The 144,179-nt window shown below is 43.4% G+C and overlaps 1 protein-coding gene across 1 annotated transcript; it reads left to right on the plus strand.

The window, feature by feature from the left end:
* The first annotated feature begins 42,564 nt into the window (after window positions 1-42,564).
* Window positions 42,565-115,722, plus strand: lpcat2 (lysophosphatidylcholine acyltransferase 2). The gene is made up of 14 exons (XM_078210908.1): window positions 42,565-42,774; window positions 44,565-44,707; window positions 61,943-62,163; window positions 63,644-63,756; window positions 63,863-63,923; window positions 64,602-64,660; window positions 67,327-67,361; window positions 96,762-96,816; window positions 100,045-100,127; window positions 100,436-100,561; window positions 102,236-102,389; window positions 107,995-108,093; window positions 108,692-108,833; window positions 115,262-115,722. Exons 1-14 carry the CDS (start codon window positions 42,628-42,630, stop codon window positions 115,447-115,449), a joined length of 1,626 nt encoding a protein of 541 aa, XP_078067034.1. The 5' UTR covers window positions 42,565-42,627; the 3' UTR covers window positions 115,450-115,722.
* The last annotated feature ends 28,457 nt before the right edge of the window (window positions 115,723-144,179 follow it).

A 144,179-nucleotide genomic window follows, 5' to 3' on the forward strand; every position in this document is an offset into this window, starting at 1 on the left:
TTACTATTATTCCTTCCAAAGTGGATAACCTCACACTTACCAACGTTATACCCCATCTGCCAGATCCTTGCCCACTCACTTAGCCTATCCAAATCTCTCTGCAGACTCTCTGTGTCCTCCACGCAATTTGCTTTCCCAGTCATCTTTGTGTCATCCGCAAACTTTGTTACCCTACACTCGGTCGCCTCCTCCAGATCGTCTATGTATATGGTAAATAGTTGAGGCCCCAGCACTGTCATATTCTGCCTTGGTGGTCACCTTAAAATTCCAGGCATCAGGTGACTTGCGACAGCCACATTTTAATTCAGTACAGCTTATTTTTTTTAATAAGCAAGAAGAATAAAGTTTGATTTACATAGTTTATGATTTCTTTCATGTCTTAGGGACATGTCACTTGTTTCTGGTTAACTTGGTAATACTTTTTCTGAAAAGTGTTTTGGAACATTTATCAATGTCTAAGGCAGCATGTGCACTGGGACATTCGGGACACATTAGTGCCATATTTTATGATTGACACCCTTAGAAGATCATCTTCAGAACAGCTGTTGTGTACGGCCTGTGATTCAGCACTGGATCTTTACTTCTGAGTTGCATTGATACCAACATGGCATCCACCAAAAATGTGTGAAGTGGATTAAATTGCCCTGCCATCAATATTTTACTGGGGCGAAGAAGGGGAGTGCCCACAGTAAAGAGCAGGTCATAGGTTTTAATGATGTTGGTTGAAGGATAAAGGTTGGCCAGAACAGCAGGGAAAACTTTCCTGTTTTTCTTCAGATAGTGAGTGCCAAGGAATCTTTTCCCTCCAATCGAGAAGGCAGTCAAAGCCTTGGTTTAATCTAAAGGACGGACCCTCCACAGTTCAGCACTTCCTCAGTACTGCACTGAGGTGCCAGCAAAGATTCTGTGCTCAGGCCTTTGGAATGAAGCTTGAACCCACAATCCTATGATTCAGTGAGAGTGCTGAGCCAAGCTGAAATGTACACCAGTTCAGAAGGTCCAAAAATAATTACATCCTTTTCTATGTTTGAAAGCAATCAATTATCTAACAATGTGAATTAAGCACTGCCAGTGAAACTGCAAAGTAGGAATTTAGAAGAACAAAATTGAGAGCAAGAGATAATTTGTATTAACTGACTGAATTTTACTGTAAGTGCACAGCTCCTTCATCAACATTTTTGGAACATTGGTCAGAAAGAAATATAAAGACACAAATAGATGGTATTTGAGAGACTGTGTTGGAATGCATAGAAGAAGATGGTTTGAGCAAGGTTACTTTATGGATGTGGGTTTGAAACATGCAATAGTTTAAGTACTCTTGAAAGGCATCTTGGATGGTGGGTAGCGGTGGAGTAGTATAGGAGGCCAAGGACAAGGCGGGAGTAAGACAGAGAGCTAAATGGGTAGCAGCTGAAAAGCTGAATGAAGCAGATTTATGTTGATGGAAAGAGCAACCGCTTAATCTACATTTAGAATCTTCACCTACAGAAGGCTGTAGCATGAACAGAAAATGCAGTATACAAGATCAGAAGGAGCACAACTAAATAAGAACTTGGTTTATTTAGGACATTTCATATTGTGATGAAACTGTGCCTTTAAGAAATGTATTTGAGTCATGTTTTTGTGCAGGATCTGTTTTAACAATCTGTTCTAACCAGTGCCAGGTTGTCTATATCTGACAGCTTTGTATTGTTATTACAGCAGCACAATGGTTCCTAATTGCTGGAATGTTTGTTTTCATCTGAACTACTGTTGTTCTGTTGTTTTTAGTGGTCCCCTGGGGTTTTGCAGAGTAGGGCTTGATTAGGATGATTGATAGAAAACAAATTGGGTAACTGGGTAGAGCTAGGCTTACACAGAGAAATCAAAGGCTGTCTGCTGTTTGGGATCTTTAGAGACAGGTTGCTTTCTCAGTGTCACTTTTTCTCTCTGGCTTTAGAGACTGGAATCTGTCAGGAAGTATGAATCTTTCCCTGAGATTCTGCTGTTTGGGGTGGATCTTTCTGGAGGTTGCTGTATGAGAATTAGATGACAGGTGTCTGTCTGGATCTCTGTTCAGAGGTGTTAAAAGGGTTGAAATCTAACATCCATGTGAATATATTGGTTTTTAATGCTAATTGGTTCTGACAAAGGGATTTATGTCTATGGGGTGTGTTACATAAATTGGGACAATAGAAATTGCTAGCTGTTAGGAATTATACTTTGTCATGTTTGATTATTTTAATTGGTTAAAGTTAGGCTAATTCTTTTTGTTACATTCTGTGTTCTTAAATGAAGTTTGTTTTGATAAAAGCTTCCTAGTGGGTCACTTGAATCATACTTGAAGTAGAATACTGTATGCTCACCCTAATGCCAAAATTAAAAGAAAATGTTGGGGTCTAGGCTAACTTGATAATATACCTGGGAGTTTCCGATCTGGTCCCTAACAATATGGACATTCAAAAGCATTTCACAGCTAATGAAGTGCTTTTGAAATATAGCCATTCTTGAATCATTGCAAACATGACAGCCAGCTCATGAACTGTTAATACCAACAAATAACAATGAGATAAATCACCAGTTAACGAGTTCTGATGATGTTGGATTGGCAAAAATACCAGGAGAATTCCCCTGCTCTATGAATAGTGCCACAGGATCATTTCTGACCACCGCAGGAGGCAGATCAGACCTTGGTGTAAAGTCTCATCCAAACTGCATCACCTGTACTGAAGCATCAGCCTAGAGCTCTCAGTTGACTGCAATAAGATGTGTTTCTAGAGAAACACATCTTATTAAATGCTGTGACTTTAGAGAACAGACACGAAGCAAGCTTTCTTATAAGTTTGAATAAAATGAAAATATTTATTTTTAACATTCATTTTCACAACACCTGGAATGTAAACATGACACACACTCTCTCCCCAAGCACACAAACACTCACACACACGAAAAAGTTATTTCTGAAGTGGTAACATGCACTTAGATTACTAATAGAATAAAAAAAAGCAGGTCACTGGTTTACACAGCCCTTAAGATGATGGTTGAAATGTTGCAGGTTTGGAGGATTCTCTCTTGGTTCACTGGAGATAATGGTGGTTGGAAGTTTCTGACTATTTCAGACAAAATTATGGCTGAACTGGAGTGAAAAACATACAGTCTTGTGGGGTTCATGTCAAGTTAAACCTCTGGAGAATGTTCGCTCAGGCCTTGGGAGGGTTTGGGCCTGGTCACAGATCGGGCCTTGGGGGGTTTGGGTTGGGCCTCAGTAGGGGGGACGGTCTAGGCCTTGGACCAAGAGGATTAGGTGAGTCTTGGGTGCAGCTGGGTTGGGCCTTAGCGGGAACAGATTAGGTCGGGTCGTGTTGGGCATCAATGGTTGTGGTGCATCAGGTTAGGCCCCGTGGTGTGTGGTAAAAGTCTCGCATAAGGCCTTGGAAAGGATCCCAATGGTTTGGGATAGGTGTAAGAGACTCGAGGGTGGGAACAACCAGGGGCAAGTTCTGTGGGAGGGCAAATCATATGGGGAGTGGAATCCCATGGAGAGGGTGGAATCCCATGGGAGGGTAATTCAGTGAGGATTGGGAGTCTTCGTTGGGGTGGGGAGTCCCCATTGGAGGATAGTGTGAGGAGAGTTCTGTGGGGAGAATGATGTGGCTCTGTACAATAGTTACCCAGAGATGTTAATCCCTCTAACATTTTCAAGGTAACTATTGATGTAATACAGTCGGAACCATCTGAAGTTTTCGGGTGGTTCCCTGGGCAATTGCCTAAGTGAAGTTTGCACTTTCCAGGCAATTATTATCTAGGAAAGTCCAGAGGGAGTGGGGTGAGGGAGAGAGGTTCCCCAGCACATCTTTGAAATACTGCTCAGTTACACGTACACTGCCCTTGGGGTCGGAAGTTATAGCCCAATAATCCAGTAGAGTATTTCTCTCTAACAATTCGAGAAAACTCAGAAGTATTGGGAACCATGTATAATTTTGAAGTTGAATACATAAATATACATACTTGTGAGTTAAGAATGGCAAAATGGTTTCAGATTCATTTTTGGCTGTCTATGAGCCTTGGAGCCTTGAGTCTGGATGGACTTGTGGCTGAAAGGTTAGTCTTATCAGTGTGTTTTATATATATATATCACATTTTAATTAGGTTTTACAACGCCTGAAGTTAAAGAGCGTTAAGAAGGGGGTAGAAGTTTCGTGATTTTGGGAAAAAACACAAAGTAGAAAAATTTGCTTAGCAACAGTGATCAAGTTTAGTTTAAAGTTTATTTATTAATGTCACAAGTAGGCTTACATTAACACTTTAATGAAGTTACTGTGAAAATCCCCTAGTCGCCTGTTCGGGTACACTGAGGGAGAATTTAGCATGGCCAATGCACCTAACCTGCATGTCTTTTAGACTGTGGGAGGAAACACACGCAGACACAGGGAAAACGTGCAGACTCTACACAGGAAGTCTGTGGAATTGAACCCAGGTCCCTGGCACTGTGAGGCAACAGGGAAGAGCTCAGAATGTGCCAGAAAGTGAACACAGGGAATTTTCAGCTCTCTGAGATGAGAAAATTACAAGGCTAGTGGGACAGTAGTTAACTGAATAGTCAGATATAGGCCTCAACAACGTGATTAGTTTAGCGGCTTTGCTACTGAAACAGTGAGTTTAACATGCGGTTATTTTTGAGTGTCTTGAGAAGGGAGACAAGTTGAGTGAGAAGTATTAAGTGAATGCTCAAGAGTTCACTGGAAGAAAACCATTTGCACATATGCCAGTCCCAAGCAAGGAACCTTTGTGCCAAGCTAGTGGTAACTCTTCACTAGTTTATACATCTGTAAAGATACTGCTGACTAAAGGAACACTGGAAAATTGAATCATCTCCTTGTGTTTGTACTGAGATGTTTTTGAATAATATAGTTCTTTTTTCTTGTTTAATAAATATTTTATTCTGTGTGTTAAAAGTTCTGATGTGGAGATGCCACTGCAGTCGCTGGGTCAAAATCCTGGAATTCCCTCCCTCACGGCATTGTGGGTCAACCCACAGCAGGTGGACTGCAGCGATTCAAGAAGTGGAGTTGCCGGCGTTGGACTGGGGTAAACACAGTAAGAAGTCTCACAACACCAGGTTAAAGTCCAACAGGTTTCTTTGGTAGCAAAATTTTGCTACCAAATAAACCTGTTGGACTTTAACCTGGTGTTGTGAGACTTCTTACTGTGTTAAAAGTTCATCAGTAGACTCATGGAAATGTGTTCAGTAACCTTCCTCTACAGTTTCTAAAAATAAGTTAAGATCTATCAAGCCAGGTTTCACTCTAGGATCTGACTTGCCCACTATTAACATTTGCTGGGATTGTAAGAAAGTGGGGTCTTTTGCAGGATCAAAAAATCCTAGTGTTTTGGTGTGATCTGTGAATCCCTAAAGAAATGAGTACATTGAGATACTGGGCATAGGAACAATGTTTGCTATAAAATATATTACACTGGTTGGAACTCAAAAATGTTTTTGACTATTGCAGAAGACATTACAGTAGATTATTTGAAATGCTTGAATAAGGCTATACACTGAGAAAGTTAGCATGTAAATTGAATGTTGAAATGAAAGCAGGACTTTATAAGGATGCTCTGATTAAAGCAATTACCCAGCATTTGGAATTAAAAGGAGAGAAACCCAAAACCAATGTATCACAGCTAGAGTTAGATAAAATTCAAAGGGATAGAAAGAGAAAGAGAAAATCAGAAAGTTCAACTTGAAAAAGTAAAAGAAATGAAGAAACTTGAACTTGACCTCCAAGGAGAGGAGTTAGCAAAAGGGGAAAGCAATAAGGAATGAGATTGAGAGCATCAAAGAGAATAAACTCAGATAGGATGAACTGGTGAAAGAAAAGCTTAGATTAAAAAAAGAGGGATAACAGTTCAGAGGATGAGTCTGATTCCATTGAAGATGATTTAACTAAAAATCTTTGTTTGTGCCTAGTGTTACAGAAGATGGAATTGGAAGATATTTCACCTCATTTGAAAAAAAAAACAGCTATATAGTTGAAGTGGCCAAAAGATGCTTGCACCTTAATGATACATTCTACCCTAATGTACACTAATCTGACAGAAGAGCAGTCTGCAGACCATGAAGCAGTGAAAAGGGCAATATTCCCAGATTGTTTATAAGCCTGCCCCTGAAACTCATTAATTAAAGTTTGGGACAATAAGGAAAAAGCCTATTCAGACATGTGCTGAATTTGCAAGCGAAAAAGAACGCTGTGGGAGCCATGATTTCGCTCATTAAAGTGAGAAAACTATTTTGAAAATGTAAGGGAAATTATGATTATGGAATAATTCTGAAGCAGCATTCCAGTAATCATTAAGACTTATTTAGATGAGTGTCAAGTATCCAAGATCCAAGAAGCAGCAGTTTTGGCTGATGACTTTGATATCTCACAGAGACAGTTATATGTCAGGAAATGGTTAAACGGGAATCAACAGGGGAAATTAGAGGAATAGAAAATCTGGTGATGGAAAGGGTATTAATTCTTGGAAACTGACAGAAGGAAGCCAAAATAATAAAACAGATAGACTCCAACCTAAAAGCGATCTAAAGAAAATACTATGCATCCACTGCAATCAAACTGGACATGCTGAAGCTAATTGGCGGAAATTAATTGGGAGACCTATTGCAGTTAAAGGAATGCCTAAAGAATCTTGAAGAAAATCTAACTTAGGGAAGGAGACAAGTGACAGGTCAGTAGCCACAGTGCAGTTGCACAGTGAAGGCTCAGAATCTACCAAAGAGGCAGCGATAATTCCTCAAACTAGTCAAGTAAATTCAGAAAACTAATTACAGTAGGGTTTATATTGAGGAGAGATGTTCCCTTACTCTTCTAATCAAGTAGGTAAACCAATAATGATATTGTGAAACACTGGAACAAGCCAGTCCCTGATGCTGGCTGATGATAAAATTTGTCTTCCGGAAGGTTTAATGAAGGAAAAAATATTAATCAGATGTATCCATCGGATTTTATAAAGTGGTTCCATTATGGAGTTGGATTAAAGACTGATTTGGTTAAATAGAGAGATTACAGTTGGAGCGGTGCATAAAATGCATATAGCAGGAATTGATTTTATCTTGGGGAACAGCCTGGCTAGTTCGAAAATATTAGCTTCACCAAGGGTGTTAGAACAACCAGTGGAAAATGGAAGTGAAAGAAACTGTGATGCTACAAGAGGAACATCCTGGATTGTTTCCTGACTGTGTTGTGACTAGATTGGGCCCATAAAATTAGACAGGAAGAGGAAGAATCTATCTGAAAGGGAGATGAAGAAGTTCAGTTGTCTGACACTGTTTTTGAAAACCTGATCAGAAAGGAGGAAGGTAAAGAAAATGAGGCTGACATGTTTAGCCCCCTCCGCACCTCCCCCTGTAGAAATGCAACAGGCTGATCCTGAGTTGAGAGAGCTGTGTCAAGCAGTCTACTTAGAGACTGAAGCTTTTTAAGTTTTTGTTTATTTATTAGTGTCACAAGTAGGCTTACATTAACACTGCAATGAAGTTACTGTGAAAATCCCCTAGTTGCCACACTCCGGCGACTGTTCGGGTACACTGACGGAGGAGTTCACATGGCCAATGCGCCTAACCAACATGCCTTTTGGACTGTGGGAGGAAACCGGAGCACCCGGAAGAAACTCACGCAGACATGGAGAGAACATGCAGACTCCGCACAGACAGTGATCCAAGCCAGGAATTGAAACCCAGGTCCCTGGCGCTGTGAGGCGGCAGTGCTAATTATTGTGCCAAATACCTGAATGTTATTATTTAAAAGACAAAGGACGAATGAGGAAATGGAGACCACCTCAAATGCTAGCCGATGAGGAACAGGCAGTTGTTCATCAGGTTTCATCTGAGTATCGTAATGGAATTTTACAAGGGGCTCACAAAATTCCACTTAAGTATTAGGAAAATGCAAACTAAAATAATGGGTTACATAAATAAGCAGTTAAATTGTACCAGACATGTTATGCATGCTCGCTAATGTTGAATCAATCATTAAACATGCACCTTTATTCTGATACCAGCTTTCCACTAACTATTTAGTAGACTTTGCAGGACCCATACCTAAAACCCAAAGTGGGAACCAATATCTTTTTGTAATTATGGATGTTTTGATACAATTTCCTGAGGCAGTGTCTTAGGGAAAATTACTGCAAAAGTATTAGTGGTAAGGTTAGTTCATTTTTACAAGATTGGCAAGGTCTGCAAGATATAACAGGCTACAAGATGAAGGCATGTAAAATCACTGGCACCAATGCATCACTCCCCGATAAGCTCAATTCATTCTATGCCCATTTTGATCAAGAGGTCAGCGAGAGCAAGCCCTCCACTCCAGAAGCCTCAGACAAATGTATATCCGATGTCACCATCGCAGACATCAGAGCAGCCTTCTCAAAAGTCAACCCATGGAAAGCAACTGGCCCAGGTGGGGTACCCGGAAGGGGAATCAGATCCTGTGCGGACCAGCTGGCAGGGGTATTCGCAGACATCTTTAACCTCCCTTTACACCAATCTAAGGTCCCTATCTGCTTCAAGAAAATGACCATCATCCGGTACCAAAGAAAAGTCAGGCAGCGTCCCTTAATGGCTATTGTCCGGTGGCTCTGACATCCATCATTATGAAGTGCCTCGAAAAATTAGTCATGGCATGAATCAATTCCCAGATTGCCTGGATCCACTACAGTTTGCCTATCACCCCAACAGGTCCACAGCAGATGCCATCCCCCTGGCCCTGCACTCAACCCTGGAACACCTAGATAACAAAGACACCTGTGTCAGACTCGTATTTATTGACTACGGCTCAGTCTTCAACACCATTATTCCTACAAAACTCATTTCCAAACTCCCTGGCCTGGGACTCAGCTCCTCCCTCTGCGACTGGATCATAGACTTCCTAAGCCACAGACCACAATCAGTAAGAATAAGCAACATCACCTCCTGCAAGATCAGCCTCAACACTGGTGCCCCACAAAGCTGTGTCCTTAACCCCTTACTATACTCCTCATACACCTACAACTGTGTAGCCAAATTCCCCTCCAACTCGATTTTGAAGTTTGCTGATGACACCACCGTAGTGGGTCAAATCTCAAACAATGATGAGGCAGAGTACAGAAAAGAGATAGAGAATCTGGTGAGCTGATGCGACGACAATAATCTTTCCCTCAATGTCAAGAAAATGATGAAGATAGTCATCGACTTCAGAAAGCATAGTGGAGAACATGCCCCTGTCTACATCAATGGGGATGAAATGGAAATGTTCAAGAGCTTCAAGTTTCTAGGTGTCCAGATTACCAAAAACTTGTCCTGGTCCCTCCACGCCGACGCTATAATTAAGAGAGACCACGAATGCCTCTACTTTCTCAGGAGACTAAGGAAATTTGGCATGTCCACTACGACTCTCACCAGATGTACCATAGAAAGCATTCTTTCTGGTTGTATCACAGCTTGGTATGGCTCCTGCTCTGTCCAAGATGGTAAGAAACTACAAAGAGTCATGAACGAAGCCCAATCAATCATGCAAATCAGCCTCCCAATCATTGACTCTGTCTACACTTCCCACTGCCTCGGAAAAGCAGCCAGCATAATCAAGGACCCCATGCACCCTGGACATTCTCTCTTCCACCTTCTTCCATTAGGAAAATGATACAAAAGTCTGAAGACATGTACCAACCGACTCAAGAACAGCTTCTTCCCTGCTGCCATCAGACTTTTGAATGGACCTACCTCATATTAAGCTGCTCTTTCTCTACACCCTAGCAATGACTGTAATACTACATTCTGCACTCTCTCCTTTCCTTCTCTATGTATGTATGCTTTGTCGCAAGAAAAAAATACTTTTCACTGTATACTAATACATGTGACAATAAAAAATCAAATCAAATCAAAAGATTGGACTACCTAAAGAAATACAATAAACTCGAGGCTCAAATGTTGTTACAATTATTCAAAGAAATGATGAAGAGTTTGGGAATCAAACAATTTAATTCTTATACAGTTTATCATTTGCAATCACATGGAATGTTAGAAAGATGGAATCAAACTTTAACGCTGTGATTAAAGCCTATTGTCAGGAATGTTCTTATGTTTGAGATAGAAGAATTCAATTTTTACTCTTTGCCATCAGAGATGCCCTGACTGAATCAGCAGGACTCAGTTGTTTTGAACTGATATGTGGGTCTGAGGTTAAGGAATAAGGAAAAATGTATAAACCAAAGTATATGAGTTAGCCAAAGAGTGATTGAAAATTGCTCAACAAACAATGAAAGTTAAAGCAGATAAAAATGCCAAAGCTTGAAATGGGGACAAAGTGTGAGCATTATTACCTGTCTCTGAACCATCAAAAGCAAGATTCATTGGAGCTTATCAAATCAAAAAGAAACCCAATGATGTCAGTTGCATAATGAGTACTCCAGACAGGAGGAAAAATCAGCGATATAAAATCCCTACAGTGCAGAAAGAGGCCATTCGGCCCATCGAGCCTGCACCGACAACAATCCCTCCCAGGCCCTATCCCCATCATCCCACGTATTTACCCTGCTAATTCCCTGACAATTTATCATGGCCAATCAACCTAACCCACGCATCTTTCAGCTGTGGGAGGAAAAGGAAGCACCCGGAGGAAACCCACGCAGACATGGGGAGAATGTGCAAATTCCACACAGACAGTGACCCAGACTGGAATTGAACCTGGGTCCCTAGTGCTGTGAAGCAGCAGTGCTAACCACTGTGCCGCCGTGTTAAAGTAACATTATGACAGGGAAGGTAGTCAATATAGGAGTGTGTTTACAGTGGTAAAATAATGAGGGAGTGAAATAAAAATTTCAGGGAATGAATTAGAGTGGAAATTTTAATCTAAATTTTCTAATTGGCATTAATCCATTGATCATCTTAGGTTTTATTTTCACAGTCCATCATAAATTGCAGGTGCAATACATGAAACACTGCAGTAAAAACTGGAGAGCACCACACTCACAATGTGGCTTTAGCAGGAAAACTGTTTTTGATATTAAATGGTTTTCATCCACAAGGTGGCAGACCAATCCCACAACATAGACAAAGCAATTCTAATTCCAGCACTACTGTTACTCCACAGGGAATATGCCGCTATTAGGACTTTGTACAAAGATAGATGTAAACAAAAGATATTTCTCTCAATGGGGTCACTCATAACATTTTATAGCAAATTCCACTTACAAGATCAAATGGCAAAATTACATGAAACAATGAAATTAAATGTAATGCAGTGAGCTCCATCTATGGGATCACAGCTGTCAATACTATTTCTTCTCTTCACAGTTTAAATTTGTCCAACTGTGATGGTCTCCTTCACAATTTTCAAATTACCTCAAAATTAATACAATTATTAACATGCAATTTAGTAACCTGGGGATAAATTATTCTGTGTGGACTTCAGGAAGCATAGTGGAGGACATGCTCCTGTCTACATCAAAGAAGAACAAAAGAACAAAGAAAATTACAGCACAGGAACAGGCCCTTCGGCCCTCCAAGCCTGCACCAACCATGCTGCCTGACTGAGCTAAAATCCCCTACCCTTCCGGGACCATATCCCTCCATTCCCATCCTATTCATGTATTTGTCAAGACGCTCCTTAAAAGTCACTATCGTATCTGTTTCCACCCAGCAGCGGGTTCCAGGCACCACCCTCTGTGTAAAAAATCTGCCTCGTACATCTCCTTTAAACTTTGCCCCTCGCACTTTAAACCTATGCCCCCTCATAATTGACTCTTCCACCCTGGGAAAAAGTTTCTGACTATCCACTCAGTCCATGCCCATCATAAACTTGTAGACTTTTATCAGGTTGCCCCTCAACCTCCGTCGCTCCAGTGAGAACAAACCAAGTTTCTCCAACCTCTCCTCATAGCTAATGCCCTCCATACCAGGCAACATCCTGGTAAATCTTTTCTGTCCCCCTTCAAAGCCTCCACATCCTTCTGAAAACGTGGTGACCAGAATTGAACACTATATTCCAAGTGCAGCCTGACTAAGGTTCTATAAAGCTGCAACATGACTTGCCAATTTTTAAACTCAATGCCCCAGCCGATGAAGGCAAGCATGCTGTATGGCTTCTTGACTACCTTCCCCACCTGCGTTGCCACTTTCAGTGACCTGTGTACCTGTACACCCAGATCCCTCTGCTTATCAATACTCTTAAGGGTTCTGCTATTTACTGTACGGAACATATTTTGACCCATTAAAACTGATGAAAAGGAGCAAAGGTTTGTAACTTGTTCTCTCTGTGAGGGTCACTCCTCACTGTGAATGCTTCATTGTGGAATCAGCCAAAATGGTGGCATAGTGGTTAGCACTGCTGCCTCACAGCACCACGGACCCAGGGGCGATTCCAGCCTCGGGTCACCGTTTGTGTGGAGTTTACACATTCTCCCTGTGCCTGCACAGGTTACCTCTGGGAGCTCCAGTTTCCTCCCACACTCCAAAGATGTGCGGGTCAGGTCAATTGGCCATGCTAAATTGATCCTTAGTGTCAGCTGGACTAGCAGAGTAAATACATGGGGTTATGAGGATAGGCCTGGGTGCGATTGTGCAGGCTTGAATGGAGGAATGGCCTCCTTCTGCACTGTAGGGATCCAATGATTCTATGACTCTATTCAGGGTCCATTAGTTGTTGAATTCTTTGGATGCTGAAGTTGAGGAAAAATAAAAATCAGCAGGAAAGTGCCCAAATACAGAAGGAGTCCTCTTCCTGCTATTAGTCAGAATAATGTGCAACCAGTACTGCCAGAGAAGAACAGTTTCTGCAGGTAAAGATTCATCTAAGTCGACCTGCAAATACTCTCATTCAAAAGGAACGCAGTAAAACCTCAATGTGTCTGACTCTTTTCAGGCTGCTTCAGAAAACACATTTGTGATCACTTTCAATCAGGAGTGCACAGATTCAACCAGAAGCTTTTACCATTGTATTCAAACACCTTTAGACAGACAGCAGTAAGCAGGGCACTTCCAATCTTCACAATGCTCGAAATCCAAATCATCAGGGTGTGCCTAAAGTGCTCATCAGGTTTCTAAGTGCAATGTTATAAGGTTCATAAACCATTAGGAGTTCTCTTACATCAAAGTACAGAGTGGTGATGATCAGTGAAACAGGATCATGTAGGTCAGTGCAGGATTCACAAGTCAAAATTCTTTCATTTGAACAGCTATGTTTTTGAAGAAGAGTCAGGTGTGAAATATGGTTTGGTGACCAAAGGATAGTTTTTTTAATACCTTGGTTCTTGTTTGTTCTTATATATGAAATCAGGTCTGGAAACGAATGCTCACTCATATCATAAATAAAATCAAATTGGTTGCTGCATTTCCCATATTATTACAGTTCATAGAATCCCTACAAAAGGAGGACATGCGGCCCATCAAGCCTACTCTCTGACAGAGTTTCTTTTACCCAATCCCTCCCCCTATTCTATCTCCATAACCCCACACATTTACCCTGGATAATCCATCTAACCTACACATCTTGGGACACTAAGGGGTAATTTAGCATGGCCAATCCACCTAACCTGCACATCGTTGGACTGTGGGAGGAAACCGGAGCGCCCGGAGGAAACACACCCGGACACTGGGGGAATGTGCAAACTCCACACAGACACTAACCCAAGACCAGAATTGAACCCGGGTCCCTGGAGATGTGAGGTAGCAGTGGTAACCACTGTGCCTCCGTGCCATTCCTATAACTATATAAAACTATAGTGTAGTATAGTTACTACATCATAAAAAGTTTCACTTGCTGTAAATCACATTGTGACATCCTGAGTTGTGTAAGGTGCTCTGTAAAAATGTGACAACTTCGTTTTCTTATGAAACCAGCCTTCAGAAAATGAATCACACTGTCGAGTGGCAGCATAACCGAGTATTAGCATCTTGAAGCATTGTTTCACTTGCCTGCACTGTTCAGAGGCACTGTTGCAAAATCACTGTGTGCTGTTGAATAATTCAGAATCGGATCATCCAGCGAGGAGGGTTCGCTATGTCTGAGGCAGTGGAGGAGGTCTGCCTGTAGCTGGCAGTATAAGTTCATGGTTATCCTGAGAATGCTGTGAGATATCATGTTTAGAAAATGCAGTGTCAAATACAAGGTAGGAGCATAAAGCATTAATTAGGGTTCACTTCATTAGCCTGAATTAGAAATGAAATGCAAGAGATTCCAAAGAATCCTAGAGCAGGAGTAAAGACTCCAGGTTTAATTTATTCTGGCCACCACTGATCCCCAAAGCCCTGAAAAAAAAGGGGGCGGGACAATTGTAACCCAACTTGCTGGGTGGAGAAACTCACAGGATCAATGGAACATTGATCTTCCTCTTCAACTTCAATAGAGATTAAAATTGGGCAGGCTGTAAAACCAACGCAGCATCAAATCCCAGTTTGCAAACTGATGGGATAGGTTAAAATTGCCCATTGTTTTTTGTTATTCATTCATGGGACATGGCCATCACTGATTGGCCAGCATTTATTGCCCATCCCTAATTGCCCAGGGGCAGTTGAGAGTCAACCACATTGCTGTGGCTCTGGAGTCACATGTAGGCCAGACCAGCTAAGGATGGCAGCTTTCCTTCCCTAAAGGACATTAGTGAACCAGATGGGTTTTTCCTACAATCGACAATGATTTCAAGGTCATCAGTAGATTCTTAATTCCAGATATTTGTATAACTAAATTCACATTCCACCAGCTGCCATGGCAGGATTCGATCCAGGGTCCCCAGAACATTAGCTGAGCTTGTAGATTAATTGGCTAGCGATAATACCACGAGGTCATTGCCTCACCACTGTTCGGGTGCATACTCGGCATTTTAATCAATCCCTTGCATCTTCCACCCGGAACGTGCGGTTGAAATTGTCCTCTGAGACTTTTTATCTTCTGCTTTTTGTTGCCTGCCCCATTTCCTTAATATAGCTTCTGTATGATCACAAGCAGGGCAGATGTCTGTTTTCTTTCCAATATGATGCCTTCATATTGGTCAATTGTCAGCTATCCACTCTTTAATTCCACACAATATGTGAGAGGCTAGCCACTTGGACGTAAGAGCTCTCTCCTGAACACTTGGCTCATCATTCTCTCCATCAAGCAAGTAATTATCCATGCGTATCTTTTCTGTGCTACTTTTCTGCCCTTGTCCCCTGAATCTAGAAATTGTAGTAAGAAGTTTAACAACACCAGGTTAAAGTCCAACAGGTTTATTTGGTAGCAAAAGCCACACAAGCTTTCGAGGCTCTGAGCCCCTTCTTCAGGTGAGTGGGAATTCTGTTCACAAACAGAATTTATAAAGACACAGACTCAATTTACATGAATAATGGTTGGAATGCGAATACTTACAACTAATCCAGTCTTTAAGAAACAAAACAATGGGAGTGGAGAGAGCATCAAGACAGGCTAAAAAGATGTGTATTGTCTCCAGACAAGACAGCCAGTGAAACTCTGCAGGTCCACGCAACTGTGGGAGTTACAAATAGTGTGACATAAATTCTGATTCTAGGATCGCATGATAAAGACTCAGGAGGAAAAAAGCAGAAATATTTATGTGAAATAGTGTGACATAAACCCAATATCCCGGTTGAGGCCGTCCTTGTGTGTGCGGAACCTGGCTATCAGTTTCTGCTCCGCGACTCTGCGCTGTCGTGTGTCGCGAAGGCCGCCTTGGAGAACGCTTACCCGAATATCAGAGGCCGAATGCCCGTGACCGCTGAAGTGCTCCCCAACAGGTAAAGACTGGATTAGTTGTAAGTATTCGCATTCCAACCATTATTCATGTAAATTGAGTCTGTGTCTTATAAGTTCTGTTTGTGAACAGAATTCCCACTCACCTGAAGAAGGGGCTCAGAGCCTCGAAAGCTTGTGTGGCTTTTGCTACCAAATAAACCTGTTGGACTTTAACCTGGTGTTGTTAAACTTCTTACTGTGTTTACCCCAGTCCAACGCCGGCATCTCCACATCTAGAAATTGTGACAATCTCTAAAGTGGTCTCAGGTTTAAATTAATGATAACCTTAAGAATCTTCAGTTTTTGAAGAGTATCTCCTGAGCATTCTCTATTCAAGTGTAAGCAATACTAGACTTTTCAACATCTTCAGTGACTTGGAAGCCCTGGCCTAAGCTAAGTTTTGACGGCTATCTTGTGCACTGCCTAAAATAGCTTCCAGATAGAATTTCAGCCGTGGCCATTCCCATACATTGTACAGATTCACTCCGTCCAATAGTGGAGCCTGGTTGGTAACCACAGCTGCCGTGCCGATCAAGTGAGGTCAGCTTATTTACATATTTGGATGAAGCTCACAGCGTATTGCAGTGGGGGCAGAAAAAGGGGATTTCCTGTGCCAACCCCGGCATGCTGGCTGCCCTTAAATGTCAACTTTATTTTCTTGACAAGTTTGGTGGAGAATGTCACCTGTAAAACAGAAGCAGGAAAAGGTGATCATGAAGCACATCAGTGCAGTTTCATATTTCACTGTGGGACTAGGTGAGAAAGAAACATTCTAGCTTACTGAAGGTACAAACCTCCTTTATTGTTGTCTTGTGAAGTTTCTTTATTGCTAATCATAGTAAAGCTAGTGCACCATCATAGAAGGAGAATGCAGGAATTATATCAACTTTGTTCATGAGCATTCTCATTTTCATGCATCATTCTGTGCCACATAGTTGTGTTACAGCATTGCTTAAGTTGACCATTAAATGGGCGAATTGTCAAAGTTTATTTATTAGTCACAAGTAGGCTTACATTAACACTGCAATGAAGTTACTGTGAAAATCCCCATGTCACCACACTCCGGCGCCTGTTCGGGTACACTGAGGTAGAACTTAGCATGGCCAACACACCTAACCAGCACATCTTTTGGACTGTGGCAGGAAATTAGAGCACCTGGAGGAAACCCATGCAGACACGGGGAGAACGTGCAGACTCCGCACAGTCACCCAAGTCAGGATTCAAACCCGGGTCCCTGGAGCTGAGAGGCAGCAGTGCTAACCACTGTGCCACTGTGCCACTCTCATATACAGGCAGAGGTATTCTATGTCAGCAGTTGCTTTGAGTGGGAAATATCAAGGAGCTAATGGATGCCGAGGAGCTGAAGAACAATTCCTTGGCCAATTTCCCACTCACCCCCACCCAGAATCATATCTCCTTCAGCTAGTTTAACCAGAAAGTTGCTGTATAGCCAATAACTAAAAACATGAGTGCTGCAATATAAAACAAACAAACTTATCCACACATTGGTCAAGAAAAATTTCAGAGAATGAGTAACTAAAATCAATAATTTCTAAAATATTTACTGATTATTGTTCAAACAAAGCAATGTAAGCTTTTAGGAATACCTATAAAGCTAACACTGAGTCATTTTAATTCACACTGACACCACATATCAAATTTCTGATTATTTTGAACAAAAATGTAATTTTAAGTTACAAGTGAACATGTCGCTTGGCTGTTCTGATTGGTAAATATTAACATCAAAGAACAGTCTACAAGACGTAGTTTCATGCCTTCGCTCAACCAGGGAAAGACGTTTTCCCAGACTTGGTCATCAAGAGAGGGGAGAGATACAAAGGAGTCCAGAGGGGCATTTTTTTCACACAGATGGCCCGATTTTACCAAGAATTTGTGCCCGTTTTCGGGCGCGAAATTGTGGTAAAGTCGGGTGTGAGGCCTTTATCGCGATCTGCACCTGCGTCCGCTCAGATTGCCACTTTACCGAGACCCGCAAATGGCGGGGATCCGTTCCACGCCCAAATCAGGCACAACGATGATTTAAATGTATTTGCATGCATTTAAATTGAATTAATGAACTGCCCGCCCAACTCTATCAGCATTTCCTCCTTTACCACCGCGTTTACCAATCCGGAACAGCGCTTTTAGGGACCTGCTGAATAAAAGTCTGAATCAGGCACTTCCTCAGTGAGGGTTGGCGAGGTGGTAAGTGCATGGTGTCCGAAAGCTCTCCACTACTCACGGGTGTCCTGTTGTTGCGGCCATTTCGCTGTCTCAGGTCGGTGGCGACTCTGCGAGTGTGTGGGGGGGAGGGGGGGCTGTTGCTGTGCACGATCTCCGATGTTTGTCTGGCAGCACGGACCCGGGTCTCAGCACTGACCTCGAGTCCTGCAGTGCTGCTGGGTCCCAGCACCGCAGCTCACTTCAGGCTGAAGGATGTGCACAAAGCCCTTGCAGATAGCACTGCTGCAGCCTCTCAACGTTACCAGGGGCTGTGACTGTGTGGAGCATGTGGCTGGGGGGATTGGGGGCATGGGGGGGCTGTGACTGTGTGGAGCATGTGGCTGGGGGCATTGGGGGGCATGGGGGGGAGCTGTGACTGTGTGGAGCATGTGGCTGGGGGGATTGGGGGGCATGGGGGAGCTGTGACTGTGTGGAGCATGCGGCTGGGGGCATTGGGGGGCATGGGGAGGGCTGTGATTGTCGGTGTGCTAGGGGCAAGCAGCGTTGCGTGACTCCAACATTTGTTCATCTCCACCTTCCCCCAATCCACCTCCCCCCCCCCACCACCCCCCCCCCCCCCTTCCTTTCAGAGTGACGAGATGGTTTTCGCAATGCAACCAATCGATCTTGCTGTTCTTCTGGTTGTTGCTCGGGCTGAGGAGGAGGACATGGAGGAAGAACTGCGGGCTCAGGGGGCCCGGGCTGTACCACTTGCAGGACCAGAGGGAGACGATAATCAGAGGCAGGAGGTGGCCGCCATTCACCCAGAGCGGGGGCTTCGGAGAAGGAGGGAGCAGAGACCCCGGCAGTTCCGGGCACGATTGTCCTTCGAGCAGATGTCGGACACCGTGTGTCGCTGACATCTCCGACTCCGAAAGGATACCGTGCAACACCTGTGCAGCCTGTTGCAGGACCTGGCGCCTTGGGGCGGGGGGGGGGGGGGGGGGGGGGGGGCGGAGGGGGGCCACCCACTCTCAGTGGCTGTCAGATTGACGACTGCTCTGAACTTCAATGCGACTGGCGCCTTCCAGAGCCCGAGCGGAGATGTCTGTGGCATCTCCCAGTCTGCAGTCCGCACGTGTGTCAAGCAGGTCATTGAAGCCCTGTCTGCCCGGGCTGGGCAGTACATCAAATTCAACCTGGACCAGGCCCATCAGGAAGCCTGGGCTGTGGGGTTCGTGGCAATTGCGGGGATGCCGAATGTGCAGGGGGCGGTCGACTGCACCCATGTCGCCCTCAGGGCCCCCCTACAGAATCCACGATGATTTGTCAATAGGAAGGGGTTCCACTCCCTGAATGTACAAATCGTGTGCGACCACAATATGACCATCATGCACGTCTGCGCCAGTCACCCAGGCAGCGTGCATGACAGCTTCATTATAAGGAGCTCGAACATCCCGCAAGCATTCGAGGAGGAGCCCAGGCTGCGGGGGTGGCTCCTGGGTGATATGAGTTACCCGCTTCGGACATGGCTGATGACGCCTGTGCGGAGGCCTGTGACTGAGGCAGAGACTCGCTATAATGAGGCCCATGTAGCCACCCGCGCGATAGTAGAGAGGTGCATTGGGCTCCTCAAGATGCGATTCCAATGCCTGGACCGATCTGGAGGGGCCCTCCAGTACAGCCCCCTGACCTCCTCCCGCATAGTGGTGGTGCGCTGTGCCCTGCACAATCTGGCTCTGCAGCGAGGTGACCTCTTGGAGGAGGAAGAGGACGTGGAGGATGACCAGCCGGCCGTCACTGGAGACGATGACCAGCAGGAGGAGGAGGAAGGGAAGGAGGAGGAAGAGGAGGATGAGAACTCCTTGGAACACCAGCCTGGTGGTGCAGGGCTGGCATCTCAGCTGAGGCATGCGAGGGCAGCTAGGGAGGATCTGATAACCAGGCGGTTCAGTCGCTAGGGGATAGTGATTGTGGGTTCCATTCCCCCCGCCAGCCCCCCCCACCCCACCCCCCAAAGTGCCTTCCATTTATCCTGCACATTGTCACCAGAGTGGTGGGCCTGGGTACTCTGTGCTCGTGATATTTTTTCCAGGCAGGAGGGTGATGACGACTCACTAAGCACCATTCTGATGATGCCCTGGTGCAAACCAGTCTGACTGCTGCCTGAGAGCCACATGCACGCTAGCACCTGGGCCCATGCCTGTCTAGTGGGTAAGGGATCCGAAACCCCCATACAGGGCCCAGGGGCGGGTGGGTTGGGGGAGGGGAGGTCATCGCTCGTGGGGTATGAGAGGCCAATGACTTCCTTTTCTCAGTGACACCGCATTGAGGGGCCACCCCAACTGATCTCACCATGAGGCATCCATCGGGTGATCGTCAATGGGGCAGGGATCCTATTCGAAACAACCTATTCGCAGGTGGTTGTGGAGAAAAAACATTTATTTACAATAAAGGTGTTCAGATAAGCTGGTGAAACACAGAAACTTGAGCAAACAAAACACTAAGGTGCCTACAGTCCTTTCTTACTAGTGCAGCCCTTCACCCGGGCCATCTCAGGGCAACTACAACCTCCTCACCTTATGCTGCCTCACACTGCGCCTCAGTGACTCCCCAGAATGTACATCGGAGGTGGAGGGGGCCAGCTGCCGACCTCACCTCGTGGCCTGTGATGCACGTGGCGGGCGTCCTCTGGAGGCCTTGAGGGCCCTAGCCGGCTTCCAGGTGTCTAGGATGTTTCCATGACACCCTCTTCATCCCGCTGCCCCTGAGATGCCCCAGTGTCAGGAAGAGGGGAGTCGGAAGGTGTTGCCATAGCCACAGTCTCCTGGCTGGAAGGCCCCAGCATGGGCTCGCGTCCTTCCTCCTCCCTTGGGGTCCCTTTTGGCCCCTGGGTCACTCCATGGGACACTGGTGCTTCTGCAGTGAGCTCCAGAAGCTCCGGTGTCACCTGGCACTGCCAGTCCTGGAGGACCCCCTGCATCCTGCCCATGGTGGTTGACCCCTCTGCAATGGCCACTTGAGTCGTGGGCCATCTCTCAATGGCCGCAGCAAGTGCCCTGTGAGACTGGGCTATGCTCTGCAAGCCCTCAGCCGTGGCCCTCTGAGACTGGGCCACCTTCTCAAGGGTTGCTGCCATTGCCCGCTGTGTCTCAGTGCTATCCCTCTGGGTCTCCTGCAAGCTCTCGAGCCTCTCAGCCATGGGCTGCAGAATCTCAAGAAGCCTGCTCAGTCCCTCTGCTTGTGGCCTCCTGTGACTCGGCCATTGCTTGGAGCCTGCCATCCATGGTGAGGATCCCCTGCCCCAGGCTTTCCACTGCAGATGCCACTCTTGCAGTGTTGGCATTGGAAGCATGCATGACAGGCAATAGCTAGTCCGCCTGAAAGCCTTGAGAATCCTCCCAGCAGCCTCGCAGTTGGTCCAGTGTGGTCGTCAGCCCCTCCTGCATTCCCTGGCTCTGTTGCTGCATCTCCAGCAGCTGAGGGAGAAGTGATCTCAGAGGCCCAGCATGTAGCTTGGGGCCAGCTGTGTCCTCGCCTCCAGCAGGCCTCTGCATGCCAGAGGCCTCGGATGTTTCCTCCTCCACCCGATGTACATCAGCAGATGTGTCGTGCTCACCAGATTGTGACCCAGAAGCCTGAACATTAACTGGACCCTCTGACGTGTCTGTTTCTGCGATGGTGATTTGTGAGGTAGAAGCTGACGGATAAACGGTGCCACCCTCGGACGTCCCTTCACCCATATCCTCCGAGGACTCGTCCGAGCTATCATTCTCAGGATGGATGGGAGCTGTAGCCGGGGCTTGCGGTCCAGAAGGCCCCGAGGCGTCAGGATTGGTCCCTGAAACACAGGACACAAGGTTAAGTGCAAGGGAGGGAGAGGAATCCGGGATGCCAAACACGTGAATCACATGGTTCCCTTGAACACAGAACACTGAACCCAGACAATTACATCACAGGGACAAGCCCTTTGGACGTCCAACCCTGTAGCGACCAGGCTGCCCATCTGATTTGTTTGCCCCCATATGCCTCTGTTCCCGTCCCATTCAGATAGCTGTAGAGATGCCCCTTAAATGTCCCTATAGTTTCCACTTCCACGACCTCCCCGGGCAGTGAGTTCCAGGCACACACTATCCTCTCAATGCAAATAAAATGCCTCGTACATCTCCTTTACACCTTGCCCCTTGCACCCGAAACTCGTGCCTGGTTGCCTCAAAGTGAGTGTAGGGATGACAGGTGCTCACGTCTGGATGGCAGACCGACCATGCTGTTGCTGACGGCCCGCGTCACCCTTTCTCTGGTGAGCTCCAGCGCCCGCTCTTCAGACGGGGCGAGGACCTGGAAGTCTGGCTCACCACCCCCTGTCTTCGCCCTCTCACGAGTGTTATGCTCGGTCTTCTGTGGAGACAGAAGGAACCATGAAAGAAATGGTGGCGTGACTCACGCAGAGAATCAGGTGGTGACCCTGAGAGGGCAAACACGGTGGGGCTCATTGGGGGGAAAGGAAGGAGGTGCTTGGGGGTCAGGAGCTGGAAGCATGCAGGGTGCTGGGCATAGGAGGATCTGGGGGAGATATGGGGGAGCATGCTGAATGGGGTTCAGCACTCACCCTTGCTGCACGGATGAGGTCACTGATTTTTTTCCGGCACTGCCTCGCGGTTCTGGGTGCCAGTGCCCTGGCATTGACCGAGGCGGCAACTGCCTCCCAAGCCGCATGGCCATCAGCCCCCCTGGGTTTGCGTCCTCCTGGGAGGAAGAGGGTGGTCCGCCTCACCTCAGCTGCATCCAGCAGCCTCCCCACGTCATCCTCAGAAAATCGGGGGGCTGGTCGTGCGCACATTTTGTGCAGGAATGCCTGCCTGCCTGTCCATTCTGGAGTTTTTTATGGAGCTGCCCTTCATTAGGGCAGATCAGCTGCAGGCAGTTTGACAGAGCATTCCAGCAAGTTCCATGCAGTTTGCTTGCTAGCATTGAGGGGAAGGCAATTGAGCACTCGCAGGTGTGCTGCTGGGGAGGGGGGAGTGGGGGGGGGGGGTGGGGGGGTGGAGGGGCGGGGGGGGCGTTTGGGGGGGGTGGGGTCAGTGGTGGTGGATGAGTGCCTCAATGATTAGTGACAGGGGAGAGAGAGGGAGGTGTCACGCAGCCATCGGAGTGTAAGTGGGATGGGGCCTTGTGCGGGATTATCTGACCCGGCAGTGATGTGACAGGCGCGCTTTTTCGATGTTTTTTCCAACTGCGCATGCGCGGTTCAGAGCTCTGATCGTTCCGGCAGCGCTATGCCACGCCCACAACGCGAATCAGACTGGAGATGGCTGAGAGCGTATGGGGGCGCCTGAAAGCGGATTTCTAAGTCGGATCTGTACTACTCCCAGATTCGGCACTTGGAATGAAAATGGTAAAATCGGGCCCAGAGTGTCTGGAATGAGTTATCAGAGGTAGTAGTAGAGGTGGGTACAATTTTGTCTTTTAAAAAACATTTAGACAGTTACATGGGTAAGATTGGTACAGAGGGATATGGGCAATTTGGACTAGTTTGATAGTAAAAACTGAGCAGCATGGACATGTTGGGCCAAGGGCCTGTTTCCATGCTGTAAACCTCTATGACACTATGGGCCTGATTTTACCATTTTCATTCTAAGTGCTGAATCTGGGCGCAGTTCAGATCCAATTTGGAAATCTGTTCTCAGGCGCTCCCATAAGCACTTAGCTTGAAAAAAAAGTCGCGAGTCTGATTCGTGCTGTGGGCGGGGCTTAGCGCACCCGAAACGATCGGAGCTCTGAACGGCGCATGCGCAGTTAGAAAAAAATTTGAAAAAGCGCGCCACCACTGCCATCACATTGCTCCCAGGCCACAGAAAGCGGAGAAAGCAGTCCGAGAGCGAAAAGTGGGAGCGATGGTCCCCACAGACATCACTGTCCTCCTTATCAACCCACCCCTCAGCTATCCAGACTGATTGCGACCCCCTGCCCCCTTCACCCCCACCGATCACCCACAGAGTGGCAGCGGACCCCCCTGCCCCCCCTCCCCCACCAGAGATCCATTTTACCCGCCTGGCACCACTCCTCCCCCCCTTCCCCCAGAGAATGACCTGGCCTCACCCTCCTCACCGCCCCCCCTGCCAAAGAGAAGGATCTGGCCTCACTCCCCCCCCCCCCACTTCCCCCAGAGAATGATCTGGCCTCACTTTCCCCCCCCTCCCCCCTCCCCCGCAGAGAATGATCTGCCCTCACTCCCCCTCCCAGAGAATGATCTAGCCTCAATCACCCCCCAAAAGGTACATCTGACCCGCCTCCCCCCCCAACCAAACAACGATCGGCCCTCCTCCCCCGCAACCAGACAATGATTGGCCCTCCCTCCTACCTCCACACCCCCCCCAACCAGAGAATGATCTGACCCGCCTCCCTCCCCTCCCACCACCGATCTGAGTCAGAGAGCCGTTAGAAGCTCTGAACTTGTCTCTTTAGCAGCTGGAGCGCCCAATTCTGACTTTTATTCAGCATGTCCATTTCGGTGCGATTCCGGATCGGCAAACGTGGTGGTAAAGGGGGAAATGCTGATAAAGTTGGACGGGCAGTTCATTAATTCAATTTAAATGCATGCAAATGCATTTAAATTACCATTGCGCCTGCTTCAGGCGCGAATTGGATCACAGCCATTCCTGGGTCTCGGTAAAGTGGCCATCTGCGCGGGCGCGGATCGCGTTAATGGCCTCACACCCGACTTTACCACGTTCGGGTGTGACGCAATGGTAAAATCGGGCCCTATGGCTCTATCTAAGCTGTATTGTACAGTAAGTATGAGCTGTATTTCTCTTATCGAGTTAATAGATTGGATGTTATTTGGGAAAAGGGGTGTTCAGGAAACATGGGGCTATTTTGGGAACAAGAGATGAATTCAGATAAAATGGTGTGTTTAGTAATTAATGTACTCAAGTATCATAGTGTATATTAGTCTTCCTTGTTGTATGTTTCTTCTTCTCTTTTACTTTAATAAATACTCTTTATTAATTCTTTACACAATGACTGGACTGGTTACTCACTGGGTTGTACATTGGTCCTCCCATTATTCCAAACAAATATACACCACTGAAAACCAGTGTTTCAAGTTATAGGGCACATAGAAACCCTACAGTGCAGAAAGAGGCCATTTGGCCCATCGAGTTTGCACCGACCACAATCCCACCCAGGCCCTATCCCCGTATCCCCACATATTTACCTGCTAATCCCTCTAACCCTCATATTTACCCACTAATCTACACATCCCAGGACACTAAGGGGCAATTTAGCTTGGCCAATCCACCTAACCCGCACATCTTTAGACTGTGGGAGGAAACCAGAGCACCCGGAGGAAACCCACACAGACACGGGGAGAATGTGCAAACTCCACACAGACAGTGACCCGAGCCGGGAATCGAACCCAGGTCCCTGGAGCTGTGAAGCAGCAGTGCTAACCACTGTGCTACCGTGCCACTTATCTTTCGGGGTTTTGCAGTTCCAATATTAATGGGCAAACATGTTCACAAAAGTTCAAGAAAAATTGCAGTTTCACTTTCAATAATGTTCCTACTGTGCATGATCTCAATTATTTAGTAATGAATATCAACCAGACCAAAATCAAACCCGAACTACCCAGGATTATTGTGAAACAAATGAATTTTGTCTTATTCAGCTCCCTTTTGATTTGTTTTTCATTTTACAAAATCGCTGAGTACATACTAGCACTATATTAAAGTATAACATTATTTAGAGATTAGCATCAGAACTATGTGTATCCAGTTGTTAGTGTTCTTTTATCATGATTGTGAGGAGATGTAGTTTATTTAGTTGATTAATGGGGTATATATTATCCCACAGAACCCCATATTATCAATACATTTTGAAGTACACACCTACTTTCCTCTGGATCTAGTAAGGATCCAGCAAATTATCCTTCCGGGTCTCACGAGGTAGTATCATTGGGATTCTTAATGCAATGAACCCTGCATCCCTTGAATGAATAAATAAAAATAAGCACTTACAAACCTCGAGTTAATTTGGCCATTCATAAGAGAATTTTTTGTCATTGTTAAAGAAGGCAATCACAAACTTCTCTTTAACCCTTTTTTGGGAAGAATGCAACTGATGGCTTTTTCTCTAATAAAAATAAAGTAGAATTTCTGACAGCTACATTAAGTCGCTTTAACCTCTTGATGAGAAACAACGAGATTTGAAAAAAGAATGAATCTCAGTGCTGAAGGGTTAAAGTAATTTTATATGTTTTGGTGAATTGCTTACTTTGGAGTCAACATAATGTCGATGATGGAAGATCTATGTCAGAGCATTGAAATCAACCCTGGTGAAAGTAATCCATTGTATCAAGAATTTATTTGTCAAATCTGAACATGCAAATGAAACAGTGTATATTGCAAATATATTTGCATCTGTTAATCCAATAATGGACTTCCAATATTAATTAACAACCAAGTTCACAAAAGTTCAGGAAAAATTGCAACTGAAAAAAGTTCACTTTCAATAATGTGCATAATTTAAATTGTTTAGGAATGAATATCAACCAGACCGAAATCAAACCTGAACTACACAGAATTATTGTGAAACACATGCCTCTTGTCTTATTCAGCTACCTTTGGATTTGTCTTGCATTTTACAAAATGGCAGAGTGCATACTATCACTATATTAAAGTGAGAACATGTTTTAGAGATTAGCATCCGAACTATGTGTATCCTGTTGTTAGTGTTCTATTATCATGATCGTAAGGGGATGTAGTTTATTTAATTGATTAAGGGGGTATATATATTATCCCTGTCAAAGTACACACCTATTTTCCTCTAGATCTAGTAAGGACCATCTACCTGGGCCATTGTTGTAGGTCCAGAGGTGAAGACTACCTGACTTTAAGCTGCAGGTGGGGCCCTTTCCTTTGGTGCACAATAAAGGGTTTTGGTGACAAGAAACTGGCATTTGGCTGAATTACTACAAGTTTGAAAAACGCTGCAAATAAAGTTTTTTTCACTCTTCTTTTCAACCCTTGACTTACCTTTTCAATCCTGCAGTCCATTTCTTTGCCAATGTTTGCCACATTACATAATTCGAAACCTCCATTTAACCACAACTAGCCATTTCCTCTTATCAACCAGTCTGATACTTTGGCCATCTCACCAGAAGTAGGCCTTCCTCTGACTTTGACACTGCCTGTACTTCCAGACAACCAAACTCCAGCATGGTCAGCACTTGCTCCTCATAAGGAGTCAAGACTTCCAGATTGGGTAGACCCTACATGTACGGGCTCTCTCAAAGGCTCTCTCATTTCCATTGTGGGCTCACTTTTCCTGAAAAGATTTGACACAGATTTCATCCAAATTTTTAAAGTATTATATGGTGTGCATTCAACCCATGAGCAGATTGGTGCCTGCCAACCTGGAACACACGCTCCTGTGTCAGACGGTGATCCTGCCAACTATCTGCCATACAACTAGACCATTGCTTAACATATACAATAGCATGGTTTAGGAGAGCCTTGTCCCTGTGGAATCATCCTACTTTTGATGAGCAGCTAACCTCAATTATCTCCTGCGTTCGCCAGCGTATCACATTGAATCAAGATCGCTCATACTGATGCCATATTCACTCTGGATGACCTCATGAAGTCACTGAGCCTTTTGTGGCACTGGGACTAAGTCCTTCAAACCACATAAATACTGTTGACCTCTGCAGCTTCCTCCTGGCATGCTGCATGGGTCTGGCTGGGCTTCCTTCTCTTGCCAGCACTTGGCATGAGCTGATCGCATTGATCATATACTGGACACAAGAGAGCACCAAGAGTAGCCTCACTGAATCTGGGGGCAGCTTTGTCCCTTCTAAAGCTCCTCCCGCTTCACGCTGATGGCACAGACATCAATGCATGGAAATATGTAAGAAATATATACAACTCCTCAATGCCGAAAGTACGTGAATTGTTGAATTTTAACATTTTTGCCATCCATGAAAATTGACATGGTTTGCAGAGATTACTTAAATTATAAATTCACTTAACTGGTCAAACTGAAAAATTCACAAATCTTCTCTATGTATAGTCGATCCACTTGTCTGCTCACTAGATAGGTCACCTGACAGTGTCCTTTGCCAAGGGGCCCTTTCAAGTGCTGGCCATGACCTTGTTCTGGCTCATGGCCTGCAGCCTTTGAGGACAAGTAATCTACTTTCCCGGACTCATTGGGCAAGATGACGGTCTGTAATCCGCCCTTGCCGCTAATTGGCAGCAATGAACATATTGTGGGGTGAGCTATGAAGGCGGGCCCAGATGTCAGAATGCCATCTACTTCCAGGTGCATAACCCACCATCGATGCATAACCGTATTATTCGGCCCAAAGTCCTGAAGGATAGGGAAAAGCCTGAATATTTGTTCTTGCTACTGATAATCCTACTGATCCTGCAAACAGCCACAGGATGGCCACAAAGTTTCCAACACTCAATCGGAAGTCCGTCTCTCTGAGTTTACTCTGTTCTGACTGTGGCCAAACGGGCCATCTAAAATGGCGATTTGTAAAGCACTCTGGGACAATTGGGCAAGAACTAAAACGGCAGGCTGCAGCCTAAAAGACAGAGATAAACAGGCTGCAACCCAGACGTGTGAATACACAGGATATGGGTCATCTCCAGGACAAAAGAGACTTTCTGGTCAAACTGGGTTGTTTACCAGACATAAGGGTGCCGTAACCCCTTACTTGGGAGGGAGGTGTGAACCCTACGTGCCCCCAACACCTGCAGACATGGCCGTTGGGAACACACCCGGAGATTGGTGTGGCAGCACCCGATTGGACGTTATCGATCAGGGTGATCAAGTCCTGATCGATTGATTGGCAATGGCCAAAAGGAGTGCGAAACTCAACGGGGTATAAAGGGTGCTGCGCAACCAGGAATCTCTCTCTCTCTCTGACCCCACGAACGAGCTACAACACCGGTGACCATCGCCAGGGACGACCAGCACGAGGAGAGCCAGCACACCCGAGAAGGAAGGAAGACCAGAGCCAGAGTGCCAGACCAGACCAAAGGACCAGACTACGCAGAGGACGACCGAGACCAGCGCACAGATAAAGGCCAATATCTGCTTGGGTACTTCCAGTCACGCAAAGTTAAGTCAAGGTCTTGTATTGGACTTGAACTCTCGTATTTTCTGTAAAGATAACTTATTGTTGGTTGGGTGGGTGATTATTGATTGTGTGTCTTAAATAAATATTGGTTGTACTAACAAGACGTCTACTCGCAGTTATTTGTCCACCGTATAAGGCTTAAAACAGACTGTGCAGCAGGCACAACAATTGGCGACTCCGCCGGGACATCGACAAGAAGTAACTTTGTTGCTCCGATATTGAATCCCGCAGAATCCATATTAAACAATTATTTAAAACTCAGAGCCAACAGGTGTAAACTCCTTATTGGACAAATAACTGCTTTCAGGAAATTTTTTATTATGTACGCATTATTACTAACAAGGAGGATAGGATAAATTCCGTAGGTTTACATTAGAATCCAGAGGGATTAGGACCGGAACATAGCCCAAAGCCGTACCCGCAGTCCGATCAACTCCCTACCCCTTGTCGTTGAATATAGGATGGCAGGAAACAGCACAGAGACCGAGAAGTGTCCCAAATGGGAAACAAAAATCAGGGAATTTATTAAGAAGAAAGTGTGGCCCTTATGGGCAGAATCTTGTGCCAATACTGAGACGGGACCGAGATCCCTAGGGCAGAAGTAGTGGGATGATCTGAGGAAAGTTCAGGGAAAACGGGCAGACAAATGTGAGAAAGAGACTGCCATTGTGAGCTGCTTAGGACAGGCACTAGGGACAGAAAAGGAATTAAACACAGTTCGTAAGGAACTGGAGGAATCAAAGCAGGCACAAGAGGAAAAGGAGGAGGAGATTAAGAGACTTAAGGAACAATAGCAGGAGAGGATAGAAGAGATAAGAGCCAAAAAGGACAGAGAGGTAGATGAATTAAAGAGAACCAACCAGGCAAATTTATTACATCTGGGCAATTTTCAAACCCAGTATGAGAGAGCCTACCAAGATGCCCAGCGTGTTGTCTTGGCCAAAGGTGAAGCTGAGCGGGCAGTAGCACGATTGGAAGCTAAGTGCACTGATCTGCAGGCAGCAATAAAAGCGCTACATCAAGCCAGTAAAGGACGGAGACAGGCAACCGCTGACCACTCCAAATGCCAGCGAGACATTTCACGGCTGGAATCCCTATTATCGGTTCAGAAGGGATTTATGTGTACCTTCAGGACAGTAGAGGAAGAGGAGATAGAGAATGCATATTGGGGAGAGTTAAAGGAGAATGCTAGACTTTACGTTATGTAAACCGAGGATTGGGGTCCATCACCATCACCAGGGGAAGTCATACCCACTGCGCCCCCAGATTCACCTCCAGTACCGATGCACCCAGTGATGACTGAACGTCAGGTAGGAGAGTCTCAGGCCCCAGCTGTTACATATACAACCCCGTTTACGGTGGCTCAATTGGCCGAAATCGCAAATAAAATCACAACCTTTGAGCCATCGGCTGATCCACACAGTTTCTTTGAGGATGTTTGGCAGCAGAAGATAATGCATGGGCTGGATGAAAGGGAAGAGGTGAAGCTGATAGTCATGTGCTTAAGCAAGTCTGTACGGTCTGCCCTACCAGCCCCTCAAAATGTCGGGGGAGGAACCTTAAACGAAATTAAGGAAGCGATATTGGCCGCGGTAGGATTTAATAAAGGGGATCCTGTAGATGGGTTAATAAATGTAGGCAGAGGAAAGGGGAACATCCGACTGCCTTTGCCAGTCATTTATGCATCCACTTCACGGGAGTATATGGGGAATTAGATCGGGCTAGATTGAATGAAGCCGATTCATCCAAATGGGCTCGGACATTAGTCTCGCACACCACAGAGGAAGACAAGTTGACCTTCCCCCAAATGCTGAACACATTCTTGGGTCCGATTATATGAATAAATGTAATCTTTCATTTGATCCAGCTCATCAATGCATTTGGCAGATAGCTAGGATTAGCAGAGCGCCATCAATCATTCCTGTCGGGACGTATGCTGATAGGATTAGCACAATAGTGGAATTCTGGTTTGATCCCTTAACGATTAGCAGTGATCCAGCCATCAGGGAGGTGCTTCAAAGAAACAATGGGGTGTTTGCACGGCATAAACATGATTGTGACCAGATACCTGGGGAGGTGTTAATTGAAGGGCCGGATCCGAAACCACAGAGACAATACGGCTTCCCCAGACAGGCAGAGGGGGAGGTGGCCAAAGTAATTGATAGTCTATTACAGCAGGGGGTATTGAGACAAGTGGCATCCACAAATAATGCGCTGATATGGCCCGTGAGGAAGGTTGTTGGATTATGGAGGTTAACGGTTGACTACCGGGAATTAAATAAGGTTACCCCACTTACAGCCCCCACAATAGCCACAAGCCCCGTCACCATGATGAGACAGGGAGCCCAGGCAAAATTTTTCACGATATCAGTAACGGCTTCTGGTCCATCCCTTTAAATTTGTCTTGCCTGTACAAGTTTGCCTTTACCTTTCAAGGACAGCAATACACTTGGACTTGCCTACCACAGGGTTTCCATAATTCCCCGTCCATCTTTCACAGGCGACTAGCTACCGGACTAGGAAAGTTTTGCCGACCCAAGTGCTTGGTCCAATATGTAGATGATTTATTGTTACAGACTAACACCAAAGAGGAGCATATAACATTGCTGGATGAATTACTCGCACTGCTCCACTCATGAGGCTGCAAAGTCAACCCGAAAAAGACCCAAATTTTGCAACCCAAGGTTATATACCGAGGTACAGTGATTACCCCATGGGAAGAGGGAGATTGAACAGAAAAGGATGGACTCCATAGTGCACCTCCAGCTGCCCCGAGATGTGAGTGCCCTCCAATCTTTCCTGGGTCTAGTAGGGTACTGTCGGAACCATATAGACGGCTTCGCCACCAAGGCAGCCCCACTTTCCGAATTGCTAAAGAAAAACGCAACCTGGAAGTGGACTGAGCAGCACACAGCTGCAGTCACCGATTTAAAGTGTGCCCTCGTCACAGCGCCAGCCTTACTAGTCCCTGACCCAGATCTGCCATACGCCTTAGAAGTTACAGCCACTGACCACACTCTGTCAGCAGTATTATTACAAGAAAGCCATGGTAGACCAGGCCCAGTAGCCTATGCCTCACGAGTATTGGACCCAGTCGAACAGGGCTTCTCCAGGTGTGAACGGCACCTGCTCGCAGTATTTTGGGCCGTGCAGCATTTTGCCTATATCACCGGACTGAATCCAATAACCGTCCTCACTGAACACACCCCAACCCAGCTTCTGCTGGATGGCCACCTTAAAGACAGCTCAGTAAGCCAGGTCCGCGTTGCCCGTTGGACACTACCATTGCAGGGTAGGGACATCACTGTAAAGCGAACCAAAGTGCCCATGTTCCTGGCAGATAATTTAAATTATGGGGGAGATCTGCATGAGTGTCAAGTTATAGCCACAAAGGACCCCACAGGTCCGTTTATCCCGAAACAACAGGAGAGACGATCAGGAACAAAACAGACAACCATCCAACGGACAGACTCAGCCATGAGAATTCATGTAGACGGTTCATCCACCATAGAGAATGGGACCAGAATCACAGGATGTGGCATTTATGTAGAAAACCAACAGGGACAGCCACTAATAGAACTCGCCCTCAAACTACCCAGCCATTTGAGTGCTCAAGCTGCCGAACTAGCAGCAGTCGCCTACGTAGTGAGCCACCCAGACCTATTTCCAATCCCTGCCAACATACACTCCGATAGTATGTACGTGTGCAACAGCCTGACTGAGTTCCTACCGTTATGGGAAGCCAGAGGCTTCGTATCTGCGGACGGAAAGCCCCTACCGTCAGCCCCCTTATTAAAATACATTCTGCAGGCCACTGAAGGCCACATATGGGATTATTAGGGTTAGAAGCCACCATAGGGTCTCCCCACCTGGTAAGTGTAAGGCTGATGCACTAGCCAAGGCCAGTGCTCGTACAGGACAGTTTTGGCAGCCACCTATAGGAGAGCGAGTAAATGCTGTGACCATCTGCCAAACTAATATAGCCGACCTGGTCCAGGCGCAGCGCACTGACAGTTCCCGAGACAAATTTTAGACGGAGTCTACCCAGCCCCATATGAGAAATGGAAGGACAAAATACAGATTCAGGATGGTTTGATATTAAAGGCAGGCACATATGTAGTCCCTACCCAGGACAGAAACCAACTCATCTACCAGTACAACGGACATGGCCATCAGGGCATAGAGACAACAATCGAGCGATTACAAGAATTATGTTGGTGGCCCAAACTGCACGATGATGTTGCCCATTATATCGACAATTGTTTAATTTGTGCCCAGAACAACCCCGATAGGTATGCCAGGGAAGTGGAGCTAAGACACACACGCCCAGTAGAAGGCCCCTGGACAAATCTCCAAATTGATTATATCGGCCCACTACCGCCATGTAGGAATGGATTTAAATACGTCCTGGTAATAATAGACACCTTCACCAAATGGGTCGAGGCATTCCCCACTAGATCCAACACAGCTAAGGCCACTGCAAAGATATTAGCCCAGCAGGTGTTTACACGATGGGGTCTTCCCCGCAGCATAGAGTCCGACCAAGGGACACATTTCACCGGGCGGGTGATGTAGAACGTTATGGCTATGTTTGGCATCAAGCAGAAATTCCATATCGCCGACCATCCACAATCCAGTCGAATCGTAGAGCGCACAAACCGAACGCTAAAAGGGATCATTAGAAAGACAGTGCAGCAAAACAACACAACATGGGATACAATACTTCCCTTTGCCCTCATGATGGTACGCAACACCGTTTCCAGTTCTACTGAATTCACTCTCCACACATTAATGACTGGCCGACCTATGAGGGGAGCTGAATATTTATTGGGGTTTGATTTAACTGAGCCTGCTATCACAGCGCTCACCCACGAGAACGCCGTCCAGCAGATAACCGCAAACATTAAAGCAGCCCAGTTAGCCACGGCTGTCCGATTAGGAGTTAAAAAGAAACAGAGCAAGGCATATTTCAATAAAAGGGTACACCCGGTAGAATATACGGTTGGCCAGCAGGTAATGATTTCCCTCTACAACCCCAGTTCTTTCTTGTCCCCGAGATATGCAGGTCCGCACACCATCACCAACAAAATAAGCCCCTCAGTGTATAAGGTCCTAATGGCCAACGGGAAAACTGGTTGGTTCCACATCAATCAACTGAAAGCTTACGGGCCTCAGAATAATCACTTCCACCATCTCACATTAGAGATAGGGGAGGATGACACTAGGCGACCGGAATGGCCTCACCCAAGAAATGTATTTTCCCGGACACCTTCTCATCCACTTTCAGGTTCAGACCAGATCCTTACCCCAACCACGCCACAGCCCAGAGCCTTGTCCACACCTGGACTGCCCCTAGGGGTACTGATCGACCCAGACATAACAGGAGACTTGCGCACCCTAGAGGACTGGCGCGACTCGCCAGATATCGGCCCTTGCAGCATTATGGATTCTCCCATAAACATAAACCTTAACAACCCCAGACCCAACAGTGAGGCCCTGACTAAACGACACCGGGTTATTTTGATGGGGACACCTGATGTTGCATCTCCCACATGGATAAGGGACCAGACACATAGGTTAATTAGACTGGGACACAAGGATGAAGGATCCCTGAACCCTGATTCAAACGTAGACCCCACAGAGCAATCCAACGAACAGACATGGGTATGGAAACCAGGTGAGGAAATAATGATGGAGCCCCATGAGGGAAATGATTCAGAAGATGAGTCTCTGTTAGGCCATTGGTTAACGAACATGCTGAATGAAGGAATCTAAGGTGCTCCAAATGATGACCTTCAGCCTACAACACAGACCAATGCAAGGTACAAGAATCTCTGATGGGAGCACCCACTCTCAAACAGTCGTATACTGCTAGTACGATTAACCAGGTTAATTATATAATCCAACGCCAGCTCTTTCGCCACCTTTCTTTCGTGAAGACAACACTAAGCCACTTGTACAAATCATTGAGGCAGCTATGCTAAATTTTACAATCTTCAAGGTGACTGAGCTACATTTCTAACAGGAAATTAAACAAACAAAACTCTTACAGTACGAAAGCCTGGGACAATATGCAGCTGTTCTTAACCCAGCTCCTTAGCGTTCCAAGTGACACTAAGAATTTATTTCCGGTGTTCTAATGACAAGAAGGGACATCTCTTTCCCCCCTAATGTTAAAGGGACACATTTTCGACTCTTAGAGGCACTTGTGCTAAATTTCACATGCGGCCCACCTTCAAACTCCAACGCACTCATAGAACAGACACCTCTTCAGGTCATTACAGACCGACTCCAGTGCGGTTCGAATCCCTATAGTTAATGGTGACTGCTGCTAGACTAAAACTGGCCACCTTGATTCTGCTGGCTAGTTAAATAAGCTATTTTCTGACAACTCCTCGACTCGTCTATTCATCAATCTGAACAAAATTGCTTCGTAGTGCTCCACAATTAGAATAAGAAAACTACGACATGCAAGCGACACTTGATATACCTGGGTCCTCCTGACCATACCACTGTCAAATAAGTGGGAAAAACATGGACAGTTTAAATATATGTATATACATCAAATATTAGATGCGATAACAGCAGAAATTACATTGATCTCCTCAGGACAATGATGGACGATAACAAAGATGCAACTTAGGATCTACCTCATCGGACTCATCATCAGGATAAGCACGCAGGACACTCCAAGCAAGATGATCTTTTCATATCCCGGCTATTTGTGGTTTGACACAACGACAAGACGTAGGGTCCGCCCTTGAAGCATGGTCTCCTCTAATTCAGCAGAGCAATGTTTACAGGAAGCCTGCCATTTTGCGATTTGTACTAATGAGCCATTGGAAAATCCTACCACCAAAATGTGCTCAGATCTGCGAATACTTTATTCTAATGTTTGTTTGAATGTTAGTTTATAATTAGTTTATTATAATAATGGTGTTTGGAATATCTGATTGTCTGTATTTGTGGGTAACTAGCTTATTGTAATAATGGGGCTTAGAATATGTGGTTGTTTGTATTTGTAGAGTGTTGTTGTATGTAGGTTCTGGAATATGTTGTAGGAATGTATTATTACTGTGCATGCCAATGCCTGTGCCTTGCTTGACTGTTGAGTGACTGAGGAATTCCTGACAGATACTCATCCTGAGTTTGTGATCCATCACGCTTCGCGTTCAGGATCAAAGGGGGGACTGTGGCCAAACAGGCCATCCAAAATGGCGATTTGCAAAGCACTCTGGGACAATTGGACAAAACTAAAAGACAGAGACAAACAGGCTGCAATCGTGACGAGTGAATAAACAGGACATGAGTCATCTCCAGGATGAAAGAGACTTTCTGGTCACACTGGGTTGTTTCATCTCCAGGATGAAAGAGACTTTCTGGTCGCACTGGGTTGTTTACCGGACATGAGGACGCCATGGCCCCTTGTTTGGGGGGAAGGTGTGAACTCTATGTGCCTCCAGCACCTACAGGCATGGCCTTTGGGTACACACCCAGAGATCGGTGTGCCAGCACCTGATTGGACTCTTATCGATCAGGGTGATCAAGCCCTGATCGATTGATTGACAGGAATCAGGAGACCGCCCTAAAGGACACGAAGCCAAGGAGGGATAAAAAGCTGCTGCACAGCAGAGGTTCTCTCTCTCTCTCTCTGACCCGACGAACGGGCTACAACAATGGTGACCATCGCCAGGGATGACCAGCACGAGGAGAGCCAGCACACCCGAGAAGGAAGGAAGACCAGAGCCAGAGTGCCAGACCAGACCAAAGGACCAGACTACGCAGAGGACGACCGAGACCAGCGCACAGATAAAGGCCAATATCTGCTTGGGTACTTGCCAGTCACGCAAAGTTAAGTTAAGGTCTTATATTGGACTTGAACTCTAGTATTCTCTGTAGGATAACTTACTGTTGGTTGGGTGGGTGATTATTGATTGTGTGTCTTAAATAAATATTGGTTGTGCTAACAAGACGTCTACTCGCAGTTATTTGTCCACCGTATAAGGATTAAAACAGACTGTGCGGCAGGCACAACAACTTTATCTGAAAATGGTTGTTCACAATCATTTCTGAGCTTGTTTTCAAATCATTTAGTAAAAAAAAACTGTTGCAGTCTGAAAAATTTCAAGTTTTACATCAAACATGCTGGGGTAGGTAACAAATATGTATTAATCATTAAATCATCATCATTAAAGCAACATGGCCATTAGTCAGAACTGAGTGGTATGGAATCATACAAAATTACAACAACGACAGCTTACATATATATTGCACCTTTAATGAGGGTGTCTCATGCAAGGCAGTGTCCTGGGGGATGCGTAAGGTTGGAGGAAGTTGAAGAGATAGGGCAGAGCAAGGATATGAAGTGATTAAATGTGAATGCAAGGATTTCAAATTGGAAACTAAATGGAACAAAGACAAGAATAACGGGTGATCAGATGAGGATTGGGATAGAGGTTGCAAAGTTTGGATGAGCTAAAGCTTACAAAGGTGGAATTCAAGAATTATCCAAGAAAGAATTGATTGGATCCCAAACAAAAACAGAAAATGCTGGAAAATCTCAGCAGATCTGACAGCATCTGTGGAGAAAGAATAGAACTAACATTTCCAGTCTGGATGACCCTTCATCAGAGCCATCCAGAGTTATCCAGACTGGAAACATTGGCACTTTTCTCTCTCCACAGATGCTGTCAGATATACTGAGATTTTCCAGCATTTTCTGTTTTCGTTTCAGATTCCAGCATCCGCAGGATTTTGCTTTTATATTGATTGGGTCCTGTTTGATGGTGAGAAAACCATGGCAGAGAGTTCCAGAAGCAGTTGGGCTGAGGTAGCAACAGAAGAAGAAATGCTATGGAGTTTCAAGTAAATGGCCTTTATGATAGAGAAGATTTATGCTCAAAAGGTCAGTTCAGAGTTGAATAAGTCACTCAAATTGCAAAGTCTAAGACAGTGATGGAGGAGGGACAGGGTATAGGGCTTCTGGCAGCAGTTGACAATGATGGCCACTCATACAGCCTTGTTATCATCATATTATCATAGATAAGGCCATCACTTCCTTTAATCACTCTCCACCAACATTTCCCCTCCAAACATTACTTCCTTCTGTATCCACCCATAGAAAAAACTCAACCCCCAATTCACTCACAATTGCCCTCTCAAATTCTCAATGATCTAACTTTTGGTCCCCAGTTCACAAAAGCATTTCAGTACCTCTAAATGTGAGGAGCTTGATGCACGATTAATTCACATGGGAGGCTAGGACGTACCCGGGAATAAAGGCTTTTATTCACAACAAGAATAGAGCATACTGCTTAACAATACTATCCCAGACTGAGGGCTACTAGGAAGTAGCAGTGACCTTTATACTCCTGTAAGAAGGCGGAGCCAAACGGAGTGTACCACAGAACAATGCTAACAGGTGGAACACCCCAACCCTAACCCCAACAGTAACAATAGTAACATATGTACAAGTACCCATAGTGGTAACCATCTATGGTTCACCACAGAGCTCAAGAACTTTCTTTGCCCCCAAGATTGAGACTGCCAATCAGCTATCTCTCTGCTTTCCCTTCTTTTCCTTTGCCCTCCAGACCAATCATCCTCAATTGGGTACCCCCTGTCCTAGCCATGAAACTGTTCCTTTCTCTAGTTGCTCTCATAATTGTCCTCATGGACTAGCCATATAAAAGCTGTAGCTACAGGCGCAGACTCAAGGCAAAGAATCCTGTGGAAAGTAACTCAACTCCTAACTCCCGAAAGCCTGTCCATTAGCCTAAAAGGTACAAGTCAGGAGTGTGATGGAATACTTTCCACTTGCCTGGATGAGTACAGCTCCAGCGACAATCCTGAAGCTTGACACCATCTAGGACAAAGTAGCCTGCTTAATTGGGACCCCATCTACAAACATTCTTTCCCTCCACCATGAACACACATTGGCAGTTGTGTGTATCATCTATGAGACGCACTGCAAGAGTTCACTAAGGTTCCTTAGACAGCAACTTCCAAACCCACAACTGCTAACATCTAGAAGGACAAGGGCAGCAGAAACATGGGAACACAATCAGCTGGAAGTTCCCCACAAAATCACACACCACCCTGACTTGGAAATATATCGCTGTTCCTTTACTGTCGCTGGATCAAGATCCTGGAAATCCCTCCTTAACAGCACTGCAGGTGTATCTACACCACATGGACTGCAGCGGTTCAAGAAGGTAGTTCACAACCATCTTCTCAAGGGCAACTAGGGATGTGCAATGAATGCTGGCCCAGCCAAGGGTACCCACCACCCATTTTACTTGCTCCACAATGTCTTCAGCTGCTCTAAGTTCTGGCATTTCCTCTTTACACCTCTTTAACGTTTGACCTCACTGTCCTCCTTTACAACACTCCTTGAAACCTACCTCTTTGACGCGGCTCTGAGTTATCTGCCCTTTGATGTGGCTCAATGTTTCATTTTGTATCATAACACCTCTAAAGTTAAAGTTTATTTATTAGTCACAAGCAAGACTTACATTAACATTACAATGAAATTACTACGCAACTCCCCTAGTCGCCACACTCAGGTGCCTGTTCAGGTCAATGCACCTAACTAGCACATCTTTCAGACTGCGGTAGGAAACTGGAGCACTCGGAGGAAACCCACGCAGACACGAGGAGATTTCCACACAAACTCCACACAGTGACCCAAACTGGGAATCGAACCAGGGTCCCTGGCGCTGTGAGATAGTGGTGCTAACCACTGTGCCATCATAGAACATAGAACATAGAACAGTACAGCACAGAACAGGCCCTTCGGCCCACGATGTTGTGCCGAGCTTTATCTGAAACCAAGATCAAGCTATCCCACTCCCTATCATCCTGGTGTGCTCCATGTGCCTATCCAATAACCGCTTAAATGTTCCTAAAGTGTCTGACTCCACTATCACTGCAGGCAGTCCATTCCACACCCCAACCACTCTCTGCGTAAAGAACCTACCTCTGATATCCTTCCTATATCTCCCACCACGAACCCTATAGTTATGCCCCCTTGTAATAGCTCCATTCACCCGAGGAAATAGTCTTTGAACGTTCACTCTATCTAACCCCTTCATCATTTTATAAACCTCTATTAAGTCTCCCCTCAGCCTCCTCTGCTCCAGAGAGAACAGCCCTGGCTCCCTCAACCTTTCCTCATAAGACCTACCCTCCAAACCAGGCAGCATCCTGGTAAATCTCCTTTGCACTCTTTCCAGCGCTTCCACATCCTTCTTATAGTGAGGTGACCAGAACTGCACACAATATTCCAAATGTGGTCTCACCAAGGTCCTGTACTGTTGCAGCATAACCCCACGGCTCTTAAACTCCAACCCCCTGTTAATAAAAGCTAACACATTATAGGCCTTCTTCACAGCTCTATCCACTTGAGTGGCAACCTTTAGAGATCTGTGGATATGGACCCCAAGATCTCTCTGTTCCTCCACAGTCTTCAGAACCCTACCTTTGACCCTGTAATCCACATTTAAATTAGTCCTACCAAAATGAATCACCTCACATTTATCAGGGTTAAACTCCATTTGCCATTTTTCAGCCCAGCTTTGCATCCTATCTATGTCTCTTTGCAGCCTACAACAGTCCTCCACCTCATCCATTACTCCACCAATCTTGGTGTCATCAGCAAATTTACTGATCCACCCTTCAGCCCCCTCCTCTAAGTCATTAATAAAAATCACAAAGAGCAGAGGACCAAGCACTGATCCCTGTGGCACTCCGCTAGCAACCTGCCTCCAATCCGAAAATTTTCCATCCACCACCACCCTCTGTCTTCGATCAGACAGCCAGTTACCTATCCAATCGGCCAACTTTCCCTCTATCCCACACCTCCTCACTTTCATCATAAGCCGACCATGGGGGACCTTATCAAACGTCTTACTAAAATCCATGTATATGACATCAACTGCCCTACCTTCATCAACACACTTAGTTACCTCCTCAAAAAATTCTATCAAGTTTGTGAGGCACGACTTGCCCTTCACGAATCCGTGCTGACTATCCCGGATTAATCCGCATCTTTCTAAATGGTCGTAAATCCCATTCCTAAGGACCTTTTCCATCAATTTACCAACCACCGAAGTAAGACTAACCGGTCTATAATTACCAGGGTCATTTCTATTTCCTTTCTTAAACAGAGGAACAACATGCTGCCTCTATGAAGCATTTTGGGAGATGTTGTAATGTTGAAGCTGCTATATAGGTACAAGTTGTTGTTGTTTGATCTAGCCCACTAGAAATGAATGCTAACATTGAAAAAAGACCTTGCATTTATGTTGCTTCTCTTCTGTTTTATGTTCACGATGATCCTTATCACTAAGGTCGCAGAGCAAAATAATCTTGAACTGACCACAGAGTTCCACCTCAGTAAACAACTTCCTTTCATTCTGAAGATTTTAGTTCACTGCAGTTCTTAGTCATTCTTTCCATTAAGCAATATACTTTTTTGGGATCATTTAATATGTTGATATCTCCAGAGCTTGAGAGAGAATGAAAAACTGTCAGATGAGTGTGAAAGTGAAGGGAGAGGTAAATCACATTTTTAAATCAATCTTTAAAAGGAACAACTCCCACCACTCCTTCAGATGGACAGACAATGTACTTGTGGCTGTGTAAACTACCTTCATTTGGAAAAAAAATGATTGCTCCAGCTAATTGTCAATTCCTTGTCTGGTACCATAACTTTACAGTTCGACTAAAAATGGAATCCAGGTGCTGAATAATTCAGATTAACTTAAATAAAATTGTTTTGCCCTCTTCACATGTTCGAGGCAGTTATGTTAGCCATATTTAAGACTTATCTTGATAGGCATATGAGCAAATGGGGAATACAGGGATATAAGGGGTTGGTTAGATATGTGATTGGGGCAGGCTTGGAGGGACGATGGGCCTGTTCCTGTGCTGTACTGTTCTTTTGAAAATAAAAACACACCTAAGTCAAAAAGGTGTAGATTACAGGAGCACAACTGAAGTGACATTGATGTTAAAAATACATTACTCATTTGAAATAAATGAGACTTGACACGTTTGACTGTGTCTATAATTGGACAAATGATTCATTTTTCACTAACAAGTAGAAAGATCTTAGGTTGTGACTTGATATAGATAGAGAGGCCTCTACAGTGACTTTCAGATTTTTAAAAAAGGAAACAATGCATGTTTTGAGTTATGGCCTGACAAAGCAGACTGATATGGTTTAAGATAGTGGATCCGATTAGAGTTCTCAGGCAATGTAACCAATCCCCTGTCAGGGTCATTGCCCTCACTCTGTATCCTCCCAGGACAGCGCGTGCCTGGATAGACCACTCTGCGCATGTCCCAGGCGTAGTGGGGCGGGGCCGGACAGAGGACGCACCCTGCATGCCCAAGTGTGAGAGGGCGGGGCCGGCCAGGGGCTGATTCTGCGCATGCCTTGGGCGGCGGAGGAGGGAGAGCCGGCCGATGGGGCTGCTCTGCGCATGCCCCAGGCGGGGGGGCGCCGGCACGCTGTGCGCATGCCCCGGGCTGAGCAGCGTTCAGTCTGAGGTGAAGCTGGCTCGCGCAGGGATGTCGGATTCTTGCGTCGCGAGCGGCAGCAGGAACAGATCCGTCAGGAGGGTGTTCCCTGTCCCCCGGCAGCAGTCGCTGTTCCAGCCGCCTATCCTCAACCCCTTCATTTACCATATCGAGCTCAGCATAACGGACAAGCTGAAGGTAGGTAGTGCAGAGTGGAAGGCGATTCTGTGTTTGCGACAACCATTAGCGGCCAGCAGGGTTGGGCTGTTGGCTGGGCACTGAGGATCAACAGAGTTCCGTGTGAGTAATGGGGCCAGAGTGTGGGGTCAGTACTGGGGGGGCAGTACTGGGGGGCAACAGGGTGTGGGGTCAGTACTGGGGGAAGCAGTAGGGTGTGGGGTCAGTACTGGGGGGTCAGTAGTGTGTGTGGTCAGTACTGGGGGGGTCAGTAGAGTGTGGGGTCAGTACTGGGGGGAGCAGTAGGGTGTGGGGTCAGTACTGGGGGGAGCAGTAGGGTGTGGGGTCAGTACTGGGGGGGGCAGTAGGATGTGGGGTCAGCACTGGGGGAGCAGTAGGGTGTGGGGTCAGTACTGGGGGAGCAGTAGGGTGTGGGGTCAGTACTGGGGGAGCAGTAGGGTGTGGGGTCAGTACTGGGGGAGCAGTAGGGTGTGGGGTCAGTACTGGGGGAGCAGTAGGGTGTGGGGTCAGTACTGGGGGAGCAGTAGGGTGTGGGGTCAGTACTGGGGGAGCAGTAGGGTGTGGGGTCAGTACTGGGGGAGCAGTAGGGTGTGGGGTCAGTACTGGGGGAGCAGTAGGGTGTGGGGTCAGTACTGGGGGAGCAGTAGGGTGTGGGGTCAGTACTGGGGGAGCAGTAGGGTGTGGGGTCAGTACTGGGGGAGCAGTAGGGTGTGGGGTCAGTACTGGGGGAGCAGTAGGGTGTGGGGTCAGTACTGGGGGGAGCAGTAGGGTGTGGAGTTGGTACTGGGGGGGCAGTAAGGTGTGGGGTCGGTACTGGGGGCAGAACCCTCTGCATGATCGGAGTGTGGGGGTCAGCAGGATCGGAGTGTGGGGGTCAGCAGGATCGGAGTGTGGGGGTCAGCAGGATCGGAGTGTGGGGGTCAGCAGGATCGGAGTGTGGGGGTCTGCATGATCAGAGTGGAGGTCTGCAGGATCAGGGTTAGCATAGTCAGTGTGGCGTCCGTACTGGGATCAACTGAGTGCAGGATCAGTCATGGGGTCGGAGTTTAGATTCAAATACTGGGGGTTAGCAGGATGCAAGGATGGCAATGGAGTCAACCCTGGCGGGTCAATAGGGTGGAGAATCAACTGGTTCTGGGGCTGGTGATGGGGCAACACTGCATGGTCAGTGTAATATGGGTCAAAATGGTGATAGTATTGAGGGGATAGCATAATTAGTACTTTTTGGGGTGGCATGGTGGCGCAATAGTTAGCACTGTTGCCTCTCAGCGCCCAGGACATGGGTTCGATTCCTGGCTTGGGTTATTGTCTGTGCGGAGTCTACATGTTCTCCCCGTGTTTGTGTGGGTTTCCTCCGGGTGTTCGGGTTTCCTCCCACAGTCCAAAGATGTGTTGGTTAGGTGCATTGGCCATGTTAAGTTGTCTCTTAGGAGGTTAAATACATGGGGTTACGGGGATAGGGCCTGGGTGGGATTGTTGTCAGTGCAGACTCGAAGGGCCGAATGGCCTCCTCCTGTAGGGATTCTATGAAGACTGAGCCTGGAGTCAAGAGTGTGGGGGTGGTGAGTTCACGATTGCCATGGTCAGCATTTAGTTCTCTTTGTCTGAGCACAGTTCTGTGGATTTGTGGGGCTTTGTTCGGCATGTTTTATTGGGTGTGTTACTTTATTCCTGAGTGCAGCACTTTGTGTTTTTGAGTAGTTTTATTGTTTTCTCTTTATTTTTCATGTAAATGGTTTTCTGCTGAGTGCAGTGACAGTCACCTAATGTATTTTATTTTGTCTTTGCAGATAGCCCTGGCCAGTGTCACTCTTGTACCCTTGCGTCTCCTCTGTATGTTCTTCATTGCCCTTGTTGCTTGGCCATGTGCATTTGTAGGACGGATGTGCTGCCCACTGTGTACAAGTCAAGAGCCAATTCCAAACTGGAAGCGGTAAGCTCTGGTTATTTTTGGTCAGAAGCAGATCCCAACTTCATTCATTATCTTCTAGGAGGATGATTTTAAGGCTGCATATATCTTCCAGCTGAGGAACTGACCTTAACTGGCTGGTTTACAGGTGCGGTTGGAAGACTCTTGTAGTGTCTGGTAGTGGGTGTGATTGGGTGCTGAGATAAAAGATTGGGCATGATTGTATTGAATGGTGGAGCAGGCTCGAGGAGTTGAATAGTTTACTGCTGCTCCTATTACTTCTGTTCTTCTGACTCTTAATTGGTATTGAAGGTGCAATGATAATGGAGCTCTGCAAGTTCACCACTGAGATTCGAATCAAAATTTAACATTTGATGGTGGTTTAGTAGATCCCTGAGCACTTTAAAATGTGGCTTCACTTTGAGCTGGAATTATACTACACAGAGTAAAGTTCCTCTTGGAAGGATCACACATCACTTGTGTTTAGTCTGCTTGGCTTTCATTTGGGACTTGAAACTCCAGTTGCAGTTTTCAACTTTCAAGTTTATAACCAAAACTGCATTTATATCAGTGAGAAAGCAGTACAACATCACCGTATTAAATTTATAACTCCTCAGAATATATTTTCTTAACTCATTCTCATTGTCGGGATATGGGGGTAGGACCTGGGTGGGATTGTGGTCGGTGCAGACTCGTTGGGCCAAATGGCCTCTTTCTGCACTGTAGGGTTTCTATGATTCTCTGAAGGTAGTGACTCGTGTTGGTGGTGCCAACAGGATTTCAGTATCTCGTGAATAAATGCAGGGCGGTACGGTGGCACAGTGGTTAACACTGCTGCCTCGCAGCATCAGGGACCCGGGTTTGATTCCTAGCTTGGATCACTGTCTGTAAGGAGTTTGCATGTTCTCGCCGTGTTTGCGTGGGTTTCCTCCGGGTGCTCCGGTTGCCTCCCGCAGTCCGAAAGACATGCTGGTTAGATGCATTGGCCATACTAAATTCTCCCTCAGTGTACCTGAACAGGTGCCGGAGTGTGGCTTCTAGGAGATTTTCACAGTAACTTCATTGTAATGTTAATATAACCCTACTTGTGACATTAATTAATAAACTGAAAAAAGAACTTTAGAAACTTAAATATTTTCCCGAATAATCTAGACATGGTGTCAATAAACTGTGTGTGTGTCAGGGTAGAGCCTGGTCTGGTCCTTTCTGATATGAACAAAGCTGCACTTCCAATGTGGGCCTTAGATAAGGTAAGATAAATAAGATGGGAGTGGAAACCCAGGCTGGTTTCCAAGATTACTAAATTAATCCTAGATTATTGCACCCTGATCTCAGATTACTGATCAAATTTAGATATGAATTATACTGTAAATGGCAGAACCCTTAGGAACATAAACGTACAGAGGGATCTGAGCATGCAGGTCCACAGTTCCCTAAAAGTGACAACATAGGTGGCCAAGCTGATTAAGAAGGCATATGGCATACTTGCCTTCATTGGCTGGGGCATTGAGTACAAGAATTAAGAAATCATGTTGCAGCTATATAAAACCTTGGCTAGGCTGCATTTGGAGTATTGTGTGCAGTTCTGGTTGTCACACTATCGGAAGGATGTGGAAGCTTTGGAGAGAGGGCAAAGAAGGTTCACCAGGATGTTGCCTGCTCTTGAGAGTGTTGGCTATAAGGAGAGGTTGAGTAAACTAGGATTGTTTTCACAGGAAAGACAGAGGCTGAGGGGAGACCTGATAAAGGTCTACAGAATTATGAGAGGCATTGATGGGGTGGATAGTCAGAGGCTTTTTCCAAGGGTGGAAGTGTCACTTACAAGGGGGCACAGGTTCAAGTTAGAGGGGTAAAGTTTAAGGGAGATGTGCAGGAGAGGTTTCTCGTGCAGAAAGTGGTGGGTGCCTGGAACGTGCTGCCGGAGGAGGTGGTGGAAGCAGGCACATTAGCAACATTTAAGAGGCATCTGAAAGGGTACACGAATAGGGAGGAAATAGAAGGATACGGACCGAGTAAGGGCAGAAGGTTTTTTTTAGTTAGGACATCATGATCGGCACAGGCTTGGAGGGCCGAAGGGCCTGTTCCTGTGCTGTACCTTTCTTCTACCAAAGTAGTGATGGAATAAGTAATTTTTTTCGTTTAACTAATAAATTTGTGGCTTCAGTGGCACAGGCTGAGCATTTCACAGGAGCACTTTTTAATTCAATCTTTAAAAACTAGTACTGATTTTCAAGGTTGCTCAAACCTAGAATCATAATTTAGCAAAATTCTCAAATGTAGTCATTATAAAGTGAAAGAAAATGCTCAGGTCCCTATAGTATTTTGTTTTGTTTGTAACGAGTCAACCAATTTTAGTTATAAACTTCCCTTCTCATGGTTAATTCTTAAACAAGACCGTACCCATTTGATTTGATTTATTATGGTCGCGTATTAGCATACAGTGAAAAGTATTGTTTCCTGAGCGCTATACAGACAAAGCAGACCGTTCATAGAGAAGGAAACGAGAGAGTGCAGAATGTAGTGTTACAGTCATAGCTAGGGCGTAGAGAAAGATCAACTTAATGCAGGTTGGTCCATTCAAAAGTCTGACGGCAGCTGAGAAGAAGCTGTTCTTGAGTCGGTTAGTACGTGACCTCAGACCTTTGTATCTTTTTCCCAATGGAAGAAGGTGGAAGAGAGAATGTCCGGGGTGCGTGGGATCCTTAATTATGCTGGCTGCTTTGCTGAGGCAGCAGGAAGTGTAGATACAGTCAATGGATGGGAGGTTGGTTTGCGTGCTGGATTGGGCTACATTCATGACCTTTTGTAGTTCCTTGCGGTCTTGGGCAGAGGAGGAGCCATATCAAGCTGTGATACAACCAGAAAGAATGCTTTCTATGGTGCATCTATAAAAGTTGGTGAGAGTCATAGCTGATATGCCAAATTTCCTTAGTCTTCTGAGAAAGTCGGTGGGCTTTCTTCACTAAACTGTCAGCATGGGGGGACCAGGACAGGTTGTTGGTGAACTGGACACCTAAAAACGTGAAGCACTCGACCTTTTCTACTTCGTCTTTGTTGATGTAGACGGGCATGTTCTCCTCTACGCTTCCTGAAGTTGATGAAAATCTCCTTTGTTTTGTTTACATTAAGGGAGAGATTATTGTCATGTCACCAGTTCACCAGATTCACTATCTCATTCCTGTACTCTGTCTCGTCATTGTTTGGGATCTGTCTCTCTGTGGTGGTGTCGTTAGCAAACTTGAAAATCGAGTTGGAGGGGAATTTGGCCACACAGTCATAGGTGTATAGGGAGTATAGTAGGGGGCTGAGAACACAGCCTTGTGGGGCACCGGTGTTGAGGATGATCGTGGAGGAGGTGTTGTTACCTATCCTTGCTGATTGTGGTCTGTGAGTTAGGAAGTTCAGGATCCAGTCGCAGAGCGAGGAGCCGAGGCCCAGGCCACAGAATTTGGAGATGAGTTTCGTGGGAATAATAGTGTTGAAGTTGGAGACCATCTGGGGTAAAAACATTAGCAGGAGAAAAATGACTGCTGAAGAAAATTGGCATTAGATATTTCAACAGTTAAAACTCCTCCCAGTTTGTTATTAACCAAATGCTCTCAGAACTTTGAAGCTCAGACATTGAATGGGCATACTGGAATCAGGACAGTATTATGAGTAATTGATAGGCCCCAAATATTAAACATTGGGGTAATAAGTCAGCTGAAGTGATTAATGATCTCGATTTCATTGAAGAGGCTCAGACTGTCTTGTTAGTTTTAAAATGGAATCAAATGGTCCTGGTCAGCAACCCGACAGGATGGGCTCACAGCTGTGATGGTGTTGTAGAGTGTACAGGGGGGGTGGAGAAATGATCCTGCTCAGCTACATATATGCATGGCCATGTAGCAGCCTGAAAGATACCATGCAAGCCATGGTCCATGTCAAATATTCATGGTCGCACAAAATAGTTTAAAATTACATATGTTGGAAAAACTGGCTGTGTACATCAATAAAATTTTAGAGGATATTGGGAGCGGGTGGGTGTGGTGGGGAAGTTGGACATAATGACAGGTAATTGCATTTTGCATTTGAACATGATATGAACAGCTGTTTAACTGTCCTCAGTATTTGATAAAAGTAAAGTAAAAGTTTGTTTATTAGTCACAAGTAAGGCTTGCATTAACACTGCAATGAAGTTACTGTGAAATTCCCCTAGTTGCCACACTCTGGCGCCTGTTCGGGTCAATGCACCTAACCAGACTGTGGGAGGAAATCGGAGCACCTGGAGGAAACCCACGCAGCATGGGAAGAACATGCAAACTCCACACAGACTGTGACCTAAGCCGGGAATCGAACCCGGGTCTCTGGCGCTGTGAGGCAGCAGTGCTAACCACTGTGCAAAACACTGCCACCGTGTCGCCCATTAAGGTGATGCACTTAATACAGTTTAAACAGCATCTTTTAAATTTGACACCAATGTTAACAGCAAGTGATCAGCATCAATCCACATATGCACACGCACGCACACACACACATATATGTGTATATATGGATTAGTACATACGGATGCAGCTCTCTCTGGCTTATCAGAATTCTAGAGCAATGCGAAAAGGAGCGCAATCCACCACTCATAAACTGTCATTAGAGAGATGTAATAATATTAAGCAAATGTTTAATAACTGAATTTGGGTGATTTTTCTAAACCACTTGAAATTTGGTGTTATGGCTAATGTTTTTGATTAAATAGTTTCCCTGCAAATAGCCTTGTATATATTGTGCTCAGGCTGTTCACCCTCAGGATGTTCATCCAGGACACTTTTGTCCCTGATAGACATTTTGGGTAATATGTTTTGCTCCCAGTTGAATTGTCAGTTGTGTGTCTTTATATTTTGGTTCAATTCTCCTTTTCCTTCTGTAGAGATTGAACTCAGTTGTGTACAGTGTTTCACTTTGCAATTGCAGAGCTAGGATCCAGGGGAATGAGAAAAGTTAGCACCAATTGTAGATTAGTATGTAGCATGTCTCTGATGCAGAGCCTTATTATTTTCTTCCCTATCGCTCTACACAAGTCAGTTTTGGAGAGCTAGCTGTTCCCCTTTGATTGTTACCAATTTCCTGCAGCTCCTTCATCAGTAGGAAATTGAAATCTGATGTCTTTTTGTCCAGTTTTGAGATATCTTGTGTGTACCCTGCTAATTGTACTATGGAGTAAGAAAGTATTCTGCAATGATTCCTTAAGTACAGGAATGAATTGAATCTTTATAATTGCTGACATTGCTTGTATAGTTGAAAGGCGGGGAGGGATGACACTAATCCTGATTATGGGTTTCAAATATCTCTGCTCTTTTAGTTCACCTGAGCTGTTTCATTATTCCCCTGTACTCCCTCAGCATATTTCAGCCATCATCTACGAAAGATTTCGTTTTTAAGTGTTTTATTTTCTGATTATTTTGTGAACTCAGGATATCTTGAAGTACATAACTAGTATCTTGCCTCCCTTCAGATCCCTAACACGTGTATTGCTTTGTGAATTGCCTCAATCGGAAACAACATGGGCATATTTTCAATAAGTTAAATCTTGGATAATCCTGTGCAAAATGTTTGATGTCTGGAAGGAATCAAAGATTACAAGTTATTTAGAATCCAATTTGAAAAATCCTGATTCGTAAAGCTACAGCTCACAAGAATTTCTTTTCTGCTGGATTTGCACCAGAATACATTTTGATGTATGAATGCAACACATGAGGTAGCAGAATGGCACTAATTCATGATGCTCGTTTGGAGAGCCGGTGCAGACATGATGGGCCAAATAGCCACCTCCTGTGCCGTAACAATTGTGTAATGAGCTAATCCATTAGTCCTGGAAAGAGGTTACCAGTTTAAATGAATGCTTTATTTCCCTTTTACTCCACCCCAACAACTGTGAAAAAGCATGCAGGCATTGACAAATACAGTCACGATGTAATGTTTCTTGCCTCATAGACCACAATTGGAATAGATGTAGCCTGTTTCATATAGTAGCAACAGTTAAGATAGTACACATAGGCGGAATCTTCCCGTCCCTCCCATCATGGGATTTGTAGTGATTGGGGGTGGGGGCAGACCATGTAAAGGTCCGTTTACCTCGGACAGGATTTTTTGGATTTGGGGTGAGCATGGTGGGAAGATCCTGCCCATAGTGCTTAATGAGGGAAATTCGGACTCCCTGTAGGACACAATAAATGTAGCTTATATACATCTTGGCAAAATATTCCACTCCACTATATCAGCGTATCTTTGCTGGATTGACTAGGCAAATTACTAATGGCTCCAGAAATTTGCTTCATCCAGATGTTGAGCAATTGAGCAAATGCCTAATCCAGCAAACAATTTTGAAACTGTACATTTCTCAATTTGAACGAGATAGATGTGAACACTGAGCCACATACGGCAATTATATGGGAGATTGCTAAAAACTTGAGTCAAATAGGTGGGTTTTAAGGAGCATCTTAAAGGTGGAAAGAAAATTAAAGAGGTGTAGAAAGGGGATTCCAAAGTTTAGGGCTGAAGCAGCTGAAGGTAGCACTATCTTTATAATTAAAATCAGGGATGTTGAGAGGCAGAATTTGATGTGAACAGATATCTGAGGATTCTTGGATCTTAAAGAGATTACAGCGATGGGGGAAAAGCAAGGACATGGAAAAATTTGAAATTGATGGGTGGGAAGTTTTACATCATTTGATCAGGAACCGGTATAGGCCAGCTAGCGCAAGGATGGTAAGTGAACTGGACTTGGTATGAGGAAGTGAAAATTGGAGCAGTGTTTTGGATGATCTCCAGTTTAAGAAATGTGGGAAGCTAGTCAGAAATGTCTTTGAAGATAAAATTCAGTAGCATGAATGCAGATTTCAGCCAGTAAGCTGTGGCAGCCATGAATGTAGGCACTGTTAGGGGAGTGGAAATAGGCAGTGGTCATTCATGGTAAAATACAAAGTTTTACACACTGATCTTCTCATTGTGATCTTATTCAATGGATGGAAAAGTAATTTGAATATGTTGCAATACTACATTCAAATTTTTGGATGTAGCGGATGTAAATTTGTGGGAACCTGGCTTATGTTATGCTTTCCTCCTGCTACTTGGCATCAGCTCACTTTATCAACTTTGCTTACAAGTGTTAAGTTTGCTGGTCTATAGTTTCCAGTTCTGCATCTTAACTCTGTTGTAAACATTGGTGTGATGTCCCAGGACCTTTTCCCAGATTTAACTAGTATATAGAAATGTCAACATTTTACTAATTTCAATTACAAACTTCTTGGTAACACGTGTTCACAGCATCTGCTGAATCTAAAGCCTTTGTTTTAATTGCACCATTGGCTGGTTGTGTGTTTTAAAAGGTGGAGACTTTTCAATAAACCATTCAACTGATGGTTTATTGAAAAATGAAATGTTTTGGATGCCTACTCACTCTTAATCGTTATGCAGAGTCAACTCATTTTGGCATCTTGCTCCTCAGTGCATATGGAAAATTCTGGTTTACCCTGCTTTGATTATTATGCATTGATTAAGACTTTGTTTTTACAAGTCAGAACCAACCGAGTTTGTTTCTACTTATTTAATCAGGAAATTGGTGTGTCGGAAATTAAGAATAACTTTTAGTGTTAAGGTTAAGTGAGTTTAAAATGATATTGTTGAACATTGTAGCACATGCAATCAATTTTGAGAGTCAAAAGAAGCATTTGTTTAGAATTATTCAGCTGTAAATACAACATTACCTTTTGCAAATTATTTGTTAATTTCTAACCAATTTTCTAGATAATTCCATTATAGTTTCCATGTTCTGTGTTCATAGCCTATGTTCTAAATGAAGTTGTGGTACACATTTTAGATTGCACAAGAATATGCTGGAATATAGTTAAGCAATTGTCATTTTGTCATGATATAGTCATTGTTATCTAGCTGCTCGGTAGGTTTTATCAGTGTTTCTAGTTGCTTTGCATCTGTTTTATTACTAAATATTTAACACCTCAGATTATTCTTATTTTGTTCATTACTTTTGAGTTGAATCCACTAGTTCAAACTAAAATCAATTATAACATTTCCTCAAACTGTTGAAAGTTTGTAAAATTCAAGGAGGGTAATTCGTAGATAAATAACTCATAAATGAATTTAGTGATGTGATGTTGAGTTCTTGGCTGCATTATTTCCTTTTCAGAGTCAACTGTGTTCACCTACCTAGTAATCTTCAGGAATTTAAAAAAATAAAATCACCTCTTGTTTAATTGTGCCTTTTTATGTTGAGTTGCAAAGGGGTTAAAAATAATTTAAAGCACACCTAAAACAAATCCCTCTCGTCTTTTACTGAAAGAAGTGTAGGTCAATATTTATTGACTAGTTGCACCAGATGGTTCGAGAGTTAATACAATAAGTATGCTTAGCAGATTAAGCGTAATGGATTAGAAGATTTTATTTGGCTGTGTACATAATTTGATTACATATTTGTTACTTTCACCAATCATTTGACTCCCCTCCTCTCCCATAAACAATTGACTTTAAAATACAGTGCTATTGAATTTACTAGAACATTGCAACTGGCAACATATGGCAACAACAATGCTTATTTATACAGCACATTTGACACAATATTTCCCAAGGCACTTCACAGGAGCATTATGAAGTAAGATTAGACACTGAGCCACAAAGATAGGTTTTAAGGAGTGTCTTAAAGGAAGGAGGGGAGGTAAGGAGCTGGAGAGGTGCAGGAAGGGAACTTCAGTCTATGACTTAACCAGTGGTTCCCAACCTTTTTTCACTGGGCTGCACTTTCGGAATAAAAATTTGCTCGCGCCACACCGAATTTTTTATTGATAAGAAATACATTCAAAAACAAAAAAAAACTCCTAGCACCGCTTGATTCATAACATAGAACACAACTACTTTATAATATGATCATGGGACATCCAGAAAGTATAAAACAATGCAGCTACATAAAAACATGATTCATTCCCAAAATACACTTATAGACAAGCATCTTACATATGTAACCTTAAGTAAATATACAAACTCAATGAGAGGTGTGAGCTTGTTTCTGTCGTGTAATCTCATTTATATTAGGTCTAATTTGAGACAAACAAACTCTCATCTCCTCGCCAACACAAAGAAACCTTTCTCTTTTCTGGTCTTTGATATTTGTCAGAGCTGAAAATCCCTGTTCACAACAATATGTCGTGGAGAACTGTAGAAGAATAGCTAATGCTCTTGAAGAGATGCGTGGATACTGTTTCTGGTTGTATATCTAAAAAGAGTCCAGTGGCATACTCCCGTGTTTCATTTTCAAGGTGCGATCACTCAAAATGCAGGCCATTTCCTCCTCGTCATCCAATGTCAGACCTGGACAGCTGGAATTCGCAAAGGGGTCTCTAACCCAGTCAAATTTTTCTGTAGACAATGATGGGAAGTAATGATCAATTTTTTCTACCAGTGTTGCAAGATGTTCCTGTATGAGGCCGTACAATTCATTGCTCATTTTAAAACTTTTTACCAGTGGGAACATTTCGAGGTTATGTTGCATCGCTCTTCCGAGCCAGAGCTGAAGCTTTTTTTTGAATGCAGTTAGTTTGTCTGTAGTTGTGAGGATATTGTCATCGCGGCCTTGCATACTGGCATTGAGCACATTCAACCGGGAAAAGATATTCTTATGTGAGGAATAAAAGAATGACCAGGGTGAGGTTAGGGCCGGTCAAGGACAGTAGTGGGAACTTGTGTATGGAGTCAGTAGAGATAGGCGAGGTGATGAATGAATACTTTTCTTCAGTGTTCACCAAGGAGAGGGGCCATGTTTTTGAGGAAGAGAAGGTGTTACAGGCTAATAGGCTGGAGGAAATAGATGTTCGGAGGGAGGATGTCCTGGCAGTTTTGAATAAACTGAAGGTCGATAAGTCCCCTGGGCCTGATGAAATGTATCCTAGGATTCTTTGGGAGGCAAGGGATGAGATTGCAGAGCCTTTGGCTTTGATCTTTGGTCCTCGCTGTCCACGGGGATAGTGCCAGAGGACTGGAGAATGGCGAATGTTGTTCCTCTGTTTAAGAAAGGGAATAGAAATGACCCTGGTAATTATAGACCGGTTAGTCTTACTTCGGTGGTTGGTAAATTGATGGAAAAGGTCCTTAGAGATGGGATTTACGACCATTTAGAAAGATGCGGATTAATCCGGGATAGTCAGCACGGATTCGTGAAGGGCAAGTCGTGCCTCACAAATTTGATTGAATTTTTTGAGGAGGTAACTAAGTGTGTTGATGAAGGTAGGGCAGTTGATGTCATATATATGGATTTTAGTAAGGCATTTGATAAGGTCCCCCATGGTCGGCTTATAATGAAAGTGAGGAGGTGTGGGATAGAGGGAAAGTTGGCCGATTGGATAGGTAACTGGCTGTCTGATCGAAGACAGAGGGTGGTGGTGGATGGAAAATTTTCGGATTGGAGGCAGGTGCCACAGGGATCAGTGCTTGGTCCTCTGCTCTTTGTGATTTTTATTAATGACTTAGAGGAGGGGGCTGAAGGGTGGATCAGTAAATTTGCTGATGACACCAAGATTGGTGGAGTAGTGGATGAGGTGGAGGGCTGTTGTAGGCTGCAAAGAGACATAGATAGGATGCAAAGCTGGGCTGAAAAATGGCAAATGGAGTTTAACCCTGATAAATGTGAGGTGATTCATTTTGGTAGGACTAATTTAAATGTGGATTACAGGGTCAAAGGTAGGGTTCTGAAGACTGTGGAGGAACAGAGAGATCTTGGGGTCCATATCCACAGATCTCTAAAGGTTGCCACTCAAGTGGATAGAGCTGTGAAGAAGGCCTATAATGTGTTAGCTTTTATTGATGTGGAGATGCCGGCGTTGGACTGGGGTAAACACAGTAAGAAGTTTAACAACACCAGGTTAAAGTCCAACAGGTTTATTTGGTAGCAAAAGCCACACAAGCTTTCGAGGCTCTGAGCCCCTTCAAGCCCTCCGTATACACAGGATCTGCTCGGATGAGGAGGATCGCAACAGACACCTCCAGACGCTGAAAGATGCCCTCATAAGAACAGGATATGGCGCTAGACTCATTGATCAACAGTTCCAACGCGCCACAGCGAAAAACCGCACCGACCTCCTCAGAAGACAAACACGGGACACAGTGGACAGAGTACCCTTCGTTGTCCAGTACTTCCCCGGAGCGGAGAAGCTACGGCATCTCCTCCGGAGCCTTCAACATGTCATTGATGAAGACGAACATCTCGCCAAGGCCATCCCCACACCCCCACTTCTTGCCTTCAAACAACCGCACAACCTCAAACAGACCATTGTCCGCAGCAAACTACCCAGCCTTCAGGAGAACAGTGACCAAGACACCACACAACCCTGCCACAGCAACCTCTGCAAGACGTGCCGGATCATCGACACAGATGCCATCATCTCACGTGAGAACACCATCCACCAGGTACACGGTACATACTCTTGCAACTCGGCCAACGTTGTCTACCTGATACGCTGCAAGAAAGGATGTCCCGAGGCATGGTACATTGGGGAAACTATGCAGACGCTGCGACAACGGATGAATGAACACCGCTCGACAATCACCAGGCAAGACTGTTCTCTTCCTGTTGGGGAGCACTTCAGCGGTCACGGGCATTCGGCCTCTGATATTCGGGTAAGCGTTCTCCAAGGCGGCCTTCGCGACACACGACAGCGCAGAGTCGCGGAGCAGAAACTGATAGCCAGGTTCCGCACACACAAGGACGGCCTCAACCGGGATATTGGGTTTATGTCACACTATTTCACATAAATATTTCTGCTTTTTTCCTCCTGAGTCTTTATCATGCGATCCTAGAATCAGAATTTATGTCACACTATTTGTAACTCCCACAGTTGCGTGGACCTGCAGAGTTTCACTGGCTGTCTTGTCTGGAGACAATACACATCTTTTTAGCCTGTCTTGATGCTCTCTCCACTCCCATTGTTTTGTTTCTTAAAGACTGGATTAGTTGTAAGTATTCGCATTCCAACCATGTAAATTGAGTCTGTGTCTTATAAGTTCTGTTTGTGAACAGAATTCCCACTCACCTGAAGAAGGGGCTCAGAGCCTCGAAAGCTTGTGTGGCTTTTGCTACCAAATAAACCTGTTGGACTTTAACCTGGTGTTGTTAAACTTCTTACTTAGCTTTTATTAACAGGGGGTTGGAGTTTAAGAGCCGTGGGGTTATGCTGCAATTGTACAGGACCTTGGTGAGACCACATTTGGAATATTGTGTGCAGTTCTGGTCACCTCACCCTATAAGAAGGATGTGGAAGCGCTGGAAAGAGTGCAGAGGAGATTTACCAGGATGCTGCCTGGTTTGGAAGGTAGGTCTTATGAGGAAAGGTTGAGGGAGCTAGGGCTGTTCTCTCTGGAGTGGAGGAGGCTGAGGGGAGACTTAATAGAGGTTTATAAAATGATGAAGGGGATAGACAGAGTGAACGTTCAAAGACTATTTCCTCGGGTGGATGGAGCTATTACAAGGGGGCATAACTATAGGGTTCGTGGTGGGAGATACAGGAAGGATATCAGAGGTAGGTTCTTTACGCAGAGAGTGGTTGGGGTGTGGAATGGACTGCCTGCAGTGATAGTGGAGTCAGACACTTTAGGAACATTTAAGCGGTTATTGGATAGGCACATGGAGCACACCAGGATGATAGGGAGTGGGATAGCTTGATCTTGGTTTCAGATAAAGCTCGGCACAACATCGTGGGCCGAAGGGCCTGTTCTGTGCTGTACTGTTCTATGTTCTAAATATGCCAGCTTTGCACACCAGTCATTGTCATCCAGTTGGTAGTACAATGGGTTCCTACTTGTTCCAAAAATTCTCTTAATTCATTCTTCAGTTCCAACACCCAATTTAAAACTTTTCCGCGGGACATCTAGCGAACCTCCGAGTGTAGAATTAGACATTGATGTTTTGATTCCGTGTCTTTGCAGAGTTGAGCAAATAACCGCGCCTTTAGTGATTTTGCTTTGATGAAGTTCACAATGCGTACAATCTGATCTAGAAACAGCTTCAGATCAGCTACAAGGGTCTTGGTGATTAATGCCTCTCTGTGTAAAAAAACAGTGAGTTGATATTACATCTGGATTTTTCTGTTTGATGAGTGCCGCCAAGCCTCTCTCATTCCCTATCATACATGGCGCTCCAACCGTACAAATTCCAATACAAGAATCCCATGAAATCTCAACTTTTTCCAAATACTCAGACAAGGTTTGGAAAATATCTTGTCCTCTGGTATGTTTTTCAAGTTCCTTGCAAAATAGAAACTGTGATTATTTCATCATTGTGAATGAATCTGATATAGGCAAGCAACTGTGCTTTTCCACTAATGTCGGTCGATTCATCAATTTGAATGGCAAATTTAGAATTCTTCATACTTTCAGAAACACGCTTCTCAATATTAGCTGACATATCAACTATTCTTCTGCGAATTGTATTATCATAGAATCATAGAAACCCTACAGTGCAGAAGGAGGCCATTCGGCCCATCGAGTCTGCACCGGCCACAATCCCACCCAGGCCCTACCCCCACATATTTACCCGCTAATCCCTCTAACCTACGCATCCCAGGACTCTAAGGGGCAATTTATAACCTGGCCAATCAACCTAACCTGCACATCTTTGGACTGTGGGAGGAAACCGGAGCACCCGGAGGAAACCCACGCAGACACGTGGGTTTTATCAGACAAAGGAATTTCCATAACTTCTCGCTCAGCATCATCACCAAACAAAGTTTTCACAATCAAGCTGCAGGCAGGCTGAATCAATTTTTCAGCTATTGTACGTGGCTTTGTCTGTTGAGCAATCAATTCAGCCACTTGGTAAGATACAGTCTGCATCTTATCTGAGACTGTCATTCGTTTTTCAAAATATGATCGTTGGCATTTCTGCTGTTCCAAAAGCCTTTCAAAATATTGAACATCCTTGTTTGCCAGATTTCCATGTTTTGACAACAGATGTCTTTTCATCTTGCTTGGGACCATTTTGGAATTGGAAAGCTTCTCACTACAGATCAAATACAGGCGGAGGTACGTTTTCATCTCCAGTCCATGTGAAACCGAGACTGAGATAGCTATCCATATATTGTCGACAAACTTTCTTTTTTGGAGGTTTGCTTGGGCCTGCTACTGGTGTAGAATTAAACGACTCTTCTTCAGCACTCTGTTCGAACGGCGATTCTGGATCACAACGTGGACTCGGATCGTCCTCAGCATCATTTGATGCTCTTGATCTCACTTTGGAAAAATATCTATCCATGTTTAAATGTTTCTTTGTCCTTGAATTTTCCCGCCACACTTGCCATCCCCTCTCGCCGCACCAGTGTGGCACGCCGCACCCTTTGGAAACCACTGACTTAAGCAATTGAAGGGAGCACCACTATTGGCAGAGAAATCAAAATCAAGGATGCTCAAGGTCAGAATTAAATAAGAGCATATATCTTGCAGGGTCGTTGGTCTGCAGAAGATTATGGGAATGGGCAAGACCACTGAAAGATTTGAAAATAAAGATAATTTTAAAATTGAGCTGCCATTTGACTGGAAACCAGTGTAGAAAGGCAACCATAGGACTGATAGGTGAATGGAACTTGTTGCAAGTAAGAACATGGGCGGCAGCATTTTGGATGACTGTTAAGTTTTTGGAGGGAAGAATGTGTGAAGCTAACTAGCCAGAAATGTATTGCAATAATCAGTCTAAAGATTTCAGCAGCAGATAAATCAAAGCAGGCATGACTCTGGACAGTGTTCTAATGGTAGAAATTGGCAGTGGTTATTCATCATAACATACTGAGTTTTATATGCTGGTTTTCCCATTCTGACCTTACTCCACAAATTCCTGGAACAGCAATTTGTATATGCTGCAAAAACGCACGGTGCTGAATCAGGAATACCACAAGTGGTTCAACCAATGTACGACTGTCATGATAAAAAGCTTGCTAAGTAAAATTTGATCTCAAGTCATTTGGATAAAATATTTAACACCATTTTCATTGATCTGAGAAGAAAGCAGGTTAATATTTTGGATATTTCAGAATTGAGAAAAGGAAGTGATTAAATATCTTCCTAGGACTGACTTAAATGCACGATGGACAGGAGAGCAATGACTAAAGATTACAAATCAAATATGCCATCAGTTGGTACAAAAGGAAAAGTAGGCCTGTGACTATACTTACTTTAAAAGAATACAACAATTGAAAGTTTACACGCAGTGTGGAAACTAGCATAAGGGTGTTGCATCTCTGTACGCTTACATGGGGAAGACAGCTATAGTAAAGGGACAGGGAAAGTGAATGAGATTGTTGTAGAAGCAGCAACATTTCCAGAAGATGTTTATTGATGGGATCACAATGTAAATAATGGAAGTTAATCTGGGGAATGCAGAGATTTGTATATTGGAGCTCAAACTAAAGAGGACTATTGGCCTTGTGAAAGGGAGAGCGAAGATGCAGGAAATGGGTTGGTTACAACTTCTGCCCTTAAGACTTTTCCTCAACTGTGGTTATTATAAAAAAAAACTGTTTCAGGATCCCTAGCAAAAAGAAATTTAAGTTGTTGCTGGCAGAATGGTGAAAAAATGTCATGACGAGTCTGGACTTATTCTAGTAAATATCTGTGGAAGTTTCATTGCCTAAGATATAGTATGGGGAGAAAAATCAGATTTTTAAAGATTTTTACTCCACCCTTAAAGTTACAAAGCCATTGCTGAGAATGGACTGGGCAAACCCAAATCCATTCCTTGCTTACTCCAAAAACCAAATTCAAAATCCAATTGAATCCAATTTATGGTCTGCATAAGAGAGACAAACAAAATTCAAGCTGACAAGATGTAGCCTTGCACCCCATCTTGGACTTATTGGCCAGAATTTTACCGCTCTGCCTGCCACGTGAATCAGAGTGGGCGAGAGATGGACAATGGGAAGATCCATTGATTTTGGGCAGGGTTTTACGGTTTCGGGGCAAGCAGGGCCGCAAAATCCTGCCCGTTGTAATGCTTGACCTTAGCCAAAAGGCCGAGAAAAGATTTCGACAACATAAAGGTGAAGGACAAGTCAAAGGGGAAATATAATCATGAATTTCTCCAGATTTTTGTGGATATCATTTAGTGTTTAGGTAGCTCTGTTGTGGCATGGAAGGAGTCTTTTCTTTTGCAGAGGTTTGCATAATTTAGTCTTTGTGAGTGTGTAGGGTGTACTGAGGAGTATACTTGCGACACATTTAAAGGTTTCTCTGCCCCTGTTAATTTGTATACGTCTAACTGCTGAGGCAGTTCCTGATGTTTTGATGCAGAACAGATCTACAAGTAAAGCAACAAAACTTAAATAAACTTGCCCTTTCCAAACCTTTGGGTTGTCAGATGTTAAGCAAGCAAAACTAACCAACAATAGACAAAATTGCAAACTGTTGTGCATTAACTGGCTTTTGATTGTTGGACTTTTAGGGTTTGAGAACCATGTGGCGCAAGAACCAAAGGTTGGATACTCAACCAGGAAGTAGAGTACAATAGGTGGCGGTAAATGTAGCTATGCGAACAAAAGCAGATAGCCTGTAAATAACATCTCAAAATGAAGAAAATAAAGAAGTGATTTACACCATTTAATGCTCAAAAAACCAGGCATGTGAACAACCAATAAAAAGAAGAAAAGGAATGTAACTAAACAGACATTTTTGCCCATTTGATTTGGCCTGACCAGTGGGTCTCTTAGGGCATTGACGGTGTCATTGATAATACAATATGATTATGGTTTAGTTTGTTTATCTTTTTTGTAAATTTTAATTTTAAAAGATAATTTGTATTAATATTGTGGTATTGGTGCTCTGCTCAAGGTTGGGGAACTTGGGTTCCACTGGGTCCTCAAATGCCACTCTATTCATCACCTCCAAAAATAGTCATACTCTCATTTTTTTGAAATTTCTGGAATCTAATTTGTTTATTTTTTGGTACAGGTGGTGCATACAGTTACTTGCATGTTGCTTTCAAGCATTTCACAATTTTTAAAAATTGGATTCCAAAATTTGAACATTGCCTTGAGAAATGTCATCCAGTGCCAACTTTGTGGAGGAGACGCAAACACATGTGATATCGAATTAGTTTAGTTTAAATTGTATTTTGTGACATTCAGGAAGATAGCGATGTTTTTTATTCTTGCCCTTCTTCACAGCAAAAAAAAGGTAACTGTGTTCTCATTGTCTAAATTGGAGGAAGTGCTAATTTCTCATATCAATTAATTTAATTTACAGCCGTATTTCACGATTTGTGTTGAAATCCTTGGGACGTGCATTTTTCTTCTGTGTGGGCTTCATCCAAATTAAAGTGAAGGGGACAAAGGCTGAAGCAACTGAGGCACCAATTCTTGTGGTTGCTCCTCACTCAACTTATTTTGATGCAGTTGTGAATATCGTTGCTGAGATACCATCAGTTGTCTCAAGAATTGAGAATGCTGAAATTCCATTGTTTGGATGTGAGTATATTTTAAATTATCGTTGTTTCTGGTGCACGTTTTGTTTTACATTCACATTATAAAACCATTGCTAAATGCTTCGGTTGAAATATTTGTTTGGGTTATCAGAACGTGATAGTGTTTAAATTGTAACATTTTGGAAGTATGTTTCTTGACATGTTGATATCTATATAAATAAAAACAAATAGCAAAACATTTAATACATGTTGAAGCTTTCTTGATCCATTCCAAACATAATTGTATTAAAATGTTGCTCAAAAGTCAATAGAAAATGCTTAACTTAAACTAGTGGAAACTCTGACAACAAACAATAGTGTTATAAATTTGTGTTCCATTTGTGAGGCTCATTTAATAATGTTCAAAATAAGATGTAGGTAATTAGCCTTACCAAAGGAGATGGTTATCATCTAGCAATGCTGCTGTGATATTTTTGTTCATAACCACACCATACCTTAATGGAACTGTGAAATCAATTTCTTTCTATTGATTTTTTTTCCCTTACCAGTAGTTAACAAAATTCTTCTTCAAGAGAATGACAGTTGAGTCTCTGATCTAAACTCTGTTCCCTAGCTACTGATTCCGTCACTCTTCCTGTCAACTGAGTAAACCACTCTGATTGTAACCTTGGTGTTAGGCTCAACCCTAAGCTGAACGTTAGACCACGTATTCATTACATAAGTAAGAGTACCTGTTTCCATCTCCCAAGCAACACCTGACTTTTCCCCTGCTGTTCAAAAATGAAAACGTATTATTTTCCACAATATTGAGTTATTTACTTCAGTCTTATTTTTTGATTATTCTATTTAAAATAACTCAACTGGAGGCACTCTGAAGAAAATGGCCAGCATGGTGGGAGTTTTAACAACACCGGGTTAAAGTTCAACAGGTTTATTTGGTAGCAAATGCCATTAGCTACCAAATAAACCTGTTGGACTTTAACCTGGTGTTGTTAAAACTCTTACTGTGTTTACCCCAGTCCAACGCCGGCATCTCCACATCACAGCATGGTGGCACAGTGGTTAGCACTGCTGCATCACAACGCCAGGAACCCGGGTTCGATTCCTGTCTTGGGTGACAGTCTGTGTGGTGTTTGCATGTTCTCCCTGTGTCTGTATGGGCTTCCTCCGGGTGCTTTGGGGAAAGGGGGCTGCTGTTTTGGAGAGTCAGTGCAGACTCAATGGGTTGAATGGCCTCCTTCTGCACTGTAGATTCTAGGCAGAGTTGAAAATATTGGGTGAAATACTTCATAAAATGCACTTCAACATGGCATTCAATAAAATTATTCCAGTTGTAATGCTGCAGGTGCCTTTAGTAAATGAGATTCTCAGTTTGATAATTGAACTTTATTCTTTTGGTGTGACATTTTCTTTTAACTTCTGCCTTATCTGTCCTCTGTTTTCTATTAATTAATTTTTTTCAAGGAAATAACACTGATTAAAAATAATGGGAAAGTTTGTAAAGCCTTCTGTTTTTGTTTCAGTATTTCTTCGTTGTTCTGAACCTGTGTTGGTATCACGCACTGAGACAAATTCTAGAAAGAAAACTGTTGAAGAGATTACAAAGCGTGCACATTCCAAAGGAAATTGGCCTCAGGTATTTTAACCATGTGACCAAATGTGATTATCTAAACTCTGGCAGTTTTAGACATTTGTTCAGTATCAAAACTGTTTTGTTGAAGTACCATTCTTTTTCTTTCTAGCTGATGATTTTCCCAGAAGGAACCTGTACAAATCGGACTTGCCTCATCACGTTCAAATCAGGTGAGCAAACTGTTCTGGTTAAATTTTCAAGCTTAGGTCCTTGTTTTAAATATTTACTCTACACAGAAACTTTCAAATTTGTGATTGTAATTGTCAATATAACAATGGTAACTGAGAATTTCCTGCTCATTTACTGGGGGAAAAGTTAAAACTAGAAAGAAGAATTTGATGGAATTTAAACTTCCCTTGCTCCTGCCTTTTCAGCCTTTGTTTTACAGTAATTTTAGTGTGTTAGTTGAGGGTCTATTTAAAAAGATATCAATCTTTCCCTTCCAGTCCTCAAATATGTGGCAATAAATTATTTTCTTTTGAAACTCTCAGCAAATATAATTCACAAATAATTAAATGATTTTCCAGTAGATTTCTGATACACAATTTATGTATCACTCAGTAATCACAAAACGTAACATTTGCCCACAAGTAAAATGAATTGCTAGTCTCCTAGAACTGCCTTTTATGGCAGGTTAAGAGATAGGGATAGGACAAACTTCATGCACATCAGAACACCCTAATATGTCATTGATCAGCCCCACATATTACCATATCTTACTATATTTCCCAATCTCTGGTCTCTCCAGTCACCATATTTAATTTTTTCATTATTTTTTAAGTCAAGAAGGGCACTGTTTTACATCTTCAAGAAACTATTAGGATTTTAATTGTTTCTGATGTTTACAGGCGCTTTTATTCCTGGAGTTCCTGTGCAGCCAGTACTTATTCGATATCCAAACAGACTGGTGAGTTTTTGTCCTTCATTCAATTCTTCATCTTCCATCCTCTCTTCTCAGCTAGATGCCTTGAATAAGTGAAGTAGGAAATGGGTTTCACTCTGGCTTTTACACTGCTGACTTCAGAGCATGCAGCGAGGAAAAAGCCATTGAACCTCATCAAACCTCATACCCGATGTACTGATACAAATTGTCCCAACTCATTCAGTCTCGGTTTAAGGGAATAGTTAGCTTTCTGTGAGCCGCTTGAGGCAATTGTCCAAAAGCTTCAAGATTGTAATCTCTGTTTAACGCTGAGGAGTTACTATTAACTCTTCGTAAGGAAACATTTAATCCAAGATTTGTACCCTGAGTTAATCATTATATCTTGGAAGGGTTAAGTTTGATTGTCGTATCTGCATATTAATAGTTTGGAATAAATAACACTGAGATTTATCCATTAATCCAAATGTGATGGGAGAAATAACAGTCAAGGTGCAAAATTCTGCTTTACAGAGTAATTTAATATCGTTACTATAGTATATCATGTGTGTGACTAGGCCCTAAACTTAGTTTGTCAAAGTCATACAATAACAAATGTACAGCAGGAGCCAGGTGTTTCCTTATTTTGGGCATCTTTGGAATCTTGCAGTTTATTGATGTAATTTATTTCTAAAATGCTTTGATGTTGAGAGGCAGTTTTCCACATTGTCGGGTAGATATCCATGTTGTAGCTATATTGGAATGACTGTTTCTCCATTGGTTGTGTGAGGAATAACCTAATGCTTCCAAGACCATACTGATTGCTGTTTATATTTTCTGCACCCTTTATAGCAACCTGCAAAATATTCTTGTATTTCCCTCACTAACATTACAATAGTTGGTCTCACATTTGCCGACAATGAGATTGCGATTTGTGATTCCCTGGTTGCAAGTCCAAGTCTGTATTTTTGGAAATCAGAAGCATGTTAATCAAAGTCTAACATATTGATTTATTTGTATCTTTTGGGTTTATCCTCTCTTATTCAAGTAGGCATCTAGGAGTACAATCTTTGGATTTTTGCCTTTCTTCCACCAGAGAAACAGTAGGAACATCCAAGCTGTAGCAAGAGGTTAAGATGCATTTATCACTTCATACACAGATGTGGAAACATAGAAAATAGGAGCCAGAATAGGTCATTCGGCCTTTCGAACCTGCTCTGCCATTCAGTATGATCATGGCTGATTATCTATCTCAAAGTCATACTCTCGTGCTTTCCCCGTATCCCTTAACACCCTCAGAGTTTAGAAATGTATCCACATTCACTCAATTGACCTCCACAGCCTTCTATGTTGGAGAATTCCACCAGTTCACCACCCTCCTGAGTGAAGAAGTTTCTCCTCGTCTTACTCCTAAATGGCCTTCCCCATATCCTGAGACTGTGGCCGCTCATTCCAAGCACAACCCCATTCTCCACCACCAACCCCACCCCCCCAACAAACCAGAGGAAACATCATCCCTGCATCCAGTCTGTAAAGTCCTGTCAGAATTTTATATGTTTCAATGAGATTCCCTCTCATTCTTCTAAACTCTAGTGAATGCAGGCCTAGTTGACCCAATCTTTTCTCATACAAATACATGGAAAATGTAGTATAACGTGGATAAGCATGAAGTTATCCACTTCAGTAGGAAAGACAGAATATTATTTAAATGGTGGTAAATTGGGAAATGTTGATGTACAAATGGACCTGGGTGTCCTTGTACACCAGTCACTGAAAGCAAGCATGCATTTAGGAAGGCCTTCATTGCAAGAGGATTTGAGCAGGGATGCCTTACTGCAGTTGTAGAGGGCATTGGGAAAAGCATATACTTGCTGTCCCAGGAGTCAGTCTGGTGAACCTTCACTGCACACTCTCTATGGCAAGTATATGCTTTTCCCAATGCCCTCTACAACTGCAGTAAGGCATCCCTGCTCAAATCCTCTTGCAATGAAGGCCTTCCTAAATGCATGCTTGCTTTCAGTGACTGGTGTACAAGGACACCCAGGTCCATTTGTACATCAGCATTTCCCAATTTACCACCATTTAAATAATATTCTGTCTTTCCTACTGAAGTGGATAACTTCATGCTTATCCACGTTATACTACATTTTCCATGTATTTGCCCACTCACCTTGTCTAAATCACCTTGAAGTCCCTTAACATCCTCCTCCCCATTCACATTCCCAGTGGTCAACTGCATGTTTATAGATTTTCACACTAGCTTGGACCATCCATTGAGGACAAATGTGAAGATTTAATTGAACTAAGTATTGGTTCTAATTGTAACAAAGGAAGTCGAGTAACAATTCATGCATTGGAAGAAGTTGGTGAGTGGTTCATTGAGTGCTGATAAAATACTGCATAGTAACGTTTGGGCTGTGAAGCTATCAAGCCATGAAGCTTTCACTCACTTCTGAATCTGACAATTCAGCTTCAGTGGATATATCATCAAGTCACTCTTTACTTCAAAAAGAAAATTAAACATTAAAGTTCTTCAGACAAAAATCAGCATTGTTAATGAAAGATAGATTGTATGTCAATTGGTTATGTTGTGAGCAATCTTTTCTTTCCACAAGAACCACAATGCAGAGATTAGCATGCACATAAAAAACTTGATATTTGGCAAGCATTAAGTTGTAAATCATTAAACTAATTTAAAAAATATTTTCCAACAGGACACAATTACTTGGACTTGGCAAGGACACAAAGCGTAAGTTCTTTTTGTATAATTTAATTTGTAATGAGGAAATAAAGTTGAATGTTAGCTGATAAATTAACCAGCTTGCAGGTTTATGCCAGGTTTTTAATTTTCTATTGAAAACTAAGAAAACATTTTCTGTTAAAAGCTTTGGGGGAGAGGGAAGGACATATAAAATACCTCTGTATACAAACTAAATTCAGACAAATGCAAGGTGATGCATTTTGGAGGAACAAATTTAGGTGTGAATTATATTGTAAATGCAGAACCCTTAGAAACATTAATATACAGAGGGATCTGGGCGTGTAGGTCCACAGTTCTCTAAACGTGGCAACGTAGGTGGCCAAAGGCATGTGGCATGCTTCACTTCATCAGCCGGGGCATTCAGCACAAGAGTTGGGAAATCATTTTGCAGCTATATAAAACCTTGGTTAGGCTGCATTTGGAATATTGTGTGCAGTTCTGGTCACCACACTACCAGAAGAACATGGAAGCTTTGGAGAGAGTGCAAAGGAAGTTCACCAGGATGTCGCCTGGTCTTGAGGGTGTTGACTATGAGGAGAGGTTGAATAACCTCAATCCGTCCCTGTGGCTCAGAAGGGAAGGGGGGAGAGCAGGAGATCAATAGTTATTGGGGACTCGATAGTTAGGGGGACAAATAGGAGGTTCTGTGGCAGCGAAAGAGACTCACGGATAGTATGTTGCCTCCCGGGTGCCAGGGTCTGTGATGTCTTGGACCGTGTTTTCAGGATCCTTAAGGGGGAGGGGGAACAGTCACAAGTCGTGGTACACATCGGTACCAACGACGTAGGTAAGAGAAGGGACGGGGATTTAAAACGGGAATTTAGGGAGCTAGGGTGGAAGCTGAGAGCCAGGACAAACCATGTTGTCATCTCTGGTTTGTTGCCGGTGCCACGTGCTAGCAAGTTGAGGAACAGGGAGGGAGTGCAGATAAACACGTGGCTGCAGGGATGGTGTAGGAGGGAGGGTTTCAGTTACATGGATAATTGGAGCGCATTCTGGGGAAGGTGGGACCTGTACAAACAGGACGATTTGCAACTGAACCAGAGGGGCACCAATATCCTGGGAGGGAAATTTGCTACGGCTCTTCAGGGGGGGTTTAAACTAATTTGTCAGGGGGATGGGAAAACGAGCTATAGTCCAGAAGCCAGTGTTGAGTGTAGTGAGGTACTGAGGAAGGTATCAAGGTCGCAGGAGTGTACCGACAGACAGGAAGGTGGGTTGAAGTGTGTCTACTTCAATGCAAGGAGCATCTGGAATAAGGTAGGTGAACTTGGAGCGTGGATTGGTACTTGGGACTACGATGTTGTGGCCATTACGGAGACATGGTTAGAACAGGGACAGGAATGGTTGTTGGAAGTCCCGGGGTATAGATGTTTCAGTAAAAGTAGGGAAGGTGGTAAAAGAGGTGGAGGAGTAGCATTGTTAATCAAGGATAGTTTAACGGCTGCAGAAAGGCAGTTCGAGGGGGATCTGCCTACTGAGGTAATATGGGCTGAAGTTAGAAATAGGAAAGGAGTGGTCACGTTGTTAGGAGTTTTCTATAGGCCCCCAAATAGTAATAGAGATATGGAGGAAGAAACTGCAAAGCAGATTATGGATAGGTGTGGAGGTCACAGGTAGTTGTCATGGGGGACTTTAACTTTCCAAATATTGATTGGAACCTTTATCGGTCGAATAGTTCGGATGGGGCAGTTTTTGTACAGTGTGTGCAGGAGGGTTTCCTGACACAATATGTGAATAGGCCGACAAGAGGTGGGGCAAGTACCATTGGACTTGGTACTGGGTAATGAACCGGGCCAAGTGTTAGATTTGTTTGTGGGAGAGTACTTTGGAGATAGTGACCACAATTCGGTGTCTTTCATTATTGCAATGGAGAGGGATAGGGCCATACGGCAGGGCAAGGTTTATAATTGGGAGAGGGGTAATTATGATGCGATTAGGCAAGAATTCGGGAGCATAAGATGGGAACAGAAACTGTCAGGGAAAGGCACAAATGAAAAGTGGAGCTTGTTCAAGGAACAAATACTGCGTGCCCTTGATAGGTATGTCCCTGTCAGGCAGGGAGGAAATGGCCGAGTGAGGGAACCATGGTTCACAAAAGAGGTTGAATGTCTTGTCAAGAGGAAAAAGGAAGCGTATGTAAGGATGAGAAAACAAGGTTCAGTTGGGTCGCTTGAGGGTTACAAGGTAGCAAGGAATGAGCTAAAAAAAGGGCTTAGGAGAGCTAGGAGGGGACATGAGAAGTCCTTGGCGGATCGGATCAAGGAAAATCCCAAGGCTTTTTACTTTTATGTGAGAAGTAAAAGAATGACCAGGGTGAGGTTGGGCCGGTCAAGGATAGTAGTGGGAACTTGTGCATGGAGTCAGAAGAGATAGGAGAGGTGATGAATGAATACTTTTCTTCACCAAGGAGAGGGGCCATGTTTTTGAGGATGAGTGTGTGATACAGACTGATAGGCTGGAGGAGGTAGATGTTCTGAGGGAAGATGTATTAGCAATTTTGAAAACCCTGAGGGTCGATAAGTCCCCTGTGTCAGATGGGATATATCCTAGGATTCTTTGGGAGGCAAGGGGTGAGATTGCAGAGCCTTTGGCTTTGATCTTTGCGTCCTCACTGTCCACGGGGATAGTAAGAAGTTTAACAACACCAGGTTAAAGTCCAACAGGTTTATTTGGTAGCAAAAGCCACAAGCTTTCGAGGCTCTGAGCCCCTTCTTCAGGTGAGTGGGAATTCTGTTCACAAACAGAACTTATAAGACACAGACTCAATTTAGGTTCAATGTCCCGAGGCATGGTACATTGGGGAGACCATGCAGACGCTGCGACAACGGATGAATGAACACCGCTCGACAATCACCAGGCAAGACTGTTCTCTTCCTGTTGGGGAGCACTTCAGCGGTCACGGGCATTCGGCCTCTGATATTCGGGTAAGCGTTCTCCAAGGCAGCCTTCGCGACACACGACAGCGCAGAGTCGCGGAGCAGAAACTGATAGCCAGGTTCCGCACACACAAGGACGGCCTCAACCGGGATATTGGGTTTATGTCACACTATTTCACATAAATATTTCTGCTTTTTTCCTCCTGAGTCTTTATCATGCGATCCTAGAATCAGAATTTATGTCACACTATTTGTAACTCCCACAGTTGCGTGGACCTGCAGAGTTTCACTGGCTGTCTTGTCTGGAGACAATACACATCTTTTTAGCCTGTCTTGATGCTCTCTCCACTCCCATTGTTTTGTTTCTTAAAGACTGGATTAGTTGTAAGTATTCGCATTCCAACCATTATTCATGTAAATTGAGTCTGTGTCTTATAAGTTCTGTTTGTGAACAGAATTCCCACTCACCTGAAGAAGGGGCTCAGAGCCTCGAAAGCTTGTGTGGCTTTTGCTACCAAATAAACCTGTTGGACTTTAACCTGGTGTTGTTAAACTTCTTACTGTGTTTACCCCAGTCCAACGCCGGCATCTCCACATCATGACTACCACGGGGATAGTGCCAGAGGACTGGAGAGTGACGAATGTTGTTCCTCTGTTCAAGAAAGGAAGTAGGAATGACCCTGGTAATTGTAGGCCAGTTCGTCTTTCTTTGGTGGTCGGTAAGTTAATGGAAAAGGTCCTGACCATTTGGAAAGATGCAGCTTAATCCAGGATAGTCAACACGGATTCGTGAAGGGTAAGTCTTGCCTCACAAATTTGATTGAATTCTTTGAGGAGGTAACTAAGTGTGTAGATGAAGGTAGAGCAGTTGATGTCGTATACATGGATTTTAGTAAGGCGTTTGATAAGGTTCCCCATGGTCGGCTCATGAAGAAAGTAAGGAGGGGTGGGGTAGAGGGAAATTTGGCCAATTGGATAAGTAACTGGCTATCTCATAGAAGACAGAGGGTGGTGGTGGATGGAAAATTTTCAGACTGGAGACCAGTTACCAGCGGTGTACCACAGGGATCAGTGCTGGGTCCTCTGCTATTTGTGATTTTTATCAATGACTTGGAGGAGGGGCTGAAGGGTGGGTCAGCAAATTTGCTGATGACACCAAGATTGGTGGAGTAGTGAATGAGGTGGAGGGCTGTTGTAGGCTGCAAAGAGACCTTGACAGGAAGGAGAGCTGGGCCGAAAAATGGCAGATGGAGTTTAACCCAGATAAGTGCGAGGTGATTCATTTTGGTAGGACAAATTTAAATGTGGATTACAGGGTCAATGGCAGGTTTCTGAGGAATGTGGAGGAACAGAGAGATCTTGGAGTTCATATCCACAGATCTCTAAAGGTTGCCACTCAAGTGGATAGAGCCGTGAAGAAAGCCTATAGTGTGTTCGCATTTATTAACGGGGTTTGCGTTTAAGAGCCGTGGGGTTATGCTGCAACTGTACAGGACCTTGGTGAGACCACATTTGAAATATTGTGTGCAGTTCTGGTCACCTCACTATAAGAAGGATGTGGAAGCATTGGAGAGAGTGCAGAGGCGATTTACCAGGATGCTGCCTGGTTTGGAGGGTAGGACTTATGAGGAAAGGTTGAGGGAGCTAGGGCTTTTCTCTTTAGAGTGGAGGAGGATGAGAGGCGACTTAATAGAGGTTTATAAGATGATGAGGGGGATAGATAGAGTGGACGTTCAGAGACTATTTCCTCGGGTGGATGTAGCTGTTACTAGGGGGCATAACTATAAGGTTCATGGTGGGAGATATAGGAAGGATATCAGAGGTAGGTTCTTTATGCAGAGAGTGGTTGGGGTATGGAATGGACTGCCTGCTGTGATAGTGGAGTCGGACACTTTAGAAACTTTCAAGCGGTTATTGGATAGGCACATGGAGCACACCAGAATGATAGGGAATGGGATAGCTTGATCTTGGTTACGGACAAAGATCGGCACAACATCGAGGGCCGAAGGGCCTGTACTGTGCTGTGCTGTTCTATGTTCTATGTAAACTAGGATTGTTTTCACTGGAAAGATGGAAGCTGAGGGGAGACCTGATTGATATCTACAAAATTATGAGAGGCATTGATAGGGTGGATAATAAGAGGCTTTTCCCCAGGGTGCAAGTGTCAATTATAAGAGGGCACAGGCTCAAGGTGAGAGGGGAAAGTTTAAGGGAGATGTGCAGGGAAAGTTTTTGAGTGGTGGGTGCCTGGAACGCACTGACAGATGAATTAAATGTTGTGGAAGTTCTGATAGTGGAAAAAAGTTAATGCACTGATGGTTCCTTGAAGGATAAATTGTCTCACCAAACTAAGGGAAATCTGCTTGGTCTGCTTCACTGGCCCAGAACTTGATCCGGGATGGAACCCCTATTTTCAAACCAGACAAGACAAAAAGTTATTTAGTTTCCTACAATTTTGCAGAGCTGTCCTCTGATGCAGGATCTCCATTACTCCATTTTACTTTAAAAAGACTGTTTAAAACATAAGGTTATAAAATTTTTCACATCCCATCCTTCCTACAGCTGTGACCTTGATGTCTTACCTGTCCTTGATCTTTGGATAACATTCATTATATTTCACCATGCCATCTTCCTCTGCCTCTATCGTGTTGCGTGTGAGCCCATGATTACACGGTTCCATTCCTACATCTGACATACGGAATATGTGAGAAACTATTATTAAAGACCTTACAGCAAGGCACTTGGATAAGTTAAGGTAATCAGGCAGAGTCAGCATGGTTTTGTGAGGGAAATCATGTTATACCAATTTATTAGAGTTCTATGAAGAATTAACATATGCTGTGGATAAAGGGGAACCAGTGGATGTGCTGTACTTGAATTTCCAGAAAGCATTGGATATGGTGCCACATAAAGGTTATTCCAGAAAATAAAAGCTCATGGTGTACAGGATAACATATTGCCATGGATATAAGATTGGCTAGCTGAAGAGAAACAGAGAGTATGCATAAATGGGTCATTTTCTTTTTGGTAACATGTAATGAGTGTTGTGCCACAGGGATCAGTGCTGGGGCCTCAACATTTTGCAATATATATATATCTCTTGGATAAAGGGACGGACTGAAGATACGGTTGCTAAATTTGCCGACACAAAGATCGGTAGGAAAGTAGGTTGTGACGAGAATATGAGGCTACAAGGGGATGTAGCTTAAGTGAGTGGGCAAAGATCTGGCAGCTAGAGTACAAATGAGGAAATGTGGTTTTATCTGTTTTGGAAGGAAGAGTAAAAAAAGCATATTATCTAAAAGGTGAGAGATTGAGGAGCTCTGAGATGCCGAATGATCTGAGTGTCCTAGTGCATAAATCACAAAAGGGTAGTGTACAAGTGCAGCAAATAATTTAGAAAGCTAATCGAATAGCAAGGGCAATCGATTACAAAAGTGGGGGGGGGGTTATGCACCCGTTATACAAGACATTGGTGAGACAACATCTGGTGTATTGTGCGCAGTGTTGGCTTCCTTATTTAAGAAAGGATGTAAATGCATTGGAAGCAGTTCAAAGAAGGTAAATTAAAGTGGTAAATGCGGGGTCACTTTTAACATTTAAGAAAAACTTGGACGGGTTCATGGATGAGAGGGGTGTGGAGGGATATGGTCCAAGTGCAGGTCAGTGGGACTAGGCATAAAATGGTTCGGCACAGACAAGAAGGCCCAAAAGGCCTGTTTCTGAGCTGTAATTTTCTATGGTTCTAAGGTTTATGAGAACAAATACCTGAAATGTTGTCTTATGACGAAAGGCAGGGCAGGCCTGTCTTGTATCTGCTGGAGTTTAGAATAGTAAGAGGAAACTTGGATGAAACACATAAGATCTTGAGGGATCTTGACAGGGTAGATATGGAAAATATGTTTCTTCTTGTGGGAAAACAAGGTGGAGGGAGTCACTGTTTAAAAATAAGGGTTCACCCATTTACGACAGATTAAAATAATTTTTTCTTTTAGAGTTGAGATTTTGGAGTTCCCTTCCCGGAAGGCGATGGAATCAGTCTTTGAATATTTCTAAGGCAGAGGTAGATAAATTTGCAGTAAGCAAGGGGATGAAAGATTATTGGGGGTAGGTGGGAATATGTAGTTGAGGTTACAGTCAAATTAGCCATGATCTTATTCAATGACAGAACAGATTTGAGGGGTTGAGTGGCGTACTCTGCTCCTAATTTGTATGTTTGTAAAGGCAGCCAAAGCATTTCCAGCAGTGGTTTCTCATCCATCTCGTGCAGCAGTACCTCTGCAATTCTCAACAGACCTTTAGGCTCAGTTACTTCCTAATCAGCTTTCTCAAGTATATTGATAATATCCAGCTTGATCTCTCTACTACCTCTCTCTAATCTTTGTAATGCTTTAGCACCAATAAACTGTGCATTCTGCCCCACCCTCCACTTGATGCACCATTTGTGGTGAGGCCGTTAGTGGCCCTGGTCCTATTATAGAGTCAGCAGTTTACAGCATGGAAACAGGCCCTTCGGCCCAACTTGTCCATGCTGCCCTTTTTTAAAAATCCCTAAACTAATCCCAATTGCCTGCATTTGGCCCATATCCCTCTGTACCCCTCTTATCCATGTAACTACCTAAATGCTTTTTAAAAGACAAAATTGTACCCGCCTCTACTATTCCCTCTGGCAGCTTGTTCCAGACTCACCACCCTCTGTGTGAAAAAATTGCCCCTCTGGACACTTTTGTATCTCTCCCCTCTCACCTTAAACCTATGCCCTCGAGTTTTATACTCCCCAGCCTTTGGGAAAAGATATTGACGATCTACCTTCTCTATGCCCCTCATTATTTTATAGACCTCTATAAGGTCACCCCTCAGCCTCCTACGCTCCAGAGAAAAAAGTCCCAGTCTATCCAGCCTCTCCTTATAAGTCAAACCATCAAGTCCGGGTAGCATCCTAGTAAATCTTTTCTGCACTCTTTCTACTTTAGTAATATCCTTTCTATAATAGGGTGACCAGAACTGCATACAGTATTTCAAGTGTGGCCTTACCAATGTCTTGTACAACTTCAACAAGAAGTCCCAACTCCTGTATTCAATGTTCTGACCGATGAAACCGAATGCTTTCTTCACCACTCTGTCCACCTGTGACTCTACTTTCAAGGAGCTATGAACATGTACCCCTAGATCTCTTTGTTCTGTAACTCTCCCCAACGCCCTACCATTAACTGAATAAGTCTTGCCCTGGTTCAATCTACCAAACTGCATCACCTCGCATTTGTCTAAATTAAACTCCATCTGCCATTCGTCAGCCTATTGGCCCAATTGATCAAGATCCTGTTGCAATCTGAGATAACTTTCTTCACTGTCCCCTATGCCACCTTCAATGTGTCTTTACCTTCCCAATAGCTTTGAATTAGTGCAGCTCTGTAAACTATAGTACACTTCCTGGAAGTCAAGCCGCTCCTAATTTCCTTAGTTCCAATCACACAAATGCTAAGATGTTGTCAAAATATTAGGTTGAGAAACTTGTTACAAAACTCCAAAATGCATTCACTTTTTTTTGTAACAAACTGTATTTTTGAGTGCATGATTGATTCCTTTACGGATTTCTAATACTCTTGTATTAGTTGCAGTAATGCTGCCCAACACAATTCACCTGAAACCCTTTGTATCGCTATGTGAAAGTAGGTGATCTCCTATGGGAGAATAAACAACTGGCTGAGTTTTGAGTTTTTGGGGGGGGGGGGGGAATGCCGAATTCCTACATCTAAAAATAACTGGCAAGATTTTCCCCAAGCTGTCTTGTTCCATTATCCTCATTTACCCAATCTCAACTCTACCATATGTAAATATTGATCAGTAGGAAGAGCTCACTTCTCTGCACAATTTTCTTAACTCTAAAACATAATAGCAGCATGTTAGTTGCAGGTGCAGGACAGTGACAAAGCATTTCGTATAGGATTTAAAGAGCTGCGAGCATTCATTTTATATCTTCATTATTTGGAATAAGGATTTTTCCTGGACACTAGACCATGATAATTACAGTAACAAATTAAATGTTGATGAAAGCATTCCTGGGCTAGGGAGTTTCCACTGTTCCTCTGTTGTAAGAAAGAGAATGATGTTAGAGAAGTGAACAGAGGCCAAGCTAATTCAGCATAAAAATACCATGTACCCGCAGGATGTAGACATCCATGCCAGAGATTGTATTGATAATGTCTTTTCTGAATATTATCATAGGGAGTGACAAGATATTGGCGGGCTTAAAAGTGGACAAATCTCCAGGTCCGAAATGAATTGTGTCCCAGGCTGTTGTGGGAGGTAAGGGAGGAAATTGCAGGGACTGTGATACAATTTTTTAATTCCTTTCTGGCCACCGGGGAGGTGCCACAGGACTGGAGAACAGCTAATGTGGTCCCACTATTTAAGAAAGGTTGTAGAGACAAGCCAGGGAGTTACAGACCAGAGAGTCTCACATCTGTGGTTGGGAAACTACTGGAGAAGATTCTGAAGGTGAAAATCTATCTCTCTTTGGAGAGGCAAGGTTTGATCAGGTATAATCAGCATGGTTTTGTTAGAGGAAGGTCATGCCTCACAAATTTGATTGAATTTTTTGAGCACGTAACCAAATGTGTAGATTAGGATAGTGCAGTTGATGTAGTTTATATGGATTTCAGCAGTGCCTTTGACAAAGTCCCACTTGGGAGACTTATTAAGAAGGCTAATGCACATGGGATACAGGGTGATCTGACAAGGTGGATTCATAATTGGCTTAGCGGTAGGAGACAGAGGGCAATGATAGACGGCTGCTTTAGTGACTGGAGGCCAGTGACGTACCACAGGGATCCATGCTGGGCCCCCTATTGTTTGTCATTTATATAAATGATATAGATGACTGTGGTGGGAAGTAGGATCAAAAGTTTTGCCGATGACACAAAGATTGGCCAGGTGGTTAACAGTGAGGTTGAGTGTCTTGTGTTACAGGAAGCTATAGATGAGATGGTCAAATGGGCAAATGAGTGGCAGATGGAATTTAACCCTGAAAAGTGTGAGGTGGTACACTTTGGAAGGAATAATTTGACAAGGAAGTGTACTATGAAAGGTCTGACACTGGGAAGTTCCAAAGAATAAAGAGACATTGGCGTGTTTGTCCATAGATCTCTGAAGGTGGAAAGGCAGGTTAATAGGGTGGTGAAAAAGGTTTATGGCACACTCACTTTTATCAATCGGGGTATAAATTACAAAAGCAGAGAGGTCATGATGGAGTTGTATAGAACTTTGGTGAGGCCACAGCTGGAGTACTGTGTGCCGTTCTGGTCACCACATTATAGCAAGGATGTGGTTGCACTGGAAGGAATGCAGAGGAGATTCACCAGGATGTTGCCTGGGATGGATCATTTAAGTTATAAAGAGAGGTTGGATAGGCTTGGGTTGTTTTCTCTGGAGCAGAGAAGACTGAGGGATGGACACCTGATTGAGATGCTCAAGATTATGAGGGGCATGGACAGGGTGGATAGGGAGCTGTTGATCCCCTTAGTTGAAGGGTCAGTTACGAGGGGACACAAGTTAAAAGTGAGGGCTAGGAGGTTTAGGTGGGAATTTGAGGAAAGCCTTTTTACCCAGAGGGTGGTGATGGTCTGGAATGCACTGTCTGGGAGGGTGATGGAGGCAGGATACCTCAATCCTTTAAAAAGTACCTGGATGAGTACTTGGTACGCCAAAACATTCAAGGCTATGGGCTAAGTGCTGGCAAATGGGATTAGATGGGCAGGTCAGGGCCTTTCATGCGTCAGTGTGGACTCGATGGGCTGAAGGACCTCTTCTGCACTCTAGTATAGGCTGTGCTTTCTACCTGAGGCTGCCTTGTGCTTATGCTAGCTGTTGAACCTTGAATTGTAGCTGATTTAAACCAGAGGCACAGATCTCTAACTGTAAATGTCACAAGTATGACATCAGATTTTTCCCACATTAGGTGAATATCGGCCACAAAATTAGTTGTGCAGTGTGCCCTTGCATCGAGCCATTGTCTTCTTGACTGTTTAGGTTTGAATCATTGGCATTGTGTTTTCTATGCTCCCCAAAAAGTACAAGCTTCTGCATAGTGCATGTATTTCTACAAGTCTAGTGGGACCTTGTATTTGGAGTTTGGCAATGAGGGTCCTTTTATGAGTAACCAATAAATTATTTCAATAAAAAGGTTTTTATTTGTTCATCCTCAGAATGTAGGCGTCACTGGCAGGTTGACATTTAGTGTCCATCCCTAGTTGACCTGTGTGACTGTATGGTGTTTGTCTTTTGTTGAAAACCAAATTTACTACTTTTGCTGAATTTTTTTGTCATCATTTCATTTAAATTAGAAATACTTTAGTGTAAGTCATCTTTCTTCCATCTTGTCTGAGTGAAAGCTTTATATTCCAATATGGTGGGAGTGGTCATTTGTTTAACTTGTAGGCATGGGTCCAATGTTCAAAAGAAGTGAAGATGACCTCAGGAAACGAACACAAGAACTTAAAAGCTTTTATGGAATTCTCCCCCATAGTCTCGACAAGCATTTCCATAATTTATTGCTGATCAGTTATGGAACATTCCTTTTCTAAACTGCTACAAAAATTGTTTTTTGAGATGTATTATAGAATTAAATAAAAAATAGGCGTAAAATTCATGCTTCATGCACTCTACCAATTGGAACTCTCTAACCCAAATTCTAAGGTCAGGTTTGCTGAGTGTTTTTTTGACTGGAGATGTCAACCTGACTGGTAATTGCTTGTGGTGACCCAACATCCGGTTCCTGCCTTGCATTGTCCTACAGCACCACTCGATTTGTGTGCTCCCACACCTCTTGTGACCTGGATCTTTCTGATCGGACGATGAAGCAAAACTCACCTTGCATCTTAGTTAACTAACATACTTGATTACCTAGCATCTTCCATTCCCACAGCATGCCAGATAACAGAAATTTTTCGAGAGAACATTTTTCAAAGATATTTTTCCCAACATTGATCTTTCTAGGAGATCCTCTCATGATGTTCTGAAATCATTTTGTGATAAAGTGGCCTAAGGTGACTCTTCCACTTTGCATAGTTCATCTTCTCCACTCTACAACCAGTACTTAGCCTCTGCTTGATGTCTTTCCTCAGATGCCTAGCTGAGATTTGAGTTATCCATATGGTGCACTATGGATGTTTATTTGCCATCCTATGGTGCAATAGATTGGTCACCTAACACACAACTGTTCCTATTGATGGATTGATTGCCTCATCGGTGAATTGAGAACATCTCGCTGGGGTTCATGGCTTAATTCATAATTCACAGTGTGGCTTTGACTTCAGGTTTATCAACCCTCATCTAATATAGCGTACAAATGCATGCCTTGCTCACAGAGTGGAATCTTGCTAACAGTCTTCTGCTGATTGAGGTCAGTGGAAACTATTTAGTGTTTTTGAAAGATAGTAAGACACTATGATTTAAAGATAGTGTAAACATAGTTTTTGGGTTAGTACCAGTAAAAATTACCCAGTGATTTTCTTTTTAGGTTTAAGAAAAATGACCAAATATGTTATTTTAGGAAATGGCAAAAATGGTTCACAAAAAAATTACAACTGGAATTGAATTTGGTTAAGTAGAAAACAGTTGTTTTTTTAATTTTGTCGTTTAAAGTTTAAAAACAATGTTTGTAATGTCCTGTTGCGAGATTAATCGGCAACGAAGGAAGTTGCAAACAACTTGTATACTTGCACCCATTTCCTGTTCATACTAGAGGTAGTGGTTTCTAGTGTGGGTTTGCTTATTTTTTTTAAATAAAAAGGTGGCGGTAGAATAGTACAGGTGTGAATAATCAGCAAGTTTGCGGATGACACGAAGATGGCTGGAATTGCGGATAGCGAAGAGCATTGTCGGGCAATACAGCAGGATATAGATAGGCTGGAAAATTGGGCGGAGAGGTGGCAGATGGAGTTTAATCCGGATAAATGCGAAGTGATGCATTTTGGAAGAAATAATGTAGGGAGGAGTTATACAATAAATGGCAGAGTCATCAGGAGTATAGAAACACAGAGGGACCTAGGTGTGCAAGTCCACAAATCCTTGAAGGTGGCAACACAGGTGGAGAAGGTGGTGAAGAAGGCATATGGTATACTTGCCTTTATAGGACGGAGTATAGAGTATAAAAGCTGGAGTCTGATGATGCAGCTGAAAAGAACGCTGGTTAGGCCACATTTGGAGTACTGCGTCCAGTTCTGGTCGCCGCACTACCAGAAGGACGTGGAGGCATTGGAGAGAGTGCAGAGAAGGTTTACCAGGATGTTGCCTGGTATGGAGGGTCTTAGCTATGAGGAGAGATTGGGTAAACTGGGGTTGTTCTCCTTGGAAAGACGGAGAATGAGGGGAGATCTAATAGAGGTATACAAGATTATGAAGGGTATAGATAGGGTGAACAGTGGGAAACTTTTTCCCAGGTCGGAGGTGACGATCACGAGGGGTCACGGGCTCAAGCTGAGAGGGGCGAAGTATAACTCCGACATCAGAGGGACGTTTTTTACACAGAGGGTGGTGGGGGCCTGGAATGCGCTGCCAAGTAGGGTGGTGGAGGCAGGCACGCTGACATCGTTTAAGACTTACCTGGATAGTCACATGAGCAGCCTGGAATGGAGGGATACAAACGATTGGTCTAGTTGGACCAAGGAGCGGCACAGGCTTGGAGGGCCGAAGGGCCTGTTTCCTGTGCTGTACTGTTCTTTGTTCTTTGTACTTTGGTATTATTGTGTGCTGTAATAAATTACAGCTGTAATTCTACAACTGGACTATGTTCATTTACAAAGTGTGCAGATTTTTTGGGGCATGTGGTAACTAATATTAGGTTGTAATTTAGACATAAGATCATATGATTGATAAATAAGGATGAGGCAAATCCTTCCATCCATTTTAAATCATCTATCCAGAGAGATCCCAGGGGAGGGGAATGGACCTAGCCTGAAGGTAATGTTACTGAACTAAGGATCTCGAGACCTGGACATGAATTCAGATCCAAGCACGGCAGCTGGGGGAATTTAAATTTGATTCATAAATGTGGAATAAAAAGCTAGTATCAGTAATGAACATCTGGAAACTATCAGATCTAATTCACCAATGTTCTATAGGGGAGGTAATCTGCCATTCAGACATGATCTGATCTACATTTGACTCGAGACCCACAGCAACTGGAAAATTCTTAACGTTTCTCTAAAATGGCTGAACAAGCCAGCCACTCAGTAGTATCAAATCGATAAAGAAAAGTTAAGACAACTGGACTGGACGCTTGGCATTGACCTAGGCACCGGAAACAACAAAAGCACACCCTGTCCAGTCAATCCTGCAAAGCCCTCCTTACTAACATTTAGGCACTTACACCAAACTTGAGAGCAGTCCCAGAGACGAGTCAAGGAACAGCCCAATATAGTCATACTTCGCAGCCGATGTCCCAGACTTCTCCATCACCATCCCAATGTATGTTCTTAGCAACAGGACAGCCCACTGAAAGTAATGGCTCAGTATTACACAGTCAGGACGGAATGATCCTGGGAGTCCAGAACACTGACTATGGATCCCATTATGTTTTATGGCACTGGGTCAAATAATAGACCAGACTACCACCTGCTGATTGCCCCCTACCACACTCGTTCAGCTCTGCTCCTTCATGTTGAGCACCACATGGAAGAAGCACCAAGGGTAGCAAGGATAGAGAATTCTTGGATAGAGCAAGGAAGGGGACTTCCAATATCCATCACCAGTAGTACCTCAGTAAAAGCATTACCTACGGAGCTGGCTAAGTCCTCATAGCTATATCTATCAGACTGTGGTAGGTGGTGAGAGAAACAAGAAGTGAGGAAAAACCTACTTGACCTAACCTTTACCTATCTACCTGTCTCAGAATACGCTCTCAAGCTTGGGGCAGCCACCACAAAGGCACAATGGGGAAAGGCCACCATTTAAAGCCTTTCAACCAAGGCAGACCGAGGGCCCAGTAACTGTAGAACACCCTCGGACTGAGTAACTGTGTGCTAATCTGAAAAACAACAGCACACAGTGAAATGTGATGAATGTATATAGTTTAAAGAACTGAACTGTAATGTCTTGTAACTGAGCACCATAAAGTATTGTATATGACTGGTTTTTTTGCACTGTTTGTAATTATTGGGAATGTTGTTTTGCAATGGCTTATTTCAGAGTTTTTATGAAGTATATTTTTGAAATAAATAAAAAATCTGTCCATGACAGAATTGATAGGAGTGACCATCACATAATCCTGGTGCTAGTGAGGTTACATCTGAGCACTGAGGACATGCTCCATTGTGTTGTACAGCACTAGCACCATGCTAAAACTGAACATCCATGAAGCACTATGGGCCATCAACAGAGGCAGAAATGCATTCAACAGCATTATGTAGCCTCATGTCAGCATATCCCTCACTCTACCGTTATCACTGGGCACTGCAACAACCCACCAAGCTTCCTTCAACAGCATCTTTTAAACCTGCGACCTCTACTAGCTAGAAGGAAAAAGGGCAGAAAACATGTGGGAACACCACACACTATCCTACCTTAGAACCAGAGAATCTCTACAGTGCAGAAGAAGTCCATTCGGCCCATCAAGTCTGCACCGACTCTCCAAAAGAGCACCTCACCCAGGCCCACCTATTTTGTGCTTTCTATTGTGTAGCACTTATACCTGTCTACATTTCATTTGCCATTGCTACACCAACTTGGGCACCTCTTTGCACAACTCTGTAAATTTAGAGCAGATTCCTCCAATTTCACTGCCCTTGGATTTTATCATTTGCATAATAGGCTATTTTGCATTGATTCTCTGAATACAGGAAAATTATGTAAATTAGAGACTGTTGTTCCCAGAACTGAGCCTAAAGCGCATGACTCAGTTCTTCCTCACACATGATAGAATGCTTTTAACTAGTAATTATTTCCTTCAGCCACTTCCTTATTAATTCCAAGGCTTTACCCTGAAATCCCTCACATTTGAGTTTTATTCACAGCCTTTGATAGGAATTTTATCAAGAGTCTTTTGGAAACCAAAATACACCTCACCAGACAACTTAGCTCTACTTATCTCTCTCCACTTGAGTTGCCACTTCCTCAAAGAACTCAAGGAAATTGGTTCGTGTGATCTTTCCCTCCTGAATCCATGCTGACTGATGTTAACCAGATTTTTGATCTTCATATTTACTCCCAATAATCAATTCCACTCGTTTACATGAAAGTGAAATAAGCCTACTGGCTCTTTGTCCTCACTTTCTGTTTGATCAGCCTCATTTGAATATGGACATCCCATTAGATTGTTTCCAATTTACTTGTACCTCTCTAGATCCATTGGCTCCTTCATAATTGTCAGTACCTCACAAATCACCATCCTATTCTCTGGGATCAATACCATCTTAGTCTCAGGGCATTAGTTTCAAGCCCATTTAGTCTCTGTATCATCCTTCTTAATTATAATGATTTTACTTTTGGTATACTTGGACGGACCTGTTTCATGTCTTCCTTTGTGAATACTTGGAAGAAATCATTCAAATAAGTGCCATTTTGTGCCTTCTCTTGGTTTCAAGCTTGGAATATCTTTTACAATGTTCACTTGTTTTCCTGATTTCACTGATGTTGCAGTGCAGAGAGAATTGTTTTATTGCTATGATCAGCTTCAGCTGCCGTGATTTGACCAGGTAACTCATACGCCTTCTGATCAATCTTTTAATGCCTTTCTGCATTTCTTTGAAGTCACTCCAGTGACACTCGCCCCCCCCCCCCCTCTCTCTCATTCTCCCTGCAAGATTTGGACAAGCATTCTTCCCTTCCATCTCACTTTTTAAATTTATTTAATAATCAAATTAGGGTAAAACATTTTAGTCTGAGTTAGTTTGTTTTAGAAATGTATTTGCATGCTTGACATAAGACTTTTAAAAGTATTCTCATTTTCTTGTAATTTGATTTATTATTGTCACATGTATTAACATACAATGAAAAGTATTCTTTCTTGCGCACTATACAGACAAAACATACCGTTCATAAAGAAGGAAATGAGAGAGTGCAGAATGTAGTGTTACAGTCATAGCTAGGGTGTAGAGAAAGATCAACGTAATGCAAGGTAAGTCCATTCAAAAGTCTGACAGCAGCAGGGAAGAAGCTGCACTTGAGTCGGTTGGTACGTGACCTCAGACTTTTGTATCTTTTTCCCGAAGGCAGAAGGTGGAAGAGAGAATGTCTGGGGTGCATGGGGTCCTTAATTATCATGGCTGCTTTGCCGAGGCAGCGTGAAGTGTAGACAGTCAATGGATGGGAGGCTGGTTTGATGGATTGGGCTACATTCACTACCTTTTGTAGTTTCTTGCGGTCTTGGGCAGAGCAGGAGCCATACCAAGCTGTGATACAACCAGAAAGAATGCTTTCTATGGTGCATCTATAGAAGTTGGCGAGAGTTGTAGCTGACCTGCCAAATTTCCTTAGTCTTGGTACTGAAATGTTATTGAACAACATCTCCCTCAAAGCTACTTCCTTTAATTATTTCCAACGTTCAATTAATTTAGCCTTTGATTCTCGTGCTGTAAATAACTAACTCCTACATTAGGTTAAACTTTATTATTCTATGGGTGCTGTCCTCTGCGGTACTGTTTCATATATTTTCTGGGTCTTGTTTGAAAATCAGATCAAGACGATTAATTACAATAAAACCTATGCAATGATTTTATCGTTGCGTAATTAGGTAGTCCAATTTGCAACTGGGTATGTTACTAATTTTGCTGTTATGTTACTAAACTGGTAACTCACTTTCAGTTGGCATTTGCACGAATTATCTTTGATCAATAATGAACAACCTCAACTCATTTCAGGTCTTTGTCAGCTTTGAAGTTCTTAATTTTCTCCCTCCGCCTTCTCCAGTGCATATACATTCTCCAGTGCACAGCAATAGTAAATGGGTTGTTGCTGGGCTGTTGGCACCTGTGGAACAATACCCTGCACAGGAGAAAATGACATTCTTAAAGCTATGCATAGTCTTCTAACATGTACTTACTACCTGTATTCACACACAAAATCAATTACGTAAGTAGGATGACTAGGGAAAGGCTTAAAAGAAAACATGAGATTGTTAAATGGCTGCTGACGAACATACGGGACAACAGAAAGAAGCATAAAAGGAAACAAGATACAAATCAATTTCCTTTTCTTTGTTCAGTTTCTTTTCAAATGTTGTTCATTTTTTATCTGTTCCAAAGAATCTGAAATGTCATATGCTCCATCCTTTCCATAGATACTGTATTGTTGTCCACAGATGAATGACTCAGGTCATTCCAACATTTTTGCTTTTGTTTTAAGATTTACATCATTGTGGCTTATTTTCTTTTCATCTGAACTGTCCTGGTTGGGTCTTTTAAGAATTTCTTTAAATCTTGGAGATTGTTTCATTGTGGGTAGTGAGCCAAAATATGCTACTGTACGGTTCTTTCTGAACTTTGGCTTGTGGCTAGGCAGAGATTTGAAACCTATCCTCTGTTGGAAAAATATGGCATGAAAGCTTGAATGGGCAGAAGGAAATCTCAGTGTCAACTGAAATCTGATAGTTATGCTGAGCTGCTTTTGAAATTAAGGCTAGTTTGTGACCTGAATGAGTGTAACCCTGTAGCAGATTCAAACATAATTTCAGTATTTTTAAAAATTCTGTGAACAGTAAATTAAATGAAAATAACTAAGTATCTGTTTATGCTAACAAAGAGTTAAATAAGTTCCTATTGAGCAAGTGAGGCACAGTAAAAGAGGAAGCTGTGGTGTAAGTGTCCTAAAATTCAAATTTCAGGTCCAAATTATTTGCAACTTTCTAAACTGACCAAACTCTAAACCATTTCACTTGGTGAGGTTTTGAGGTGGTAGACTTTACAGAAGGGAGGGTTGGAAACGTTCCCTTTTTGAGTGAAAGTATTCTTTAGAGGCTTATAATACTTAGAAGGAGCCAAACAGCATGGGAAAAATCAGCTATTACAGTTTTCTAGCAGTTATTGACAGACCTCTATAAAATATGCAATATTTTTGGTGCTTTTTCCTGCGAATCCTCAGGTAAAACAAATATCTTAGATTTTCGCTTGCTCTCAATCTCCGGAGATAATTATCTTCAGCAGTAAAATAACTAACTACATTTTCAATACACTGTGCATTGATAATATTTTAGTCATTAACATAACCACTAACTTGGGCTGGTATATATCCAGGGTGGTCAGACCATCCAACCCCCATCTGGTGAGAAAATCTTGTCAGAATGGTGCTGGCTAATCAAATGACTAGCAACTCTCAGGTTCCAGCATTGCCACTAGGAACAATGGCCACTGCTGGATCTACAGATAGCCCCCAAAGGTAATTGTCACTGGAACCAGCTATGAAGGCAAGAGGGTGGGGGAGGAATGGTGGGGCAAGAACTGGGGGGGCAAGGGGTGGGTGGGGGGCAGGGGGGGGGGGAGGGGGGGGGGCCTCAGATGGGGTAGTGCATTCCAGATCAATTGCCATAAATCTGTTTTCAGTTAGGAAGGCAAATGCAATGTTAGCATTCATGTCAAGAGGGCTAGAATACAAGAGAAGGGATGTACTCCTGAGGCTGTATAAGGCTCTGGTCAGATCCCATTTGGAGTATTGTGAGCAGTTTTGGGCCCTATATCTAAGGAAGGATGTGCTGGCCTTGGAAAGGATCCATGTCTTATGGTCTTATGTTTTTTAAATTTGTTCATGGGATGTGAGCATTGCTGGCTTGGCCAGCATTTACTGCCCAAGTTTAATTGCCCTCGAGAAGATGATGGTGAACTGCCTTGTTCAACCATTGCAGTCCATGTGGCGTAGGAACAGTGCTATAAGGCAGTTTTAGTATTTTGACCCAGCAACAGTAAAGGAACGGTGATATTGTTCCAAGTTGTGAGCAGAACGTCCAGATCGTGGTATTCCATTGATCTTCTGCCATTGACCTTAAAGGTGGTACAGGTTGTGGGTTTGGAATATGTTGTCAAAGGAGCCTTGGTGATTTGTTGCAGTGTATCTTGTTGATGGTATGCACTGTTGTCATTGTGTGTGGAGGGAGTCGGTGTTTAAGGTGGTGGATGGGGTGCCAGTCAAGCAGATTGCTTTGTCCTGGATGTTCTAGAGCTGCTTGAGTGTTCCTGGCTTTGCACTCATCCAGACAAATGGAGAGTATTCCATCACACTCCTGATTCTTGTCTTGTCAATGGCGGACAGGCTTTGGGGAGTCTAGAGAGGAGTTACTCACTGCAGGATTCCCAGCCCCTGACCTACTCTTGTATCCACAGTGTTTATATGGTTGGTCCAGTTCAGTTTCTGGTCAATATTAACCCCCAAGGTGGTGATTGTGGGGGATTCAGCGATGGCAGTGCCATTGCATGTCAAGGGGCAATGATTAAATTCTCTCTTGTTGGATATGATCATTGCCTGGCATTTGTCTGATGTGATTGTTACTTGCTACTCATCAGCCCAAGTCTGAATATTGTTCATGTGTTGCTGAACAAATACGTGACACAGGCTACTTCAATATCTGGGGAGTCACGAATGGTGCAAAACATTCTGCAATCATCAGCAAACATTCCCAATCCTGAGCTTATAATGGAGGGAAAGTCATTGATAAAACAGCTGAAGATGGTTGGGCCTAGGACACTACCCTAAGGGTGATGTTCCAGGACTGCACGTACAAACATACAAATTAGGAGCAGGAATATCCATTTGGCCCTTCGAGCCTGGTCCACTATTTCAGTAAGGTCATGGCTGATCATATTGTGGCCTCTACTTCAAATTCTGCCTACCCTTGATAAACTTTGACTCCTTTGTTAGCCCCTGCCTCCGCCTCTCTCTGGGGTAGAGAGTTCACGACCCTCTGAGAGGGTCATGCCATAATTGGGAGACCCCTTATTGTGTCCCCTAGTTCTTGTCCCTCCAACATGGGGAAATATCCTTTTAGAATCTACCCTGTCAGATCTCCTCAGGATCTTGTATGTCAGAATAAGATCATCTCTCAATCTTCTAAACTCCAATGGATACAAGCTCAGTGTCTCCAACCTTTCCTCGTAAGATAACTCTCCCACTCATCCCCAGTATCGGTCAAGTACTGCTGCTTCCACATTTATATCCTTAAATAAGGACACTAAAACTTGTACACTGTACTCTAGACAGGAGTTAGAAGTCTCTACTTTTATAATCCATTCCCCAACAACATTCTATCTACCACCTTAATCACTCACTGCTCTTGCTGCATCTGCATACCAACATTTCCTGATTCATATACCAGGACACCTAGATGCCTCTATATCCTAAGAGTCTACAATTTCTCTCCATTTAAATAATATACTGCTCTTCTATTTTTGCTGCCAAAGTGGACAAGTTCACACTTTCCCACATTAACTCCATCTGCCAAATCTTTACCCACTCTCGTAACCTATCCATGTCTCTTTGCAGACCTCTTATGTCCTCTGCACAACTTATTTTCTTTCTTACCTTTGTATCATTAGCAAATTTAGCAATCATACATTCAGTTCCTTCATCCAAGTCATTGATATAAATTGTAAATAGTTGAGGTCCCAGCACTGATCGTTGTGGCACTCCACTCATCACATCTTGCCAACCTGAAAAAGACCAATTTTTCCCTACCCTCTGCTTCTTGTTAACTATGATGTGGAGATGCCGGCATTGGATTCTTACTCTTGTTAACTAACCAATCATCTATCCATGTTACCATGAGCTCTTATTTTGTGTAGTAACCTTTAGTGTGCTGCCACCTTAAATGACTTCTGGAAATCCAAGTACAGCAGAACAAGTTTGCTTTTACCCATGCCACTTGTTACTTCAGTTAACTCCAATAAATTATCCAAATATGGTTTCCATAATTTATTGAAATATACGAAGATGATTGATCTCTAGCAATCACAGCCATCTTCCTTTGTGCAAGGTATGTCTCCAACTAGTGGAGGGTCTGATTCCTTTTGACTTCAATTTTGATAGGGTTTCTTGATGCCACATTCAGTCAAATGCTGCCTTGATGTCAAGAACAATCACTCTCACCACCTTTTGAGTTCAGCTCTCTTGTGCATGTTTGGACCAAGGCTGCCACGAGGTCAGGAGCTGAGTGAACCTGGTGGAATCCGATCTGAGCATCACTGAGTAGGTTATTGCTGTGTAAGAGCCGCTTGTTTCGAACTTTGGACAGACCTTTGGACATGAGCGGAGATCCAGTTAGGGACCAATAATGTTTTTAAAATGGTCAAAGTTTGAAATTTAAGGAGCCTGTTTTGGAATAGAATGACAAGATTCCACAGGTTTTGAATAAACGTTCCTGTACAAGTTCTGAAAGGCGAAATAGTTTATAAATCTGTCTTGCACGTTGAGTTCAGTGCAGGTATGATGTGCGTGCGAATTAACAGATGAACTGTGGTCGGACATACAAAACTACAGAGTAAATGACAAATGCAACCAAAAATGGATTCCATGGCTTTTTCAACAACCCACCCAGATATTAGTCCTATTGGTCAAAAAATCTCATTGAAACATTGGCCCGTAACTTCCGATTGCCAGCAGAAATGTATGGTCCGCCAAAAATAGAAGAAAAGTTGCGTACTTGCGTTTCCTGAGCAGCTCTGCCAAAACTCCCTCGGACCCTCAGCACAGCCATCTTACCAGGCCCCAGCATGACGCAAGAGATTCCTAACTACAACCCCTTATGACGCGGCAAGCCTGGCAACACCCATTCAGGTAGAGGTTCCAAAAGGCTGTTTTGCACTGAAAACAGGATTGCCTGATTTTAAAAGTTATGTATTTGTATTTCATTTTTTAAAAACTATTTCTTTTAAGTGGTTAATATAACTGTTATTGGCTCACTCAAACTGTAATTTTAAAATTTATTTTCATTATTGAACATGCATATTATTCAATATGTATAAATAACCAAATGTTTCATTTGTTTTAAATTGTAAAAGTACTATTTAGAGTCCTTGAATCATAGGGGCGAATTTTCCTGTTCTGCCCACCCCAGGAATCATAGCAGGTGAGGGGTGGACCATGGAAAGGTCCGTTGACCTTGGGTGGGTTTTTCCAGTTTCGGGGCGAACGCAGCCGCAAATTCCCACTGATAGGTTTCTACAGTGTGGAAGGAGGCCATTTGGCCCATTGAGCCTGCACCGACCATAATTCCACCCAGGCCCTATCCCATAATCCCACTTATATATTCCACTAATCCCCCTGACACTAAGGAGCAATTTAGCATGGCCAATCAACCTAATATGCACATCTTTGGACTGTGGGTGGAAACTGGAGCAGCTGGAGGAAATCCATGCAGATGCGGCAGAATGTACAAACACAACACAGACAGTCCACACAGACAAGGCTGGAATTGAACCCGGGTCCCTGGATCTGTGAGGTAGCAGTGCTAACCACTCTGCCACTGTGTTGCCCTAAATCTGCATTGTATTATTATGCAACTTTTTAATGTGGGGCATGCTTGTAAGTGGTTGTGTGTGTTTTAATTTAGAATATGGTCAGAACTACTTGAACCATGATTTGGATACCTGCATGAGATTGATCAAAGGAGAGTTCACATTTTGGGCCACGGAATAGTCTAGATGTATTTATCATTAGTATTCATCTGCCTTGCTTGCTTCAGTTATAATTCTCATATTTAGCTGTTCTGAATGTTTCAATCAAGTATTTGTATAATTTCATATTTACATGTTTGGTTTCAGTAAAGCATTCGTAGAATTTTGTACTTTAATGGAAAATATTCACAAAAATAATGTTATAAATACAAAACTTTGATACTATGTTAACATTTAACTAAACATTTTACTTCAGTAGCTGCACTGACATGTTGCCTCGTTTTTTCACGTTTCTTACAAAATATATTTCTTTAACAACAATCAACAAAATATCTATACGTTAACACAATTCTGTTGTCGCTAAACAAGGAGGTGATGGATGGATATGAGGTGGGGAAGAGGGAGAAAGACTGGGGAGGGGGCAGGGGAAGGGGAGAGGAAAGGGCTTGGATTTTACATATAGTGTGACTCTTGCATGTCTACATCAAAGTATCAAAAAGAACTTCAGTTAAGAATCAAGTGAAAAGCGCGATGTTCCAGCGGTGGTAGAACATGACTCCAGATTTTCAAGCTGCTGTGGATTCTCTAATACCAAGTTCACATCAGCTTACAGGAAACTTGCAAATGTCATCTTAAGTGATGGGCTTTCCTAAAGCATTTGAAGTAGCAAAGATGCATAAGGATCAACATTGCATCAGGGAGACTCCTAAAATTGGGATAAACATTACAGCATATGTCATCTTAAGGGATACACTTTCCTGAAGCATTTGAACTAGCCGAGTTACACAAGGATCAACATTGCATCAGAGAGACTCTTGAAATAGGGTTCAAAGCTGCTCAAAATATATTGCAGAATCCAAATGCTGAAGTTCATTCCAGACACTGACATCCACTTTGTTATTTATGAACAAACATTTTTAATGGAATTAGTTGTCATGACAAAGTTGTAAAAAAAATTTTTAAATCATTCTTTCGTTTTGTGCTTGTATGTTAAACAACTTTTAAAAATGTACAAAAAAAACCCTACTCAAAGAATGTCTGCTGCCTCTATGTGCTGCAGCTAGACAAAAAGGGTAAGTACAAAGAAATAAGGGCAAAATCTCGTATCATCGTGGACCCAAATGTATGCATTTCATTTTCGATGAGACTTTGTAGAAATGGAATTGTCATTTTTAGTGTTGGAGGTTTCAGCACAGTTATAGCTTCGCACTTCAGGACCGGCAGCTATCATATCGGATGTTCAAAATTGGTGCTTTTAGCACACACGCACACTTCCGTGATGTCCTACATGCATGTGCGGTGCTCAATCAACTTAACCCAGCCTTTCGGGCCAGAAGTTTGTCTTTCTGATGAGGGTTTCCAATATCCACCTTTTGAAGACCCTATCTTGGAATTCTCCCCAAACGTCGCTCCTACTCAGACAGCCTTAACAATGGCCCACCTCAGGTTTTCAGTCTTGCCTTCCAAGATTCCTTCTCCCTGGATTCCCAAATACACTCAAACACTAGTTTACAAGCACACTTTCAAATCTATGGCCACGTCAAGCAGAACATCACTGCCTCTTGCTCCAGCAGCGCTCTTTACTTAAAGTCTGTTCCCCGCATCCCTTTCTCTAACTTTTCATTCAACTTCACTGGGAACTTTGCCTATCCCTGTCTCTGTGCTATTTGTTGATTGACTGACTCACCAAAACTGACTGCCTCAAGAAGAGCTGTTTACTAATCCTTGGATTGATCTGGTGACCTACCAATACACTCTGAGGATCCCATCCTTGTTATGAAGCCCATGAACCAATGTAACAAGCATTGGAACATCTTGTACCTTAATATCACAATCTCCATACACTGCTAATTTAACACTCAGGGCTACAATGAATTGAATTCGTAACATACTTCTTCAATATGTCGACGACATTTTCCATCACTTTATAATGATCAAGAGTCACCTTTTATAGGCAATAATTGTCCTGCATTTTGTGGACAGGACATACCTGAGCAATTTTCCACATTGAGTAGCTACTAGTGTGACTGGACTGGCTTCATTAGAGGCACAGCTAGTTCTGGATCACAAGTCTTCAGTACTACTACCGGATTATTGTCAAGGCCCATAGCCTTTGCAGTATCCGGTGCCCTCAGCCATGTCTTGGTTTCACATGGAGTGAGTCGAATTGGCTGGATACTGACACCTGTGATATTGAGGATCCCCGGAGGAAGCCAAGATGGATCATCCCACTTGGCACCTCTGGCTGAAAATTGTTGCAAATGCTTCAGTTTTGACTTTTGCTCATATGTGCTGAGTTCCCCCATCATTGTGGATGGGGATATTTATGGAGCTTCCTCTGCCAGTGAATTATTTAATTGTCCACAGCCATTCTTTCTATGATTCTTGACTGGATGTGGCAGGACTGCAGAGCTTAGATCTGATCCATTTGTTGTGGGATTGCTTAGCTCTATCTATCGCATGCAGCTTCTGCTGTTTGTCATGCAAGTAGTCTACGTGGATAACCAGGGAAATTGAGGGATTGGTCAAAAAGAAAAGAGTGGCGTACGTTAGGTCCAGGCAGCTAAAAACGGAGGGAGCTCTAGAGGAATACAAAAAGTAGGAAAGAACTCAAACGAGGAATTAGAAGGGCAAAAAGGGGTCACGAAATGTCCTTGGCAGACAGGATTAAGGAGAATCCCAAGGCATTTTATTCATACGTTAGGAACAAAAGGGTTGTCAGGGAAAAAATCGGACCTCTCGGGGACAAAAGTGGGGAATTATGCTTAGAGCCCAAAGAAGTAGGGGAGATCCTAAATGAATACTTTGCGTCGGTATTCACAAAGGAGAGGGATGTGTTGACTGGGAGTGTCTCGGAGGGGAGTGTTGACCCGTTAGAGAAAATCTCCATTACAAGGGAGGAAGTGTTAGGTTTTTTTTTAGGGAATATAAAGACTGACAAATCCCCAGGGCCTGATGGAATCTATCCCAGGCTGCTCAGGGAGACGAGAAATGAAATCGCTAGGCCTCTGACGCAAATCTTTGTCACGTCAGTGCACACAGGTGAGGTCCCAGAGGACTGGAGGATAGCTAATGTGGTCCCGTTATTCAAGAAGGGTAGGAAGGATAACCCGGGAAATTATAGGCCGGTGAGCTTGACGTCCGTGGTCGGGAGGTTGTTGGAGAGGATTCTTAGAGATAGGATGTATGCGCATTTAGAAAGGAATAAACTCATTAACGATAGTCAGCATGGTTTTGTGAGAGGGAGGTCATGCCTCACTAACCTGGTGGAGGTTTTTGAAGAAGTGACTAGAATAGTTGACGAGGGAAGGGCCGTGGATGTCGTCTATATAGACTTTAGTAAAGCGTTTGACAAAGTCCCTCATGGTAGGTTGGTGCAAAAGATTGGATCTCATGGGATAAAGGGGGGGGTGGCTAGATGGGTGGAGAACTGGCTTGGTCACAGAAGACAGAGGGTGGTAGTGGAAGGGTCTTTTTCTGGCTGGATGCCTGTGACTAGTGGTGTTCCGCAGAGCTCTGTATTGGGACCTCTGCTATTCGTGATTTATATATCTGGAAGAAGGTGTAACTGGGGTGATCAGTAAGTTTGTGGACAACACGAAAATGGCTGGACTTGCAGAAAGTGAGGAACATTGTCAGAGGCTACAGAAGGATATAGATAGGCTGGAAATTTGGGCAAAGAAATGGCAGATGGAGTTCAATCCAGATAAATGCGAAGTGATGCATTTTGGTAGAACTAACGTCGGGGGGAGCTATACGATAAATGGCAGAACCATAAGATACGCAGAGGGACTTGGGTGTGCAAGTCCACAGATCCTTGAAGGTGACGTCACAGGTGGAGAAGGTAGTGAATAAGGCATATGGCATACTTGCCTTTATAGAACGGGGCATAGAGTATAAAAGTTGGGGTCTGATGTTGCAGTTGTATAGAACGTTGGTTCGGCCGCATTTTGAATACTGCGCCCAGTTCTGGTCGCCACACTACCAGAAGGACATGGAGGCTTTAGAGAGAGTGCAGAGGAGGTTTACCAGGATGTTGCCTGGTATGGAAGGGCTTAGTTATGAGGAGAGATTGGGTAAACTGGGGTTGTTCTCACTGGAAAGACGGAGGATGAGGGGTGACCTAATAGGTGTATAAAATTATGAAAGGCATAGATAGGGTGAACGGTGGGAAGCTTTTTCCCAGATCGGTGGTGATGTTCACGAGGGGTCATAGGTTCAGGGAGGGGGGGGGGGAGGAGAGAGGGGGAGGAGAGAGGTTTAACACAGATATCAGAAGGACATATTTTACACAGAGGATGGTGGGGGCCTGGAATGCGCTGCCGGGCAAGGTGGTGGAGGCGGACACACTGGGAACGTTTAAGATTTATCTAGATAGCCACATGAACAGAGTGGGAATGGAGGGATACAAAAGAATGGTCTAGTTTGGACCAGGGAGCAGCGCGGGCTTGGAGGGCCGAAGGGCCTGTTCCTGTGCTGTTTTGTTCTTCTTGTTCTAGTGTGTAACTTCACCAGGTTGACACCTAATTTTTAGGTATGCCTTGTGTATCTCTTGGCATGCCCTGCTGAACCAGGGCTGATCCCACGGCCTGATGGTTATGGGAGAGTGGGGGACTTGCCAGGCCACGAAGTTACAGATTGTGTTTGTATACAATTCTGCTGCTGCTCATGGCCCACAGCATCTCACGGATTCAACTACTCAATCTATCCCAATTCGCACAGTGGAATTGCCACATGACATGATGGAGAATATGCTCAATACCCAGGGGTGATGGTGTCCAAGACGTTGCCATATTTTCCCTATTCAGACCTTATAGATAAGATACATAAACCACATCCTCTGCTGAAACCTGCAATTGATCTTTAGTTCAATTTAACCAATTGAGGTATTTTGGCTGACAAATCGTGTCTGCTGGTTAATGCCCTTTTCCCACTAGAAACAGGTTCACTTTATGTACTCCATTACAACCCTTCAAGATGTTGAAAACCTTTACCAAATCCTCATTTAACACTTGCTGCTCCAGGAAGAACAACTGTAATTTCTCTATTCTTTCCAAGTACGGAACAGGAGGAAAGAAGAGAGGAGTGGGACTAATTGGATAGCTTTTTCCAAGAACCAGTACAGGCACAATGGGCCAAATGGCTTCTGCCTCCTCCTGTGCTGTAATTCCATGATCGTCAACAGTCATGTTAAAATGATGCACCTCTCTTAAAGCTAAGAGATTCTAAGGGAATTTTCCATATTTCAGTTTGATTTATTTATCAGATCTCTCATCTGATAAATAAACTGTCTGCTCCTTTATTCCTTAGCTGGACAGAAAGGCCAAAACCTGTCCTTGAGCCTCCACCAACTCTCCATGAATTCACAATTTTAAACCAATACAAAGCGTTTAAAGGCCTGACATAAGAGAGCTTTTCACATCGTGTGATTACCTGGTATACATTCCTAGTAGAAATGACAACTCTAAAATTATTTAAGTACCAATTGTTTGCCAGTGTCGGGGATCTTGAGGACTTGTACGCTCAAGGTGGGCTGAATGATCTTATCTGGAATTATTTGTGGTCAAACATGTCACGTCACTAATGCCAGCGAGTATGTCTGATTCTTGTCTTTCCCTTTCCACTTGCTTTTCTTTTCTAGTAAATATATTTAGTTTCTCCAGTTCCTCACCCAAGCTGCTGGAAGTGATTCATTGATGTGAATCTAGAATCCCAAACAACATGGCACAGTGGGCTGAAATACACATGCGTGCTATTAATATATTATTTTTAACTGAAGATGGCCTGTTTAGCGAACAATCTTGATAATCTCACTATGGAGTGGATCTTGCCATTGTTGGTTGAAGTGTGAATGAGTAAATATCAGAAGAATCCTGTGGTATTTTGCTTTTCAATATTTGCTGTTTGCTATCTTGCAGGGCGATGCTTTTTTTCTTGACACTATGCCAGCCATACACAAATGTCGAAGTTGAGGTAAGCGTTCAGTGCTTAGTAAGTGCTTAGCTGCTGGTGTTGATTACCATCTTTCAATTTAACTTGAACCTCTTGGTTACAGAGACTTAAAAATAAACTTTCCATTGGAGGGAGAAATAGAAGTGAAGAGGAGACAAGTTGTTTAAAATGGAATGGATAAATTGGCTGCAAAGCAGGTTGCTGGACTGAACATGGAGCTAGAGGACAAGAATGCGCATATGCTTATCTAGAAAACTCAAAATCCAGCACAGCCCCAGAGAACGAGCAAATGAATATGATAGAAAGTGCCACAGTACATCGCCTTGTCATAATTAAAGATGCATGCATCACCAACATGCTCTCACTTTTACAGCAGGCAAAAGAAAGCAAAATATATGAAAGTGCACTTTGCAGCTAGAGTGATTTTAGAATTTACTAAAGGTGGGTTAGAAGCGCTGAAGGTATGAGACGTTTGCAAAGAGACTTTCTGCAATATTTTGATTGACTTTTTGTTAATTAGTTGGATTTTCTGACAATTTGTGGAGATGCTGTACTGACTACAGCTAATCTAAATATGAAAATGAAAAAATTGGTGAGATCTTCAATACAAACCTATCAGAATCTAGTAAATCCCACTCCGGATCCATTGTTAAATGAAACAACTCACGCCTACAGTAATCCCATGCAGCAATGCTTTTCGCATTCACAAAACCAAACACGCTCATTATTGCTCCTGTTCCAATCTGTCAATCCAGAAACAAATGGTTTCATTAATTTAAATTTTAGACTTATTTATTTTCAAGTAGTTTCATTGAAGAAGGATCTTTAGAATAATGGGATATATCCAAATCTTAACCACATTTTCCCTCTTGGAGCTGATCAACCTGCCTGTCATTTCAAATATTTTCAAATAGTGGGTGGAGTCCATAACTGAACATATTATACATGGAAGGAATCAATTTGATAGAGTGAATGGTCTTTCTGTGTTTCATGCGTTCTTAAATTCTTGTGTTTTTCAAAGCCAAGAATGGTGACCATCAAAATTTGTTCAGTGCAACTTTGCAGAGAATATCATTACTTTGTCAATCTTGTTCACTAATGTCCTTTAGGGAAGGAAATGTGCCATTCTTGCCCGGTCTGTCCTACATATGACTCCAAATCCACAACAATATGGTTAACTCTTAAATGTCCTCAAGCTGTACAATAAATCCTGGCCCAGCCAGCATCACCCGCATCCCATGAACAAATTTTTAAAAATCGGGTCAAGAACAATTGAAGAAAGGAATACAAATTGTCAATTAAAATGTCCCTCCTGTGTGCTTTCAGATTTTTAAAAATACATAATTTCTACCTACACTGAGCAAAAAATAAGGAAGGAGAAATAACCAGCAAGGAGGAATGATAGCTTTTAACTAGATTATGTGAAATAGTTCCACCTACTTTAAGTTCACCTTTTGACTTGTTTTCAACTGGGACTGTTTTGACCAGCTAATATGGAATTCTGTAACATAGATGTGTTTGCTTTTTGTGGTTTTACACAATTCATCTCAATTTTATTAACAATTATTTGAGTCATAGTTTCATCTTTGAAGAGGATGTGGCAATTAAACTGCTGTAATTTGTACCACCTTCAACATACAGTCCAGCTAAACTAAAGTGTATTAAAAAAGTTAACATTAAAGGTCCAATTTTATTCCTAACCTTTTCCTTAAGTTCCCCATAGAGGTCTGCTGTCAAGTATTCTTTATCTGTAAATCTGAAAACTGAATGGGCAGCACCGTGGCACAGTGATTAGTATTGCAGCCTCACAGCAGCAGGGACCCGAGTTCAATTCCAGCCTTGGGTGTCAGTCTATATGGAGTTTGCACATTCTCCCCGAGTCTGCATGAGTTTCCTCCGGGTGCTCTGGGTTCCTTCCACAGTCCAAAGATTTGCAAGTTAATTGGATTCACATTTTTAATTTTTAAGTAACCATGGATCAGAAATCTACCTTACCGGACAAGTTTTGGCTCATCCATAGCGATGTTGGAGAAAGAGATTCCTTAGATACATGACTGCTTCAGGTCTAGACAAAAAAAACACTTTGACCCATCATTAGAACAGCGGATGCTTCGGCCACAGGCCTCAGCACACTCTGATTTCAGAAACAACTGGAAGGCCAGTGCATTACACACCCAGAGGACAGTCGAACACAGATACAAGATACACCATGATCGAAAAAGGAGCTCTTGTTTCAGACTACATTATTGGTCTGAGGAGGGGTTGGGGTTTCCAGTGGGAGCATTGATGGTATAGATCAAAGTCCAGTCAAAATCATGTTAAACAGGTCTTAGACAGTAGGTCAATGAATTTTCAATTGTGAATGTCATCCTGCTACCACTCCAAACATATTGGAATAAAGGGTGGCAAGGGAGATTGAAATTGGCACCATGTGTGACACACTCCATTGATGCTTTTTTTGAATCATAATGTTGCATTTTTGGCCTTGTGTGAAAACAAGTAAAACATAGAGGAAGATGGACTGAATCAGTGCAAGGTGTGAATTTCTGAGTAGGTAGAATTGCATTGTTAAATATATTTCGTATATGTTTTCATATAATGAAAATTTCTGGGATCATTATGTATTATGCCATGAATGGTTGGATATTTGTTGTTTGATTTTAACTTAAACATCACTGTTGTAGGGAAACATTGCAACCAATTTGCACAGAGCATTTTCCCACAACCAGCAATGAGATACACAATCGATTAAGCTATTTTAATGATATTGGCTAAAGAATATTGTAATAGGCCATTATACTGAAGTGCAACTTGAACCCATAGCCATAAGACTCGAGTTGAGAGTCCAATCAACTGACTCGCAGCTGATCACAAAATCACCATTTTCTAATTATCTTGCTCCAAGTGGACAAAAGCCTTTGAAATGAATGATTATTTTGATATTTCAGTGTACTTGGCAAATCCAGGAATGTTTGTTCAGTAGTCTCTTTGTATTCTTACAAGATGGTGTTACTTTTTGATGTAACCTGGACACTGTTTCCACTCTGTTCTCAATTAATGGTCCAAAAGAAATTTATTTTTGGATGCCACTGGTTACCATGCCTTGCTTATCTGCTCTTTCATTTATACAGGATCTGTTTGATCCAATGTTGCTGGTTTGCAATTCACTTATGCTCTGGATATTTCATACCTCCATATAGTCAGAATTAGATGATGTAATGCTGATAAAATTTCATTTAACATTCGCAGTTTCTGCCTGTATATGTGCCGAGTGATGAAGAAAAATGTGATCCTCTCCTATATGGCAACAGAGTTCGTAGTGTTATGGCCTTGTAAGTAACCTGAAAGCTTCACTTCCCTATATTATTAATTAGTTATATATTTTTATTTGCAATATTCCTTCTCAGACATGATCATTTCATTTTGCCTTTGTATTGGATAAAAAAAACATTATTTCTAATTTTCAATAAGTACTCAGCCTCACTCCTATTTTCATACTTTGGTCATGGTATTTAATACCTTACTGATAATTTGAGTCCTATGAATAGACGAATGTTATGTAGATGTGTGCAACGTTTAATTTCATGTTTCCTGATGGTATATCAAAATGTTTGCTGAATGTATTTTATCATTTTTGCAGAGCATTGGATGTGCCACTTACAGATCACACATTTGAAGATTGCAGACTGATGATTTCAGCCGGTGAACTGACTTTACCCATGGAAGCAGGCTTGGTGGAGTTTACCAAAATAAGCAAAAAACTCAAGTATGTGAATCTGGTTTTATGGGATGATTTAAAAGCTTGCATTGCATCCAAAGTTTGAATATTTAAATAAGAGTACAAATACTCTGATTAAAAATGTTGATTTTTCCAAGAAATTGTTGGATCAAATGAATACCTGTCTTTCTCAAACCAGTGACAAACCACTTCTTCAATCCAATGCTTGTGCACTATATCTAACATACTTTAAAAGTCACTCCTCTCTGCTTATAGAATATTAAGTATTTTAAATGCCTCCCAAATACTCATGAAAAGATGGAGGGAGGGAAGACAACAAAATGTTTCACCTACAAATGGAAAGGCTGTGATTTAGCACTAATAAAGCACTAGGGCAATGCCTGTTAGAAGATGTTTGACACTCTCTAACATGGGACATTGTCTATTTGATCCCTTATAGTCCAATATCATACAGACATATCTTAGAGGCTTCACCTTTTTTTTAGCAGTACAGCAAAGCTTTCTTCTTCTTGTTATTTTCTTCAGGGTACAAATTTTAATTGCTTTATCTTAAGTAAGACCCACCAAAGAATTCTGAGTCACGTTAGTGTTCTGTCCCACTCCCAGTCATAATTAGCAGGCCATAGAAACATTTGTTTTTATTTTCAATACTGATTTCCCCTACGTGTTTACCACTTGTTTGGTTTGCTGCCTGTCATCGATTGCCGCTCCACCTTCCCCATGCAGTTTAAGCTGAAGAGAAGTGGGACAGAAAATGGTGAGTAAATACAAATAGAGGGACAAAGGATCAAAGGAATGGTGATGGAGAGTAGGTCAAAAAGAGAAAAGTGCAAAGGAAATGAAAGCAAGAAAGAAAACCAAAAAGAGGAGCAGAACAGGATTGATATTAAAAGAAATCTGAGTCATGATTTCAGATTCTTTGTTGAAACCATGCATCTAAATTTGCACACATTTGGATATAGTTGTGCAATAGGAACATTTCCTGCCGGAACATTGTGCAACCCCAAATGCAGAATGGGAAATACACAAAGTCTGAATTTGCCAAGACGTATCAGGAGGAGCATTTATGCTGCTGCTGGCCCCATGAAAACTATTCTCAAAGCAAATTTGAAACTTTATAAAACAGCTTGTCCCACAAGGCGGAGGATGCAAAATGCATTGGGCTCCTAAAAATGACATAGGATCTCAATTTAAATATTTCAATGAGGCCGCCAATTATTTTGGCTGGGAGCCCTATTACTGCCAAATTTTTTTTTACAATCTCTTCCTATCCTGCTCATAGTATTTTGGGCTGGTTATTATTAAGTATTTTTCTTTTGCGTGTGTGTGTCCATACTTTGTATTGAATTGTGACCATTAAAGTCTAACTTAACCCATGTTTTCTTTTGGGGGGAAAATACTGGGTTATTTGGGGGGAAATGTGTTGAACCTGTACTCATGAAAAGCTTGTCATACTGAATATGTAGAGTAGGAAAGGGAAGATCATGTGAATTCTATCTCCAAACTCATGAAGGTTCTAATTTTTAGGTCTTTTTTTTGTGTTGTCTCTTTCTATTTTGTCTATCCTTTGTATGTGACATAAAGTGCAAATATTAACAGTGATAAATACCCCTGGCTGCTATCAAAAGTCTTGGGAAGAAGTCAGTGTTTAAACAAGCAAACTTAGAAATCTATGTCCAATTATTTGCTTTACTGTTACAGCCTGAAATGGGACAATGTAAGAAAACAGCTGGACACGTTTGCTGCAATTGCCAATAAATCCAAAGGTGGAAGGATTGGTGTTGAAGAATTTGCCGAATACTTGAAACTACCAGTTACACCTGCGCTTCGAGAAGTGTTTGCTCTTTTTGATCGGGTGGGTGATTTTTCTGTAATTTTTTGAGAAGTATGTGTAGCAGGGAAGCCGCAGTTAGGAAAGGGAAACAAAATTCTTCCCAGAATATTTAGAAACATTTTAATAAGTTTATAGGACATTGATCATACCTCCCTAAAGTAAATAGGCCCAGCAGCAGCCTGGGAAGGTTTTGGAGGGTTTAAAAGTGCTTAACTTGGAGGTTTCAGCCTCATTGTTCCACAGGAGCAGGCTGAGGGTAAGGGAGCTTGTTTGTGCACTAATTTATTTAATTATTTTTCAGTTAAATTAGTGAAAAAAATCGGAGGTTTTTTTCTAAACAGGAAATAGGCCCAGCAGCAGCCTGGGAAGGTTTTGGAGGGTTTAAAAGTAGGCCGCACCTTTGAGCGGGCAGCGTCGTTAGCGGGCAGCGGAGTGAGCAGGGGACAGAGTGAGAGCTAAAAGGGCTTTGGCTCACAGGGCTTCGGCGAAGGCGAGGAATGTTGTTTGTTTGTTTTTCTTCGGTTACACCCCCTTTTTGTTTTATCCCCAAAACTAAAAAGGACATGGCTGGTATGAGTGGGAGGCCAGTATACTGCATTCGGTGTGGGATGTGGGAGTTCCTGGAGACAACTTGCCTCCCGGAAGTCCATATCTGTGCCAGATGTGTGGAACTGCATCTCCTGAAGGATCGTGTAAGGGAGCTGGAGCTGAGGCTCGATGAACTCAGTTTAGTTAGGGAAAATTAGAGAGTAATAGATAAAAGTTATAGTCAGGTAGTGACACCAGGGTCTCGGAAGGAAGACACGTGGGTCACAGTTAGGAGGGGTAATAGTCAGAGGGGTGATGTGCCAGAAAGTACCCCAGTGGCAGTCTCCCATAAAAGAAAGGAATGGGCAACAGATGGGAGAAGGGAAGGGAGTGAGCAGTCTGTGGAGGGATCCCCTGTGGTTGTCCCCCTCCAAAATAGGTATCTTGTTTTGGATTCTGTGGAGGGGGATGACCCTCCAGGGGTAAGCCACGAGGACCAGATCGCCTCCACGGAGACGGGCTCAGGGGTCCGGAAGGGAAAGAAGGGGTTTAGGAGAGCGATAGTTGTGGGGGACGCAATGGTTAGAGGCACGGACAGGCGCTTCTGTGGGACTGAACGAGAATCCAGGATGGTAGTCTGCCTCCCTGGTGCCGGGGTACTGGATGTCTCCGAGAGGGTAGGAAGCATATTTAAAAAGGAAGGTAGTCAAACGGATGTGATTGTACACATTGGTGGAAATGATGTAGGTAGGAAGAGCAGGGGGGTCATACGAGAGAAATTCAGGGAGTTGGGTGCTAGGCTAAAAAGTAAGACCTCCAAGGTAGCAATATCTGGACTGCTCCCGGTGCCTAGTGCAAGTGAGGCTCGGAACAGGGAGATTCTACAGTTGAACGCGTGGCTAAAGGACTGGTGCAAGAGGGAGGGTTTTAAATTCATAGATAACTGGGAAATCTTCAAGTCAGGATGGCAACTGTACAGAAAGGATGGGTTACACCTTAACTGGAAGGGAGCAAATATCCTGGCTGGGAGTTTTGCTAGAGTGTTTCGGCAGGATTTAAATTAGTGTGGCAGGGGGGTGGGGAACAAAACAGGAGGTCAGTAAATACTGAGGCTGGGGTCGAGCTGGGGGCCAGGGCAAGGCTAGCTAAGAGGAGGAGCACTCTGGAGGAGGAGGACCTGACTGGGCCTGGAGGTCTGGAGTGCATCTGCTTCAATGCGAGGAGTGTAACGGGTAAAACAGACGAACTTAGGGCCTTAATGCTTGTGCGGAATTTGGATGTGGTTGCGGTGACGGAAACTTGGTTAAAAGGACAGGACTGGCAGCTGAATATTCCGGGGTATAAGTGTTTTAGGCGAGACAGAGGAGGGGCTAAAAAAGGTGGGGGAGTAGCGATATTAGTTAAGGAGCATATTACCGCGGTGCAGAGGGTAGACAACTTAGAGGGGTCATGTACTGAGTCGCTGTGGGTGGAACTCAGAAACAGGAAGGGTGCAGTCACTATGCTGGGGGTGTACTACAGACCACCCAACAGCCCACGGGAAGTGGAGGAAAGGATATGTCAGGAGATTCTGGATAGGTGCAGAAAACATAGGGTTGTTGTAGTGGGGGACTTTAATTTCCCTGGCACAGACTGGAAAGTGCTTAGAGCTGGGGGTCCGGACGGGGAGGAATTTGTAAAATGCGTACTGGAAGGTTCTTTGGAACAGTATGTAGATAGCCCGACTAGGGAGGGGGCTATGCTGGACCTAGTTCTGGGAAATGAGCCCGGTCAGGTCGTCAAAGTTTCGGTAGGGGAACATGTGGCAAATAGTGACCACAACTCTGTTAACTTTAGGATAGTAATGGACAAGGATGAGTGCTGTCCTACGGGCAGGGTGCTAAATTGGGGGAAGGCTGACTATAGCCGGATTAGGCAGGAATTGGTGGATGTTGATTGAGAGAGGATGTTCGAGGGTAAGTCCGCGTCTGGCATGTGGGAGTCTTTTAAGGAACTGTTGATAAGGCTGCAGGATAGGCATGTGCCTGTAAAAAGGAAAGGTAGGATTCGAGAGCCGTGGATAACCAGGGAAATTGAGGATCTGATTAAAATGAAAAGGGAGGCGTACGTTAAGTCCAGGCAACTGAAAACAGATGGAGCTCTGGAGGAATACAGAGAGAGTAGGAAAGATCTCAAACGGGGAGTTAGAAGGGCAAAAAGAGGTCACGAGATGTTCTTGGCAGGCAGGATTAAGGAGAATCCTAAGGCATTCTATTCATACGTTAGGAACAAAAGAGTTGTCAGGGAGAAAATCGGACCTCTCAGGGACAAAGGAGGGGAATTATGCTTAGAACCCAAGGGAATAGGGGAGATCCTAAATGAATACGTTGCATCGATATTCACGAAGGAGAGGGGCGTGTTAACCGGGAGTGTCTCGGAGGGAGGTGTTGACCCGTTAGAGAAAATCTCCATTACAAGAGAGGAAGTGTTAGGTTTTTTAGGGAACATTAAAACTGACAAAGCCCCAGGGCCTGATGGCATCTATCCTCGACTGCTCAGGGAGACGAGAGGTGAAATTGCTGGGCCTCTGACGGAAATCTTTGTCGCTTCTTTGGACACGGGTGAGGTCCCTGAGGATTGGAGGATAGCGAATGTGGTCCCGTTGTTTAAGAAGGGTAGCAGGGATAACCCAGGAAATTATAGGCCGGTGAGCTTGACGTCCGTGGTAGGGAAGTTGTTGGAGAGGATTCTTAGAGACAGGATGTATGTGCCTTTAGAACGGAACAATCTCATTAGTGACAGACAGCATGGTTTTGTAAGAGGGAGGTCGTGCCTTACAAATTTGGTGGAGTTTTTTGAGGAAGTGACAAAAACGGTTGATGAAGGAAGGGCCGTGGATGTCGTCTATATGGATTTCAGTAAGGCATTTGACAAAGTCCCACATGGCAGGTTGGTTAAGAAGGTTAAGGCTCATGGGATACAAGGAGAAGTGGCGAGATGGGTGGAGAACTGGCTTGGCCATAGGAGACAGAGGGTAGTGGTCGAAGGGTCTTTTTCCGGCTGGAGGTCTGTGACCAGTGGTGTTCCGCAGGGCTCTGTACTGGGACCTCTGCTATTTGTGATATATATAAATGATTTGGAAGAAGGTGTAACTGGTGTAATCAGCAAGTTTGCGGATGACACGAAGATGGCTGGACTTGCGGATAGCGAAGAGCATTGTCGGGCAATACAGCAGGATATAGATAGGCTGGAAAATTGGGCGGAGAGGTGGCAGATGGAGTTTAATCCGGATAAATGCGAAGTGATGCATTTTGGAAGAAATAATGTAGGGAGGAGTTATACAATAAATGGCAGAGTCATCAGGAGTATAGAAACACAGAGGGACCTAGGTGTGCACGTCCACAAATCCTTGAAGGTGGCAACACAGGTGGAGAAGGTGGTGAAGAAGGCATATGGTATGCTTGCCTTTATAGGATGGGGTATAGACTATAAAAGCTGGAGTCTGATGATGCAGCTGTATAGAACGCTGGTTAGGCCACATTTGGAGTACTGCGTCCAGTTCTGGTCGCCGCACTACCAGAAGGACGTGGAGGCATTGGAGAGAGTGCAGAGAAGGTTTACCAGGATGTTGCCTGGTATGGAGGGTCTTAGCTATGAGGAGAGATTGGGTAGACTGGGGTTGTTCTCCTTGGAAAGATGGAGAATGAGGGGAGATCTAATAGAGGTATACAAGATTATGAAGGGTAAAGATAGGGTGAACAGTGGGAAGCTTTTTCCCAGGTCGGAGGTGACGATCACGAGGGGTCACGGGCTCAAGCTGAGAGGGGCGAAGTATAACTCAGACATCAGAGGGACGTTTTTTACACAGAGGATGGTGGGGGCCTGGAATGCGCTGCCAAGTAGGGTGGTGGAGGCAGGCACGCTGACATCGTTTAAGACTTACCTGGATAGTCACATGAGCAGCCTGGGAATGGAGGGATACAAATGATTGGTCTAGTTGGACCAAGGAGCGGCACAGGCTTGGAGGGCCGAAGGGCCTGTTTCCTGTGCTGTACTGTTCTTTGTTCTTTGTTAACTGAGCAACTTTGGTAATTAGGCCATGTTATTATTTATAGCATGAATAAATCTAGGTATAGAGTTTTAAATGGGACATAATTGAAGTGGTAATTTCTCTCTGTAATGAGCATTTAAAGTGGTGCTTGTACTAAAACTATACAGTACAATCTGTAATTATAGCCACAATTTCATTAGCATGATACGCATACAATTATAATAGTACTTGTGATGATAGTAGTTGCTTTAATTTTTTTTATGTTTAAGGGGATTGTTTTAAAGTTCAGTTTTTTCTACAGGCAGTCAGTATGTCAAGTGGAAATGTAGCTCAGATGCTGGGGGCAGGATAATTATTCATTTTGGCCATGTTGTGTTTATTTAGGAGACACCCAATAGATTTTTGTTTATAGGTGAAGGTTCCCCTTGGGTTTTTTTATTAGGTTGAATGACTGGGTCATGTGATTGGAAGGAGCTAAGTATGTAGCAGGGAGAAACAGCTTTCAGTGCTGCCCAAGGTTTGTTTATAGACAGGTCTTCAAGCTGCCCTCTGAACCACAAAATATCCCTGAAAGCTTCAAGGGAGTTTACACTCATTATAGCAAGTATATTTATGGTTGCTAAGTGTATTTAATGTGGGTTTTGAATCTGTAAGATGAATGTTGCTTATTTGGAACTGAAACTGATAAGTTCGGAATTAGAATGATTTCTTTTCGTGTTCAAATATTGTTCAACAGGTAATAGTTAAGCTGCTTCATTTGTTAGATAGTTACTCTGTGTTAAATAAAATTTATTTTACTATTAAAGATCTCTAATTTGCCAGCGGAATTATTCCTGGAGTGAAGCATTCTATCCTCAGATTTCTGCTAAAATATAAAAATTGTTGGGGGTCTAGTCTAGCTTCCTAATGTAATTTGGAATTCTGGCCCTGGGTCCTAACATAAGAGATTTGTGCTAGTGTTGCCTTAAAGTCTAGAACTACATCCATTTGCTCATGTGTCAGATTTTGTAAAACAGATAATTGCCGAAGTAATAAACATGCAACTTATATTTTGTATGTTTTTTTCAGAATGGTGATGGCACCATAGATTTCAGAGAATATGTAATCGGTTTGGTGGTTCTTTGTAGTCCAGCCAACACAGAGGAGACTATTCAGTTTGCATTTAAGGTAAAAATTGTACAACATTACCATGCTGCGTGATTGAGCTATTGATTTTGCTGCCCCCTGTTCATTTTCCAAACTGAATAAATCCATACATTTGAACTTTACTTTTAATTATTTAGAGTTAAATAATTAAATGTAGAGTTAAAGTTTCCTTGGAAATATTCTGTTAAAGCAAGTAGTTGCCATGTTTCCTGGCACTCTGATACTGTAGGGTCTTGCTATCAACAAACTATTTCCAGGTCAAAATAGTGAGTGGATTGGAGGAGAACCTCCAAGTTGATGGTGTTCCCCTGTATCTGTGGCTTTTGTCCTCCTAGATGGCAGTGGTAAGGGTTTTGAAGGTGCTGCCCAAGAAGACTTGATGAGTTCCTGCAGTGCATCTGTTGATTTTAAAATTCACCCCATCGGTTTCCAAGTTAGTGAGTAAATCATAATATTAGCTTGGGTGTCAATATACTCTTGCTACTTTCCACACAGTTACTGTTTCTTCATGGTGTCATGGTTTAATTCAACTTCTGGGTCACTTCATCAAATATCGTGTTATCATTTATCAATAGTGTGTGAATACTTTATGGGGATTGTCTCTCTGTTCATATCTCAGTTGTTTGACTTGGATGACGACGGATATATAACTGAAGAGGAGTTTTCTGTTCTTCTGCGATCTGCTTTGGGTGTGCATGATCTTGACGTTTCCATGTTATTCTCAGAAATTGATGTGACTGCTTCAGGAAAGATTTCGTATGGTGAGTGATTTTTAGTTGTGCAATTTCCAATGACAAGAGAATGGTTTGTATTCTTTTTCTATGTTTAATGGAACTATGAAAGCATACATTTTTTTAAAATGGCTTTAATAGTTTCCTGTATAATTTTTGTTCACCTCACAAAGACTGGAGTGTGGTAATGCAGCTGCTTGTTTCTCTTGGGTACATTGCTCAAATAGCCAACTTTTGTGTAAGTACATAAATTCACACTTCCCAACATGATATTCCATCTGTCATTCTGTTGCCTATTTATTCAATCCATCCATATGTCCATTGCATCCTTCACGTAACTTATTTTTGTATCTGGCTTTGAACCAGCCCTAATCAAAGTCATAAATGACATTCTGTTTGACTGTGACCTTGAGCATTATATTTCCCCATCCATCTCAGGCTTTCCTCATTATCTCAGGCTGTCTGCAGCCTTTGATGTTGTTGTCTACATCATCCTTGTTCCATGCCTCTCTTTTGTCCAGATATAGTCTGTAAATCACCAAGACCCAGGGACTGATCCTTGCAGAACCCCACTAGTTGCAACTTGCCAAACTCAAAATGATCTGTTTATTCCTACTCTCTTTTCTGTCATTAGCCAAGCCTCAATCCATGCTAGTGTATTCTCCAATCCCAAGAGCTGTAATTTTGTGTAATAACCTTTTATGTGATCACCTATTTAATCCAAAAAGACTACATCCACTGGTTCTCTCTCATTGCACGCTTCCTTCATCTCCACCTCCAGCAAGTGCAAGGACCACATGGATTTTTGCTCATCTATTCACCCTGCATTCCTTCCTTCCAGTTCACCTTCCGGTTCCCCTCTGTCCTGGCTCTGAACTCTCATTTTTCACTTGTTTCCTATTTCCTTGCTTCCTACTACAATCTCATTTTGTCCATGTAACTCACTCCCTGCTGTCCTGTTCCCACTAATTTGCCTATCTCTGGTACAACCCTGCTCTGCTTGCAAATCTAGTGTCATCAATACACTCTACAAAAAATACACTTTGACTCCACTGTTCTGGTAAACTGCTACTCTGTCTGCAACTTCTCTTTTCTCTCAGGGCCTTGAGCTTGTTGTTGCTTCCCAAAACCATACCCATCTTTCACTCAAGTCCATGTTTGAACTTCTGCAATTGTCAGAGCAGTGAAACAGCCCTAATCAAAGTCATAAATGACATTCTGTTTGACTGTGACCTTGAGCATTGTATTTCCCCATCCATCTCAGGCTTTCCTCATTATCTCAGGCTGTCTGCAGCCTTTGATGTTGTTGTCTACATCATCCTTGTTCAATGCCTCTCTTTTGTCCAGATAGATGGAACTGCTTTGACTGGTTTCATTCTTATCTATTCAGTGATATCATTGCTATCTATTCAGAATATCACAGCTGTACTGCGGGAGGACTCCTCGGACGGCTCATACAGCGAGGCAATATGAGTAGAGCTCAGGAATAGGAAGGGTGTAGTCACAATGTTGGGGGTTTACTATAGCAACCCAACTGCCAGCGAGAGATAGAGGACCAGATGTGTAGGCAGATTTTGGCAAGGTGTAAAAGTAGCAGAGTTGTTGTGGTGGGAGATTTTAACTTCCCCTATATTGACTGGGACTCACTTAGTGTTAGGGGCGTGGATGGGGCAGTTTGTAAGGAGTATCCAAGAGGGCTTCTTGAAACAGTATGTAGATAATCCAACTAGGGAAGGGGCCACACTGGACCTGGTATTGGGGAATGAGCCCAGCAAGGTAGTCAACGTTTCAGTAGGGGAGCAGTTTGGGAACAGTGACCACAATTCAGTAAGCTTTAAGGTACTGCTGGATAAAGATAAGTGTAGTCCTCAAGTTAAAGTGGTAAATTGGGGGAAGGCTAATTACAACAATATTAGGCAGGAACTGAAGAATGTAGATTGGGGGCAGATGTTTGAGTGCAAATCAATATCTGGCATGTGGGAGGCTTTCAAGTGCAAGTTGATAGGATTCAGGACTGGCACATTCCTGTAAGGATGAAGGATAAGTATGGCAGGTTTTGGGAACCTTGGATAACGAGAGATATTGTTAGCCTAGTCAAAGAGAAAAAGGAAGCATTTGTCAAGGCTAGGAGGCTTGAGTGGAATACGAGGAAAGTAGAAAGAAACTTAAGCAAGGTGTAAGGAGGACTAAAAGGGGTCACAAAAAATCATTAGCCAGCAGAATTAAGGAAAATCCCAAGGCTTTTTATACATATATAAAGAGCAAGAGGGGAGCCAGGGAGAGGGTCGGCCCACTCAAGGACAGGGGAGGGATCTATGCGTGGAGGCAGAGGAAATGGGTGAGGTATTAAATGAGTACTTTGCATCAATATTCCCAAAGAGAAGGACTTGGTGGATGATGAGTCTGGGAAAGGGTGTGTTGATAGTTTGAGTCATGTTGAGATCAAAAAGGAGGAGGTATTGGGGTTCTTGAGAAACATTAAGGTAGACAAGTCCCCAAAGCCTGATGGGATATACCCCAGAATACTGAGAGAGGCAAGGGAGGAAATTGGTGGGACATTGAAAGAAATCTTTGTATCCTCACTGGCCACAGGGGAGGTCCCAGAGGATTGGAGAATAGTCAATGTTCTTTTGTTTAAGAAGGGTAGCAAGAATAATCCAGGTAATTACAGGCCAGTGAGCCTTACATCAGTGGTAGGGAAATTATTGGAGAGAATTCTTCGAGACAGGATTTACTCCCACTTGGAAATAAGTGGACGTATTAACGAGAGGCAACATGGTTTTGTGAAGGGGAGGTCGTGTCTCACTAACTTGATCGAGTTTTTCGAAGAAGTGATGAAGATAATTGATGAGTGTGGGGCAGTGGATGTTGTCTACATGGACTTCAGTAAGGCCTTTGACAAGGTCCCTCATGGCAGACTGGTGCAGAAGGTGAAGTCGCATGGGATCAGAGGCGAGCTGGCAAGATTGATACGGAACTGGCTCGGTCATAGAAGACAGAGGGTAGCAGTGGAAGGGTTTCTGAATGGAGAGCTGTGACAAGTGGTGTTCCTTAGGAATTGGTGCTGGGACTTTTGCTGTTTAAATGATTTGGAGGAAAATGTAACTGGTTTGATTAGGTTGATGGATTTGCAATGAGGACCATCAGAGGATACAGCAGTATCAGTTGGAGACTTGGGCAGAGGGATGGCAGATGGAGTTTAATCTGGCCAAATATGAGGTAATGCATTTTGGAAGGTCTAATACAGATAAGAAATATATAGTAAATGACAGAACCCTTAGGAGTATTGATAGGCAGAGAAATCTGGGTGTAGAGGTACACAGGTCACTGAAAGTGGCACGCAGGTGGAGAAGGTAGTCAAGAAGGCATAGGGCATGCTTGCCTTTATCGGTCGGGGCATTTGAGTTTAAAAATTGGCAAATCATGTTGCAGCTCTATAGAACCTTAGCTCGGCTGCACTTGGAATATAGTGTTCAATTCTGGTCACCACACTACCAGAAGGATGTGGAGGCTTCAGAGAGGGTACAGAAAAGATTTACCAGGATGTTGCCTGGTATGGAGGGCATTAGCTATGAGGAGAGGTTGGAGAAACTTGTTTTGTTCTCACCGGAATGACGGAGGTTGAGGGGCGACCTGATAGAAGTCTACAAGATTATAAGGGGCATGGTCAGAGTGGATAGTCAGAAGCTTTTTCCCAGGGTGGAAGAGTCAATTACTAGGGGGCATAGGTTTAAGGTGCGAGGGGCAAGTTTTAAAGGAGATGTACGAAGCAATTTGTTTTACACAGAGGGCGGTGGGTGCCTGGAACTTGCTGCTGGGGAGATAATGGAAGCAGATGCAATAGTGACTTTTAAGGGGCGTCTTGACAAATACGTGAATAGGGTAGGAATGGAGGGATATGGACCCCGGAAGGGTAGGGAGTTTTAGTTCAGTTGGGCAGCATGGTTGTTGCAGGCTTGGAGGGCCGAAGGGCCTGTTCCTGTGTTGTAATTTTCTTTGTTCTTTTTTTCTTTGCTAGCCAGAGAATCACCCAGAATGATTTCTGCTATCACTTTGTACTGTTACCTTTGGAGTCCCCCAGGGATCCATCTGAGTTTGAGTTGAAACTCAGAGCTGAGTTTCTGATCCCATATCCTTTCCATCACTCAGACTGTCTAATTCCAGTCCCATGATATCATCCTTCTCCGCAACTGCTTCAGCCAATTTTTACCGCCAGACTTAACTATTCTAATAAAAGCAAAATGCTGCAGATGCTGGAGATCTGAAATGAAAACAATCTGCTGGAAAAACCCAGTAGTTCTGGCAGGATCTGTTCCAACCCTCTCATTCCTTCCCACTTGCTCCTTTCCTTTCCTGACTCCCTCACTGCTTCCTGCTCACTGTTTCCTTCTCCCAACACCTGAGCTGCATCCCACAGCTGCTCCTCTCACCACCTCAGTCTGCCCTGTCTCCCAAGCCCTCCTGCAGCAAGAGAGAAGTAATGAAAAGAGGGGGAAGGGAAAGAGTGAAGGGATTGGGAGAGGGAATTGGTGAGCGAGTGGGAGAAAATTAGGAAGTCGCGAAAGGGAAGTGGCAAGTACGGGGAGTGAAGGGGTTGAGAGAGAAGCAGTGAGGGTGAGGGAGTGAGAGAGTCAAGAGAGAAGCGCAGGGGTGTCAGATTGAGGGGGTTGAGAGGGAGAAGTGGTGAATGTGAGGAAATGAGGGAGTCAAGAAAGGGAAGTGGTAAGCAGGAAGGAGTGAGGGTTCATGAGGGGGCAGTGAGCAGGAGGGAGTGGCAAGTGTTAAGTTGGATGCAGTGAGTTGGTGGTAAGAAAGAACAGTAAGTCTGTAATAAAAGTAGTAAAAGTAAAAATTTTTGGACCAATTAATTTTCAAGGTGGCCAAGAGCTTTTCAATGTTAAAAATCATAGGCCAAGAGCCATTATTAACCATTATTATATGCTTTCTTATGGGAATGAGATTTTTATTTAGTACATTTTCGTTTAGTATGTCTTAGGGACCAGATCAGAAACCTCAAAGTATGTTATGAAGCCCGACCAGACCCAACTACTTTTTTTGTTGGCATTCATGTGAGGATAAGGTGTTTCGCTCCAGGTGTGATTCTCTTGATCCACCAGGAATCTTTTATTGAAATAAACATCATTTAACAATACAGTTCAACCATAAGAAAAAGAATTAGCATAACTTTTATCAACGGAAAACTTAAACATGACAAGATACAATTCTTGACTGCTAGCCTATCTCTATTAGTTCTGGTTCAAGTAATATTCCTCACAGACATAAATTCCTCTTCAAAATCAGTTAGCAAACAACAGACATATGTGCTGGTAAGTGGGCTGTTAGTCCTTAAACCTCCAGAACACCTCTGGAGAGCAATAACCCTTTTCTCTCAGGTCCCAGACTTCAATCTCCAGAGAGCGAGAGAAGAACTCCTGCTCCTTACAAATCCAAGCAGAATCTGCCTGCTTTTCCCTCGAAGCTTAGCTCTTCCATTAGCACAAGAGACACTTTTGTCAATCAACATAATTAAACCATACTCTGAAACCCTAGGAGACAACCCAAAAAATAAACTGCAGTTACTCAGATTAAAACAAGCACCCTAATAACTTGGATCAATTATGCTTCTGCATTCTCAGCAGGTGAGCTGTCTGGAGCAGACAAAGCAGCGCCTTTAAACAGAGTTGAAGTTTAAAAATTCTCTTCACAAGAAACATGATATAAAATATACTTATAAAGGCGCAGTATCATCACACATGCCACTTTTTAGGACGAAGGACAGCCGTCAGGGTGTTGACCGGAGTTGCTCAATTAGGCAGTGTTCAAAGTGTAATCTGAGTTCTACATATTCACCTTCCAGTTGGACATATAGGGTGGAATTTTCCCGTCCCTCCCACTGCGGAAATAGTAGCGGGCGGAGGGTGGACCATGCGAAGGTCCGTTGACCCCAGGTGGGATTTTCCGGTTTTGGGGCAAGCATGGTCAGAAAATCCCACCCATTGTCACCAATTTTTGTCACCTCAGCTCTCACTCAATTTATGGTAAGGTAGTGCTTTTGTTTGGAGTTGATGTTTCGAAGGAATTGTTCTGGAAAAACCATGTTCTCCAAAATCACTGGTATCCCACCCTTTTGTTATCTACTCTACCATCATGATATTTTAGGATTTACAGAGACAAAACTCTTTTTGGACGTCGCTACTTGGATATTGAAATATGCCCATGCAGTTGTTAGCTGCTTTTTTCTCTCCTTTTTGCTGATGATGTCCTGTTTCACTGGTGGTCACGCCATTAACATAAGGCAATGTAGCAACAGAGTGAGAGTTGGTTTCTAAATCTTTGCAATTTAAGAGTGTGAAATGATGGCACATGCTATCTTTATCTTCAGTATAAAGATTGATACAATAGTGTGAAATGCCAGGAAAATAATTATCGTCTGATGAGGTATTTCTTTTCATCCACAGAAGTATTCCGTGAGTTTGCTCTGACACATCCAGAGTATGCCAAGTTGTTTACCACCTACCTTGAACTTCAGCGGTATAAGGCACTGCGGACAAAATATGACGATGACAATGTGGCAGAATTTAAAAAGAACCAGTCATCGTCCACCTCTGAAGACAGTTTAAGCAGCTCAGACAAAAAGGCTGACTGATTTCCAATAGCTGTTTTGTACTATGAAGTAACGTTACTAAAATATCTTCTTTGAAGTCCCAGCAGGATTCGGAAGTTCCTGTTCTAAAATCCACCAGCTGTTATTTTACTATAATATAAATGCATTGCATCTGTCATTTTATGATGCTTCATCCTGTAAATAATATTCAGATTTTTTTTAAGGTAACTGCTGATACAATTATCAATATATGGTCTGGTCATTTTAATTAAATTGCAGCTTTTTAAAAAAAAAGTTAAAACAATCAAAATCGACCTTCGTAGTTGGCATTCATAACAGCGGCAGCTTGCATTCATACAATGATTTGAACATTTTTTTTTTTTTAAAACCCCGAGATGCTTCACCTCAGAAATAAATGGATACCAAGCAGGAAGGAAGAGTGGCAGAAAGTTTGCCCTTAAAATTGTCTGGAGAAAGTTTGTGGAGGTGGAGAGAGCTTGTGGGTGCAGAAGCAAAGCTGTGATTTGCAGAGGGAATTCCTGAGACCAGGGCACTGGCCATTGCAAGTTTTGCTATGAGCTGTGGGCCAACTGGAGTGAACAAACAAAATATTGAAATGTTCTCATTCCTGTGCTATACAATCGATTTTGCAGTATTTTGTGGCTTGCCATAGCAAGTCCAAATTGGAAATTTAAATGAAGACAGGTTAGACCAGATCAAATATAACTTGTATATACTTTATCTCTGATATTTTAATTTACTTTTTAGTGTTTCAGCTGTAATAATGTTATTGTGCCTTCCATCTATGCAAAAATATATAATCAGATTAAGATAGGTAAATGACATAAATGAGCAATAAACCAATATCTATTAGGCAGGATCGAACTCTAGAAATCCAAGTTTACTTTTATTTTGAAAGTCACTTCTCAAAGTCAATGCGTAAAATATTTTGTAACTTTGGCTTTATGATGACCAAGAAACAGTGTGACCACTGGGCTATGTTACATTTGTTTTGAGTTCTGCCTCATATTTTTCTATATTAAAAAGACAATCTTTGGTTGGTGACTGCATTTTCCCATTGGCCAGCTTTCTCCCTTAGTCCTGCAAGCACTGACTCTTGCCAAGCTGCAGTGCAATGACAGCACTTGACACCCTTCCATATAAAAAGTGACTAGAGTTGGGGATATCCTGTGGGCAGACAGTTGTCCCAGCTCCCCACATGGATGACAAAACCCAGTCGAGAGAGAAGATGATGTCTGCAAGAGAGTGCCTGTTCAATCCTAGAGGGACAGTACAGCCAAACTCAATGCTAGCCTACATTGAGGTTAGCACACACTTTCAGCAAGGTTACTGGATAGCAGTCTCTAGTGAGGACTCCAGATTTTTAAAATTTTATCTTCTTTCCCTCAAAGTAAATTGCAACCCTTGATGAGATAGGTTAATTCAGCATAGACTGGGAATTTCGCCTAGAACCTACTGCTCAGTCCGAATTCGCATTGCACCGCACAGTGTCTTTATGACCAGGCCATGTTAGAACTCGAGTTTTCTCTTTTGCTACAATGTTGAATAAATTATAACTTTTTAAAATCTTATTTCTCTTCTATGGTTTATTTCCTGACAACGATGACATTTCTTGAGTTTTCTATAATGTAGCTTTTTTGGATTCAAAAAGATGGAAATCCACTTTTGGAGGCTAAGGAAATTGGGCATGTCTGCTATGACTGTCACTAATTTTTGCAGATGCACCATATAAAGCATCCTTTCTGGATGTATCACAGCTTGGTATGGCTTCTGCTTTTGACCAAGACTGCGAGAAACTACAAAGGGTTATGAACGAAACCCAGTCCATCACACAAACCAGCCTCCCATCCATTGGCTCTGTCTACATTTCCTGCTGCCTCGGAAAAGCAGCCAGCATAATCAAGGACCCCACACACCCCGGACATACTCTCTTCTACCTTCTTCCGTCGTGAAAAAGATACAGAAGTCTGAGATCATGTACCAACCGACTCAAGAACGACTTCTTCCCTGCTGCCACCAGACTTTTGAATGGATCTGCCATATATTAAGCAGATCTTTCTCTACACCCTAGCTATGACAGGAACACTACAATCTGCACCCTCTCCTCTGCATGGTATGCTTTGTATGGTGCGCAAGAAACAATACTTTTCACTATATAGATACTTGACAATAAATCAAATCAAAACATATCAATATATCATAGAATCATAGAAACCCTACAGTGCAGAAGGAGGCCATTCGGCCCATCGAGTCTGCACCGACCACAATCCCACCCAGGCCCTACCCCCACATATTTACCCGCTAATCCCTCTAACCTACACATCTCAGGACTCTAAGGGGCAATTTTTAACCTGGCCAATCAACCTAACCCACACATCTTTGGACTGTGGGAGGAAACCGGAGCACCCGGAGGAAACCCACGCAAACACGAGGAGAATGTGCAAACTCCACACAGACAGTGACCCGAGCCGGGAATCGAACCCGGGACCCTGGAGCTGTGAAGCAGCAGTGCTAACCACTGTGCTACCGTGCCGCCCTATAATATATTTATATTATTAATTAATATTATCAACTTATATCAATATTAATTAACAATATTATTAACTTATATAAATATATACTTTTATCATGACTTACAGACCACTAAAGATTCCTGGAGAACTTTTCTGCACTTAAACATTGGCTAACATTGCCTTTCCTGCATTCCTAAATATATGATTTAAGTCAAATAAATCCTATGATAGTATATCCTTTAGTCTCCACTTTTTGAAAGGATGCATTTACATTGGAGGTGGTATACTGAAGGTTCACTGAATTGGTCCCTGGGATGAGGATTTTTTCTATGGTGAAAGATAAGCAAATTGATTTGCAAGACAAATGAAAAGCAATCTCATTGAAACCTACAAAATTTTGAAGAGGGTCGTGCTGAGAGATTGTTCCTGCTGGCCAGGGAGTCCAAAACAGTAGGGCACTGTCTCGTAATAAGGAACCATCATTTAGAACTAAGATCAGGAGAAATTACATCACTTAAAATGTTGTGAATCTTTGGAGTTCTCTATCCCAAAGGATTGTAGAAGTTCCATCATTTAAGTCTGGGGTAGACAGATTTTCCATGTCTCAGATGATTGAAGGATAAGGGGAGTGGATGGGATAATGAAGTTGAAGCCCAAGATCATTGTATTAAGTAACGGAGCGCTCGATGGGTCATGTAGTCTACTCCTATTTTTTGTGTTCAACGTCCAATGTGCAAGATATAATTGCTACCTGTATGCTTTACTAATTTTGGTGTGCAGTGATGTTTGGTGCAACATCTGAAAGATAATTGTACAAACCTGAAGGATGATGTAAATACAGTTAATTGAAGTTCAAGATTTGTGATGCAAATATGGATGTACAATACTTTAGTATTTACCTATGGAGCTTTTTATGTGTTGCATATCTTTGAATCTGCTTTAACATGGTTATTGTATAATCAATTGAATTGATGTTTTAAAGTGTTTAACTGTATTGCAGAACATGCATGAGTTAATTCACTGTCCTTTGAACTAGCAACTAATCTTGGATCTCTAGAGTAAAACCATTAATCTTGCATGATTTATATTCTATTCTTTGGCTACAGGATTAAGAATTTGGTTGATTTTGATTAATGCTGCTCTGTGTCGCTTGGACATATTGAGCATCAAATCTATTAAGTCTGCTTGGTCTCATTCAACTTCATCAAAGCAATTTTATGTTCCTTTGTCTCTGATCTTTCACTCCTCCTGGAATTAGTTGAAAATAGGACCAACTTGATTGGTGAACCAAGCCTTTTACTTTTAAACTTCCTCCATATCCAATTTGCCATCAGAGAGAGGCAGGAAACTAGGCTGTTGTGCCATTATCTTTCATTATCCTATTTTATTGCATTTCTTTATAATATTGGTGTGAATAGGAGCTTGTGAGGATTATAGTCCTTTTGGGTGCTGTGGTGATTATTATCTGATGCAAGTAAAACTTAATGCATATATGAGCAGCAGTTAATAAGGTGCAATTGAAAATTATATTAGCTTGGTATCCCCTGAGTAGAAGAGGTGTCATCCCTGTTCTATTTTACATACAACCATTCTCAGTACAGAATAGCACCTGGAGGGTGAAAGTTCCCTGGTTATAGCCCCAAAACATGTACAATAATTTATTATTTACCTGTGGAGCTTTTCCATTTGCATAACAACACATGTCCCCCAAATAGAAATTTGCAACAGCATTTGTCCAATCACATTTTCTCCCATACTTGCCACAGCACCCACCCCAACCCCCCCCCCCCCCCCCCCCACCCCACCCCAGACTTTCCCCTCTTGTTGGCAATATGTACCTGCCAAACTATTGCCACTGCTTGGGCTTCTCTCATCTGTCTTCTGTCTCACCATAAGCTGCCTCTTAATGGTTAATGGCCCATCTTGCAAATCTTGAAACTAGCGGCCTTTTTCGACAGCAATCAAGTCTTGTAGCATCCCCTTTTTAGAAATTTAGTCGGGAGAATGCATGTAATTGTGGCCTATTAAAACTAATAAATTTAGTTAACCAAGGCCCAATATTATAAACTAATCAAATAAATAGTTTGGACAAAGACAAAATACAATATTCATTAGGCTGGAAAAGCCTGTTATTAATTCTAGAAATTTTTGGAGTTGTTGCAAACGGGGCTGTAAATTTTAGTTCTTTCAGTCTACTTTACTAATTATCTTCTAAACCCATATTTCCTCACGGGTTTTATTTAAAGCTTTTCATCATGGACTTGTGTTACTGAAGTGAATTCCTAACACTTCAGAATATATTAATGAAAAGGACAGTTTAATCCACTGGTAAAAGGTAAATATTGCAAACTGTTTTACTGTAACCTATTTTTTTCTCTCGAGGATTTAGATTTTTCGCCCATAGAAAATGTCCTACTCTTATCTAGATCCGGGAGTTCTAGAATTTTTTCTCCAATGTTGTAGCTTCCTCCTGCCTGTCGAATCTGCAACTACATGTTTGACCTCCTGAGATCAAGACTTCCAGGTTGCTGGTTAGACTCGAGGTTAGAGAGCATGATGGGTGGGTGCTTTGGCTGTGTTGTCTTACTGGAGGTTTACAAACCTCAGGATAAAGGATAGGTCATTTTTGAGATGTAGATGTTGGGATGAGAAATTTCTTAATTTAGAAGGTTGTGAATTTTTGGAATTCTCTACCCCAGAATCTCTGGATGCTCAATTAATGTGTGTAGTTGAGACTAAGATTGATAGATTATTGAGCATTAAGGGAATCGAGGGATATGGGAGAGGGTGTGAAAGTAAAGTTGGTGCAGAATGACAAAGAGGGAGAGGGATCATAGGTCATAATTTCCTTGGAGTGGCAGTCAGTTTAGGATTGCCACTCCATGCCCACTTACCTGCGCCAAATGTCTTCTGTGCCTGTCTCGCCCGACCTTGCTGACTCAGGATGGAAAAAATCCAGGTCGCGCAGTTTGAAAGAATTGGAACAGAGGACATGTGCCCTTTTTAACACCAATGCTGCCATAAAGCAGGTGAGCTTAAAGACTCCATTGAAAATGATAGGCCATGGAGCAGGTAAGTGGATGGGTTTTGTGGGGTGAGGTGTCTTGCACTAGAGCCCTGCACTGGAATCATAGAATCCCTACAATGCAGAAGGAGGCCATTTGGCCCATCAAGTCTGTATCAACTCTCCAATAGAGCATCTTACCTAGGCCCACCCCATCCCCGTAACCCCACATATTTCCCCTGCTAATCCCCCTAACCTATACATCTTGAGACAATAAGGGGCAATTCAACATGGCTAATCTACCTAACCTGCACACCTTTGGACTATGGGAGGAAATCTGAGCACCCGGAGGAAACCCATGTAGACATGGGGAGAACATGCAAACTCCACACAGACAGTCAGCCAAGGCTGGAATGGAACCTGGGTCCCTGGTGCTGTGAGGCCACTCAAAGTAATGAGGATCACTACTTTTGTGTGATCTCCATTCCCAAAGTACAATGTATTGATGGTACACTTGTGACCATACGGACTCTGCACCTAACAACGAGCCTTGGAAAGACTAAGTTTAACCATTTACCACAACAGAATTCAGGATTAGAATAATAAAGGGTCTATGTTCAGTGGGGCTACTCAGAAGTAAGCAGGTAGAGTCTACAAAATAGATCAATAGATGAGCTCAGAGTGGGATACTGTGCAGGTCAAAACTTTCTACGGAAACTGATGAAAGGTATGAGTTATTATATTGATGTGGAGGAGAGCTTTGTATTGAAAGAACCTTCCCCAAGACATTTTTCAGCTTTTCAATAAGAATTCGATACCTCATATACAGACTAAATTAAAACAAATTTGTTTGGCATGTCAAATACAGAAGCAAAAGAAAAATCTCTTAAAACCCCTCAGTAAAAATGTAATATCCCTTTCTGTACATTCTGTGCTTTCCTGTGCTGTATTATCGGCATTTTTTGTAGATCTAAATGCACTGAAAGAGGGATGAGAATATGCGGGGAAAAATAATTAAATGAGAGGAAGGAGATATTTTACTTAAATGTTTTAAACCTTACATCAATCAGTCACCGAAGAATTAACATCTGCTTGAAAACAGGTTAATTTTCCCAGGAAGTATATTCAGTCAATTCAATAATACCTTGGGAACAAGTCACTAATCCTGCCCTTTCATTACATGCTTTTCACAATTATATTTTCCCAAGTCCTGAAGTTAAATTAGATAGGGAACTTGAGAGTTTAAGTCTATAATGTTAAAACAAGTACACTTTAATCCAGGTCTTTGTTGTTAGGATATCCTTCTCAGTAGAGAATTCTCTCCTCCTTCAGTTGTTTTCCTTGTGCTTTATTCTCATCCTCCACCATCGGCCTGTCCCACCTCATGCCGACACTTTCAGTAATTGCCTGCTTTTCTGCATAGAATACATCTATTATTATCACATCTAGCAACTGAAAAACTTGCAAGCAAAACAGGTGAGAACAGCACATCCAATATAATTTTGTTCCTCTACTATAGTGTTCTCTAAATTTAAACCTAAAGTAATTAAGGAAAGGTTAAAAAGTTTGAAAAATTGGCTATTGGGATGCACGGTGGCATAGTGGTTAGCACTGCTGCCTCACAGCTCCAGGGACCCAGGTTCGATTCCTGGCTTGGGTCACTGTCCGTGTGGAGTCTGCACGTTCTCCCCGTGTCTGCGTGGGTTTCCTCCAGGTGCTCCGGTTTCCACACTCAGTCTGAAAGTTGTGCTGGTTAGGTGCATTGGCTATGCTAAATTCTCCCTCAGTGTACCCAAACAGGCGCCGGAGTGTGGTGACTAGGGGATTTTCACATTAACTTAATTGTAGTGTTAATTTCAGCCTACTTGTGATACTAATAAATAAACTATTTTACAGTGTACGATTTTAATATTGATTTTAAACCTCAATTGTAATTAAGATTGCTTTCCGCGTACTTTGGGCCGTGTAAGCAATATTGCATTGCTTAATTTGGTACCGATGGCCACCTCTGTTAACATTAGCCATATCACTCTGGGGGGCTTTTAACCACAAAGCTCAGTATCTTATGCAGCAGTGGGTGGTTCTGAATGCCTATATGGAAATAAGGTGAGATCTAAGCCCAGACCACGGTTCTGTGGACAGTAACCCACCAATTTGGCACTATTGATTAAGATTATAGCTGATCTGGTTGTGGTCTCAACTCCACTTTCCTGATTACCTCCCCTTCCTGCGGCATGATGGCACAGTGCTTAGCACTGCTGCCTCACAGCGCCAAGGACCCGGGTTCAATTCTGGCCTTGGGTCACTGTGTGGAATCTGCATGTTCTCACCGTGTCTGGGTGGGTTTCCTCCGGGTGCTCTGGTTTCCTCCCACAGTCCAAAAGCAGCTGGTTAAGTGCATTGACCATGCTAAACTCTCCCTCAGTGTACTCAAACAGGAGTGTGGTGTTTAGGGGATATTTACTGCAACTTCATTGCAGTGTTAATGTAAGCCTACTTATGACACTAATAAACAAACTTTAGTCCTTGAATCCTTTGTCCAGCAAAAATCTGTCTAACTTAGCCCTGAGTAAATTCAATGGTCCAGCCTCCACTGCTTTTTGGGGAAGAGAAAGCCACAGACCAATGACCCTCCCTCTTTAAAAGGGAGATCTCTTATTGCTAACCCCATGGGTCCACTTGAGCCATCTTATGGTTTTCAGTGTCATTGCAATCCATTTGTTTGTTCTGCCCAGAGCCCTCATTCTCCCCACAGGAAGTCAGTGCTTCATACTGATAGCATTTGGTAATTTGCTCTGGATATTCTTGCTCTTGTCTACTCCTCCTCACCCTGACCTGTGAATAGTCAGTGCTCCACTCTCTACCACTGCTAGTTGCTGACCTCTGAATCAAGAGCCAGCTCTGAAATATTTGCTCCCCGATGAATCAGATTGCCTCAAACTCCAAGTTCCGGGCTCAGTAATTTCAAATGTTCAAGTTAACATCTGCTATTCAAGATTACGACATCCCTCAGGAGCCACATGTCACTGTTCCTTCCTGTATTACCATTCTTCCTAAAAATGCAAACATCAAAGTTGAATTTTAAACTTGTATTCTTTACTTAAATTTCACTTCTTTCACAACCTCGCTTTTTTTTCAGTTCCAAGTTCCCATTTTTAAATTGTTTCTTTCACTCTAGTCCAATAATAATCCATTTCCAGCTAATTCTGAATTGAGTCCCCTTTCTCACATCATGTATTCTGTTCTTATTTTTATCTAATGCGTCAAATTTACAGTATTATTTAGGTAAATAGCCTAATGGCAATTTGAGAACAAAGAAATAGAGATGCTGATCTGATTTGGGGTGGCTCAGTGGTTAGCACTGTTGCCTCACAGCGCCAGGGACCCAGGTTCAATTCCGGCCTCGGGTCACTGTGTGGAGTTTGCATGTATTCCCCATGTCTGCGTGGGTTTCCTCCGGGTGCTCCGGTTTCGTCCCACAGCCCAAAGATGTGCGGGTTAGGTTTATTGGGTATGCTAAATTGACACTAGTGTCAGGGGGATTAACAGGGCAAATATGTGGGGTTACAGGAATAGGGCTTGGGTGGGATTGTTGTCAGTGCAGGCTCGATGGGCCAAATGGTTTTATGATTATATGATCACTGATGTTTCTCTGTCTGCAGATTGCAGAGTTAGGAAATGAAAAAGTGAGGATGGGCCACCAGTGTTGGGAGGGTGTAATCAAGAGTGTGACAAGTTTGTGAGACAAGCTTCCATTATAATTGTGGACGTGCATGCTGGACTTGGACTGTGTACCAGCATCATGCCAAGAAGCTCAACCACTTTCACTTGAGCTGCCTTCAGAAGCTTCTGAAGATCAGATGGTAGGACAAAAATACCATACATTGAGGTGCCCACCTGAGCTGATATGCCAAGCTTTGCATCATTTTGAGGCAGTCACAAATGAGTTGGGCTGGTCTGGTTGTGTAGCCAGAGTGCCTGGCATTCAATTGCCAGTATCTTCCATGGGGATTTTGAGTCTGGAGATCGTTCTCACAGCAGTCCAACAAAATGCAACAAGGACACTCCAGAGGCTTTGTTTCGAAGGTCCTGGGAGAAGCTTGCCAAGGATTGCTGCACCTGATGCAACCAGATATAAAATGGTGCCCCTTCCCTTAAAAGAATGTTCACATCTGAGGCAGAGAAAATACACAAGGGGAGCCAGCAACTCATCCAAAACTCATCTACAGCACTCTTCTCTATTTGCAACAGGACCTTCCAGATTTGCATTAGCAGTCACCGATGTACTCACTACAACCGTACCAAACACCCCAGCTGAGGAACATGGTCATCTTTACACTGAAGGGTTAACAAAGACATATTAATATATAATAGAAAAATTGAGACATTATATTCAGGCACAGTACATTGTATCTTCGAGAATAGTTATATAATCTTGTGCCGACATTTGTAATGTTTCTTAAAAAATTACTTCAACTTACAAATTTTCCAGCAGATGGTGCTAGTCAGTATTTTTTTAAATTTGACTTGGTTTTTGTGGTATGAAACCTTTCCAAAAGATACTGTGGTGAGTAAAGATGCTGCAATATGTCATCAGTAATTAATCACTCAGCCAGTTTGCTGTGATATCACTCTTTGATTTTGTTTGGGGAACTTCTGCTGGTCTGACTCTCTCTAACTACTCCCTGCATCGTGATTTTTTAAAAATCAATCCAGTGCAAATGTTTGCTAAACATTGTTTGCTAAAAGATGACAATTGTTTTTTGTTTGCGTGTGTGTGTTTGGAGTGGGGGGGGCTGGAGGGAGTGGGGGGGGCTGGAGGGAGGGGGGGTGGTGGGGTGGAGGGAGGGGGGGTGGTGGGGTGGAGGGAGGGGGGGTGGTGGGGTGGAGGGAGGGGGGGTGGTGGGGTGGAGGGAGGGGGGGTGGTGGGGTGGAGGGAGGGGGGGTGGTGGGGTGGAGGGAGGGGGGGTGGTGGGGTGGAGGGTGGTGGGGTGGAGGGTGGTGGGGTGGAGGGTGGTGGGGTGGAGGGAGGGGGGTGGAGGGAGGGGGGGTGGTGGGGTGGAGGGAGGGGGGGTGGTGGGGTGGAGGGAGGGGGGGTGGTGGGGTGGAGGGAGGGGGGGTGGGGGGGTGGAGGGAGGGGGGGTGGAGGGAGGGGTGGAGGGGTGGTGGGGTGGAGGGGTGGAGGGGTGGTGGGGTGGAGGGGTGGTGGGGTGGTGGGGTGGAGGGAGGTGGGGTGGTGGGGTGGAGGGAGGGGGGGTGGTGGGGTGGAGGGTGGAGGGGAGGGAGGGTGGTGGGGTGGTGGGGTGGAGGGAGGGGGGTGGTGGGGTGGGGTGGAGGGAGGGGGGGTGGTGGGGTGGGGTGGAGGGAGGGGGGGTGGAGGGAGGGGGGGTGGAGGGAGGGGGGTGGAGGGGTGGAGGGAGGGGGGGTGGAGGGAGGGGGGGGGTGGAGGGAGGGGGGGTGGAGGGAGGGGGGGTGGAGGGAGGGGGGGTGGTGGGGTGGAGGGTGGTGGGAGGGGGGGTGGTGGGGTGGAGGGAGGGGGGGTGGTGGGGTGGAGGGAGGGGGGGTGGAGGGAGGGGGGGTGGTGGGGGGGTGGTGGGGTGGAGGGGGGGTGGTGGGGTGGAGGGAGGGGGGGTGGAGGGAGGGGGGGTGGAGGGGTGGAGGGTGGGGGGGGTTGGTTGTGACTAAGCAATGGTTAATCCTGCAGAAAGGTTATATTAAGGGAGTGGTTCACTTTTTTACATTCAGTTATCACACAGTATTTTGTGGAAACTGCATTTATTGTAGCCATATGTTATCTAATGCTTAATCCTAAACTACATTGATGTATAATGAAAATCTCACAATAAAACCTTTCTTTTAAAAATCAACCTGTTAAAAGAGGAAATACATTTCAAGTTTTGCACCCCTTACATTTAGTCATTCAAAGCTGATAAAGAATGAATAGCGGTGAGCGTTTTGAATAAAGTTTTCAGCAGTGTCACACAAAATAAGTCAATTCAACTGTCAACTGATGACCAGTTAGCTCCCATGTGCTGCCCAAACCAGAAAATAGTCCACGGGCATTGCTCCTAGATGACATTTTAAATATTTAAAGATAATCAGCAAAAATGAGGGGTCAAAACATCAAACTTAACCATGAGTCTGTTGATACTTGAAGACAGTAAGAAGTTTAACAACACCAGGTTAAAGTCCAACAGGTTTATTTGGTAGCAAAAGCCACACAAGCTTTCGGAGCTCCAAGCCCCTTCTTCAGTTAACTTTCTTTAACTGAAAGAGAGACTGCAAGACCAGCAGGGGAGGCGAGAGCACAGTGGGGATAAACGTAGTGGTGAGAGAGTCACTATGGGACTGCTGGGAGAGGTTAAAGGATTTCTATGATTACAGGCTTCCATATGATGCAGGAAGTAGTGAGAAAGAGAGACTCACTGCGAGACCAGCAGAAATTCCCCAAACAAAATCAAAGTGTGAGATCACAGGAAAATGGCTAAGTGACCAATTATTGAATATATTTTCGCTGGAGAGTGTAGCCAGAGCCAAGTCCATGGCACCACAGGTGATTCAGCTGTACAGGGGTAGGAAGGGGTGGGGGGGGGTGCAATAGTGATAGGAGATTCAATACTTAGGGGAATAGACAAGTGCTTCTGCAGCTGAAGATGTGAATTCAGGATGGTGGATGGCCTCTCTGGTGCTAGGGTCAAGGGGTTACCGAGTGGCTACGTGCGTGGGGTGAAGGGGGAACAACCAAAGTCGTGGTCCACATTAGTACGAGTGAAAGAGACAGAAAATGGGCTTTCGTGCTGCGCTTAGAATTTAGAGAGCTGGGTCAAGCAGGATATCAAACAAAATCTCCAGATTCCTCCCAGTACCACGTGCAAGTGAGTATAGAAATAGGAGGATAAAGCAGATGAGTGCAAGGTTGCAAAACTGGTGCAGGAGGGAGGGCTTTCGATTCTTGAGACATGGGGATCAACTCTGGGGTAGGTGGGATTTGTATAGGCCAGGCATGGGTTGCACCTAAACAGAGCCTGGAGGGAGTTCCTTGCAGACCTATTTGCTAATGCTATCTGGGAGGCTTTAAGCTAACTTGGCAAGGGTGACATAGGAAAGACTAAGAGTAAGTCATTAGGTGGGTTCAGAGCAAGGGAGAAAGTAATAAAGTCAAATAAAGTCTGGGTTACTGTGTATGCGTGTGAATGTGTGGAGTGTGGTAAAGAAGATTGGTGAGTTACAGGTACTGACTGCCATGTTGATGTTGAGGCGATAATAAAGGACCTGCTCAAAAAAGGTAGGAGTAGGCAATAGATATTCCTGGACACAAGGGGATAGAGAAGGAAACAAAGGAGGGATAGCAGTATTGATTGAGGAAAATATTACAGTGCTGGAGGGAGTGGATGTACCAAGTAGGTCAAGGACAGAATCTATTTGGTTCAAGCTCAGAAATAATAGAGGTATTCATTTGAACTCTGGGTGTATTCTATAGGACACCAACTAGTGGGAAGCAGGCAGATGAACAAATTTGCAAAAAAATGACAGAGGTGCAAAAATTACAGTGTATTTGCAATGGGGTCTTTAATTATCCAAACACATACTGGGATAGCAGTAGTGTGTAGGGCAAAGAGGTGCAAGAATTTCTATCATGTGCTGAGGAGAATTTTCTATATCTATATCTTTCCAGTCCAATAAGGAAGGAGGTATAGCTGGATCTGATCGAGAATGAGTTGGGTCAAGTATATCAAGTGTAAGTAAGGGAACGTTTAAGAGAAGGCAATCATGGTATCATAACACAAGAAATAGAAGGAGTAGGCCACCAGGCTCTTCAAGCCTGCCCCGCCATTCAATACGATCGCAGCTGATCTATACCGACGTCAACTCCTTTTCTGTGCCATTTCTCCATAGCCCTCTATTCCTCGAACTATCATTTATCCACCTCCACTTTAATTTTTTTAAAATTCATTGATGGGACATAGGCGTCACTGGCTGCCCAGCATTTATTGCCCATCCCTAGTTGCCCTTCAGAAGATGGTGGTGAGCTGCCTTCTTGAATCACTGCAGCCCACATGCTGTGGGTTGACCCATTATGCCGTTATGGTGGGAATTCCAGGATGTTGACCCCGTGACTGTGAAGGAATGGTGATATATTTCCAAGTCAGGATGGTGAATGGCTTGGAGCGGAAATTGCAGGTGGTGGTGTTCCCATGTACCTGCTGCCTTTGTCCTTCTAGATGGAAGTGGTCATGGGTTTGGAAGGTGCTATCTAAGGATCTTTGGTGAATTGCTGCAGTGCGTCTTGTAGATAGTACACACTGCTGCTGCTGAGCGTCGGTGATGGAAGGAATGGATGTTTGTAGATGTGGTGCCAATCAAGTGGGCTACTTCGTCCTAGTCAAGCTCCTTGGAGCTGTACCCATCCAGGCAAATGGGGAGTATTCCATCAAACTCCTGACTTGTGCCTTGTAGATGGTGGATAGGCTTTGGGGAGTCCGGAGGCGAGTTACTTGCTGTAGTATTCCTAGCCTCTGACCTGCTCTTGTAGCCACTGTATTTATGTGGCGAGTCCAGTTGAGTTTCTGGTCAATGGTAACCCAAAGGATGTTGACAATGGGGGATTCAGTGATGGTGACACTATTGAAAATCAAGGGCCAGTGGTTAGAGTGTCTTTTATTGGTGATGGTCACTGCCTGGCATTAGTATGGTGCGAATGTTACTTGCCACTTGTCAGCCCAAGCCTGGGTATTGTCCAGATCTTGTTGCATTTGAACATGGACTGCTTCAGTATCTGAGGAGTCGCGAATGGTGCTGAACATTGGGCAGTCATCTGCGAACATCCCCACTTCTGACCTTATGACAGTGGGAAGGTCATCGATGAAGCAGCTAAAGATAGTTGGGCCTAGGACACTACCCTGAGGGACTCCTACAGAGATGTCCTGGTGCTGAGATGATTGACCTCCACAACCACAAACACCTTCCTATATGCCAGGTATGACTCCAACCAATAGAGAGAGTTTGCCTCCTGATGCCCATTGATTCCAGTTTTGCCAGGGCTCCTTGATGCCACACTCGGTCAAATGCAGCCTTGATGTCAAGGGCTGTCATTCTCACCTTACCTCTGGAATTCAGCTCTGTTGTTTGAACCAAGGCTGTAATGAGGTCAGGAGCTGAGTGAACCTGGCAAAACCCAAACTGGCTGTCACTGAGCAGGTGCTGCTTGATAGCACTGTTGATAATCCCTTCCATCGCTTTACTAATGATTGAGAGTAGACTAATTGGCCTGGTTGGCTTTGTCCTGCTTTTTGTGTACAGGACAGATGCCCATGTTGTAACTATACTGGAAGAGCTTGGCTAGGGGAGCGGCAAGTTCTGGAGCACAAGTCTTCAGTACTATTGCCAGAATGTTATCAGGGCCCATTGCCTTTGCAGTATCCAATGCCTCCAACCGTTTCTGGATATCACGTAGAGTGAATTGAATTGACTGGAGACTGATATCTGAAATGCTGGGGACCACTGGAGGAGGCCGAGATGGATCATCCACTCGGCACTTCTGGTTGAAGATTGCTGCAAATGCTTCAGCCTTATCTTTTGCACTGATGTTCTGGGCTACTCCATCATTGAGGATGGGGATATTTGTGGAACTTCCTCCTCCAGTGAGTACTTCTAATCATCCAGCCTACACTACCCTTTGGGGCAGAGAATTCCAAAGATACCCCATCCTCTATGAGAAGAAATTTCTATGCACCTCAATGTTAAATGATTGGCCCTTTATCTTGTAGCTATGTCCCCTTGTTCGAGACTCTGATTTGATTTATTATTGTCACATGTATTCATATACAGTGAAAAGTATTGTTTCTTGTGTGCTATACAGACAAAGCATACCGTTCATAGAGAATTAAAGGAGAGAGTGCAGAATGTAGTGTTACATTCATAGCTAAGGTGCAGAGAAACATCAACTTAATGCGAGGTGGGTCCATTCAAAAGTCTGATGGCAGCAGGGAAGAAGCTGTTCTTGAGTCGGTTGGTACGTAACCTCAGACTTTTGTATGTTTTTCCCGACAGTAGAAGATAGAAGAGAGAATGTCCGGGGTGCGTGGGGTCCTTAATCATGCTGGCTGCTTTGCTAAAGCAGCGGGAAGTATAGACAGAGTCAATGGATGGGAGGCTGGTTTACATGATGAATTGGGCTACATTCGCGACCTTTCATAGTTCCTTGTGGTCTTCAGCAGAGCAGGAGTCATACTAAGCTGTGATACAACCAGAAAGAATCCTTTCTATGGTGCATCTGTAAATGTTGGTGAGAGTCGTAGCTAACATGCCAAATTTCCTTAGTCTCCTGAGAAAGTAGAGGCATTGGTGGGCTTTCTTAACTATAGTGTCGGCATGGTGGGACCAGGACAGGTTGTTGGTGATCTGGACACCTAAAAAATTGAAGCTTTTGACCATTTCTACTTCAACCCCATTGCTGTAGACAGTGGCATTTTCTTCACTACGCTTCCTATTCTCCCACAAGTGAAAACATCTTATCATCTACCCTGTCAAGCCCGCTCAGGATCTTATATGTTGGAATAAGGTCACCCCTCACTCTTCTAAACTCAAAATAATAAAGACCCAGACTATTTAGTGTCTCTTGATAGGACAACCCTCTCATCCCAGGAATTAGCCTGGTGAATTTCCTTTGGGGCGGCATGGTGGCACAGTGGTTAGTACTGCTGCCTCACAGCTCCAGGGACCTTCGATTCCTGGCTTGGGTCACTGTCTGTGTGGAGTTTGCACATTTTCCCTGTGTCTGTGTGGGTTTCCCCCAGGTACTCTGGCTTCTTGCCGCAGTCCAAAGATGTGCAGGTTAGGTGCATGTTAAATTGTCTCAAGATGCGTAGGTTAGAGGGATTAATGAAGTAAATATGTGGGGTTATGGGGATAGGGCCTGGGTGGGATTGTTGTTGGTGCAGTCTTGATGGGCTGAATGGCCTCCTTCTACACTAAAGGGTTTCTGTGATTCTATGACTGCCTTCAATATTACTGTATCCTTTTTCTAGGTAAGGGGAACAAACCTGTGCACAGCTTCAGGTCGGCTCTGGAAAAAGAAGAGCAATTCAGACTAAAATTAATTAACTGGGAGGAGGATCAACATCAATGGAGTGAGAATGGATCTAGCCCAGATAAATTGGCAGCAAAACTATAATGGTACAATATGGGCTGCCTGTAAAGAGGAGATGATTTGGGTACTGTTACATTTTTGATCCTAGTACTTTTCATGATCAATCAGTACCCAAGTAGACACAAGAGGTGATTAACATCACAACTGTTTTTTATTGCTGTCATAGTTGAGTGAATAAGAAAACACATCCTGCACTGGTTTACAAAGTATGGCAATCCACACAACACATACAATACATAACTAGTCCATTCCCATTAGGGTAAAAGGTAGGACAAATAAGGTAGAGCTCCTTGAATGACGAAAGAGATAGAGAGTAAGGTGAAGCAGAAACATGGCGCGTATGACACATTAGGTGGATAATAGAAGTGTCAGGGGAGAAGTGAAAAGCAAACATTGAGTAATGGAAAAACAGAGAGTACTGGCGAATGGTTGTTTTGTGACCTGGAGGAAGATATATATTGGGGTTTGTTAGGACCTCTGATTTTTTTGATATATATTGATGACCAAGACATGAGTGCCCAGAGCACAATTTCAAAATTGGAAGTATTGTAAAATGTTAAAGATCATGTTAAACTTCAAATGGAAATATACAAGCTGATGGAATGAGCAGGCAAGAGACAAATAAAATTTAATGCAGCAAAGTATGAAGTGATTCATTTTGATAGGAAGGAAGAAGAGGATAGTAGTAAATCAAGGCTACAATTCTGAAAGGACTGCAGAACCAGAGGGACCTAGTTTACATGTGCACAATTCATTGAAGGTTACAGGACAGGTTGAAAAATCAGCTCACAAAGTAAATGGAATCCTGGGTTTTATAAATCAAGGCATAGAGTAGAAAAGCGAGGGAGTTTTGATAAACCTGTGTTTGACCTCATGTGGAGTATTGTGTCCATTGCTTAGTACCACACTTTAGGATGTGAAAACATTAGAGAGGCTGCAGAAAGGATTTATAAGAATGGTTCCAGGAATAAGGAACTTCTGTTATGTGGACAGATTGGAGAATCTGGGGTTGTTTTCCTTGAAGAAAATAAATTGAGAGATTTAATAGAGGCCTTCCAAATTAATTGGAGGAGGGGCTCTGAACACAGTAGAGAAGGAGATATCATTGGCAGACGAGTTGAGAATCCTTTGAGAACATCAATTTAAGGTGATTGGCAGAAGAAGCAAAAGTGACATGAGAAAAAACATTTTGACGCAGTGTACGATTGTGATGCAGAATGCTCTGTCTAGGAGTGTGCGATGGAGGCAGATTCAATCTAGAGATTCATTCATTATCTGAAGAGAAATAAAATGCAAGTCTACGGGGAAAAGATGGAGGAATGGAACTCGGTGAGTTGCACTTGCTGAGGGCTAGCACAGATATAAAGGTGCGAATAGCCTCCTCCTGGGTCGTGACTATTCTCTGATTCCAACACGAGGCATGGCACTCTGTGTGAAGATAGGACTTCATCTCCATAAGAACTGTGTGGTGGTCACTCCTATGCTATCATGGATGCACCTGCGATGGGTAGTTTGGTTTTCTCACCATCTGCAACTTGATCTAATGGGACTCGGTTACTGCACCACTCTTGGTGATAGATATGAAAGTCATTCCCCCCCCCCCACCCCCCACTCCCCACACCCCCCCACACCCCCCCACACCCCCCACCCCCACCACACCCCCCCACACCCCCCACCCCCACCACACCCCCCCACACCCCCCCCCCACCACACCCCCCACCCCCACCACACCCCACCACACCCCCCACCACACCCCCCCCCACACCCCCCACACACCCCCACACAACATTTGATACCCTTGCTGCCCTCAGTGCTTTTTTCCAATTGTTGTTCAGCATGAAGAGATACTGATTCATCAGTTGAGGGGGTGGGAATGTGGTATCAGCAGGAGGTGTCCTTGCTGATGTTTGACCTGACACCATGAGACATCATTGGATCCAGAATCAATGTTGAAGACTCCGAGGGATATTCCTGACTGTATACCATTGTGCTGCCGCCTCTGGTGGGATGATGATGAAGGAGTGTGTGACATTGGTTGTAAGATGTGATTTGGTGGTCACCACTATGTCACGATGTCCAAGTTAGGTGGATTGACCATAGTAAATGTGTGCGATTATGGGGATAGGGCAGGGGAAGAGGGCTTGGGTAAGATACTCTAAGAGTAGGTGTAGACTCAATGCGTCAAATGGCCTCATCTACACTGGAGAGCTTCTTCTATGATTCTATTGCTTGACTAGTGTGTTGTACAGCTCTCCTAATTTTGGCACAAGCTTCTTCTGCCAATTACCTTAAATTGAAGAGGATGTTGCAGGATTGATTGATCAATGTGCACCTTTGTCATGTCTGATGACTGAGTCAATGCATGGTGGTTCATCAAATGTTACTCTTATGTGACTTTTCTGTCACGGTTTGGCAGAATTTAATGACTTGCTGGAATGTCAGCTACATTGTTGTGGGGCTGGTCAATTAAGAGTACATTTTTCCTCAAAAACATCAATGAACCAAATGGAGTTTTTGGTAATAACAATCTGGTAGTTTCACGGTTATTTCTGAGACTTCTTATTCCAGATATATTAATTATTTGATTTTACATTTCCCCAGCAGGGGCATTTGAATACACTCTCCAAAACCTGAGTCTAGATACTAGTCCCAACAACATTTCTCTATAGTTGGGCTATAGTGACTCTTTAATCGGATTTTTTTAAAAGTAAACTTCGAAAGCGAACCAATCCACTAACGACGCAACATTTATACAATGATATGTTTCAGTTATCGTTCTGAGTAGAATAGAGGGCTGTCAAATACGATGATAATCCACGTTACCAATATTTCCTTTTTTTGTCTGGTTTCGGTCCCAAAAGCCAAATACCACGTACTGGAAATCGGTATGAAAAGATCTAAATCAACCATTGAATGTGCATTTTCTGTGTAGAGTTGTAGTTGGTAAACTTTGCCACTTGGAGGAGCAATAGCCTTATTTGAGAATAGACAGCAAACTACACATGAAATGGCTAAATATAATCACAGATATACAATGAGGCGCGCCAGCTTTCCGTTTTACCCCGGATTCTGAATCCAGTTATCATTTCGAAGTTAATGAGACACACTTTTGGGTGTTTTTGTTTTTTTACGCAAGGGTTTGAGAGGACTGCCCTACCATCCTCCGAAGGCTGCTACATCCTGGCCTGTTAGTACAGAATTCCAAGTGGAAGTCTGGGCCGGTTTCACTCGCATTTCCCTTAAGCAAAGCAGCATTTAGCCAGGAACGTATTGTATCTTCAAACCCATCCGTAATGAAAGTGTCTCAAATCACTAAAACACTATACCAAGTTCAAGAACCTGTGTTTTGAAAGAGTGCAATTAACACTTGCCCAGGAGGACAATTATTTTACTTTTAATTTGACTTTATCATAAGTTCGAAATCCATTCGTGGCTTCATTTCGAGCTGTTGTTTTGATGATCCACCCGACATTATATCGATTTGCGATATATTTACAGATAGTCGGGATGACTCCGGGACTGTTGTTAAGTATAACGTATAAACAAAAGGATCCCAGCTGCACTCGTTTTTGAGAAGACATCTGCCAAGGCGCTCTCTGCATCAATTTATTAAAACTGTTTGTTTTAAAATATCGAAATGCTCACCTTGTGTTGTAATCAGCTGACCTCCTGATCCAATGCAAATCTTACACAAAGTGATCTCTGATGTGTTAATGAAGCATTATCTCGGCTTAATAAACGCCTTTGGGAGAATCCTTCCATTGGTGTCCGATTCATTCAATTTCAATCGATCTCAAAAGAAACACGAGAACGCTAACGACATACAAATATCCCCTGGGGTTGTTAAAATTGGAGTTGAGTTATAATGATTTGCATTTAAGTCGACCTAAAGGGGCAGGTGGTTGAAGTTAATCTAGTAATGGGGAAACAACCAGGAAACAAGACTTGTATTTTCCAAAAAGTACCACCCCGAGAGAATCTGTCCCATTCAACTGGGCTGAATGCTTCTAAACGGACACATGCTCGATGGTGAAATTGTCTGAATGTGCTGTATTCTCGCCTATATGGTAAAGCACACTGTGTAGCGGCACTGAAGGGAGTTAAAATCCTCCTCTGTTTTCGTGCCGACTTGAAGACTATCACTGGAACACTGGATGTTTAGTGATGAACGTAAAAGAGAAGAATGATTATGTAAACCGCACTTGATACTATTTTTTTTCACGAACCCCTGACTTGTAACTTGTTTATCCCGCACATGATATGAAATTGTAAGTGTTTTTTATATACTTGGGATGGCCCACTTTTATGGAGAAGCAAGTGGGATGCTAATAAGTGTCAAAGAGTCACAGACTGCCAACCAGGGGAATGAAAGATGACACGGGGAGTAGTTATGGAGATTGAGCGGCAGATCGCAAGGGGAAAAATACAGCGGAGGAGTGATCAAAGATAGGAAAGGTAGAACATTAACAGTAAGGGAAAGAGCTTATTTTGCGGGGGAGGGGGAGGGGGAGGGGGTGGTGGTAATAAACCTGTAAACTGAGATGGTCTTTATGTTTACTGCCTTATCTGTTATCCACCATCAATGGGGATGAAGTAGAAATGGTCGAGAGCTTCAAATTTTTAGGTGTCCAGATCACCACCAAGGTGTCCTGGTCTCTGCCCCGCACCCCCCCCCCCCCCGCCCATTGCCCACACTATGGTTAAGAAAGCCCCACCAATGCCTCTACTTTCTCAGAAAACTAAGGAAATTTGGCATGTCTGCTCTGACTCTCGCCAACTTTTACAGATGCACCATAGAAAGCATTCTTTCTGGTTGTATCACAGCTTGGTATGACTCTGGCACTGCCCTAGACCTCAAGAAATTACAAAAGGTCATGAATGTAGCCCAGTCCATCACGCAAACCAGCCTCCCACCCATTGACTCTGTCCACACTTCCCACTGCATCGGCAAAGCAGCCAGCATAATCAAGGGCCTCATGCACCCTGAACATTCTCTCTTCCACCTTCTTCCATTGGGGAAAAAGATACAAAAGTCTGAGGTCACATACCAACTGACTCGAGAACAGCTTCTTCCCTGCTGCCATCAGACTTTTCACTGGACCTACCTCGCATTAAGTTGATCTTTCTCTACACCCTAGCTATGTACCACGACATTCTACACTCTCTCCTTTCCTTCTCTATGAACAGTATGCTTTCTCTGTATAGCTTGCAAGAAACAATACTTTTCATTGTATACTAATACATGTGACAATAATCAAATCAAAAACCTCCTTTTTCACTTCTGGTTCTTCTGTCCATTGAAGTAACTGATTGTCTACCGAGGATAGAAACTTCTTAATCTCCTTTACTGATCCTCTGAAATGGAGCTATATTTCATTCAATCTGCAGTTTGATTAGAAATCTCTACCACTCTGGCATCCCAAGTCTACTTTTTGTTTGTATATACAAATTCTGTCAGCTCTCTGAGAACCATCATCAACTGCATGATACCTGTCAATCCAGGCGTTATTCTTTCTCGTCATCTGAGTTGTTTCCTGTAACTGCTGCACATTTTCTGAACATTCTTTCTCTTACTGTGAGGGAAAGTAGGGAGGTTATGCTTTAGTTGTACAGAGCATTGGTAAAACCACATCTGCAGTATTGTGTACAGTATTGGTCTCCTTATTTAAGGAAAAATGTTAATGTGTTAGCAGCTCAGAAGGGCGGCACGGTAGCACAGTGGTTAGCACTGCTGCTTCACAGCTCCAGGGACCTGGGTTCGATTCCCGGCTCGGGTCACTGTCTGTGTGGAGTTTGCACATTCTCCTCGTGTCTGCGTGGGTTTCCTCCGGGTGCTCCGGTTTCCTCCCACAGTCCAAAGATGTGCGGGTTAGGTTGATTGGCCAGGTTAAAAATTGCCCCTTAGAGCCCTGAGATGCGTAGGTTAGTGGGATTAGCGGGTAAATATGTGGGGGTAGGGCCTGGGTGGGATTGTGGTCGGTGCAGACTCGATGGGCTGAATGGCCTCCTTCTGCACTGTAGGGATTCTATGAATAAATATCTATGAATAATACCAGGAATGGGTGGGTTGTCTTATGAGCAAAAGTTGGACAAGCTAGGCTTGTATCTGCCGGAATTTGGAAGAGTAGGATGTGATTTGATCAAAAGATCCTGAGGGGCCTTGATATGGAAAGGATATTTCCTCTTGTTGGAGAATCTAGAACTGGGGGTCACTGATTAAAAATAAAGGGTTGCCATTTAAGACAGATTAGGACTTTTTTTCTCTCTGCAAGTGTCTTTGGAACTCTGCTTCTGCTGCCTTTTTAAGAAGAGTCTTTGACTATTTTTAAGGCAAAGCTTGATAGATTTTTAATTAACAAGGTTTAAAGTTTAAGTTTATTAATGTCATAAGTAGGCTTGCATTAACACTGCAATGAAGTCACTGTGAAAATCGCCTAGTCGCCACACTCCGGCGCCTGTTCGGCTACACACAGAGAATTTAGCATAGCCAACGCACCTAACCAGCACGTCTTTTGGACGGTGGAAGGAAACTGGAGCACCCAGAGGAAATCCACGCAGGCACAGGGCGAATGTGCAGATTCCACACGGACAGTGACCCAATCCGGGAATCGATCCCGGGTCCCTGGCACTGTGAGGCAGCAGTGCTAACAACTGTGCCACTGTGCCGCAGGAGGTGAAAGGTTATCAGTGGGATAGGCAGGAATGTGGAGTTAAGCTTACAATCAGATCAGCCATGATCTATTTGAATGGCAGAGCTGACTCAAGGAGCTGAGTGGCCTACTCCTGCTCCTAGTTGTATGTTCCTATCCTGATGGTTTAGGAAAAATAACAATCAGATCAGAAACTGATCTGAACTCACTTTTCACTCCCAACTCTAACCTTAAGGGCCTTGACAAATCATGAAAGAATCATAGAAACTTCCATCACAGAAGGAGGCTATTTGTTCCATCATGCCTGTACTGCCTCTTTGATGGAGCACAGGTACTTAGTCCCACATCCCACTTTTTGTCAATCAACCCTGAGAGTTCTTAATTCTCCAATGCCTGTCCTATTCTCTTTTGATATTACTTATGGAGTCAGCTTCCACCACCTTTTCAGGTAAAGTGTTCTAGATCCCAACACCTTTCTTCAACTCAACTCTCCAGAGCCTTAGTCTGGATCACTAATCCAACTAGTCCAATGCTTTAAAATCTATGACTTCTGGGCCCTAGAGAATAGAGTAGACACTTTTTCTCCATTTAAATTTCTCAAAATCCTAAACCTGTATTAGATCATCTCTTCACCTTTCTTTAATCCAAAGAAGATAGTCTTAACTTTTCCAAGCTCTCTATTGCTACCCAAGTTTTGTCCTCCTTTTTTGCCAGACAATCTATCCTTTGGAAGTTCAATAATACGTTATATCCTGATGGTAAGCCTTCTACGATTCTGCTTGAGTATTCCTCTCAACCAACACTGATTTTAAAAATTAAGCTGGGATCTTCTGACCCCGCCTGCTACTGGGATCTTCTGGTCCCGCTCAAGCCAATGGGCTTTTGGTTAGCTCAGCACATCCACCGCAGCGGGCCTGGAAAATCCCAGCCAAAAATTTTTCTTCATTTTAATTTACACAGAATCTAACTTTCCTTTATCTTGGAAATTTGCTTGTGTTCCTCCTTTCTAAAGGAAGATTTTATTTATATAGTATATGTATGTGTGTGTATATGTATATATATTTCCAAAATTTTTGGCAGGTTCTGGCATTGTACACTCCCAAGCACATTGTTATCTATTGAAGTTATATTCATAATTATTTTGTTTCCTCAGATTTCTTGCTCTCTCTCTCTCGCCCTCCAATAATTCTTCTTCCATCAACTCGGGAACTATCCAAGGTTCATCTTCCATTCTAGTTGATGAACTCCTTTGCTCCTCAATGAAACTGCATCCAAAATGCTATCGGGGCCCTTAATTCCTGTCATAACACAATGGTTCAATTTTAAAATTTCACGCCATCAAAAAAGATCAATGAAAAATATAATTTCTTGTTTCTCTCATTTCGTTAACGCGAGAATTATTTTGTGTGCGTCACTAACCAGACAGCTGCTATTGCCTCTTCCTTGCCTTTGACAACACTTAGTTATTCTTCATCTGTTGACATTGAGGCTTAACTAATTCCATTTCTAAATCTTTGTTGAACTGATCTCCAAGATATTTAATTTCAACTGGAAAATAATTTACTTCCCGGCAACAACTCTTAGCTCTGTATAAAGCCATTCTCCGGAACGCTCCCTATTCTATCTCTCGTTCAGAATTCTCTTTTATTCGAAGCAGCAAACCATGAAATCCAACTCTACCTTTCCTCCAAAATGAGGGAGGGCATTGGTGACGATGGACTTCCATTGGAGTCGTCCTTGTTTGATTTGATTTATTATTGATGTATTAGCTTACAGTGAAAAGTATTGTTTCTTGCGCGCTATACAGACAAAACATACCATTCATAGGGAAGGAAACGAGAGAGTGCAGAATGTAGTGTTACAGTCATAGCTAGGGTGTAGAGAAAGGTCAACTTAATGCAAGATGGGTCCATTCAAAAATCTGACAGCAGCAGGGAAGAAGCTGTTCTTGAGTCGGTTGGTATGTGATCTCAGACTTTTGTATCTTTTTCCCAAAAGAAGGTGGAAGAGAGAATGTCCGGGATGCATGGGGTACTTAATTATGCTGGCTGCTTTGCCGAGGCAGTGGGAAGTGTAGACAGAGTCAATGGATTGGAGGCTGGTTTGCATGATGGATTGGGCTACATTCACGACCTTTTGTAGTTCCTTGCGGTCTTGGTCAGAGCAGGAGCCATACCAGGCTGTGATACAACCAGAAAAAATGCTTTCTAGGTGCATCTGTAAAAGTTGGTGAGAGTCGTAGTTGACATGCCAAATTTCCTTAGTCTTCTGAGAAAGTAGAGGCGTTGGTGGGCTTTCTTAACTATAGCATCGGCATGGGGGTACCAGGACAGATTGTTGGTGATCTGGACACCTAGAAACTTGAAGCTCTCGACCCTTTCTACTTCATCCCCATTGGTGTAGACAGGGGCATGTTCTCCTTTATGCTTCCTGAAGTCAATGACAATCTCCTTCAATTTGTTGACATTGAGGGAGAGATTATTGTTGCCGCACCAGTTCACCAGATTCTCTATCTCATTCCTGTACTCTGTCTCATCATTGTTTGAGATCTGACCCACTACCGTGATATCGTCAGCAAACTTGAAAATCGAATTGGAGGGGAATTTGGCCACACGGTCATAAGGGGGCTGAGAACTCAGCCTTGTGAGGTACCGCTGCTGAGGTTGATTGTGGAGGAGATGTTGTTGCCTATCCTTACTGATTGTTTGTGCTTGGCAAATTTCTGCAGTGGTTCACTGTTATCTTCTGCAGTATGGATGACCAGAAGTGGATTCTTAGGGACAGGATTTATTCATATTTGGAAAAATATTGACTTATTATAATAGGCAGCATAGGTTTGTGGGGGGGGGGAGGGGGGTGAGGGGTCATATATTACAAACTTAGTTGAGTTTTTGGAGGAAGTAACAAAGATGATTGATGAGGGCAGGGCAGTGAATGTTGTCTTTGTGGACTTTACAAGGCCTTTGACAAGGTGCCCCATGGCAGGCTGATACAGAAGGTGAAGTCACGTGGGATCCACAATGAGCTGGTAAGATGGATACGGAACTGACTTGTTCATAGAGAGTAGCAGTGAAAGAGTGTTTTTCTGACTGAAGATCTGTGACCAGTGGTGTTCCGGAAGAATCAGTGCTGGGACCCCTGTTTGTAATGTATATAAATTATTTGGGGGAGAATGTAGGTGATCTGATTAGTAAGTTTGTGGACGACACGAAGATTGGGGGAGCTGCGGATAGTGAGGAGGATTGCCAGAGGATATAGATAGGCTGGAGACATGGGTAGAGAAATGGCAAATGGAATTTAATCCAGACATATGCGAGGTGATGCATTTTAGAAGGTCTAATGCAGGAGGGAAGTGTACAGTAAATGGCAGAATCCTTAGATGCATTAACATAGAGGGATCTAGGTGTACAGATCCACAGTTCCCTGAGTGGCAACACAAGTGGATAAGGTGGTCAAAAAGACATATGGCATGCTTGCCTTCATCAGTCAGGGCATAGAGTATAAAAATTGGCAAGACATGTTGCAGCTGTATCGAACCACATTTGGAATATTGTGTACAGTTCTGGTCACCACACTACAAGAAAGATGTGGAGACTTTGGAGAGGGTACAAAAAAGGTTTACCAGGATGTTGCCTGGTTTGGATGGTATTAGCCATGAGGAGAGATTGGACAAACTTAATTTGCTTTCACTTGAAATTTGGAAGCTAAGGGGCGATCTGATGGAAGTTTACAAATTGAGAGGCATGGATAGAATAGATAGTTGGGAGTCTTGTTCCCAGGGTAGAGATGTCAATTATGAGGGGACATAAGTTTAAGGTAAAGGGGGAAGTTTGAAGGAGATGTAAGAGGCAAGACCTTTTACACGGAGGGCGGTAAGAGCCTGGAATGTGCTGCCAGAGGAGGTGGTAGAAGCAGATACAATAGCAACTTAAAAGGCATCTTGACAGATACATGAATGGGCAGTGAATAGAGGGATATGGACCGTTTGGAGGCAAAAGGTCTTTTAGTTTAGAAAGGCGTAATGTGTCGGTGCAGGCCCAGTGGACCAAAGAGCCTGTTCCTGTGCTATACTGTTCTTTGTTCCTCCCCTGCTCTGACTGCTTGTCATCAGGTCTGCTGGAAGGATTATCAATCTGTTTGGCCATGTTATTAATGCACCTCTGGCCATCAAGTCCTGAAGTGGGACTTGAACCTGAATCTTCTGGCCTAGAGGTAGGGATGCTACCACTGCACCACAAGACCTTCTCCTAAAGTGTATAGATAATTTAAAATCCAACTCTGGTGTAACCTAATAACCATTTACTTTATATTTCATTACTATTAACCATAGCTATGACTTGTCAGTGAGTCTTAACACTATAGTAAGGTTTACAAACAGAAAATAAAATAGATAACTGGAAAACTTATCATTTCTAGGTAAGAATTTAATTTAATGTTTTTTAGTATGGTAATTCTATGACGTGTATACATCATTCTTTCTTGCTCCTTACCTGGCTAATGTTTATGCTTAGACAGTCAAAAAACAAATGAGCATTGACTGCTGTAGTGGGTGGCACATGAATCTTTGGAACAGGGAAAAATGTTCAGGAAAGCATTCACTGAAAATGAACGACAGATGTGCAATAGAAGTATCTTTGTGCTGTACTATGTAATAGCCACAATTTATTTTCATGGAAATTGTAATTGGGAACAAGTAATCCAAAGAGAGGAAAACAGTGATCACAATATTTGTTAATATAGCATGCAATTAAAATTTACATTTGCAAGAACAAAAGCTCAATTTTTAAATGGAATTTCTGACATAGCAAAATGTCCCAAGGCACAGAGCAGCAATTATTAAAGAACATTTCATACTCACGTATTAGGGCAGGTGACCAAAAACTTACTCAAGATGTAGTATGTATGTCGTATGTCATTGTGACAAGTCTCAGCTATGCTTAATTGAGCCCACCGGAGTAGAGGTGATGGCAGGGGGTGCTAGGAGATTTGGGCAGGAGTACTTGTATCAGATTCCTGTCATTAGGGAAACTTCCCTGTTTAAATTTGGGGATGTAGGGGGCGGGATGTCAATTAATGAGCCATTTGCCATCAATTATGCCTGAGCCCAATGGAATTCAGTGTTGCTCAGCATTTAGTGAGAGTCTCACATGCCTCTGGTGGATTTGCCTGCGCTCCCAAGGAAGGTTATGGTCTCTCATTGTCAATCATAGTGGCAACCAAATAAGTCTACATTGAGAAGGGAGATGGCTGAACACTACCTGCCTGCCCCACCCTTTCCCATGATGCCATCTCTGTGACCCCAGTCCTGCTCCATTCAGCAGTGTTCTGGGATCCAGTGGTGATCCTCAGACTCGACCTGAATTATTACTGGCAGCAAACACAACCTCTGGTGGTGAGGAGATGGAGTTTCTACTCCCAGGGTTCTAACTCCCTTG

This window comes from Mustelus asterias, chromosome 4, assembly GCF_964213995.1.
Source record: "Mustelus asterias chromosome 4, sMusAst1.hap1.1, whole genome shotgun sequence".
Classification (NCBI taxonomy): domain Eukaryota; kingdom Metazoa; phylum Chordata; class Chondrichthyes; order Carcharhiniformes; family Triakidae; genus Mustelus; species Mustelus asterias.

Excerpts from the sequence above, each read along its gene's own strand:
- lpcat2 (XM_078210908.1), top strand. The coding sequence starts at position 42,628 with ATGTCGGATTCTTGCGTCGCGAGCGGCAGCAGGAACAGATCCGTCAGG. Across the intron at positions 62,164-63,643 it reads TGAAATTCCATTGTTTGGAT|TATTTCTTCGTTGTTCTGAA; the intron begins GTGAGTATATTT and ends TTTTTGTTTCAG. Across the intron at positions 100,562-102,235 it reads AAAATAAGCAAAAAACTCAA|CCTGAAATGGGACAATGTAA; the intron begins GTATGTGAATCT and ends TTACTGTTACAG.